Genomic DNA, 116297 nt, shown 5'->3' with positions numbered 1-116297 from the left:
TGCCTGTAACCTCCGGGATCACCTGTGTGCTGGGTGCCTGTAACCTCCGGGATCACCTGTGTGTTGGGTGCCTGTAACCTCCGGGATCACCTGTGTGTTGGGTGCCTGTAACCTCCGGGATCACCTGTGTGTTGGGTGCCTGTAACCTCCGGGATCACCTGTGTGTTGGGTGCCTGTAACCTCCGGGATCACCTGTGTGTTGGGTGCCTGTAACCTCCGGGATCACCTGTGTGTTGGGTGCCTGTAACCTCCGGGATCACCTGTGTGTTGGGTGCCTGTAACCTCCGGGATCACCTGTGTGCTGGGTGCCTGTAGCCTCCGGGATCACCTGTGTGTTGGGTGTTGGGCGCCTGCAGTTTCCTGGGCCCAGCCTTAGCGCTCTCGCCTCCCAAAAGACACTTCCTAGAAGCTACAGGCATTCCCTGGGGAAGGGTGAACGTGGGGACTGTGGGTGGGGGGCGGAGGGGGCTGGGCAGGGAGGGAGCCGAGTGCCCAGGCGATGGGGAATAATTCTAGAATACAGAAAGTCAGCCTGAACTGGGGAGGCAGCTAACTCGCTGTGGGACCCCAGGCTGCCGCCCACCGCCTCTGCACTCTGCCGCACCTCTCCGTGAGGTGAGAGGCCCTGGGTGGTCCTGCGGTGCCGTGCCCTGTCAGGGGGTCTTCCTGGTGTTTCTCCATGCAGCCTTTGCTTCCCACTGCAATCCCTAAGCGAGCCCGCTACGGAGACGGAGCCGTTCCGAGGTGTTAGGTAACAGCAGCGCGCACAACTCCTGGACTGCAGCGGATGCAGCCAGGTCCGCCTAGTGCCCAGAAGGCGGCTGCAGCAGCAGGTCCTGCGGGAGCTGGGATGCGAGTCTCCTGGGCACGCCGTGAGAGCCACTGTCGCCTGCAGTGACCCCCACCCCCATCCCCAGACTGACCTGCTCTCTGGAAACACCCGCCTGTGCCCGAGGAGTCTCGGATACTCCGTCTGGAGCAGCCCGTCGGCCTGGGAGGGGAGTCGTGGTGCCTCAGGCACAGCCCACCCAGACAGGCAGCAGAGCAGAGCAGGCACAGGACCGGCCGGAGGAGGGACCCCAGCCTCGCCCCCATGCCCTGCTGCACGGTGAGTGCCGCCTCCGGGCAGCCCCCAGTCCGCCGCCTGGGAGCCTCGCGCCATCTGTGGAGGGGGCTTCCTTTCTCCACGGGCCACACTGCTGGTGGTGTCGGAGGGGACACTGTGGAGGAAGCATTCAAGGGTCTGGAATAGTGTGTTGGGGAGGGGGCTGGGAGCAGCTTCTGCCAGGGAGTGCAGGGCCCCCCAGCCCTGCCCCAGTCAGTTTTCTGCTGACTTCTTCAAAGTTCCCCAGGGCTGGAACCTTGGCCAGCAGGGCACTAGCTCTGTCTGGACACCTCACTCGCCCGCTGACCCCCAACAGTGTTCAGCCTGGTCGGAGCCCGGCGGGCAGGCAGGGCAGGCAGCGGGCTCCAGGGCAGAATCGCGAGGTGCCCCCAGGGCTGGGATGCTGCATTGCACCCACATCCCCGTGCCCTGCTCCCTCCTCCAGGGGCGAGGGGACTACCCTACCTCCCTCCAGGGGTGGGACGCCCACCAGGCAGGATGTGGGACATGACAGATTAGGACGTGCAAGGTCACTTCTGAAGCATCTGTTCACCACCTGTGCCTTTGACTTTTGACTTCTTTTGCTCAAAAAATTTTTTTTAAAGAAACAGACTTGAAAGGGGATATTTCTCAATTTGACTTAATATTGCATTGGCAGAATGGAGTTTACGCTGAGAGATCGGGGTGGTGAGGGAGGGGTCTCCTACACACCCTGAGCTGGCAGGGGAATTGGCAGGACCCTTGGGAACAGACAGGGGTCCTGGGAGCAGAGTGTGGGGTCAGTAGAGCCCAGCCTCCCAGGGCCTTTGGAGATAGCCGAGCTGTCTGGGTCACACTGCCAGGCCGACACCCCTCAAGGGAAGCCAGCCTCAGGCCTGAGATCATGGGGGTACTGACCCTCAGCCTGAGGTCCAGGGTCCCTGGCGTCATGGAGGTGAGGCAGTGCCACCTTTTTGTCCTTTGACCTAAAGTCTCCTAAGAAAGGATGGCCAGCTCCCCATGGCTCTAGACGTTTTCCTGAGGGGCGCATGAGGAGCGGCGACACTGGACCAAGCCTCCCACCTGTCCCTGTAGGTCCCACCAGCAAATCCCCAGGGAAGCGCAGGTGGTGCAGATGGGAATCCCAGCTCCCTCCTGCCAGCTCGGCCTCGATTTCCAGAGATGCCACGTCTTCCTGTGTAAAATGGGAATTTGAGCATTCCAGGTAGTCATGACAAACAGGACCCTGGGTGTGATGGTAGCTTCTGGGGCCTCATGCTCACGGTGCTGGAAGAGGTCAGAGCCGTGGCCTCACGATGGCCAGAGGCCAGGAGGGATGCTGACAGCAACCGCTGCACGCTGTCTGCCCACATTTGCACAGCATACCCTACAGGTTGAATCCGCTGGGTGTCTGGCAGCCACTTAGAAGCCACTCTGCTCTCACGTGCCCTGTTGCATCCGCTCAGCTGCAAGTCCCAAGAGCCAGTGGGGGTCCCGACGCCTGCTGGAGACCACAGTGCTCCGGCACTTACAGGAGTGTGGTCAGCAGGTGGCCTCCGCAGAGGAGTCCTCACAGCGTCCCAGCAGAGCAGCTGATGCCCATGCCAGGCAGTCCACTGCCAGGGATGTTCCTCTCTGACCAACTTGCTTCAAGGCAGAGGACGCACTGTGGGGACCCAGCGCCGGGGTGTGAGTCCTAGCGGTGCAGGCTCAGGCGGGGCGTTGAGCCTCTCTGACCTCAGTCTCTTCCTCTGTAGAGAGGGAGAACAGGCCCCGTCGTAGAAGCCTCGGGAGGCTGTGAGGAGAGGAAGAGGTGGTGCCTAAGGCTCCGGGCATGGCGCTTTTCAAGTTAATGACATAAAGTTAACCAGGACCACTAGGCAGCTGTGCATTGTGGCTGGGACTACTCGTCGGTTCACGTGATGTGGTCCAGGGCTGGGACACGAGACCCAGACCCCAGCTGCTGCCCAGAGAAAATGGTGGAACTGAGCGGGTTGGATGAGGTCGCCCCCAGGACCCCCAGTTTCTCAGGCTCTGGGAGTCTATGGTGGAGAGCACAGAGCGGCAGCAACCGCCTGCCATCCTCTGCTCCGCCGGGAGGCTCCTCCAAGCCTTCGCTCTGCAGCTCTGCTCCAGCCAGCGTTCCTCTATCCCACACCAGCGAGCCCCTGCTGTGGCCCTGAGCCTGCCCCAGACTCTCCTTCAGAACTCTCTGGAAGCCCACATGGCAGCAGAGGTGTCCTGAGGTCGGAAGGTGGCAGTGTGGGGAGGGGAGAGGAAGAGGAGGCCAGGGGCTGTGGGGGTCTTCACCTCCCCAGCATGGGAGCTGATGGGGTTTTGTTCTGGGTGGAGGTTGATCCTAGAGGCAGGTCCTGCCCCAGAACTAAGACTCCCAGCCCCGCACGGCCAGAGGGGCCTCAGAAGAGCCAAGGACCTCACAGCCTCCACGTGTCTGCCCCAGCTGCCCCAAGGGCCTTCCAAGCAGGCCACTGGCTCATTCCTCCCTTCCCAGCAGGGCTGACCCTGTCCATGGGGGCCAGGTAGCAAGGGGCTCAGTCAAATCTCACTTATCTGACCGTCTCAGCTTAGGAGACCCCCAGAGCCCTTCCCTGCAGGGGCCCAGGCTGTGCTGAGCCTCGTTCCTGCCTCTGCCAGGTTCCTTGCCTGGCGTTGCCTCCTCTGTGACTTGGTGGCTCCAACTCATGAGAAAAGCTCAGCCCTGCCCTACCCTCAAGGAGGCACAGATCTGCCTGGAGAGTCAGGGAGGCTTCCTGGAGGAAGTGGTGGAGAGTCAGGGGGGCTTCCTGGAGGAGATGGTGGAGAGTCGGGGGGGCTTCCCGGAGGAGGTGGTGGAGAGTCAGGGGGGCTTCCCGGAGGAGGTGATGGAGAATCAGGGGGGCTTCCTGCAGGAAGGCTCACCCAGGCTCTCCAGGGAGTTGGAACTGCCCTGCCCTATTCCAGGCCAAGGGGCTCCATGTTCAAATCGTGGTGGTGTGGACACTTCTCCCCATCGTCATTCTGTTCTGAGGGAGCTCTGCTGGGCATCAAGGAGGGTGTGTGCCTGGGATGATGGGGAATAGGCCAGAGGGGCCAGCACTGGCCAGATCACGGAGAGCATCGGACTCCAGGCTCATGAGCTTAGAATCGGTCCTAAGAACAGCAGAGGCAGGACGGTTCCAAGCCAGGGAATGATGTGGACAATGTAGGTTCTAGGAGGTCCTCAGGCTGCATCCTGGGGGCTCCCAAGGTGTGGGGAAGGCAGGAGGTGAGGAGCAGAGGGGGCTGAGCAGGACTCCCATGACCCTGCTCAAGGACCTTGGTCATGCCAGGCAGCCCTTCCACTCAGAACCCCTGCTGCTTTCTTTCTCATTGTTCTCTGACCTGTCACCCTCTTTAGCCCCCAGGGCAGAGCAATCTGTTCCTGGGCTTTCGGTCCTGGGCTATCCTTGCTGTATTCCCCACCTGGATAGCAAACAGCCCTGAAACCCAGTGCCCGCCCCTGCCATCTCCATTCTGGAGACAACCGAGTAACTGGGGACGGAGGGCAAACGGGCTGCAATGGAGCAGCTGAGCCTAACTGAGCCGCCTCCTTACGCAGGGCCCAGCCTCTCTGCCTCTCCACGGAGCTGTGGGGAGGCCCCAGCAGCAGGGCAGGGTCAGGGCCTTGGGGTGACAAGGAAGCAGGGCCCAGGCCTGTAGTCTGTGGTCCTGTGATTCTGTGGCCGGTGCCCTCTGCCATCCACTCGAAGGCTCTCTGGCCTCTTGGGCCCCAACCTGCACCTTGTACCCTGCACCTAGCATCCTCTGAGCAGCAGATTTTCTGGGGTCCCAGGCACCAGTGCTTCCCGAGACCTGTCAAACCACTGGGGACTCCCAGTGGCCTCTGCGGGCCGGATGCCCCCGAGCTGCAGCTTAGGACCCTTGGCAAACCCTCAGGGCTGGAGCTCTGTTCCCAGGGCAGACCCACACTGGCTCTCAGAGAACTGCGGTGTGGGGACTGCTCAAGGGGAGATGGAGGCTGGGGCGATTAAGGAGTCTGAGCTGGAGCCCTGGGGCGCTGTGCTGAACCCTGCCGCCTGTCATCAGTCCCGGAAGCAGCCCTCAAATGATAAATACGTCTATGTGGGACATAAGAGCCAAACTAGACTCTGCTAATTGACTGAATAGGGCCTTAAAGTGAGGCACAGCAGGGTGAAGGTTGTGCTCACAGGATCTGAGTTCAAATCCCAGCCCCAGTACTTCCCAGCCACGTGTCCCTGGGCAAGCACCTGTGGTCTTTCTCTGCCTCAGTTTTCCCATCTGTGGAGTGGGAAATGATACTAATAATCTCACCTCACTGTCTCCCTGAGAATTAAGTGAGCTGCCTTGTGTGTGGTGCCTGGCACATAATCTGACGCTTTGTGTGGGTGGCTGCTGTTGCTAGAGAATTAATTTTGATGTTGCATTTTCTACTCAACACCGGGAGCCACAGCTTTACATCTCCGATATTTTGGTAGCTATCGAAATTCGTGTAGGCCCAAGGTACGGGAGGCCAAGTAGTGAAAAGTCCCTGGGCTCCGGGGCGTGACCCACAGCAACAGGCTCCATAAATGCGGCGATCAGGGGCATCCGTTGAGGGCGTGTCTGCTCCGGGCTCTGCCCGCAGGAGCAGCTCTCCCCAGGGGGTGGGATGCACTGGGCTCTGCAGTGGTCAGTCCCAGGTCTGAGCCTCAAACCCCAGCAGCTAGGAGTCAGGGGACCCAGCTACGATGGCAGGACACCCCGGAGGCTGGCAGAGGCAGCACCCAGACCTCCTCCAAGAAGCTTCCCAGCCTATACAGAAAGGGGACGCTGGTTCTGCTCACCTCCCTGTCTCCCCAGAAGACCCCTGGGCTGGGCCCACATCCTCCTGGGGGCGCTGTCTGCTGGTCCCAGGAAGCTGAACCGCTGGGCACAGTTCTTCAGCATCTCCTTTGCCCGGGGCTCCCACCAGGCAGGAGAGCAGGAGGTGAGGAAAGGCCTAGTAATGGGGCTGAGCGGATGCTGGGCCCTCCAGCACTTCTCCTGCGGCCAAGGAAGGGGAGGGCGAGCTGCAGGGGATGCAAGACAGCCTGGCGCCCCTGAGGGAGAAGGGGGAGGGCAAGTAGGCCTCCCTGAGTAGCCCTTGTCAGCTTCCCCGAGGCGTCCCCAGAAGCTGCCCTGCCTCAGTGGGCCTCTCCAGCAAGGGACCTGCAGAGCTAGAACTGCCTTTAGTTGAAGCCACGGGCTGCTGAGGTCAAGTCCATATTCTTCTCCTGATTGGAGCCCCATGCCAATGGGCAGAGGTGGGTCCGGGAGCTGGCAAGAGCCAGAGGAAGGTGGTGACTATGGGGGGACTTTGAGGGGTACGACTGGGCTGGTGCCGGCCACAGTGGAGCGGGGCTTATAGGGGAGGATTTAGAAGAGAGCCGAGCAGCCCCAAACCTCACATCCAGCCTGGGTTCCTGCTCCAGGGGCCCCCACAGGCCCCACAGGGATCCCTGAGCTGGGACAATGCAACGGAATACTCAAACTCATGTCCCTTCCCTCAGCCCCGGGGCTTCCTCCCCCAACACATCACAGCACCTCCGGCCAGACCCTGGCTGCCTCGTGGCCCCCCGACACACACTCCGTGGGTCAGACAAGACTGCACCCACCTTGCCCACCTGCCTCCTGCTCACACCCCCCAGGGTGAGGCTGGGCTAGGATAAGGACACCCAGATCCTGCCAGTCATTCGTGCCTGCACGGCACCAGCCCAGGGTGACCCTGGGACTTGGGACACAACGTGGGCCCTCCTGGGCCTTCCTTTCCAGCTGGCAAACATCTCGTCTTGGCTGGCGGCTGCGTCAGGAGCCTGCATTTCAGGACGGCTGTCCTTGGCTGGCCTATAGTTCATCCTTGTCACATGAGTGCTCATCTCCCCAGACCCCGCTCACTCCAGGAGCCCACAGCCCCCAGCTCAGGTGCTGATACCTCCCTCACCCCTCCTTGGGCCTCCCAGGCTCCAGCATCTTCTCAGCTCCATCTGCAGGCCTGTGGGGGCCCTGCCCTGCCATCCAGGGACTGGCTGGGCTGGAGCCTCCCTGTGCCACTCTAGGTGGTGAGCAAAGCTGCTGCCATCGGGAGCCAGCAGGGAGGGGCAGCTGATTGCGGTCTCCAGGCCAGCTTAGTCTTGCACCTGAGCTGCCTGAGCTCAGCCCGAGCTGCCTGTGGCAGCCCCAGCAGGTGGGACAGTCTATGCTTTGCTCACCACTGGGCAGAGTTCCCAGGGCACACGGTGCTTGGTGCCAGGCAGCCTTGTAGTCATACCTGGGCACTGAGCTGCCCATTAGCCCACCTGGAGAGCAGATGGGGCTCCCAGGACCCTACCCAGGCAGAGGAAAGTCATCCCACAGGGCCAGGCCCACACAGTCAACCCGTCCTGGATCTGAGCTCTGACGGTCCCCCACACCCAAGGACAGTGGGAACCACAGCTCTGCAGGGCTTGGAGCCCTCTCCCCCAGGCCCAGGAATCTGCCCCCATCACTGGCACCCTGCAGCCTGCAGTCATCACAGGCCTCATCTGAGCCGTCCTTGTCAGGGCTGTGAAGGAGAAGCAAGGTTGTGCAAGCCTCCTGGCACAGATGGGCCAGGCCAGCTGCTCATATGCCAACTCACCCACCTGGCTGCTGTGCCTTCACCGCCGAGGTGGTCGGGAGGGCTTGGGCCCCTCCAGAGGGAGGAGAGCGGGTCCCCACACAGAGTCGCAGAGCCAGAGCCAGATCCCTTGGCCCAGCCCCTCTCTCTCCTGCACACGAGACCCCCTCCCACTTTCTCCTGTGTGGACTTTCGTTTGGCCCAGTCACAGGCCCTGTGGGTAAAAGCCAGAGTTATGTCAGTGACCCACGCCCATCTGCTCTCTCTCTCCCTGTTCTGACTCACAGGTCCTGAGACCCTAATCACAGCCTTGGTGTCTCCACCTTCAATCAGTCCATATAACCGGGCTATGCACTAGTGACCTGAGGTGGTCTTGACCAAGTCCATAGCCTGGATGATCCAGGCAACAGGAGTTTACTGTCTCACAGCTCCAGAAGTCTGAGGTCAAGGTGTGGGCAAGGCCAGTTCCCACTGAGACTGTGAGGCAGAATTGGTTCCTAGCCTTGGGGACAGCCCATGGGGCCCTATCCAGAGGCCACAGGCAGGGGAGCTGCCACAGGAGGGAGGTCTTTGAGCACCAGGCTGCCTCTGACTGTCCAGGGTTGGCCCCAGAGCCACCTAGGTGGGGCCCTAAGCGCATCCCACTGGCTAGGGAGGAACCAAGATCTGCAGCAAAGACCTGCACCCTACCTGCTCCCTGCTCAATCAGGGTCCTGGGGCAGGTCCAGGGCCCAAGGCAGAAGCGTCCTGGGCCGACTGCTTCCTGCAGGTGAGCTGAGCCACAGGTGCTACACCCAGCCCTGCACGGTGACAGGGAGACAACAGTCCTGGAAGGCTGGGGCCGTGGGAGAAGTCTCCCAGCCAGTCAGGCGTAGGCCTCGGCGGTGCCAGGGAGCCTGCCGGCCTTCCAGCCTGCTCTTATCTCAGTCGAGGTGCAATGAGTTTTTCCCATTTTTCCCAGAGCAGCTTCCTCTCTTCCCGGCAGGGGTCAGTGTGGGAGGGTTTGGCCAAGGCCGTTGCTAGGAAGAGCAGGCGGGAGAAGCTGGATGGGAGCTGCACGAGACTGGAGGCGGAAGCCCACCCTGGCCATAATGAGTGACCCTGTGGGCCTGGACCCTTCCCAGCGCCGCTACTCACTGGTCCCCACCACTGGGATTAGTGGAGCATTAATGGGGTGCCAGCTGCATGCTGGGCACAGGGCCTTGATGTTTGTGGGCACTCTCACATTCAGTCCTACAAAACCTTTGCTGGGAAGGTGCTATGACGATCTCCATTTCACAGATGGGAAGGCTGAGGCCCGGGAAGGTTAAACGGCCTGCTGGGTTGTCTGCTAGGCTGAGGTTTTGGAGAGACCGGAAATGGGGGGTCCCTATCCTTCTCCTTCCCAGCCCTCGGCAGCTGTTCTTCAGGGGAGGAGATGGTCACCACGTGCTCCTTTGGGGTCAAGGGGATGAAGCTTTTGTTTCTCAGTGAGACTGTAAAAGCCTCTCAAAGACTCAAGATAAACGAGTAGCAATCAGTCACACCCCAGTGTGAATTAGGGAGCACTGCCTGAGGAGTTCACAGCAGAGGACCAGGCAGAGCGGTGGGCATCTTCCTGGATTTTGAGGGGGTCTCTGTGTAGGGGGTGCACCCTGCAAAATAGCCTTCTACTTCATTGTAGAAGCCACCGATTCCCAAGTAGCTGCCCCCATTTATGAGGCCTGTTCCCCTCCTGTGTCAGAGCCACTCTTGCTGAGGACCCTTCTGGAACCTTCCATTCTTGGCTGGGCTGCCCTCTGGAGCTACATGTATTAGGCCCTTCTTGCATTGCTATAAAGAAATGCCTGAGACTGGGTTATAAAGAGAAGAGGTTGAATTGGCTCACGGTTCTGCAGGCCATACAGGAATCATGCTACCGGCATCTGCTCGGCTTCTGGGGAGGCCTCAGGAAACTTACAATCATGGTGGAAGGCAAAGGGGCAGCCAGCACTGCACATGGCCAGAGAAGAAGAAAGGTGGGGGGCGGGCAGTGCTGCACACTTTTTAACAACGGGATCTGGGGAGAACTCACTATCATAAGAACAGCACCAAAGTGGGGAATCCACCCCCAGGATCCAATCACCTCCCAGCAGGCCTCACCTCCAGCACTGGGGATTACAATTCTATATGAGATTTGGGTGGGGACACAGATCCAGACCATATCACTACGGTTTTTTGGTTGAATAAGCTAAGACTCACCTGAACCTTTGTTGAAAATGCTAATTCCCTGGTCTCCTCCAGACATTGGGGAGTCTCCACTGGGACCCTGGAGTCTGCCTTCACTGGCTCTGTGCTGTGGGCCCTTGGATCCTTGTCACCGGAACCCCCATTAGAGCATATCTGGCACCAGATCATACCCTCTGCCAGCTCACAAGTATGTCCTGAGGGCTGCTGACCAAAGGCACCACCCTACCACTAAGTACAATTTTTTTTTTTTTTTTTGAGACGGAGTCTCGCTCTGTCACCCAGGCTGGAGTGCAGTGGTGCAATCTCAGCTCACTGCAATCTCCGCCTTCTGGGTTCAAGCAGTTCTTCTGCCTCAGCATCCGGAGTAGCTGGGACTACAGGAGCCCGCCACCTCGCCTGGCTAATTTTTTGTATTTTTAGTAGAGACGGGGTTTCACCATGTTAGCCAGGATGGTCTCGATCTCCTGACCTTGTGATCTGCCCACCTCAGCCTCTCAAAGTGCTGGGATTGCAGGCGTGAGCCCCCACGCCCGGCCTAAGTACTAATGTTTTATATTTTCATAGAGCCCCAGGGCTGCTTCACGTTTTTTCTAGGGCAGGAATTGGCTTTGGCCATCACGTGAAAACTCACGAAAGCAACACTACGGTGAATATGGAGCTATTCTGCTTAAAACAGGAATGGAGACCCCAAACCTGGCCATTCATCAGCCCCACCCCCTCTCTGTCTCTTCACCACTACAGCCACAGTTGGTGACCACTGATGTGGCAGGGGAGCTAATCTTCTGTGGGATTTGCCTGTGATATTATAAAATCATCATCTACTCAGAAAGTTACATTTTGCTACACTTTTCCCCCTCCTTAATGCTACCATTTACTTCTAGGTCAGCTGCATCTTACAAACATCCTAATCTGACGGCTTTAAAATCTATGAATCCATTTTCAGCCAAGTTTATTTTCACTAATAAAAAAATCTTCAAAGGAGACACTTCCTGCTGTGGACTGAATGTGGCCCCAAAGCTCATGTGTTGGAAGTGTAACCCCCAGTGCGACAGTGCGACAGTGCGAGGAGTAGGGGCCTCTTGACAGGTGTTTAGCTCCTGGGCTCTGCCCCATGAATAGGTTAATGCCGCTGCCTAGGGTTTGGCTCCCTTCTGCCCTCCCCTCCCTTCTGCCCTGTGAGGACACAGCACTCCTGCACCGCAGAGGTCACAGCAACGAGGCACCGTTTTGGAAGCAGAGATGGGGGCCCTCACCAGACAGCAAACCTGCTGGAGCCTTCATCTTGGACGTCCCCAGCCTCCAGAACTGCAAGAAAATACATTTCTGTCTATAAATTACGCAGTCTCAGATATTCGGTTAGAGCAGCACAAAATGGACTGAAACACCTTCCTAATCGAATCTTAGAGTTGGAAGGATGCAGAAGTCACCACCTGGCTTCCCACCCAGCTATGGTCTCCTGAGTGAATGTGGCCCAGCAATGCCTTGGTTCACCCACACAGACTCCAAGAACCGACGGTGGAATCTTTCCCACAGAGCCTGGTTGTAATCTCTGAATCCTCAAGAGGACACTCTAGACCCCGTTCTGCTTCATGGAGCCCTAAAAACAGGGCAGCAAGCTCTCCATTTCCTTCATATTCCCCCACAAAACCCAATGGAGTGGTCCGTCACCAGCCAGCCTGCCCTATTCTAGGTTCATCCCTATTTATCTGTGTCTTTGCGCCCATTGCTGATCCACAAGCTCAGGTGTGATTTGATCAGGTAACAATACATTGGGATTATCACCTCCTATGATATGCACACTATATCCCTGTTAATGTGACCAAAGAGTGAAATTTTATAAATGTGCGTATACACACACACACGTGCACATGTGCACATACATCTGCACCCCACACCCCAATCACAATTTAATGAGACTCACCTTTGGATGTTATTTGTCTCTCCAGTTTAGGAGCTCACAGCCACCAGAGCTCAGGCTTCTCACCCATCTCCTTCATGAGGCTCACATTCACACAGGGTTGGCAGCCCCTGTGCCCAGGGAGGGCACCCCGCAGACAAGCCTGGAATTGAGTCTCTCATCTGCCATTTGGGGCCGTAGACCTCAGGCAGGTCACTGCACCTCTCTGAGCTGCACATCCTCGCCCGTAAGGGAGTAATGGTATGGGCTGTGCTGAAGACCACATTGTCAGGCCTCTGAGTCCAAGTCAAGCCATCGCATCCCCTGTGACTTGCACGTGTACACTCAGATGGCCTGAAGTAACTGAAGAATCACAAAAGAAGTGCAAATGCCCTGCCTCGCCTTAACCTATGACATTCCACCACAAAAGAAGTGAAAATGGCCAGTCCTTGTCTTAAGTGATGATATTCTCTTGTGAAATTCCTTTTCCTGGCTCATCCTGGCTCAAAAAGTTCCCCCACTGAGCACCTTGTGACCCCCACTCCTGCCCGTCAGAGAACAACCCTCGTTTGACTGTAATTTTCCTTTACCTACCCAAATCCTATAAAATGGCCCCACCCTTGTCTCCCTTCGCTGACTCTCTTTTCGGACTCAGCCCGCCTGCACCCAGGTGATTAAAAAGCTCTATTGCTCACACAAAGCCTGTTTGGTGGTCTCTTCACACGGACGCGCATGACACATATGACAGCCCCAGTAGGGCTATTCTTCCTGCCTCCCGGGCCATGTCACTCACGTGCACTTGACCACTCGTCAGCTCTCAGTGGCAGTGGGGTCCCGGGGACCAGCCAGCAGCTGAAAGGCATCTGTCTCCTCCTCTGCTGGTGGAAACGGAGGGTCCTGAGAAAGAAAAGCACTGGGCTGCTTGTGTGCTGGGTCTCAGGAAGGAGTTCATGGGGATTTCTAAGCTGTGCAGCCACCCAGCCCCCAACCCCCCCACTCCCCTACAACACACCGGCCGCCCTGGGCCAGAGTTCGTTAGCATTTAAATGGAGTTTCAAAGCCCTCCGCATCCCCACCAAGGCAAATGGCCCTGCCTCGCCAGCACTTGTCCAGTGACAACACAGCAAGTCACTTACCCCCTGCTGAGAAAAACCAGCAGTAAGACCAGAGATAACAAAGGAGGCTGGCACGGTGGCTCCTACCTGTCATCCCAGCACTTTGGGAGGCCAAGGCAGTGGTGTGGGAGGAGCGGATCGCTTGAGCCCAGGAGTTGAGGCCCTCCTGGGCAACATGGCAAAACCCCACCTCTACAAAAAAAGAAAAAAATGTCCTGGGTGTGGTGACACATGCCTGCAAATCATTTCAGCTACTTGGAAGGCTGAGGTGGGAGGATTGCCTAAGCCCAGGAGGTTAAGCCTGCAGTGAGCCATGATCATGCCACTGGACTCCAGCCTGGGTGACAAAGCGAGATCCTGACTAAAATAAATAAACACACACAAAGAAGGCCGCAGCCCTTCCAGGGACACTGTGGCAGCCTTCTCTACCTGTCAGGTCCAGCAGCTGGGAGGCATGCGATTGGCTAACCAGGCTCAGGGTCCCCTGCAGCTCCCTGAAGGGCCTTGCCAAGGACCATCTCTGCCAAACCTCTCCCCCTACAGCTGAGAGCCAAGGACAGAGGCCAATTGCTTTGGGTGACCACACTCAGCCCAAATGCCACCTCCTGAGAAGCCTTTCCACATTCCTTCTCAGCAACACACAACCAGTCAGCACCCTGCCAGCCCCCATCCCACGCATTCACACCCACACTCTGTTATGAGCTTTTGTGAGAGATTTTTTTTTTTTTTTTTTGAGACAGAGTCTCGCTCTGTCGCCCAGGCAGGAGTGCAGTGGCTCGATGTCGGCTCACTGCAACCTCCGCCTCTGGGGTTCAAGCGATTCTCCTGCCTCAGCCTCCCTTGTAGCTGGGATTATAAGCGCATACCACCATGCCTGGCTAATTTTTTTATTTTTAGTAGAGACAGGGTTTCACCATGTTGGCCAGGCTGATTTCCAACACCTGACCTCAAGTGATCTGCCCACCTCGGCCTCCCAAGGTGCTGGGATTACAGGCGTGAGCCACGGCGCCCGGCCAGAGATCTGGTTGTTTTAAAGTGTGTAGCTCCTCCCCCTGGCCTTTCCTCCTCCTGCTCCAGCCATGTAAGACATGCCTCCTTCCCCTTTGCCTTCCGCCATGATTGTAAGTTTCCTGAGGCCTCCCAGCCATGCTTCCTGTACAGCCTGTGGAATGGTGAGTCAATCAAACCTATTTTCTTTATAAATTACCCAGTCTCAGGTAGTTCTTTATAGCAATGTGAGAACAGACAAGTACACACCTTAGTCTTAGAATTTCCAGCCTCCAGAATTGTGAAAGACAAATACTTGTTGTTGAAGTCACTCAAAAAAAAAGCAGATCAACCACTTTATTTTAAATCTAAGAAATAGGTCTCCCTCTGTCACCCAGGCTGGAGTGCAGCGGTGCAGTCATAGCTCACTGCAGCCTCACATTCCTGGACTCAAGCAATTCTCCTGTCTCTGCCTCCAAAGTACCTGGGACTAGAGGCATGCACCAGTACATCCAGCTAATTTTTTTATTTTATTGTACAGATGGGGTCTCACTATGTTGCCCAGGCTGGTCTCTAGTTGCAGGAACTACAGGTGTGAGCCACCAATCCCAACCCCAGATAAACCACTTTTTTTTTGAGATGGAGTCTCGTTCTGTCACCCAAGCTGGAGTACAGTGGAGCAATCTTGGCTCACTGCAACCTCTGCCTCCCGGGTTCAAGCGGTTCTCATGCCTCAGCCTCCTGAGTAGCTGGAATTACAAGCATGCACCACCACACCCAGCTAATTTTTGTATTTTTAGTAGAGACAGGGTTTCACCATGTTGACCAGACTGGTCTCAAACTCCCTGCCTCGAGCAATTCACCCACTTCAGCCTCCCAAAATGCTGGGATAACAGGCGTGAGCCACCATGAGCCACCAGATAAACCACTTTTAACAGGCGTGAGCCACCATGAGCCACCAGATAAAACACTTTTAAGAGTCTAGATCTGCACTGTCCATAGTGTAGCCACTGGCCACACAGGGTTACTTAAACCGACAATATTAATTAAAACTCAGTTCCTTGGTGGCACCAGCCCCATTTTAAGAGCTAAAGAACTGGCCGGGCGCAGTGGCTCAAGCCTGTAATCCCAGCACTTTGGGAGGCCGAGACGGGTGGATCATGAGGTCAGGAGATCGAGACCATCCTGGCTAACACGGTGAAACCCCGTCTCTACTAAAAAATACAAAAAACTAGCCGGGCGAGGTGACGGGCGCCTGTAGTCCCAGCTACTCGGGAGGCTGAGGCAGGAGAATGGCGTGAACCCGGGAGGCGGAGCTTGCAGTGAGTTGAGATCTGGCCACTGTACTCCAGCCTGGGCGACAGAGCAAGACTCCGTCTCAAAAAAAAAAAAAAGAGCTAAAGAACTGTGTGCAGCTAGTTCCTCCTACAGCAAGCCAGGCAGCTTGTGGGACACTGTCATCACTTCAGAAAGTTCTACTGGATGGAGCCATTCTTGACCTTTTTTGGGTTGCAAGAGGCCAGAATTGGAAAAGTGATCCCAAATGCTTACAGGCTCTGAATGGGCTGAGATGGTTTCCACAAAATAGGTCCTTGAATAGAAATAAAGAGAACCATGGTGAGTTGTTGGGAGGTGGAGTTACAATTCTGTCTTAGAAATAAAGAGAACCATGGTGAGTTGTTGGGAGGTGGAGTTACAATTCTGTCTCGCAGAAAGTGTGCACTTTGAAGAGGACACGGTGCCTACTAGGAAGGAAGAAGGAGGCGCATGGGCACTGGGCAGAGCCTTCTCTGGAGTCCGCCTCGCATCCCGAGGAGGTCAAGGCAAGCACTAGAAGCTGCAGGTCCGGCCTGGCCCGGCCGTGGTGCTGCTGGGGTGGGACAGAGAGCTTTCAAGGTAGGACGTAATTACCCCTTCCCTCACTCTGTCCTCACTAAACTTGCCAGCCCACCCTTATCTCTACCCTCAGCAAATGCAAGAGTGAGGACCCCTTTCCTCCCTGGCCAGAGAGCCTGGCACCAGGAGGGGGTCAGACAGGGTGGTTTGGATGTGGTCTGTCTTCACCAAAACTCGTCTCAAAATTGGGTCCCCAGTGTGGCAGTGGCAGGAGAAGGGCCTCGTGGAAAGCATTTGGGTCATGGGGGCACATCCCTCATGAATGGATTAGCCCCTCCCAAGGGAGTGAGTTCTTCAAGAAATGATTCATTCCCTGGAGAGGAGGTTGTTAAAGAGTCTAGTTGTAATCCTAGGATTTCAGGGCTGAGGTGGGAAGATCACCTGAGGCCAGGAGTTCCAGACCAGTGTAAGCAACATAGCAAGACTCCATCTCAAAAAAAAAACAACAAAAAAAAACCACTTTTTAAAAATTAGCCAGGTGTGCTGGCCACACCTGTGCTCCCAGTGACTGGGGAGGCTGAGGCAGGAGGACCACTTGAGCCCAGGAAGTCAAGGCTGCAGTGAGCTATGATAGTGCCACTGTACTCCCACCTGGGCAAGAGTGAGATCCTATTTCTAAAAATAATAATTTAAAAGATAAAAAAAAAAGAGAATCTGGCACTGTTGCTTTCTCTCGCCATGTGGTCTCCTTGCCCATGCCTGCCCCTTTCCATTTTGCACTGTGAGTGGAAGCTGCTGAGGGCCTCACCAGACACGGTTGCCCAATCTTGATCATTCCAGCCACCAGAACCATGAGCCAATCTCTTTTCTCTATACATTACCCAGCCTAAGGTATTCTGTAATAGCAACACAGAAAGGACTAAGACAGAGGGTGACTGGCCCCTGCCCCGCCATAGCCAAGGCTTGCAGCACTGCCCCCCAGCCCCGCAGGGCCACTGTGTGCCCCTTCATCTTTGGCCAGAGTACGAGGTGGAGCAGCTGAGCTCTGCTGCTGTCCTATCACAGGGCACACCTGGCACCCAACAGCTCAGGAGACCAACAACTGGGCAGGACCTGACCCCTGGCCTTTGTCTGCATGCACTTGTGTCTGGGAAAGGGCCAGACCCAAGCCAGAGCTGCTGCTGTCTAGGAGGGCCACCCCACACTTGCTGCCAAGCTCCTCTGGCAAGGAGCACACAGAGGTGCCCCTCAGCCCTGCGGTGACAGACCCACCCTCACCCAGCTTAGGACAAGGCTGTGGTCATTTCCCAGCCGGACACTCACTCAAGGTTCCACATTTGCTTTCAGGGATTTTGAAGTGGCTGCACCCATCCAGCCCCTGGCCTGGCCTGTAGAGGCCCTCGGGCAGTCCTCACCTGCCAGAATCGATGGCTCCCCGGTTCTGAGCTGGCCCTGGGGCTGTTCTGCTACCCTCCACAGATGACCGACATCTGTGGGCCCCCCACCTCATGACCCAGAAAGCACACCTTCAGAGAGTTTGGGGCCCCCAGCAGAGCCCTGGTGACCAGACTCCAGCATGCCAGGACCGGAAGTGTCTCTGGAAAGGGCCACCTCGGGAGTGTTTTCGATGCCTACTGCTTTTTTTTTTTTTTTTAAATCACATATAAGTAATAAGCAACGATTTGAAAGCAAGCAAATGTGGTTTGTGCATTAGACAGGATTTGAGCATGGGCCGCTCTTGGGCCTGGATCCTTTTTTCACCATTCCATTCATACGCCTTTTTTGAGGGGGCCTGGATCCTTTTTCAGCATTCCCTTCTTATGCCTTTTTTGAGGTATAGTTGTATTCGGTGTCAATCATAATCCCCAAAGACACAATCCTGAACTGCGTAATCCACAATGCTGAAATCCCTAAGTCTAAAATCCCTCATGTCAGATTAAAATCCTGAATGCCGAAATCCTGAAAGCTGAGTCCTGGGGAAAGGATTGGTGCCTGTCTGTCTGTACACAGGACAGTTGCACCGTGTTGGGCAGAACTATGAGGAAGACCTGTGGACCTAATTTCAGGTGTCAACTTGACTGGGCTAAGAGGTACCCAGAAACCTGGTAAAATAGTAGTTCAGAGTATCCATGAGGGTGTTTCCAGAGGAGATGGAAACATTCTCAGCTAAGCAGCATCTAAATTAACTTGCTTCATCATAAAACTTGAGAATAGCAAGAATGAATGTCTGCCCTGAAAAACCTTCATTGTGCTAGCATCGTACAAGTGCATTTCCATCCTGTTATTAGTTTTCGTCCCTATTTCAGAGTTGATAATACTTCGCTTACTTACTCGTGAGTCTGAGTGGACTCAGGGGAAGATCAGCCCTCGGTGTTGGCAGGCACCATCCAGTCAACCAGGGCCTAGAAAGAATACAGACACGGAAAGCACATCAGTCCTTCTCTGAGAGCTGGGACAGACTCTTCTTCTGCTGCCTTGGACATGAGAAGTCCAGGGTTGCCAGCCTTTGGACCCCAGGACATACATCAGCAGCCCCCTTGGGTCCTGAGGCTTGTGTGGACTCAGAGTTAGAGACCGCTGGACCACCGGCGTCCCTGGTTCTGAGGCCTTTGGACTTGGACTGAGCCTTGCCCCTGGCATTATGGGGTCTCCAGCTTGCCTGTCATGGGACTTTCCAGCCACCATAATCGCATGAGTCCATTCCCCAGGGAAATCCCCACTCTTTTTTTTTTTTTTTTTTTTTTTGAGGCGGAGTCTCACTCTGTCGCCCGGACTGGAGTGCAGTGGCCGGATCTCAGCTCACTGCAAGCTCCGCCTCCCGGGTTTTTACGCCATTCTCCTGCCTCAGCCTCCTGAATAGCTGGGACTACAGGCGCCCGTCACCTCGCCCGGCTGGTTTTTTGTATTTTTTAGTAGAGACAGGGTTTCACCGTGTTAGCCAGGATGGTCTCGATCTCCTGACCTCGTGATCCGCCCGTCTCGGCCTCCCAAAGTGCTGGGATTACAGGCTTGAGCCACCGCGCCCGGCCGAAATCCCCACTCTTATATCTGTATACCTATCTTATCAGTTCTGTCTCGCTGGAAAAGCTTAGTATAGATCTGGTACTGGGGAAGTCAAATATTCTTTCTTACTGTGTTTCTCACAACGTAATGGTACAGAGCTGTGAAAGTGGTCCCTTGCAAAAAGGCTGTGATAAGTTAAGTGTACAAGGCTACTTAATGATGGAATATTAAAGATTTAAAGCTAATTATTATTAAGGCTGTGAAAGCAGATATCGCTTAACTGCAACTGCTGACCAAAACCAGACTTGCAAATGGACAGCAAAGACACAATTTGTAGGCCACAATCACTCTCCAAGTGCCGCAAATGTTTCAAAGATCACAGAAGAAGTGAAAATGCAGGTGAAAAATTTAGGAAGTCTTTTCCACCAAATTATTCCATCATGTGCAATTTCCGCGCCTTCACACGTAGTGCCAATTTGCCATGCTGTATTTCATCTTCATATCATTTCCAACACTGGAGGCATAAATTATGTTAAGGCTGTGATAAGGTTTGGCTGTGTCCCCACCCAAATCTTACCTTGAATTGTATCTCCCAGAATTCCCACGTGTTGTGGGAGGGACTCAGGGGGAGGTAATTGAATCATGAAGGCCGGTCTTTCCCGTGCTATTCTCATGATAGTGAGTAAGTCTCACAAGATCTAATGGGTTTATCAGGGGATTTCCACTTTTTCTTCCTCCTCATTTTTTCTCTTGCCGCCGCCACGTAAGAAGTGCCTTTGCCTCCCACCATGATTCTGTAGCCTCCCCAGCCATGTGGAACCGTAAGTCCAATTAAACCTCTTTTTCTTCCCAGTCTCAGGTATGTTTTTATCAGCAGTGAAAAAGAACTAATACAGACTGTTAGAAACTTCTAATTTATTTTATGCATTTTTTGTAAATTTGGCTCCATGAAAGTGCATTATTGCACTGTTGACTTTGTATGTAAGCATTGTGCATATGCGTGAAAACATTCAAACTTCCTCACTAAATGAAGAGATGTCATTTTTTAAATATCTGCACTTGTGAAAGATAAAATGTCCAAAGATCCCAACTTTTTGGGCAACTGCATATGCAACATTGACCCATCTCAGCTTCCGACTGATCCCATCAAAAGGCTTAGGTTTTCTCTCATGGTATTTCAGATGGCTGCAGGTGTGAAGCTGTACATACTTACCAACAACAGTGCTACGCATTTATACATTTCCCTTTTTGACATACCTTTCTTTTTAAGAAACAGGGTCGGCCGGGCGCGGTGGCTCAAGCCTGTAATCCCAGCACTCTGGGAGGCCGAGGCGGGCAGATCACGAGGTCAGGAGATCCAGACCCTCCTGGCTAACACGGTGAAACCCCGTCTCTACTAAAAATACAAAAAACTAGCCGGGGGCGGTGGCGGGCGCCTGTAGTCCCAGCTACTCGGAGGCTGAGGCGGGAGAATGGCGGGAACCCGGGAGGCGGAGCTTGCAGTGAGCCGAGATTGCGCCACTGCACTCCAGCCCGGGCGACACAGGGAGACTCCGTCTCAAAAAAAAAAAAAAAAAAGAAACAGGGTCTCACTCTGTCACCCAGGCTGGAGTGCAGTGGCACAATCTCACATCACTGCAATCTCTGCCTCCCTGGCTCAAGTGATTCTCCCACATTAGTCTCCCAAGTAGCTGGGACTACTGGTGCATGCCACCACACCCGGCTAACTTTTTTTGTATTTTTAGTAGAGATGGGATTTCACCATGTTGGCCAGGCTGGTCTCGTACTCCTGACCTTGGGTGATCTGTCCACCTCGGCTATGCAAAGTGCTGGAATTATAGGCGCGAGTCACCAAGCCCGGCCTTTGACATACTTCTTTATGAATATGGTTTGTCTGCTTAAACTGTTGTTGTTAGTACATCTGAAGGTTTATACTTGCAAAAATATGCATGTTGCTATTCCCTATTTTATTGTGCAAAGTGGCCTATGAAAGCTCTGTCGTGTTTTTATGTTTCTAAAATAAATTCCCTTTTAAAATGTAAATATAGGCCGGATGTGGTAGCTCACACCTGTAATCCCAGCACTTTGGGAGGGCGGATCACTTGAGGTCAGGAGCTCAAGACCAGCCCGGCCAACATGATGAAACCCCATCTCTACTAAAAATACAAAAATTAGCCAGGCGTGGTGATGCACACTGGTAATCTCAGCTATTTGAGAGGCTGAGGCATGAGAATCGCTTGAACCCAGGAGGCAGAGGTGGTGGTGAGCTGAGATCGTGTCACTGCACTCCAGCCTGGGCGACAGAGCGAGACTCCGCCTCAAAAAACAAACAAACACCAAACAAACAAACGTAAACATATGTATTTAAAATATTTTTTAAAATTATTTTTTCCTGAATTATATTTTGTGAATTTTGATCTTTCAGGATTCCAACATTCGGAGTTACAGTGTTTGGGATTGTGTCTTTAGGGGTAGTGGCCCAAACCCAATTATATTCTGTAAAATTCACTCTCCTTCGTGTATAGCTGTGTGAGTTTTAACAAATGCATCCAGTTATGTAACCGCCACCACAATCAAGAGGCAGAACATTTCCAAATCTCCAAAGACTGTTGTCTGAGTGTTTCTTTGTGGTCAACCCCCCTCCCCCTACCACCTCCAGCTCCTGGTAAAACTGATCCGTTTTCTATCCCTACATTTTTGCCTCTTCTAGAATGTCTTACTAGACCTACGGTATGCAGACATTTGTCTGGCTCCTTTCATTTAGCAGGATGTGTTTGAGATTCATCCATGCTGTTATGGGTGTCAGTAGTTGGTTCCTCTGATTGCTAAATAGTTTTTCATTGACCACATTTTGTTTATCCACTCACGTTGAAAGGTATTTGGCTTGTTCCAGTCTTGGACACTTATGAATTAAACCACCATAAACATTTACATGCATTTTTTTATGGATATACATTTTCATTTCACTTAAAATGCCCAGGAGCAGAGTGGCTAGGTCCATGGTCAGTGTGTACTCTCCTTTACCAAAAACTGCCAAACTGTCTCCCACAGTGTCTGTACCATCTTGAATTCCCACCAGCAGTCTTTGAGGCTCCACATCCTCACCAATACGTGGCACTTATTATACTCCAGCCATTCTAGTGGGTGTGTAGTGGTCTCTCATTGTGGTTTCAGCTGCAATTTTCCAATGACTAAGGGTGTTGAGTGTCATTTTGTGTGCTTATTTGCCACATGCATATCTTCTTTGGAGAAGTGGTTGTCCAAATCTCTGGCCCATTTTTAAATGTCTTGCTGAGTTTTGAGAGTCCTCCCTATATTCTGGATATCAGACACACATTTTGCAAAGATTTTTCTCCCCGTGTGGGCCTTGTCTTTTCATCCTCCTAACAGTGTCTTTCAAAGAAGAGAAGTTTTTAATTTTCTTGAAGCCTAATTTATCATTTTATTCTGGTATGGATTATGGTGTTATATGACTTTTGGTGTTCTAAGAGTCCATTCCCTAATCCAAGGTCACAAAGATCTTCTCCCATGTATTTTTCTAGAAGTTTTAGTTTTAGGTTTTACCTTTAGGTCTCTGATCCATTTTGAGGTAATTTTTAGGCCACAAGGTATAGGTCAAGGTTTATTTGTTTACTTGTTTGTTTGTTTGCATAAGGTCACCAATTGTTACAACACCATTTGTTGAAAAGACTATCCTTTCAGCCGGGCGCGGGGGCTCAAGCCTGTAATCCCAGCACTTTGGGAGGCTGAGACGGGCGGATCACGAGGTCAGGAGATCGAGACCATCCTGGCTAACCCGGTGAAACCCCGTCTCTACTAAAAATACAAAAAAAACTAGCCAGGTGAGGTGGCGGGCACCTGTAGTCCCAGCTACTGGGGAGGCTGAGGCAGGAGAATGGCATAAACCCGGGAGGCGGAGCTTGCAGTGAGTGGAGATCCTGCCACTGCCCTCCAGCCTGGGCGACAGAGCAACACTCTGTCTCCAAAAAAAAAAAAAGAAAAGAAAAAAGAAAAAAGAAATTGGCCTCCAATTGAACTTTGTACATTGACCTTGTATCCTAAGACCTTTTTCAACTCACTTACTAGTTCCACTAGCTTTTTCATTTGCTCTTTAGGATGTTTTACATAGATAATTATGCTGTTTGCAAAAAAAAGACCATTTTATGTCTTCCTTCCCAATCTGTATATCTTTTATGTCCATTTCTTGCCCTATTGAACTATCTAGGACTTCGAGTATTCCGTTGAATAGAAATGGTGAGAGTGGACATCTTGCTTCATTACCAGCTTAAGGGGGAAAGCATTTCATGTTTCACAACTAAGTATGATGTTAGCTGTAGGTTTTTCATAGATGCCTTTTATTAGGATGAGGAAGTTCTTGTCTAATACTAATTTTCCAATAGCTGTTACTATGGATGGATAAATTTTGGATGGATTAAATTTTGTCACATGTTTTTCCTGCAACTGTCAAGATGATTATATGGTTTTTCTTTCTTGGTCCATTGCTGTGGTAAATACATTGCTTGATTCCCAAATGTTGAACCAGCCTTACATTCCTGTGATAAATCCCACTTGTTCATGATATATTATCCTTTTAATATATTGCTGGATTTGATCTGCAAATAGTTCATTGAAGATTTTTGCATCTGTGCTCATGAGGGTTCATGGTCTATAGCTCCACATTCACTTTTGCAGCATCTACCCTGAATAACGCACGGGGAGACCCATTGGGGAGAAGAATGTATGTTCTGACCTCAAGGAGCTTGTATCTGACCACATTGCAAAAGAAGATGCTTTTCAAAATAGAAAGTGTGATTCCCATCTGTTACTTCACTTGAGTCTCAGTACTCCCTTTAGAGCTGGGAAGCATATTACCATCTAGGCACAAGGGGGAAACTGAGGCATCAAGATATTAAAACCATCTAACTAGTGGCAGAGCCAGCTAGAACCCTAACTGCTCTCTCAGGCCCTGCTGCCTTCACTGCCTTTGACTGGAAACCTTCTGTCTTCATTCCTAAGGTCACATGCTTGGGTCAGCTTTGGTTACTTCAAAATGTACCTGAATATGCCCACTTCTCCTGACCTCCCATTCAAGCACCCCACAACAACCTAAACAACACTGACTCTGTTTACAAGACTTCCTGTCTCCATTCTGTCTGTGCAGCAAAAACAAAGACCATCACATTCCCTCCTCAGAACTCCCTAAATGGCTTCCATCACAATCAAAATAAAATCAAACTCCACATGGGGCACAGGAAGCCAGGTGTGATGGCCCCTGCAACCTCCCTGACCTACTTCCTGCCCTTCTCCCTCCCCCGGCCACACTGGCCTCTGGCCATTATGTGAACACACCAAGCTCATGGCTTCCTGGTGCCTGGGTGCCTGCTGTTTCCTCTGCCTAGGACACACTTAACCCTGAGGTGCTGTGGCTCACCCACTCCCTGCTTCATGAGAGTTTCTGCCCAAATGTTCTCTCCCCAGAAAAAGTCCTCCCTGGCCCCCTCTCCAAGCCCACTCAACACTCCATGCCTCCTCCTACCTTCTGCCCCGGACTGGCTTTCCTTCCTTCCAATGTCACTGGGGCTGTGTTCATGCACTCATTTTCTGTCTTTCTCACAAAAGTCTGAGCAACATGCAGGCGGGAGTCCTGTTTGTCCCCTTCACAGTCACGTCCCCATGCCTAGACACTAGCACCCAATAGGTACTCTAAAAATATGTGATTAGGGAGAGGAAGCATCATGGGCCTGCTGCAAGTATCCCCAGCCCAAAGAACAGAGCAGAACTGAGAGGTGGGAGGAGGCCTCACTATCACTAGCCTGCACCTCACCCTGCCACACCCCCCTCTGCTGTCTTCCATAGGCCTGGCCACCTCCCCCATGCAAGTCTTACAGCTGGGGCAGCTGTAACAACAGGGGTGAGCATTCACCCAGTGCCACAGTGTGCCACACCTGGGGGATGACGCTTTTCACATGGGACTCTCCCACCCCAAGATGGGTGTAATTTTAATGCCTGTTTTACATGATCAAGAGGACTAGGTTAATGTTGGACATGCACATAGCCAGTGTCTGGTCCTTAGTAGATATTCAGTAATAGCAAACTATTAACATTAGCAATATTCCCAACTAACAAGCAACAAATAGAGACAAACCAAGCTTGAGTAACTTCCCAGGATTAGAGAGAACGGAGACAAACAGATTGATATTCAGAGCATGCTCCACCAAGCAATTTAACTTGTATAAACTTCAGTCTTCTCATCTGTAAAAATGGATAATACTACCTGACTAGTAGAGTTCTATGGTGATTAGAGAAAATTATTTATAAAGACCTGACACAGTGTCTGGCACACAGCTCATACTCAGCCAAAGGGAGGCAGTAATCGTGAGAATAGTCATGATAATGGTGGTGGTAATGATGGAAATGGTGGTGGCATTGTGGTAATGCTGGTGATGGTGATGGTAATGCTGATGAAGGAGGTGATGATGGTGATGATAGAGATGATTATGATGATGATGGTGATGATGGTGATGATGATGAAGAAGGTGACAGTGATCATGATGGTGATGGTGATGAAAGCAATGATGGTGATGATGGTGATGGTGAGGATAGTGATGATGATGATGGTGGTGGTGATGGTGATTATGATGATTGAAAGCAATGATGGTTGATGATGGTGATGGTGAAGGTGATTATGATGATGATGATGGTGATGATGATGAAGATGGTGACGGTGATCATGATGGTGATGGTGATGAAAGCAATGATGGTTGATGATGGTGGTGGTGATGATGGTGGTGGTGAGGATAGTGATGATGATGATGGTGGTGGTGGTGATGGTGATTATGATGATGAAAGCTATGATGGCTGATGTGGTAATGATGGTGCTGGTGGTGATAATGATGGTGGAGGTTGAGGTAACAATGGTAGTAGAGGAATAGGTGAGGATGGCAAAGACTAGATTCACACCCAGCTCTGACCCCAAAGCCCAACTCCTCTTCAGCACACCATACTGGAATCCCTACTCTGCCTTCCAGCAGCCTCTGCATCCATGGTTTGCAAGCCTTTTGGTCTTAGTGTCCTTTATAGTCTTAAAAAATTACTGAGAACCGGCCGGGCGCGGTGGCTCAAGCCTGTAATCCCAGCACTTTGGGAGGCCGAGACGGGTGGATCACGAGGTCAGGAGATCGAGACCTTCCTGCCTAACATGGTGAAACCCCGTCTCTACTAAAAAATACAAAAATCTAGCCGGGCGAGGTGGCGGGCGCCTGTAGTCCCAGCTACTTGGGAGGCTGAGGCAGGAGAATGGCGTAAACCCGGGAGGCGGAGCTTGCAGTGAGCTGAGATCCGGCCACTGCACTCCAGCCAGGGTGACAGAGCAAGACTCTGTCTCAAAAAAAAAAAAAAAAAAATTTACTGAGAACCACAAAGCACATTTGTTTCTGTAGGTTATGTCTATCAGTATTCACCAAATGTTTTAAAATCTGCAGTTAATTATTCATTTAAAAAGTAACTATTATAAATCCATTACATTGTTAATGTAAATAACACATTATTTATGAGAACCAACCATATTCTACAAAACAAAAATATTTTATGAAAAGAGTGGCATTGTTGTACATTTTTGTGAGTCTCCTTAATGCCTGGCTTAACAGATGCTAGCTGGATCCTTGCATCTGCTTCTGTATTCTCTCCATTGCAATATCACACATAGGCTGCCTCCAGAAAACTCCACTGTACGTTGTAAGAGAACAAGGGTGGAAAGGGCAAATAGCATCCTAGTATTACAATGAAAATAAATTTGACCTCTTGGACTCCTGAAAGGGTCTCAAGGACCCCAAGAGGCTGAGTCTGTCCACTTGGGAGACTCCAGGCACACATTCAAAATCACTGCTCTAGCTCCTCTTAAATGAGTAGCCATCAGCCGGGCATGGTGGCTCATGCCTGTAATCCCAGCACTTTGGGAGGTCGAGGCAGGTGGATCACCTGAGGTCAGGAGTTCGAGACCAGACTGGTCAATATGGTGAAATCCCGTCTCTACTAAAAATACAAAAATTAGCCAGGCGTGGTGGCGGGTGCCTGTAGTCCCAACTACTCGGGAGGCTGAGGCAGGAGAATCACTTGAACCCGGGAGGCAGAGGTTGCAGTGAGCCGAGATCATGCCACTGCACTGCAGCGTGGGCGACAGAGAGAAACTCTGTCTCAAAAAAAAAAAAAATGAGTAGCCATCTCCAGCTGTGGGTTGTCTCGTTGTTCCTGCAGGGGTGACAGGAGAGCCGCAGGTCATGCATGCCCCAATACTGACTTGCCCTGAGTCCTGGGCGACCCTCCCTCCAGGTCTTGGTCATCCTTAGGGCCTTTCCATCTGCCTCTCAGTGCACAAGTTATACCTGCCAACCAACCCCAATTCCATAAGAAAGTGACTTCTCAGTGGTGGCCCTGTGAATACAAGCAGGGTCTGCAGCATCTGGGACTCCCCTCCCACCCCACAGACCTGGCCATGCGATTCTGCAGTCTTGGGTTTCTGTATCCTGAGAGGAAAAGGCGGCATCTCTCCTGGCCTCACAGGGTGGCCACTAAGCCTGCAGATTCCCTGGTCAGATCCTGCCTTGGGGCAGTCGTTTCCTTTCCCCGCCCATTCACTGTGTGTCACCAGGAAGCAGCCCCAGGCCTTCCCTAATAGGTGGAAGACAGAATGTGCCAGATTCCCCATGATCCTCCCAAGGGCAGTTTGAAGATCCCTGGAGGGAAGCCAGCCTTCCACCCCAATGTGCATTTGCCAAAATCCTGCTCCTCGGGGTATCCAGTTGTTCCTGGCTAGAAATCACCAAGCTGAAAGGGCAGCTTCTAGCAAAAGCGTAGACCCTCCACTGCTCCCGGGAGGTGCTGACCACCCCATTCAATCCTCTCCATTAGTAGGGGCCAGGAACGGCCTCCAGCTTGAGGCACAGAGCCAGGATCTGCTCCATCGAGGCTTCCAGGCCCCGAGGCTGTGCACTCAACAGAGACCCAGAACACAAGCATTTAGGACAGGAAAGAAGTTCAACCGGCTCACCAAAACCAACGGCATTCAATGGGAAAATCAGCACAACACTGCCAAGGTTAGCTTGCGCAGGGCCAAACCCCCAGGGCCTGTGAATGTGACACTATTTGGAAATAGGGTCTTTACAGATGTAATCAAATGAAGGATTTTCAGATGAAATCATCCTGGATTACCCCAGTGGGCCCTAAATCCTATGACTGGTGCCCTTATAAGAGAAAGGAGATGGAGATTTGAGACATAGACACAGACAGGGAAGGACGCCATGGCTGAGGATGGAGGCAGAGATTGGAGGGACGCCTCTCCAAGCCAAGCAGTGCCTAGGATTGCCGGCCACCAGAAACTGGGGAGAAGCAGGGAAGGACCCTCCCGCGGAGCCTCCAGAAGGAACCCAGCTGCTGACACTTTGATTTCAGGCTTCCAGTCCCCAGAACTGTGGGGCAACCAATTCCTGTTGTTTCAAGCCCCCTGGCGTGTGGTAGCTGTTTGTTCTGGTGGTTCCGGGAAGTGAGCACACCTATTTACAGTTGGGCTGTGGGTTGAGGAGAAACACTGGGGTTTCATTTGGTCATCACATCCACTAGGGTCACTGCGTGTCTTCGGGCTCCAGCATTCTGAAGTCAGGGATGGGGTTGTCCTCATGGGGTGTCAGCGACTTATTAGGAAGGCTCCAGGTCTCATTAACTTGGAGCCAGATCTGGGTGAGGTGACCCTGCGTACTTCTGGCTTACGGCAGGTGCTGTTAGTTCTTCCTGAGGGGCACATGCACCCAGGATGCAGGGGGCAGGCCTTAGCCTCTCAGGCCTTCAGCACTCTCCTCCTTGTCTGTGTCCCAGGAGGGCCCTGCTTTCCTGCAGCAGGTCCTCAGCCCCAAGCCAACGCGGAGGTTCAGAACCCAGCTCTGATCTCAGCAGTCAGTGCCAGGGAGCACCGCCTGAGTGAGCAGGCTCCGGGAGGCTGCTCCTCAGATAGCCATATCCCTGCGGGGTCTGCAGCCTCCCAAGGACACACCGGACCTCCTGGGTGAGAACTTGGACACGATGGGCCTCCCTTAGAGACATGTCTGCTCCAGGTGCCCCTTGCTCTGCTCCTTCAGGTACCAGCGCCGAGGAGACCCTGCCCCCAGCTCCCTGCGGCCTTACCCAGGGCTCTCGCCACACCCACGGCTGACCGACATGCTGTGCCTGCTCCTTGGGCGGGGAGGATCACTGCCTCCCTCCTCAGAGCGGGGACAGAAGCTTCCCCTGAGCCCCAAGCAGGAGCCTGGGCCCCCCGTGAACTGCCCCCTCCCAGCCTCCCTCCCTGCCTCCAGCAGCACTGTGGGGCAGGCGGACACCCACGACTGTGGCAGATGCAGCCCATGGCGAAGGGTGACAGGCAAGAGGCTCCTAAACCCAGGTGCTGAGCTGGGTGTGCCCCTGACCCCTGAGAAGCCGCCCGGCTGGAGCCCAAGGCAGCACCCCCAGCCAGCAGCTCCCCAGAGCAGCTGCCCCCAGTCAACCTGGGCACCAGCCAGGTTTGGGAACCTCTGGGCATTTCTTTCTTTACCCCATGAGGTTTCTGTGGTGTATCACCAACCTCACTGCAGTGCCCACGAGGCCCTGCTTCTCCTCCTGACCAGGTGCGGGAGAGGATGGCATAGGGCTGGCTGCACATAGCAGGGCCATAGGCAGAGCCCGTCGCCCTGGGAGTCAGCTCTGAGGACTGGCTCCACACTTGTGCGGAGGTCTGAGACGAGCTTATCCCACATATCCAATGCCGTTCAGCTGCACCCACAGCCCCCTGGAGCCACCTCAGCTTCCCACCGAGTCCTGCGGAGGTTTTGACCCTATAAATAGCATCTTCTTTTCCTTTCAGGCAGGAGTCCAAATACTGTCACCAAGAGAGGTGGGAAACTCCATTTTTATTACGATCATATTACAATGCCTGAATCACGAGTTTAGATATGGCTTTCTGGAAGACAGGGGTGTGTGCGAGTGTGCATGTGTGTGTGTGCACACCTGTGCATCAGAGAGAGAGAGAGACAGAGACACAGAGTAACAGAGTCAGAGACAGACAGGCAGACAGAGCTAGAGAGCTGGGGCGAGCCTTCAGGCAGCAGGCCTGCTCAGGATACATTGTGGACAGTGCGGCCCAAAGCTGGGAAGGGAGTCCTGCAGGCTGCCCCAGGAAAAAACCAAAAGAACAGACAACAGCCACTGCTCTGTCCCGCTCCCCACACCTGGCTTTGTGACTCAGCCCGGGAGACACCACCATAGTCTCCCTAGGAAGAGGAGGAGGAACGCATGTGGGGACCCAGTACGTCCCTGCTCCTCCTCAGGCCCCCAGCCCCTGCACCCCTGTGGGATCCAGGAGAGGAAAGGACTTGGCTCCCTCCCATGGCTGGTGGCCCAAAGTGGCAGCTATGTCCAGCCCTGAAGGAGGGAACAGCGGGGAAATCCTGCCAACCTGAATGCCAGCTTGGCTTCCAGTCCTGCCTGGGACGCTCCCCAGTGGCCAGCCTGGAGCTGGTGGCATCACCTCCTTGACTTTCCACTTCGGCATCTGTAAGCTGGGGATGCTAATAACCACAGGCTTGCCGGCAGTGTGGGGGGATGCAATCCGGTCACGTGAAGTTGAGGACATAGTGTCAGGTGCACAGCAAATGGTCCATATGTGCTGCGATGTTTTTGTGATTAGCTTTGTGCCATGGAGACTACCTGGACACTTTGAGTTTCACTGATGCCCCACTGCCTATGGGAGATGTCATCTCATCCCCCTGCACAGGGGAGGAAACAGAATTAGCAGCAAAGGCTCCCACAAGAGACCACACCTGGGGGTGGATGTGCCCTCAGGGCAGCAGGGAGGGCAGCAGAGCCCAGGCTCACCCCTGGATCTCCCCACTGCAGCCCAGGGAAACCGGGCAGGTGCCCCACTAGGAGTCAGAGACCTACCTAAGTCCAGGTTCACCCCTTACTACTGGGACCTCAGTTTCCTCATCTGTCCAAGGGAGAGAAGTGGTTATTGCTGCCTCAGAAGACTGAAAAGGACCAGGCATGGTGGTTCATGCCTGGAATTCCAGCACTTTGGGAGGCCGAGGCCGGTGGATCACGAAGTCAGGAGTTCAAGACCATCCTGGCCAAGATGGTGAAACGCCGCCTCTACAAAAAATACCAAAATTAGCTGGGCGCGGCGGCAGGCACCTGTAATCTCAGCTACTCAGGAGGCTCAGGCAGGAGAACTGCTTGAACCCAGAGGGTGGAGGTTGCAATGAGCCGAGATTGCGCCACTGCGCTCTAGCATGGGAGACAGAGTGAGACGCCATCTCAGGAAAAAAAAAAAAAAGCAGGCTGAGAAGGACTAAAGGAGATAACCGACAACAGTTTGCAGGCCCACATCTGCTGAAGGTTTCTCCCCAGGGGGCCACACCCAGCCCCGCGGGCTCCTGCAGTGGCTGCAGCCCTGAGCAAGGCTTTCCTGGTTGGTGGCACCTTCTCTGGATTGGGCCCAGCCCTGTTCCCACGTGTCCTGGCCACCCCAGCCCTTTCCAGGGAGGCAGCCAGATGTAGCAGAAGGGGCAGGGGCTTTGGGGGGCCTCCTCTGAGCCAGTGGGTCTTCATCATGAATCAGGTGGCAGAGCACAGCAGATCAGAGCACAGTTCTGGAGCCAGAGAGATTGGTGACTGCCTCGCCTGCTGTGCCTCAGCTTCCCCATCTGTAAAATGGAGTCAATCACGACAGAACTAGCTCGTAAGTTTGTGAGACAGATGAAATGCACCAAGTGTCTAAAGCCTTCAGAAAAGGGTCTGACAGAAGAAAGGTGCCCACAGCCATCTTATTCACTCCTCAGTTGGTGTCAGGAGGAGTAGATGAGATGCAAAGAACCTGGGACAGGGTAGGGGCTCCATCAGCAGGAGGCCTTGGTGCCTTAGACCAACCACCCGAAACCAAGGAGTGATGCCAGCAGGTGGACATGTATTCACTTCTGGGGCAGGGATTCTTGACCACTGCATGACCAGCATTTGGGGCCGGGTCACTCTTTGTGGTGGAGGCTGTCCTGTGCATAACAACATATTTAACAGCATCCTTGGCCTCTACCCACTGGACACCAGTAGCAACCTCCAATGACAACGGCCAGAACTATCTCCAGGCAGTGCCAAATGCCACCTGGAAACTGGAGGCAAAACCGCTCCTAGCAGAGAACTGCCATTCTGGAGACTTGGATTGGAACTGCTCTGATTTTAAATTGCACTCTGCTTGCAAAGCATTTTTTAAATTCTTACTTATCACAGACATATTTGTCTGAATTACCATAAATTCCAAACTAACAGCTGGGCGCTGTAAGCCGTTCCTTCCCATAGTTCACTCATGGTCCCCAATGCCCAGCAACAGCCAGCACTTGCAAAGTCTGTTGTCTCACAGGGGACTCACAGAAGCTCATGCAGCGGAAACTGCTCTGGTCATCATTGCCATTTACAGATGAGGAAACTGAGGCACAGCCAGTTGCATGAACTTGCTCAAGGGCTCCTGGACGGTGGGGCCTATCGGGCGTGCCCCCCTAAAGCTGGTGCCATTGGCACCTGGCTCTGCCCGTCTCTGAGAACTCTCACGCCCTCATTTCCTGCGCTGACCACCAGGCACAGATGCCGTGTTCATCTGACAGGAGAGGAAGGGGGGCCTGGGAGGAACAAGCCACAGCCTGGTGACGGAGCTTCTTTCTGGCAGCAGCAGGATTCAGACCTACCTCTTGTTGGGGCTGACCTCTTCGGCTCACTGCCTCTCCGAAACCAGGCAAGAGGCTGGAAATGGGGCTTTCTGGAAAAATGCAGACTCTGCTGGGAAGCAGGGCAGACACCTGACACCTGTCGCTCAGCCTGGCAGGTGGCGTGTTCATTTCTTGTGTGGTCATCTGGCTGTCACACTCAACCCAGTGAGAGGCTTAACTCTCGTCCTGCTCCACCCCAGCCCCACCCTGCTGTCATCTATGGCCCCTTTCCTCACCCTGTCAGGTGCCTCTTTGACTTTTGACCTCTGCCCTCAGCAGTGTCATTTCATGAAACCCAGGCCCCGGACAGCCAGCATCAAGCAACTGGCAACCTTCCATACTTCGGCCCCTGAGACCTCTGCCCTAGGGATAGGGGCTTTGTTTTCTTCCATAATTCCCTTTGGATTGGCCCCAGCAACCAGCAATTTACCAGGCAGCAGCACCCCAGCTTTGGGTGGAGTCTTCATAGAGCAAACCCAGCAGGTGTCTGTGGATCCCGGATGCACAGACCCTTTCCTGGAGAGGCAGAGGCCACCTGCCACAGGCCACGCGGAGCAGGGTCCCACCATGGCCCTGAGCATCTTGACTGAGCAGTTCTGCATCCCAAGACCTCACAAGGTGACTATGGAATGGCAAGGCTAGCCCTGGGGGTAAGCTTAGGGCAAGTCCAAGTAGCCAACTCGCCTTCATAAGCCGTGGGTTCCTGTGATCGGCACACAAGCGGCTGGTGCTGCTATCCACAGGAGGATACCCACCAACTTGTCTAAAGGGGTGGGCAAGGCTAGGGCTGAGAGGAGAAGGGGTCTGGGTTGTTGTGGGCAGAGCACCTGCATGCTGTGCCACTCCCCCTTCAGGTGCTGGAAGGAGTCTTCCTGGGCGGCTCACCCTCCACAGCCCTGCTGGGAGGTCTTGCACACGCCCTCGATAGCCAGGCTTAGGGCCTCCCGAATGCACCTGCAGCGTGAAACCGTGGAAACACGCTTGTCAGTGGCAGTTCTGTGTGGGAAGGAGCCCGGGGCTCTCTGCGGAGGGTCAGTTCTGTCCCTTTTAAGGTTCTCCGTGGAAAAGGCTCAGCGCCCTTTTGGGTCTACCTACATCTGGGGATGCTAGAGCCCAGCTCCCAGTTTTGCTGATCATTTGGGGGCATACCATAGGAAGGACCTGCAGGGCACCTCAGGCTTGTATACTATGGCTGCAAACGCCTTGGGGCCAACCCTGGGCTCACACCCAATTCAGGGTCTACAGGCAGGGAGCCAGGGGCCAGGGGAGGACTTCTCAGCTCCCACTCGGGATGCTGTTTAGGGGAATTAGAATGTGTTTTATATATAAGAGAACTGAGGGAGTCTAAAAAGGTCTCTGGGGGGTAGAAAAAAGTGAGGAGGAAACACAGGAAGAAATGCACATGAGGGAGGTTCTTGTCAAAAGAGTCCTGAGAAAGACGTACAGTTAGAAACATAGAGTGTGACTGAGGGTCCTTCTTAGCACATAAGGGACAGGGACAATAGTCTTAGATGTCTGGGGCTCCTCTTGTGTTCTGATGGTTCCTGAGACGGGGAGAAACGGCGACAGTTTCTTGGGTTCAGAGAGGGAGAGAAGGCGCCTCACACTCTGGCTAGGGTGGGCTGGGGGCCTGCACCCCTAAATTGGAGAACCCCACTAAGCTGACCCCACTCACCACTGCCCACCCCGCCAAGCCTCCTGGCCATTTTCAGCGGAGTGTCCCGACCTCTGGCCGCCCGGGTGAGTGTGAGCCCCGGAGCGCGCGCGGGGGGTTGGGGGGCGAGGAGAAGCAGCAGCCGGTGGGGGGGCCCCCTGGGCGGCGCCCGCTCCGCGCGGCGATTCGGCCCGGGTTTTGCGGCCGCCGCGCCTCCTCCTCCCGCCTCCGGGCTCCCTGGGCCTCCTCCCTCCGCCGCGCCCTCGCTCCGCCTCGCGCGGAGGGACCATCTGCTGGCATTTCCTGCAGCCGGGCCCGCGCCTCCAGCGGAGCCCCCGCGCGCCCGGCCGTCCCGGAGCACCGAGCTCGCAGCACGGTAGGAGGTAGGAGCGCGGCGGCCCGGGGGGCAGCGGGGGACGGCGCGGGGATGGCGGACTGGGAAGAATCCGGAGGGCCCCGCCGGGCAGGGCCGGAGCGAACCTGGGGCCGCGGGGGGTCTGCCGAAGGGATCCGGGAGCCCGCGCTGCAGCCCGCGGACCCTGGCAGTGGCCAGTGCGGGGAGCCGCGCAGGGGCCGGTCGCGCGCGGGGGAGCCTGGGGGCGCCCCGGGCCAGGGCGAGTCGGCGCCTGGCGGGTTGGGGCGGGTGGGGCCCGCGAGTGGGAAGTGGCGCGCCCAGCACGGCTCCCCACTTGGTGGGGCTTAAAGGAGACGGGACCGCCAGGCAGGGTGGCTGGGTCTGACCGCCCAGACCCTGGCCAGTGCGGGGGTCTGTGTCCCCAGCTCGGCCGACGCGGGCTCCAAGGAGCCTGCGTGGGGTCTGGGATCTGAGTCTGGCGTCCCAGCTGCGGGCTTGGGAGGGCGGCTGTGTCTGAGTCCGCAGAGTCAGGGGGCTGCCTGGATTACAGGCCAGGGAAGGACCCTTGCCCACAGTCCCCATCTCTGGGGCACTGACCCCCTGAGGATGTGGAGCCTCAGGGACTGTTGAGGTGCCTGAGTCCTCAAGAGGGTCTGGTGCACTTGAAGATTCCTCCCGGGGAGCGGGGTACGGGAGGGTGGGGCAGGCAGGAAGGAGGCTGGAGTCTGCAGCCCCCCGCCCCGGGCAACAGGCCCGTCCTGGGCTTCCCAGGCACCGCCCCGACCCCCACCCAGACCTCTGGGCTGCCTCCTGTCAGAAGCCAACTGGAGTTAGGGTTTGGGGTGACTCCTGGGGGTATGGAGGGGTCACAGGGTGGGCTTACCTGCCCCTCTCTCATCCCTGGGCTGAGCCCACTGCCCTTCCCTCATTCTTGGGCTGAACGGGTCTGCCCTGCCGAAGCGGCTGGGTGGATTTCGTCTCTTGCCATTTGGTAACTTGCTCCCCTCTGTGTGTTGCCCCAGTCTGTTCAAGGTGCCTTTTACAGGCCGACTTCTGTAAGGGTCCCACCCCACCTGATACAGCCTCCCAAAGTCGGGAGAAGTGGGCCAGCCTTTGGGATCCTAGGTAGATGCTTTTGGGTCTGCCTGCGCCAGGGCTGATCCAGATCCCGGACTGAACAGAAACCCTGCCCCCACCCCCAAGAGTAAGGCGCCTCTGCACGTTTTTATCCCACCGCCTTGGTACACAGGGGCCTTGCGGTTCCTTGAACCTGCCAGGTGAGAGGGGGCTTTGCAGGCATCAGGCAGGTTTGGGGCAACCTGGGGTGGCGTCAGGTGCCCGGCTGTTCCCTTCAGGCCTCAGGCTCCAGAACTCCAGATCCTATTGTCTGCTTGCACGCGTGTGGGGCTGGCCCGGGGTGCCCAGGAGGCAGGCACTGCGTGTGTCTGTCTTGCCAGGCTGTGTGTAGGAAAGGTGACACAGCAGATGGGCCTCATGAGGAGCCTCTGACCCGCAGTCCTGGGCCTGGTCTTGGAGAGGCTGCCCTGCAGATGTTGATCCCTGGGCAGCCATCCTGCGTGTCCAGTGGAGGCTCCTTGCTGGGTCCAGATTGGGCCATGAATAGGCCAAGTTCTTCCAAGGACTGCTTTCAGCTCTTCACAGAACGCGAATGCAGGAACCCCTGCCCCGCCCCCACCCAGGGTTGTATTTACTATGCTGAGAATGCCTGCTATCAGTTTCTCTCCTGAAATCCTGGCCTTGCTCTGAGCTCTGATACTAATCTGACATGTAACGCTTGCGGGAGGGAGAAGCACCCCGTGACAAGCCGGCGGGTAGAAGGGCTGTGTGTGTCTCTGACAGCTGTGTTTTGGGGACTGGTGCTCTCTGCTGATGCTATGGTTAAGCCCGCACGCGTTTGCACACATACAGGCACAGCATGCAGGTGGAGAACTTACCCAAGATGACAGAAGGTGCATCCCACCCCATTCCCATTTATTGTTCAAGGGACAGGTGAATCTGAGTCTGTGACCGCAGCTAAGAAACGTTGTGGACCCAGCTCAGGGTTCTCCCAGAGAGGCCTGGGGGGTTGGAAGCTCGGACCTCCTGGACAGGGGGTTGTAGAGGGGCCGAGGCCCAGGGGTGCATCGTGCCAAAAGGATCCCGATCATTTTGATAGGAAGGGAGCTGTCAGGGAGGGAGCCGTCAGGTGCAGCTCCCCTTGTGGAGTCCAAGGGCCAGGTGGGTAGAAGTGCTCACTGCTTGCAGGGTTGGCAGGGCAGCCCAGGGAACGCACTGGTGTGCTGGAGAGTGGATGTTGGGTGGTGCAGATGAAGGCCACTGGCCTCCCAACAGGGACAGGCATGCTGCCCTGGATGTCCTTGTGCTCCTTGTGACCGGCACAAAGGAAAAGAATATTGTTCTTGATGCCAGCTTTGCTTGATGACTTACTGAGCCTGCAGCTTGAGGAGGCAACTGACAGCCTGAGGTTGGGGCTCCTGGGCTGGTCAAGATTTTTAAGGGTTTTGGGGCCTTGGTGACTGGGTCTTGGCCACGGCTGGGTCACCTTTCCCGTGGAGATGTATGGGCAGATAGTGAAGCTGCTGCAGAGAGTGGTAGGGTTGGCGGTCGAGTACAAAGGACTTGGACTGAGGACCGCGTTGTTCGCTTAGCATCACAGCTGTTCTGAGCCAGGGCCTCTGGGATCATGTCCACGAGGGTGTGAGGTTGCCTTGTGCTGGCATCTACACTAAATGGAGCCCTGGGCACCAGCTGTGTCCTCAGGACCAGGGCTTGAGGTGGGAGATGGGGAGGGGATGGGACATGAGCCTTGTTGGCTGGCTTAGAGGGATCTAGAATTCCTAGAGGGCCTTTGTTGCAAATCTCAGAGCCACCCAGGGTGAAAGCAAAAGCTTTGCTCGGCTAGCCTGCCTCACATCCGGCTGCTCCCTCCAGGGCTGGCCTCCACTCCCCTCCTGGCCCTACCAGCTCTTGCCTGGAGCTCCACATCAGCTACCTGCAAGGTTCCCCTTTCATGGCCTTCCTAGCCCTTCTCCAGCCAGCAGCCAGCAGCCAGCAGCCAGCATGTTGTTTAAAAAGATAAACCACTTCATGTAGTTTGCCTACTTATAGCCCTTTGAGATTTGCCATGGGTCTCAGTAAGTCCTGACCCCTTTCCAGACCCCACAGGCCCTAGACACCCCTCCACTCCGCCTCCCTTCCCCTGTCCTCCTCTCCCCCTTCCCTCCCCTCCCTCTCCCCTCCTTGCTCCCAGGGGTCCAGCCTCAGCCCTGGCTTCTTACTCCAGGGCCTTTGCACTGGCTGTGCCTCTGTTTTTGTCCCCTCCTTGTATCTACACTTGGTGGGCTCCATCTAATTCAGGTCCCAGCTCGGATGCCACCTCCGCTGAGAGATCCATTCTGACATGATATCCATTCCAAAGCAGTTCTCAGCTCTGTGTTTTATTTTCTCTTTATTTATACTGAAATGATCTTGTTTGTTTAATTGAATGGCTTCCTGTGGAGAAAGCAATTGGGCCAAGCTCGGTCCATGGTGGGCGCCGCTGGTGCGTGGCATCTGTCTCCATGCACGGTTGCCTGCAAGTCTGCTCCGGGCTCTCTTCCCAGGGGCTGGCACACAGTAGGTGCTCTATGGTTAAGTGAGGGACATGTGGAAAGCCATCATACTGTCTCATCCCAGGGAGGCCAGTATGTTGAGACTGGCTGCCCCCATCTAGCAAGTCCCACCCACCATGTCCTGGTTTCACCAGCATCGACTGGTATGGGATGTGACCAGCTTATTTCCTCCATGCCCTAGGATGGCGAGGACAAGAGTGTGTGTATGACTCTTCCCAGGGTCCCATCATCTCTGATTTAGGAATGAAGCCCTTAGGGTGTCTCACCTCCTCGAGGTGCCTAATATTTTATTTGGTGAATGCAGATGCACTTAACTGGCCTGTGGATCCCCTCTGACCCTGCTGACACGAAGAGAAGGATGAAGGGGAAAGATGAGGTTCAACATCTGAACAGTATTCCCTCTAACTATGTACATTCTTAGGGAGTTTAAGTGGGAAATAGGGAGGAGATGTGGGGGATACCCCACCTCGGCAGGCAGCTGGTCAGGCTGCCCGTTGTGACCAGCCTGGGGTCGCCTTCCCTTCATCCAAGGCCAGGGGCGTTTGCAAACCTGTATTAAGCCCTGCTGTACCTGGCAGAGCAGAAGCACCACCCCAGCTTGGAGACAGCAGGCCCCTGACTGCCGGCCATGGATAGCCCCTTGGGAAGTGCCCTGTGCTTCTGAGCAAGGAGGGAACGGGCCTCCAGGCACTCGGGGACGGCACAGAGGGCGCTCTGTCGCCCGTGCCTTTGTCCCCTTCTCTCGCTGGCCCATTCTCAGCTGCTTCCTCGCGGGGAAGGGCCTTCCTTGGCCAGGGGAGGGAGCGCTCAGTGGCCCGGCACTGCGGAGGTATTGATGTGCAATTGGGGTGAATACGGCGGTCGGTGTGGGGGTGGGGGCGGGGGGTTGTCATTTAAAGGGGCATTTGGGGATAGTCAGCAGAGGAAGGCGTGGTGTTGGGGCGGGGCATCCGCATCTCCGCGCCCCTTTGCTGGCAGCCAGCGGGATTTCTCATGTCTAGCTATTGCAGCGAATAAGACAGTCAACTAAAGGGCGTGCCACTGTAGGTCCTATTTGCTGGGCTGCCGCTCCAGGCAAAGGCATTTGTATGCCTGCCTATTAGGGTGAATGTGACGCGGGGAGTGTGGGTCGCTTAAAGGGCCGGGACTCTGGCAGCAGTGCATCCTGCTCATGCCCGCCTATTGCGGTGAATACGGTGCAGTAGTCGGGTCGCTTAAAGGGTCCTGGCCTCCTGCTTGCTGGACTGTGCTGCTTTGGGGCAGCTCCTGGTCCCGGGCGGGAGGGGAGCACTCTAGGGAGGCTCCTCACTTTGGCCACAGGGAGACGCTGGCCCGTGGGGCAGGAAGGCTAGATGCCCTTCTTACAGGATGAGCCTCACCCCCACCCCACCCCCTGCTGCCTTAGGAAGTCACCCAAATTTAGCAGAATTCAAGCCACAGCCATTAGGCACCAGGGTGGGGCATGTGACCCTGTTCTGGAGGGCTGGCGGGGCCAGGGCAGGGAGGGGGCTGGGCCTAAGAGATTGATGGTGGTGATGGTGGCAGGCACTGCCTGGGATCTGATCAGAAGGCCTAGCTGAGGAAGACGCAGCTGGAATTCTTCACCCCAGGTGCCAGGGTCAGCAGATTTTATTTGCCTCCTAAACCTTGGTTACCCCGTCTGTAAAGTGAGGCTCATGGCTGGCCCGTGAGAAGTCCCGAGATGGTCTTTGTACACAAGCTCTGGGTGAGCATTGGCCATTGTGTGGGTGACTGGCATGACCCACTACCCCACCCCTATAGGCTGCCAGTCAAAGGTTTCCACCCTCTAGCCACCATCTCCCTGGCTTAGATAGTCCTGGGCCACCCCAGGTGGCCCTGGCCCTCCCCAGGTGGACCCTGTCCCTGCCGGCAGACCCTCCACCTCTCTAGCTCTCTCCTCTGCTCCTGAACTTGGCATTGGTCTCAGGCTGCCCTGAGCTGTCTCAGGGGACTCCTGACCTGTGAAGGGGCAGCGAGTCCATGGGAGGCAGTTGGCCTGGGCTCTTCGAGTCTGTTGTCCTTACCTGTAGAGCAGGGACCACAGCACATGGTGCTCCTGAGTGCAGCGGATCCAATGAGTGGCCTGGCACAGGGCCAGGGAGAACTGGGATGCCTTAGTCTCTGGCCCACACACTCCCTACCAGTGAGCACTTTGTGGGTTAGGTACCAGACCTCGTTAGCCTGAGGCTGGGGTGCTGTGGACAAGGTGCTGGGACTTAGTGTTAATGCTCAAAGATGAGCTGCAGAGGTAGTGAGGTCCCCCAGCCCCGGGGACACCTGAGAGTTCTCCCTCTTCCCCGCGCCAGCCTCAAGAACATACCTGGGCAAAAACCAACCCTCATGTTTCATTGTCTGTGGCCTCAGGGTGTGTGCACTCTTGCCTGTGCCCTCACCCTGCTGTCCCTTGTGTTCAGAGTGTGGCTGGTCCAAGGGCTCACAGCTTCTGACAGGCTCCCCTCTGAGACGGAGGAAATGGGGCCCAAGAATGGCAGGGTCATGGTGCTACTCCTCGCTGGGCCTCAGTTTCTCCATCTTAAGGCACCCCCATCCCTGACACTTGCTCCCAACCCCTACACCTGTGGGGCTAAGGCACTTGCACACAGGCAACATCCCGGCAGGAACTGAGAAGGAAACTTGGACATCCACAGCTCCCTCTTCACTCCCAAGGTCCCGGCTTCTCCAAAGGCTTCTGTCCATCTGCTCCTACGCCTTGAGCTGTTTTATATCTTGAGAATGCACCCCAGGTTTTATGCAGAAGGAAGCGTCCACTAATTTTTAAAGGTTTGAGACTGAGTGATTGGAAATCTTTCTCATCCTTCCTCCTGCCTCTCTCCTGCACCAGTGTGCAGCCCGGAAGAGGTCTCATGTGTCACTGACCATGCACCAGTGTGCAGTCTGGAAGAGGTCTCATGTGTCACTGACCATGCACCAGTGTGCAGCCCAGAATAGGTCTCATGTGTCACTGACCATGCACCAGTGTGCAGCCCGGAAGAGGCCTCATGTGTCACTGACCATGCACCAGTGTGCAGCCCGGAAGAGGTCTCATGTGTCACTGACCATGCATCAGTGTGCAGCCCGGAAGAGGCCTCATGTGTCACTGACCATGCACCAGTGTGCAGCCCGGAAGAGGCCTCATGTGTCACTGATCATGCACCAGTGTGCAGCCCGGAAGAGGCCTCGTGTCACTGACGCTCCATGAGTCTAACTTCTGCATGTGGAGTGTCCCTGTGGCTGATCCTGGGGCGGTGGACTGGCCTGATGCTGCCAAGGACGCCCCACTTTCCCACAAAGCTCCACCCTGCTATCTTGCACATCCTGGGGCCAGGACAGGAAGAGCGCCCTGTGGATCGGAAAAGCAGGTGCCCTTGTGGGCACCAAGAGCCCTTTGTGCTTTGTAGGATCACGTGCTGCCACATGGCACCCTCTGATCTCCTTGGGGCAGAGGAAAAGAGCAGCCAGCTTTGAAGGGAACCCTCGCCCACTCCAGCGTCCATGCTGGGTTTCTACTTTGGGCCCAGCTCCTGCAGGAACGCACAGACCTCTCTCGCTCTGAGACCTACATTCTGCCTTGGAACGGCACAGCTGTCCCCAAAGGCAGGCCGGGGCAGGCAGCTTGGCCACAGGAGGCTGGGAGAGTTTGGAGCGTGAAGAACACCTAGAAATGTCAGAATGTGACCCATCTGGAAACCTGAGACAGGCCGCTTCGGGACAGGGCCTGGTTGCTTGTCCCATTACCGTGCCACAGTGGGTCATCCTCCCCAGCCTGGCACCACGGAGGCTCCCAGAGAGAGGGGGACTGAGGTGCTCTCTGTTGGTGACTAGCACCCAAGGGTGCTTGGCCCCAGTGTGCTGCTGAACACACATGGCTACCGTGGTCGAGGCCATCAGGAATCCCCACCCTCGTGCCCTGCACCGAGTGCAGCTGTGTGGCTCTTTGCCGCCCAGACCCTCCCTGCTCGCAGGTGCCCACCAACAGCCAGAAGAACCTTCCGGCTGCTGCAAGCCCAGCAGGCTGGACAAGTTTCTCCTTCATCTGGTTGCTGTAAGCAGAGGAGAACGAGTTACTCAGTCCCCAGCCGGCCGGGGGCGGGGCCGCCTTCGTCTCTGCTCCGTGGGCTGCTGGGTGCTCACACTCTAAAGTGATGTGGGTGGCAGGAAGTGGCCTTGTGGCGCCCACCCGCTGAGCACAGGGCTGGCCTGTGAAGCCACCCTAGTCATGGAGCCAAGCTGGCTGGGGCTCTCCTGCCCCTGTCTGTCTTGGCACAGGCCCTTCCCAGGCCTGCAAAGCCTGCTTCCATCGGAGCGCTGCCTCAGTACCCGCAGCACACGGGACATCTAGGCTAGCTAGCGTGGTACCCAGGACCCATCTTGGCCTCCCTGGGTCTCTTGGGGACATCACCTTCTCCTGGAACCCTGTCTCATCAGGGTGACCTCTCAAAAGTCCAGCCTCATTCCTTATCTGCCCCTTGCCATCCTTTTACCGGTCAGGGTCTCTCTGCTGCTGGCCCTGGTTCCCTTAGATCTGGGCCCTGCAAGGCCCACTTTTTCCCACGTGCTCAGGAAGTGCCGCTTGCTTTCCTCCCTCGTGGGCCGTGAGCCTGCTCCCGTGTGTTTGGCCTGTGTGATTTGCACAGAGGCACGCAGCCCTCTGATCGTTAGTGCGTGAAGCCAGGTGCCCTGGGCCGTAAGCACCGCCCTGTAAAGGTGCCCTTCACCTTCTGACCTGTGCGAGCTGGGAGTTTGCTGCCCTTGGGGGCCCCGAGGAGTGACCCGTCTGACCTTGTGGACAGGGGCACAGTGCTTAGAACATGGGCTTAGCAGTTGGCAAAGCAGGTGGGAATCCCCACCCTGTGGGGCCGTGGGCAAGTCCTAAAGCCCCAGACTTTGGTTTCCTTGTCTGTGAAATGGGCCATTGCAGGGACAGCCCCCTGGAGGTGCCTCGGGACGTGGTGGGAGCATGAGCCAGCTCATCGTGAGTGCCAGCCCTAGGCCTGTGTGGAAGTGGCACGGGCTCTCAGAGCAGGGAGGGGCCACCGCCTATCACGCCTATCATTAATGAAAACTTTCACCAGGAAAGATGTAAACACAGGAACCATACAGAATAACAGAACCAACCCCAGCCTTGTCAAGGTCCTGGCACCTGGCTGTATTTGCTTTAGGCGTCTTTCAACAGCTACAAGTTGTGTGTAGGGAGGGCCCCAGAGCTCCCTGCTTTCCCCAGAGCCGCTATCCTGGGTTTCCAGGCTCATGCTCCCAGGCGAGTTTTGGGCTTTACTATATATGGATGGATCCGTAAACACACACAGACAGATGTCACGTGACCACCGATGTTCTGCTCACATCCTTCTTTCTGATCGTTTTAGAGTCACAGAGAAGTCGCAAAAACAGTAGTTCACTGCCCTCTGCAACCTCTTCTTGTCTGCATGGTTCTGTATTCCTTGTATATTTTCCTTGCTTTATGTATGTAATCACATGGATTTCCATCCTTCGGAAGGACTTTCTGGTACTTCCATTCCGTCCCTGGAGCAAGGTCTGCGTTCTGGTTTCCTTGGGCACAGCCGAGGGCACTCCCCCAGGGGACTGACCTGGGGTGGGGTCAGCAGCCCAGTGGGATGTGGCCCAGTCTCTCCTGTGCTCAGTGCTGCCTTCCCTTCCCCCTTGTCCCAGAGGGAATCATGCCTACCGCGCCCCCTTACTCTGCCTCAGCATAGGGCAGCGGGAGGAATCCTGGCCCCCAAGAAACACACCTTACAGAGATGTTTGCCAGGGCCCCCCAGGGGCCTCTCAGTGACCAACACATTTTGTTAATTAAAACCAGGAACACAGGCTTGAGCCTGAGACTGAGGGTCCAGGAAGGGCAGGGTCTGGCAGAGATTCTGCAGGTCTGCTCACAGCCTGTTCCAGCACTGCAACCCCTTGCTGAAACCACACGTGTGTGGCCTTGCCAAAGATGGGGAGACGGGGCTTGGGAATACCGGCCAAGCCCCAGACCCGCAGCACCTCCACAAAGCTGGGTTAAATGGAAGCGAACTGTCGGCATAATGGCTGCTCCCCTAGCCATCCGGCTGCTTGGGACATGAGTGGCAGAGCTGGGGTGAGTGGCAGAGCTGGGATGAGTGAGTGGCAGAGCTGAGGTGAGTGGCAGAGCTGGGATGAGTGAGTGGCAGAGTTGAGGTGAGTGAATGGCAGAGCTAGGGTACCCATCCCCCCTCGGTGCTTGGGATCACTCCAGGTCTCCAGCTGGGACGTGGCCCAGGCAGGATTTGAGCCCAAGTCTGCCAGGGTGTGCCAGGCATTATTCCTGGGAGAGGGGCCCTGTGGCACCTCCAGATGTGGCCAGGGAGAAATCCCCTTTTCCCAAGGAAGCTGGTGCTATAGTCCATCTGTCCTAGGAAGGCCCTCCTGGGCGGGTGTATGAGTTTGCAGGGGTTTCCACCGCTAAGCAGCCCAGACGTTGATTCTCTCTCAGTTCTGGAGGCTGGAGTCCAAGATCAAGGCCTTGCAGGGCTGGTTTCTCCTGAGGCCTCGCTCCTGATCGTGCAGGCAACCACCTTCCCCCTGTGTCCTTGCAGGGTCATCCCTCTGTGTGCCTGTGTCCTCATCTCCTCTTTTTATAAGGATACCAGTGAGATTGGACTAGGGCCCACCCTAATGACCTGTTTTAATTTAATGTGCTCCTTAAAGACCCCATCTCCAAGTACAGCCACTTTCTTAGGTCCTAGGGACTAAGATATCAGCACATGAATTGGGGGGACACAATTTAGCCCGTGACCGTGGGTAGTGGAGCGGCCAGACTAACCCCGGGCGTCTCGTCAGTGGGTTCTGTTTGTATTTCCTGTGAGGACCCAGCGTTTGCTGGGAGTGAGATTCTGATGTGATCAGAGGCTTTCCACACCCTTGAGTGTGTGCAAAGTTCTCAGATTTCACCTGCTTGAATCTTGACTGTTTTATGCCCTCCCAAGAGCCCCAGCTCAGCTGGAACCTGGGGGAGCTGTAGAGACCCCTGCTTGTGAAGGAAGCATCAGCAGGAACACGCTCACCCTTCCAGGCTCACCCCTCCTGGGCCACATGCCGTCAGCCACTCTGTCCCACCGGGATGCGGGTCACTCGGCGTGTGTGGGGTCAGCAAGCCCTCTACGACGCATCCTGCCACCCGCTGGCAGGTGCTGCACGCAGGGCCGTGCTCTCCAGGTCCCAGCATCTGGGCCAGTATCTGCGGGCTGGAGTGTGTCAGCCGCCCCTTCGCCTTTGCCCTCCAGTTCAGCAAACACCTCCTACAGCAGCCCTCTGGACACCACATGGGGCCTTTCCTCCCAGGGAGGGCGGATAAGGGGCCACACACCAGCGGCGGTTTGAATGCTGTGTATTTCCCGGGCACAGACCTTCCTCAGGGGCTGTGGGCCTGCCCTGGGGCTCCCTGCTGTGTGTGCAGTGTCCACAGCACTGTCGGGGAGCCCGTAACCCTGGGGCTCCCAGCTGCAGCCACGTTATCTAGGCTTCACCTATATGGAGCCTCTGCTGTCCAGAGCTCCGACGAGAACTCCAAATGCAGCAAAAAAGAAAACGAAAACGGAAGCCTTCTCCCGAGCAGCCGTTGTGGACACCCACCCGTACTCACAGCCGGGCCTGGTGGGCCGCTCGGGAGTCGCGCCAACGTGGGCCGCTGCTTCCCGGCAGCTTGAGCCTGTGGTCAGTTTTTAAACTGAGGTGTAACGAATGACCACAGGCAAATAACTGTCCTCCCGCCCCGTTCATTTTTTTTAAACTGTGTCTGCTTTGAATGTGCAAGGAACATGCTGTTTGTGTCTGGTGGGCGCCTGTTCTCCTGGCTGTGGCCATTCATTATTCCTGGGCCTCAGCCCTAGCGACGGTGCTGGCGTCATCAGCCCCCCGCAGCTTGCCGGAGCAGGAATAGCCCCGGGAATTTGTGACCTCAGTGAGCCACATCTTCAGGCTAGAGGGAGCTTTCCTGCACAAGAGCAGCTTATCCCACGGAGGCTCAGATCTTTACACACATTTGCGCTGTTCCGTGCATATCCCAAAATGCATTGCGTGCAACCTTGAGGTCTACATGAGAGACACTGGAACCCTCTTCCTGCTGACTTGTGTCATTGTGACAGTTAATTTTGATAATGATTAACATGTATTTTATTGAGGCTTTTGGAATGACTTATCTCCTTTAACCCTTGAAACAACCCTATGCCATAAGTTCTTTTTTTTTTTTTTTTAGACGGAGTCTCGCTCTGTCGCCCAAGCTGGAGTGCAGTGGCCGGATCTCAGCTCACTGCAAGCTCCGCCTTCCGGGTTTACGCCATTCTCCTGCCTCAGCCTCCCGAGTAGCTGGGACTACAGGCGCCCGCCACCTCGCCCGGCTAGTAGTTTTTTGTATTTTTAGTAGAGACGGGGTTTCACCGTGTTAGCCAGGATGGTCTCGATCTCCTGACCTCATGATCCACCCGTCTCGGCCTCCCAAAGTGCTGGGATTACAGGCTTGAGCCACCGTGCCCGGCCAACCTATGCCATAAGTTCTATCATTGTCCCCATCTTACAGATGGGGACACGGGGGCTCAGAGAGGTGAAGAAACCTATCCGTAGTCACTCACCCCTACATGACAGGACTGGGACTGGAAGCAGCTCACCTCGTAGCCGGGACTCCCTGGCGCCTGGGGGATGTTGCACTCTGTGGGCTGTTTCTCCCTGTACTCAATGGCCCCAGACTCCTCCTCTTCTCCTTGTCGGAGGAGCTGTCAGTGATCATTCCCACCCACTGCTGTCTAGGAAACCAGATGAGTAAGATTGTTGGAAAAGTGAGTAAATCAGGAGCGGACGGACGTGGCAGGAGGACCCAGGAAGTGCCAGCGAGGCGTGAATGAGGCCTGGCACGCGGTATTTCATGGTGCTTGATTGGGCTGTTTAGGGGGAGTCTTTTCTGTGTTCCTCATTTTTCTGATTCTCACTCAGCATCCAGTGCGGATCACACGGTATTGACAGCCAGCAGCGTGTATCAAACGCCTGCTTGCACCCAGCTCTTCCTGGAGGTTTTGCAGGCACTGGTTCTGTTCACACTTAAGTGCCCTTTCAGGATAGAACTAGGCTTAGGGACGCTGCGTGCCTCGCCCAAGCCCGAGCCCATCGCACCCTGCAGGCTACTCCGATAATCCTGCAGGCCCCCACTGCTGTTCCGGGTGGGATCCCTGGGAGGGGGTGAAAACCAAGGCCTGGTCCCTGCCCGCAGGAGAAGGGAACATAGGGGTCTCTTGGTCAGGAAGGAGCCCCACACTTTGAGCAGCTTCTGGCATTTTTAGAACAGCTTTCAGTGTGCGCAGACCACCTTGGCAGTCCAATGTCACCTATACTGTTATTTAAGACCTAGCTCTTTAATAAATCAACTCACTTCCTTTTGAAGTATATTTATAACCTAGAAGATGTGTTAATCGTTGCTGCAGTTAAAAAATCAACATCACCCGTGATAAATTGCAGGTAACTATGAAAACATGCACAATGCACACGAACCACTGACTACATGTTAGCTTTTGGGTGCTCTGGCCACAGGGACTCACATTGTTTGCTGTGAGCTTCGCGCCCAGGGCCACCCTGCCTTCCTTAAATAGAGAGATGAGCAGGGGCAGAGCCACCATAAAGACCCATACTCTTGTCCCTTGATGTAATCAGGAGGCTGGGAAGAGAATGGAGAAGGCCTCGCTTTCTCACTGTGACCTAATGGTGAAGGCCGCCTGTACTGCTGGTGTCACCTGGGGCATCGGTGACGTGCATACTTCCAAGCTGGCTTGAGAGGCAGAGGGGGCATCTCAGTGGCCAATTCCAGGGGATTTGAGAACGGGCCCCTCTCCAGGAGCAGCCTGAGGAACAGGCAGCTGTCGGGGCCGCAAAGCCCGCCCCGGGGAGGCAGGAGAAGGTGACCCCAGTGACAGGGCCCATCCAGGTTCCCAGCACAGTGCGGCTGTGTTGCATGGAGACCCCGTCCCACGGGGCAGACTGGCATCTGCCGAGTCGCGGCCCATTCTCCAAGGAGTCACCGGTTTTCTTGTTGGATTAATGCCAGGACAGCGTGTTCAGCAGGGATTCCAGAGGGGTGTGAGAACCGTTTTTTGTGCCATGGGGGAAATAAAGGTACATGAGGCTTCCTCTTCCACCCCTTGGCTTTTCTTTTCTTTTTTTTTTTTTTGAGACGGAGTCTTGCTCTGTCGCCCAGGCTGGAGTGCAGTAGTGCAATCTCGGCTCACTGCAAGCTCCGCCTCCCGGGTTCACGCCATTCTCCTGCCTCAGCCTCCCAAGTAGCTGGGACTACAAGCGCTTGCCACTGTGCCTGACCAATTTTTTGTATTTTTAGTAGAGACTGGGTTTCATCATGTTAGCCGGGATGGTCTCGATCTCCTGACCTCGTGATCCGCCCGCCTCAGCCTCCCAAAGTGCTGGGATTACAGGCGTGAGCCGCCGCGCCCGGCCCCCCTTGGCTTTTCATGGGGGAAAGGGCAGGAGGACGGTTTGGTTGCGCCCCCAGCACATGGGGAGTGGGGAAGACAGCTGTGCTGACAGGAAGCGGCGGGTCAGGGTCAGGCTGATGCTGGGTGTCTGGTCACCTGCTGTGTGGAGCGGGAGTTTCCATGCCGGTGGCAGAGGGGCTGAGGAAGAGGCGTTCGCACCATTGGCCAGGCTCTTCCCTGCTCCCAGCTCTGTACCCAGGGCATGGGTGCTCTGGGGCTGCCATAACAAATGACCGCAAACTGGGTGGCTTAGAACAAGATTCTAAGATTCATTCATTTACAGTGGTGGGGCCCAGAAGTCTGAAATCCCAGTGCTGGCCGGCCTGCACTCCCTCCAAAGGCGCTGGGGGAGGATTCTTCCTGCCTCTTCCAGCTCCCGGGGACTCCAGGTGTTCCTTGGCTTGTGGCTGCATCGCTCCGATCTCGGCCTCTGTCTTCACAGCACATTCTCCTCTGTCTGCGTCTCCTCCCCTGTCTTGTCACACGTGGACCCCAGTCATTGGACGAGGACCCCAGGCAGTGACCCTCTTTCCAAGGTCAGGGTCACAAGTACTGAGGTTAGGACTTGGATGCATCTTGCATGAAGACACAATGCAACCCTCCACCGCTGGGAGAGGGTGGCCACAGTGGGCAGCCTGCCGTGACTCCGGGGAAGATGGACTAGGATCGGAACCTATAGAAAGACCAGGGGTGGCATTCTGGGGCATGGGGATGACATCACAGAGGCAGGCGTGCGTGATCACAGTCGTGTGTAGTTCTAGGGAGCAGGGTGTATTTCACAGATGAGAATAATGAGGCCTTTCAAGAAACCAGGAGCTGCCTGGGGCACCCAGGCTGTCAGCAGTGAGCTGGGAATGAAAGTTGGATGTGGCCACCAGGGAGACCCCACCCCAGGGAAGGGAAGAGTTCTGCTCCCGCTGGAGGCATGTTTGTCCAGCTCTCACGACACCACAGGCCGCCGGCCTGTGTCTGTGAGGTGGGACACCTTGATCCCCTGGCCTCCTGACCCCTGGCTTACCCCTGAGATGGTTCCTACACGCTATGGACACGGTGGCCTAGCTTGGACAGGAGGGGCATGCCCACCTAGGGGCTGCTGGGCTCCTCCCTAAGGAGGAGGAGGAGCTGCTGGGTTCCTCCCCAAGGCTGCAGCCTGGTCCCAGGACCCCGGAAGACAACCTGGGACAAGGCTGTGGTTGCATCAGACATGTTTACCTGGGAACCAAAAAACGTTTTTTAAACAAAGCCGTCTTTAAAAAGTGAGAAGGAGAAAAGTACTGTCTGCTTCCCCGGGGAACTTGGGATCCTGGCTCCTGAGGGCGACCTGCCTTTTTGTACTGGCTCAGCCTGGAGCCTCCTGCCTGGGCTTCTGGGCAACAGTGCCCTCTTGGGAGGCAGCAGCTATGCCAACAGGGGAAACAGCCACTGGTTGGCTTCTGCATCCTGATTTGCTATGTGTGTGTGTCTGTGTGTGTGCATGCATATCTGTGTGCTTATGCATGTGTGTGCAGGCATGCATCTGTGCACATGTGTATGTGTGTGTGCCATGCCTGTGGTTGTGTGTGTCCATGCATCTGTGTGTGTGCCTGGGATGGGGCGGTGAGCAGTCAGGATGAAAGAGGAATGCAAGGCCACCATCGCACTCCTGCGTGTCAGCACCTGGCACACAGGGGACACTCACCAGCAGCCACAGCTGGCCCTTGTGCCCTGGCTATGTGGTGCCTGCCAGGGCAGTGACCACCCGTTGACTGGTCAGTGAGGGTGGGGTCATTCATTTGATGATCAAAGAGGAAGAAGGGACAGGGAGTAGGGGCCTCGGGGAGTACCACTGTGTGCTGGAAACCACACGTCCTGATAGGACCTGCCTCCCAGGACGACTGTGAGGACCAAATCAGATCAACGGAGCCCGAACAAGGCTGCAGCAGGCATCTGCTGCTTGCCTGACGCACCAGCTGTCCCCACGGCCTGCGTAGGTGGCACCCCTGCCACAGGCACACGTGGGGAGGGGAAGCTCATGGAGTGGCAAGCACTAGGTAATGTTGATGGGGACAGGGAGGATGCTGGCAAGAGGGTCAGCCACGGTCACAGCGCCCACTGCCTCCCTCACCAGAGCCCAGCACACTGCAAGATCTTGCCCCTTTCCCAGCCACCAGATAGGGTAGGGGGGCCGGGAGATCTCCCAAAGGGCGACTGCCCCCCGACCAGCCCACGCCTGTGGGAACAGAAGACTGCTCTGGGGGACCTGACTTGGGGCCTCTGCTGCATTCTGGCCTTGGGGGCTTCCAGCGTGGTGGTGTGGACGCTCAGGGGGCCTGTTTCAAGTCTCATACTCCCTGGACAGTGGGAGAGCCATTCTGATAAGGCTGGAAGCCTCTGGAAAGGGCTGTTGCTAAGACACAGGGCTGGAGGGGCCAGGAGGTGGCTTTGGCAGCTGATATATAAAGGTGGCCTGTGGTGGGCCCAGTGGGGAGGTCAGGGCTGGGGCAGGTTCTGAGCCTCTGGGGGTCCATGCTCTCTGGAGGCTGCAGCCCACGGAGGAGACCTGGCCGAGACCTGGCCGGCCCCTGCCAACCCACAGCAGAGGCTATTCAGCTCCTCCTCTGCTAATTCTCCAGCTCATCCTGAGTCTTAATCCCTTTATCTTAATAACCTCTTTTATCTTGTGCCGGTTACTTGATTCTTCACCTGTTTGAAGCCTCTTATCTAGCTGGCTGTCACCTTTGCCTTCTTAAAAACCCTTAGCCTCCCTCGGGGGATGGAATTCTGCTGTCACGCCCAATTTCCTCTCCTGCTTTGAGGCTCTTCCAAAATTCTGCTCTTAAAACCCCATCCGGGTAGTGGATTTCCCTTCACGTTGTGCCTTCAAGAGAAATCTATGGCCTCTCCTATTGGGCTTCGTATGATAGAAAACATCAAAGATGTGCAGAAGTGCAGAGGACAGTGCCCCCGCCCCACCGTCATGGAAATCAGTCCCAGACAGCGCCCCGTCTCCTCCACCTGGACAGCCACTGGAAAGAGACTCCGCGCTTACCTCCAGTCCTCTCTCTTCTGTGACCTCTGTTCTTCCATCTTGTTACCCACCTTCAGGGCTGCCAGCAGGAAGGTGTGGGGGGCAAAGCACATGTCATGGGAGGGGCACTTCCTCTCCACCCTCCGTGGTCCCTCAGCCCTTGCCTCCCCAGGTCAGGGGTGGGGGCCCACATGTCAGCATCGGATAGCAGAAGGAATGGGGAAGGTTCTGGAAGGTCCCACCCCGATGCCCCTCATGACCTTGGGGAGTATGTGGTGGGGTCCAGCCCACCCTCCCAAAAGACACCTAAGAAAGTCAGCAGGTGCGGTTTCCGACCTGCTCCCCAGGGAGTCCCCGCTGTACTGTATACACATCATGGTCAGACTCACCCAGAAAGCATTCACTGGCACCTACTCCATGCTCAGGCACTGGGGGTGCAGGGAGAGCTGTCTGCTCCATGCAATGGGAGCCTCTGCAGTGAGTGTGCCAAGTGCTGGGTGCTGGGGAAGTGAGGAAGATGAAGAACAGGAGAGTGACCAGGCAGGAGCCCAGCTAGTGGCCCCAGAGGTCCTGGGAAGCAAGGACAGCTCAGTGAGGCAGGGGCCATGGTGGGCGTTGAGTCGCAAGAACAGGCTCCTGGTGGTGGAGACCCAGACAAGACGGAAGGGCCTGGGTCATGCCCATCAACTCCCACTCTCTGAGGCTGGTCCCGTTCCTCCCCAGCCCCTTGCATGCCCCTGTGCCCTGTCTAGGGCCGCACCCGGCCTTCCCTGCCCCAACGCACCCGCGTGTCCCTGGACACGCTCACTCCCATAAAAGCCACTGCCAGCCATCCGCCTCTCTTCCGGCAGATATTGATTACAGAGCATTTTAGTCCCAAGGGTAGATTTCTGGAAGTCCATCCGCGGCTTAAAGGACACAGGAGCACTTGGCGCCTTGATTCGAGTTCACAAACGGCCCTCTGGAGAGGTCCGTGCAGCTCTGCCTGCGTGGCTGCCGTCCCAGCTGGGCCTGCACAGGGCTGTGTGCCCATAGCAGGGCTGACTGGGCTGACCCACAGCCTGGGGCACGAGGGAGAGGCTGGAAGCAGGCCTTGTCACCATGGGCTGGCCTCGGCTGTGGCTGTCCCAGCCCAGGCAGCTTGAGGTCACGCCAGGTTGGCCCGCAGAGGCAGGAGCCGTGCCCAGGCCCGTGGCCAGCCCTGTAGGACACAGAGTGTCAGACATATCCAGTACTCGAGCTGGTCCCTGCTCCCCCTCCTCCCAGGGCCTCTGCCAGCATCCTCCTGGGTGGGCCTGGCCGAGCCCTAGCCCCTGACTCTGGAGCAGGAGTCCCAAGTCCAGCGCTCAGGCCTCACAGAGGCCTTGCAGCCTCCCACCCACGCGGCCCGCTTGAGACAGGGTGAGTCACACGGCTGTGGTTCTGCCTTGGGGAAAAGTGAAGCCCAGGACAGAACTGGGGCCTCAGCCCGCCCAGAGCTAACAAGGTACAGGCTGTGCATTTAGCCCAGGAGAGTTATGACAGCTGCCAAGACCCCCGTGCTCTCAGCTGAGCCACCTCAAAAATCCCAGCCCCTTGTCAAGACCAGAGCTGGGTGTGCTGGGAAGGGGCATGAGAGGCGAGTCATAAATAGAAACACCAGCTCCAGCCACAGCGAAGGGGCTCCTGGCTGCCAGGGACCCCACAGTCTTTGTTGCCCTGTGCTGCCCTGTGCCAGACCGTTTCAGAACAGGCTGTACGAAGGCCAACTCCGTCATCTCCCAAACCCCAGAGGGGGCCCCAGGATTGTCCCCCTCCCCAGAGAGAAGCCTGCAGCCTGGAGCTGGCCTCTCCCCAGGCACTCAGGCGCAGCTGTGTGCCCAGTGGCTTAGCAGCTCTGCAGAAGGCAAGCGATGGAGTGCCTGAAACCGGGTGCGATGGAAACCGGGTGCCAGAAATGCACCAGGTCCCTTGTCCCAGCCATGCTGTGACAGGGTCCAACAACCGTGCCCACGGGCAGGGGGCTTCTGACCACCATGTCCCACCCAGCCTCTCCTCAGGCCAGAATCTCCACCTGCATCCTCTCTGTCCCCGACTCTCAGAGGTCCCACCAAATCCTATAGAGGAATCCACAAACGAGACCCCTTTCCTACCTTCCCGTGAGTTCGCCTCCTCGTCTGCCCTCATCTCCCCCCACACTCCGCCAGAGTGAGCTCTGGCTCCTCAGAGTCCCACATGTCCTGGGAGTTTCCTGCAGGAAAGAACAGTCTTCCCCAGAGGTGGCTGTGCGGGGGGCATGGCTCCTAAGGGCAGTGTGTCAGTCTCACTGGTCTGCCTGCCCTGGTCTGAGAGCTCCAGTGGAGCCGCTGGACCCTGGCTTATTTTTCTGTGTAACCCTAGCATCTGGTGAGATGGAAGGGCCTGGATTAGAAGTGACACGCAGCCTCCGTGGGCTCCTGGGGTCAAGGCCACTGGGTCTGGCTTGGTTCCGGCAGGGCGGAGGGCTCCAGGTGAATCCTCCCTTCCGCAGGTGGAACAGCAGCTGAGGGTGGTGTTCAGAGCACGTTTGCCGACTGTGACCCTGGGAGCATTTACCAGCGTCCCTGTAACTCTCAGCCCACCCAGAGTCATCTGGGAGTGTCGTGGAGTTGTGACCTTCCTCCAGGTAACCAAGTTAAGTGAATGCAGGATGGGCTACCAGGTGCCCGTTGCCAACCACTGAAGTTGACAGGCTGGGCTTCTGGTCCGGTCTTGGTCGGCCAGGCCCCGCTTCCCACCAGGGTCTCCCTTCTCATCTGTAAACTGCACAGGGGCTCTAAATGCCACGTTGGCCTTGCTGGTCTGGGGTCTGAGGGTGCGAGTCTGTGAGTGTCCTCCAGGAAGCAGCCCCCGGCGCAGACCCCCACTCCCGTGGTGTGTGGGTCTCGGCCGGCGCTGGGACTGCAGCCGGGTCCGATGTTCCCAGCCCTCAAGAGGCCAGACTCCCACCCCAAGAACATCATGGCCAGGACAGCAGGCAAGAGAGTGCCAACTCACTGGGCAGGGGTGGCTTCCAGAAGGTTCAGTGGAGGCTGTGGGACAGTGGGAGACACTGCTGGCCCGGGAGGTGGGGATGTGACCAAGTGAATGGGGCTGGTGAAGCAGCCTGGCCTGTGGGACTGGTTGCAGGGGCTGCCAGTGTGACAGAATTGTGGGCCTTGCTGCGGTGGGCACTGAGCTGGCACAGCTGGTGGTGGAGGGAGGGGCAGGGCCTGAGGCTTCATCTGGAGGCTGGAGCCCTGAGGGAGATTCATCAAGGGGCTGATGGGGTTGAAAAGGTGGCTCTGCCACAGGCGATGGGAGGCAGTGGGGCAAGTTGATTAGGCTTTGCCTAATCCAGGTGGGCACGGGGCCAGCACAGCTGCACACAGAGAATGTGAGGGCCAGACAGAGCAGGGAGGGTTGGGCTTCTGTGGCTGAGGGGAGCACAATGCCCCTTCCGTGGGGAGTTGCAAAGAGCCAGGCTGCCCCCCAGAGGCCTCCACTGGGCTAGATGCTACTGAAGCTGCCTGTAATGGGGTGAACCGTGTCCCCCAAAAATGTGTCCAGGTCCTAACCCCGGGCACTTGTGGACGTGGCCTTGCTTGGAAGCCGGGTCTCTGCAGATGTGACTGATGATCCTGGTATGAGACCCTCCTGGAGGATCCGGGTGCCAGGGGGTGATTCTCATAGGGCCTGGGGAATGGGCTGCAGCCTGGCCCCAGGCCTGACCTCCCGCCAGGGTGGCTGCCTGAGCGTGGGGATGCCCTTGGGGCACTGGGGGTTGGCGCTAGCAGACTCCAGACTTGCAGAATTTATAAGGGGGGCGTGTTTTTCCCATTATAAAATGATCCCCAAGAGGCAACATAACATGGGGTGTCCCCAAAGTCAGAGGACCCGCGTGTGTGGCTGATTGGCCAGATGCAGGTGGTTTAATTTGGGGCCGGCGTCTGCTGTCTCAGTGTCGGTGGAACGGGGTCAGGCCGGACCCAGCCCGCACTCCCCTGCAGAGGTCGGCTGGTCCCGGCCACTGAGGCTGGCGGGTTCACTGCTGGCTGTGATCACGATCAATGCATTGACGGGAATGTGAAGTTGTGGAAATTCCACTTTGTTTTTTAAAGAAACAGCATCGGTCACCCAAAGTCCGCTGCCGGCAGCGTTTCTGCACACTCCAGCTCCCCATCATGGGGGCTTTACCATGTCAAGGACACCTCACCCTGTTCCTCGGCACCGTGGCACCCGACTTCCCTGGGGCTGTCATTGTCAGCGGTTTCATTGTATCCCCCAGGGTGTGAGCTGCAGAGGAGGGGGCACTTTCTGTCCCCTCCTGCCTGTCACTTCTACCCGCGATGGGTTTTTTGTGTATTTCTGTCTTGATGCAGCCTGCTTGAACCACCTTCCAAACAATAAACCCCTGTCTGGTCTCAGGGCTGTGGGACGCCCTGAGGATGGGGGAGCCATCAAGGCTTGCCGGGCTCAGTGGGTATTGGAGCAGCTGCCCCCCGCCAGGTCTGACTCAGTGTGACTTGAGGCCATCGACCCTCGGTCCTGTTGCCCAAACCCAGTGCCCACCCCAGAGCTCCCATGGTACAGGATGATCCCAAGAGCTGCTGATTCCAGCCAGACACGGTGGCTCCTGCCTGTAATCCCAGCACTTTGGGAGGCTGAGGTGGGCAGATCACGAGGTCAGGAGATCGAGACCATCCTGGCTAACACGGTGAAACTCCATCTCTACTAAAAGTACAAAAACAAAAAAAATTAGCCGGGCGTGGTGACAGGCACCTATAGTCCCAGCTACTCGGGAGGCTGAGGCAGGAGAATGGCATAAACCCAGGAGGCGGAGCTTGCAATGAGCCGAGATCGCGCCACTGCACTCCAGCCTGGGCAACAGTGCATGACTCCGTCTTAAAAAACAAAACAAAAAAAGAGCTGCCAATTTCACAGCATCTGCTGTGCACTTCAGCCCGGGTGCCTTCCTCGGGCCCTGCCCAGCTCTGACCACAGCCAGGAGCTAGGAGGACCCCCCCGGGCTGTGGTAAAGCAAACCAAGAGCCCAGGGCTCCAGAATCATCTGGTCACCCTCCGGTCTTAGTGAACTCCAAAGCCCATGTTTTTTTCCCAAAGAGCCTTAGGAAACCGGGAAAGAACCGGGCCGGGCCCTGGCAAGCACCAGCTTGCATTCCGTGTCTGGACCTGCCTGTCCTGGATACTGCGTGGGCGTAGAAGCAGACAAGATGTGGCCTTTGGTATCTGGCTTCTTTTACTTGGCTCATCTCTGTGGCTCGTCTGTGTCGTCCCATGTCGTCGCCTGTGTGAGTGCTGTGCCTTCTTCCTCTCGAAGGCCAAATGTTCTTCCATCCATCGCGCAGATGTGACCCATGTTTATCCGTTGACCCGTGTGGACGTCTGGCCGTGTCCGCTTTCTGATGGCCCCGAGCCATGCTGCTGGGAGCGTGCGTGCGCGTACCACCTGGGGGCATGCACTCCTTTCTCTTGGGTGCGTGTGCTTGTTTCTCTTGGGTGTGTTGTGTCGGTGCGTTTTTACCCACAGTGCAGCCCCCTGTGGGCCCCTGGACACTGGTCCACACACTGGGCTGTACCTGCCTCCTCTGCCCTGCTCTGCAGACACCAGGACAGTCCAGACCTAGATGCGGAGTCCCTAGGGTCTCTGCTCACACACCCCCACCCTACGTGCTGTCTGCTGTCCTGGGTGACCGGTTTTGTCCTTTTCTTCCGGCCTCACTGTTTCTGTGTGTGCAGGGGATGGGCAGTCACTGCCCTTCCACCCGCAAGGCTGCATGGGGATCGGGGATCCCCAGGTGAAGGGAGAGCTGCTTGTCTTCCAGCCTCCACCCCTGCACACGACTTCCTGCCAGGCCCCGTGGACACGGAGACAGAGGGACAGGTCTCCACCTGAGTGGGTCTATGTGGAGAGGCGGAGACATGAAACCAGCAGTCCTGTTGATAAACGCACCACCCAGGCTCTCCGCCCGCGAGACAGTAACTCTCAGGCCTGTAGGATGGAGTCATTCATTTCATTTCCCTGGGTCTCAGTTTCCTCATTTGTAAAACTGGAGGGAAGCTAAACATCCGGGTGAAATCTGACCTCCTGGGACACGGAGCGGTGAGTGGGGAGGAATCCTGGGCCCTGTGGCAGCAGGGCGTGGAGGGGTCATGGTGGAGAGGCAGGGGCTTCCCAGTTGTACAGACCAGCAGCCCAGAAAGTATTCTCTTGGATCATGCGAGCATTGCACTCCCCCAGCTGTGGGCAGCCCCGTGGACTTTGGGGTCGCGCCAGGGCCCAGCACCTCCAGCACCAACCTGCTGTGTGGCCCTGGGCGAGTCAGCTTCTTCTCTTGGCCTCAGAAACTGCAGCTGTCGGCAAGGTGTGGTGGCTTACGCCTGTAATCCCAGCACTTTGGGAGGCCAAGGTGGGTGGATCACTTGAGGTCGAGACCAGCCTGGCCAACATGGTGAAACCCCATCTCTACTGAAAAAAATACAAAAAAATTTAGCCGGTCATGGTGGCAGGTGCCTGTAGTCCCGGCGACACGGGAGGCTGAGACAGGATAATCGCTTGAACCCAGGAGGCAGAGGTTGCAGTGAGCCAAGATCGTGCCATTGCAGTCAGGGCAACAGAGTGAGACTCTGTCTCAAAAAAAAAAAAAAAGAAAAGAAAAGAAACTGCAGCTGTAACATGGAGAGAAAGTGGGGAAATGGCGCCTTTGCTGTCTTGGGGCTTTTCTCCTTCCAGGATGTAGAAACCTCCCAGTCCCTGCACTGGGTGGGAGGTGGGTTGGGGGGTGGGTGTTCCTACTGCCACCCCATTTAGCATCCTGTGCCCAGGGGAGGATGCACATGCAAAGGTTGCATGGACACCTTGGCAAAGCACTGGGACGCATGGGAATCGCAACTTAGCAACACATTGAGCAAGGCGCGAGCTTTCCGTTCATAGAAGGGTTCCCCTTGGGGGTCAGCGAAATCCAGCCCCTCCCTGTCCTCTCTGCGCAACTCGGGCCGTCATGGACCCCATTCATCCCTTTTCCTGAACACCCTGGCAAGCCCTCCACCACAGCGGAAGACAGATTGGGGGTCCTTCTGTTGGAGACCCCCCTGTTTCCTGTGTGAGACAGATTGGGGGTCCTTCTGGAAGCTCTGTTCTGAGGGGAACCAAGGAGGCCTCGGGGCTGGACCTGCCTGCTGGGGCGGGAGGGGTTTCTAGAGTCTGTGTCCTCCCCACTGTGCAGTCACAGGGAGGAAGCTGGACCCGAGGGTCCGTTCCCAGGTGAGCAGGAGGCGCTTCGTCAAGGGACATTGTGCATTATCCAGGGGCAGTCACGACCTGCTGGCGTCCCCTGTGCCCTCCCTGCGTCACGCATGATGACAATACCGTCTGCTGGGCAGGGGAAGATTGGGTGGCTGACAGAATCGAAGCGCTTGAAACAGCCTGGAATGAGCCTTTACGGGCTGACTTTGTTGTTTCTGTTGTTAGGTGGTTTTTATTCCTGTTTTGGGAGTCTCTCCGTACAAGACATTGGGCTGACCTCCCCGACCCAAGTGGGTGCCCCCAGGGTCCTACCTGCCAGGCTTTGTGTCTTATCTGCAGTGTGTGACCCCTGACCCTTGACAGATGGCATCAGGGAAGGAGTGGCTCTGAGGTGGCCACCTGGCCCTGGGGCTCCCTGGGCTGTCACACCCATGGGCTGACCAGAGCACCAACTGCAGCCCTGCATTGGCGGGTGGGAGTGGGGTAGCCACCTCACCTTGATACACCCAGGGGCAGCCTCAGCTTCTGGACATGAGGGGCCGCCCCAGGTACCTGCATACCCCAAGGAGAGCTAGGGTGGGACGTGCGGGCAGCAGGTGACCTTGTGACCTCTCTGGTCTTGGAAAGAAAGCTCCTACAGCCAGTCCTGGGTAATGTGAGCCAGGGAACAGAGGAGAGCTGGGATGACGATGCCTCTCCGGGATGATGATGGTACTGGCGGGGTACCATGGTGGGCAGAGGGCACTGCCCAGGGTCCTGCCTTCCCTCAGTGCTCCTCTCTGCTGGGGGAGGCCCTGCGTGCTCACGGAGTGTTGAAAGTGGGCTACCAGGTCAGGGCCTTGTGTTCCCCCCTCAAACTGGGACCCCTGAGTGTCCTCATAGGCCTCTCAGGAGGACATGCTGTGCTGGCTTCTCCTGGGCTGCCTTGGCCCTGGGAAGGGTGTCCTGGCTCGGCTGTGAGCCCCACCCTGCCTGTCCAGCACCTGAGGGATACAGGGGAGAGCTTGGCTGTGTGTGTCACACCTGGGTGGCACCACGCTGGCCCTTCACAGAGAGCAGTGCTGTGGGCTGCCTCTTCCTAAGGCACCCATAGCTGAACCCAGCAGCCTGGCCAGGGAGGCTCCACTGCAATGATCCCCTCCCTCCTTCTGAGGACTCAATCTCTGTTAATACAGCCCGAGATGGTGGCTGCAATTTGGGAGACCTTGGCCAGGTTCTCCTCTGCAGAGGGAGCTCCTTGGCAGACCGCCGCAGACCCCACTCTCATGCTGCACTGACAAGCGGTGGGCCCGGAGCTTGCGATGAATGTTCGTGTGAGTCTGGCTCCTCAGAGCACGGCGGCCACCTCTGCAGTCCTGCCAGGAGCTGCAGGGAAGAGCTCCTGTTAGTGTCCTTGGCCACAGGACAGAAGGACCAACCACAGGCCAGGCCGTGAGTGCCCCACCCCCACCCCCACCTTCTGCCTCTGCAAGTGAACGCACCCTAGGGGCTTGTGTTCCTTCAGGGCGCGTGGCTGGGCCACGGGGACTCCAGCAGGGAAGGCTGGCTGCCTGAAGGAAGAGAGTCGCCAAGGGAGCGGGGGCAAAGCAGTGCTTGGACCCAGGGTCCAGGAGCCCAGAGAGGGGAGCCGAGGGACAGAGAGAGAGGCGGGGAGGCTGGATATGCCCTCAGGAGGCCTCTGGAAGTGGCTCCTCACTGTAGAGCAAGGCCTCCCTGGGGCGGGGGCTTGTCCAGAGGCCAGAGCAAGGGCCGCTACCTCCATCCTGCCACCAAACACCTGCGGGCAGGGCTGGGTGCCTGGGCTGGTGATTAAAGCCGCCTGCTCACTGGCTTTCCCCAGCTCACCAGAGGCCACTCCTCCCTGCCTGTCCCAGAACGGGCTCAACTCCGTCACCGGGGTCTGTCTCCACCTCTGCCCCAGCCCGGTGGCTCCTCCTTCCCCCATCACCCCGGCAGGTTGCACGTGGCCCCACAGAACGCTGGCAATAGCACAGCTGGCACCTTCGGAACTGATGCCCCTGGCAGACCCCAGCAGGCTTGGCCATGGCCCCGGACCCTGGGGCCGCCCCTCCTGCACGGCCTCCTGGTCTCGGCTCACTCAGCTGGCCGGTGACCACGTGCTCCTCCAGGGCTGGAGGCTTCCACTTGTCTGGCTCTCAGGCCCACTGCCTCATGGTCACCCCAGGGTCCCCTGAACAGCAACAGCTGTGGAAGGTCCTCATGGAGGTGGTGTGTGGGTGGGCAGTCGGGGAGACTGAGGCTGGGGGGTTTTGGGGGAGAGTGTGGGCCTGCTTGCACCCCAGGCTCCCCAGTCGGTGTCAGTGATGACCCGTCACCCAGTCCCTGCCCTTGGAGCTCAGGTGCTCCTGGCGGGCGGAGAGAGACCTCAGTCTCAGCCACAGCAGCCGCATCCTCTTTGTTTTGCTCTGGTCTTCTGGTTGGAGTTTTTGCCCACACGCCTGGCTCCAGGCTGCGCTGGAATTAGGAGGATGAGTAGGCTGGGGCCAGATGAGGAGACACAGCCATATGCTCAGCTTCTCAGCTGTGTGTCCCTAGGCGGCCACAGCCCAGCCGCTTCTCCCTCTGTCCCCCCACCTGGGTAGTCAGTGGCCGGCAGGGCAGTCCACTGGGGGTGGCACACCGAGCCCAGGAGCCTCACCAGGAGGGCCAGGCGAGGGGGTACTGGCCTCACCCAGAGGAGGCCCCAGGTGTACCTGAGGGCATTCAGGACAGAGGCCAGCCCCACAACACAGCAAGCAGGCGTCTCTTCTGGAAGTGGGTGTCCAGGCTCCCCTGGGCGCCCAGGTTCATGTCCTATTTCCAGTGTAAATGCTGAGGCTCAGCATGGCGGGTTTGAGATTGTGTCCACAACCCCAGCAGGCCCCTGCCTCCAGCTGCACTGCCTCCAAGTGACGGCCCCCACCCCCTTACCCCCTCCCCGGCTGACCGCTGCTGCCACCTGGCTGCAGCTTGCAACTGAAAATCAGAGTATTCTTTCAGCTGGGACAGGGGGCTGGGTCTGGCTGGGACCTGGTGGGGCCAGGCCTGCCTCAGGGACCACGCCCAGCCCGGCCCCCATGGCCAGGGCTTCCCAGGGCTGGTGGAGTGATCGGCTATGGGGGTGTGGGGTTGGGGTACTAACGCCAGCTGACCCGGTAGCCGCTCTGAGCCTTCAGTGGCCTGGTGTCGATCAGGAGGACAGGTGGACAGGGCCGGGGACGGGCTGGCCTGGCCGGGCCCACAGGCACAGGACTTGGCTGAGGCAGCCCGGAGAACACCCAGGCATGGCTCGAAGCGGCATCCTCGGCGGGGCAGGCCACTTCATGCGCCCCTCTTGAGGTCCAACCACTCCATGGCTGCCTCTGAGAAATGTCTTCCCAGAAGGAGGCCTGCCCTGCCCCGTCACCTCCTCTGCTATCTCCAAAGTGCATTTGGGGCTTGAGCTGTGCTCCTTTGAGGGGGTCCCAGGCATAGTGTGGCCCACGAGGCCTTGGATGGGCCGTTTCTCCTCTTGGGGCCCCAGTTTCTTCTTCATGTGTGTGTGTGTGTGATGGGGGTCTCACTTGGTAACCCAGGCTGAGTGCAATGACTTGACCACAGCTCACAGCAGCCTCGACCTCCCAGGATCCAGCCATCCTCCCACCTCAGCCTCTCTAGTAGCTGGAACCACAGGCATGTGCCACCACAACCAGCTAATTTTTTTTATTTTTGTAGAGACAGGGTCTTGCTATGTTGCCCAGGCTGATCTCGATCTTCTGGGCTCAAGTGATCTGCCCGCCTCAGCCTCCCAAAGTGTTGGAATTACAGGTGTGAGCCATCACACCCGGCCCACTGCATCTTTAAAATGTGATGATGACCGCTGCTCTCCGCACCTTGCGAGCATTCTGAGAATCATATCAGATGGGATAGAACATCCAGGAGGGGCCGGGCGCGATGGCTCAAGCCTGTAATCTCAGCACTTTGGGAGGCCGAGACGGGCGGATCACGAGGTCAGGAGATCGAGACCATCCTGGCTAACACTGTGAAACCCCATCTCTACTAAAAAATACAAAAAACTAGCCGGGCGAGGTAGCGGGCGCCTGTAGTCCCAGCTACTCGGGAGGCTGAGGCAGGATAATGGTGTAAACCCGGGAGGCGGAGCTTGCAATGAGCTGAGATCCGGCCAGTGCACTCCAGCCCAGGTGACAGAGCGAGACTCCGTCTCAAAAAAAAAAAAAAAAAGAACATCCAGGAGGGCCTGGGGGCTTTAAGGTCCATCAGTGCAGCAGATGTCCTGGGGAAGACCCCGTCCCAAGCCCCCCAGGGCCCAGCTGCCACAGCTGAAGTGCATGCCACGGCTCTCTGAAGAGGCTGCTGCTCCTGCGGGGGTGGGCAGGCTGCCCACATTAGCACTAGGCATTCGGTCCACCCAGACACAGCAGCCTGGTCCCTTGTGCTGCTGTCTGCTCTCAGGGAGGGCATCTGCTGCTGTGGTGGTCTCCATGGGGTGACTCAGGAGGCCTGGGTGGTTTGCTCACAGCAGGATCTTCATGGTCACTTGCACTGGGACCTTAGCAAGTTTCTGGAATGCAACTGTATGGTGTTGACATGATGGCTGCTGTCCTTTAACTGATGGCTGCTGTCCTTCCTTGGGACCCACTGACCTCTCCCTCCCATGTGTGAAGAGCCAAGCATGTGGGCTTACATTCCTTTATCCTTGTGATTTCAGAGCATTTCCACCCCCTGCAGTCTTGAATGAGAATCTATCTGGTTTAGACAGAAGTATCTGTGCCAGATGTTGCTGCTGAAGGCTGACTGCGAGCTCCTGCTTTTCTGGCCCCTGCCAATTGATGGAGCACCCCAGTGGCCAGAGCCTCCTCTCTGCCCCCGTGCAACTCAGCCCAGCCCTGTCACTCTGGGCTGTGGGTGAGGAGGCCACACAGGTGTGGAGGGGGCTGGGTCTGGGCTCACACCTCTGCAGGCGCCTTCCCCAGAGCCTCCTGTGGGCCTGGGACATCATCTCCCTGACTCAGAGCAAGCCCTGATTTACAAACAGGGCCCGAGAGATGAATGTGGCCAGCTGAGGACACACAGCCATTGGAGGCAGGGTTGAGCCCTTTTCCCCAGCTCTGTGGTCCCTGGGCCTCTGCAGGAGGACAGGGGAGGAATTGGGCACAGGGAGGATGCAGAGTGAGTCCAGGACTCCGTTGGATTCCTTCTCAGAGCTTCAGCCTTTCCCAGAGCGGAGGCAGTGTCTCTGCCCCGGCTGAGGTTTAGCTGAGTGTGGTCCCAGCTGACGGCTCTATGTGACCCGACGAGGCGCCAGTGACCTTTCTTTACAAAAATCCCTTTATCCCATCCTGAAGGCGAGTGTCTGGGAGGCAGGGGGTGGGGAGCACTTTGGAGGCCGGATAACTGCTGGGAAGGGGGGAGGCAGGGGGCCATGTGCGCTGGCTCTGGGTGGGGACCCCGAGGGGCCTGGGCCCCATGCTGCCAAACAGCTGGCCTTGGCATGGGGTCAGAGAGCATGGCCCCTCCCCGAGTCTCCAGAGGCGAGCATCCTCTGGGACACAGAGCTGACCAGGTGGAGGCAACCTGACCTGTCCCTCCGCATCTGCTCTGGACTGGCACCACATGGGACCTCTTGTCCCCCAGTGGTGGGAGGGGTCTTTTGTGCCTCACATGAGAGATGGAAGGAAGAGCATGCTGCAGCCTAGGCAGTGGGGGTTGTGGAGGGGTGGTCAGCCCAGTGTCAGAGCTCACTTCCTTCCTGTGCCCTCGCCTCTGTCCCCTCTGCAACTCCTAGGTGGCCCGGGAAACTCAGCAGGGCAGGAGGAAGTGGGAGCCATGAGGAGGGGACCAGGAGGTGCCTGTGGCTAACAGGAAGGGCGATCAAGCAGTAGCTCTGGGCATGGGTGGGACCTGCTGTGGGCAGGGCAGGTGTCTTCGCTGTGGTCTCAGGAGTGCAGCAGCTGCACACCACCATCACGGCCACCTGCAGTCCCCAAGAGCCCCACATGTCCGCCTGGCCTGGGCATTCTGCAGCCTTGGGCACAGGCAGGGGTGGGAGTCTGGGGCTGGCCTGGAGGAGGATGCTGGGGTCTCAGGAGAGGACGTGGAAGGGGCACCCATCCCTGCCTGCCCTGAGGAGGCCCTGAGGAGGGCCTGAGGAGGGCCTGAGGAGGCCCTGAGGAGGCCCTGAGGAGGGCCTGAGGAGGGCCTGAGGAGGCCTGAGGAGGCCTGAGGAGTGGCCTCTGCCTGACTGCCACGGTTCTGGCTCTCTGTCCCACTTACTCCCTGGCCCTCCAGAACATTCCCCGGCCCTTAGCAGCTCCAAAGTCTCTCAAGCCGCCTTCCAGCCATGAGCAAATTCATTCTAGAGATGCAGCATTGGCCCCTGTGTGTGCCCCACCCGACTGAGTCCAGAGGTGCTTGAGTAGTCAAGGAAATCAGCTGGGCCTGTGTCCCCTCAGCGGAAGCACAGCCTTGCCCAGCCCAGCCAGGCTCAGCTAAGGGGAACCCACCTGGGCCAAAGCGAAGCACTGCCGCGGTGCACTTCAGGTCCAAAGAGACGGGCGGGGGCCGTCAGCTGCTCCTGAGGACCGACAGCAGGGGAAGGTTCCTGGACAAAGGGGCTGCGTCTCCAAGGAAGAAGGAGGAGCCCCCTGCAGAGGGCCAGGCAGAAGCAGAAGCCCAGCTCGGGGCCTGGGGTGCAGAGAAAGGGGGGCCTTCTGTGGGCCAGCCTTCTCCCGCGTTCCCTCTCCAGCCTAGTGGGACCATGAGCGGGAGGCTGGTGGTTGGCTCTGCCCACTGACCTGCACCTGGCACCCACACTCGCCCCTCCCCGACCGTCAGCCTCAGCCCCTCTCTGGGTCACAGGATCACCCTTACCCCACCCCTAAGTCCCAGCAGACCTCTGAGGAGACGCACTCACGCAGCCCCTGTGGGCTCCCCAGCCCATCCCGCTATATGGCAGAGGAGGCTCTGCTCAGAGCCCATTCTTTCAGTGGACAGCGGGTCTCCACCGCAACCCAAATCCAAAGTGTTCCCTTCTGGTGCCCCCCTCCCTCCTTTCCAAAAGGCCCAAAGAGGCACAAAGTGGCACAAAGTCATGACTGAGAAGAGCGGCTGGGCAGGGCAGCCACCTGGGATGGGCCAGGGGCCAGCAGGAGGAGGGGCCGGGGGACCAGCAGGAGGAGGGGCTGGGGGTCCAGCAGGAGGAGGGGCCGGGGGGTCCAGCAGGAGGAGGGGCCGGGGGCCAGCAGGAGGAGGGGCCGGGGGCCAGCAGGAGGAGGGGCCGGGGGCCAGCAGGAGGAGGGGCTGGGGGGCCAGCAGAGGAGGGGCTGGGGGGCCAGCAGAGGAGGGGGGGCCAGCAGGAGGGGGGCCGGGGGCCAGCAGGAGGGGGGCCAGCAGGAGGAGGGGCTGGGGGGCCAGCAGGAGGGGGGCCAGCAGGGGGGGGCCAGCAGGAGGAGGGGCTGGGGGGCCAGCAGGAGGGGGGGACCAGGGGGGGGCCAGCAGGAGGTGGGGGACCAGCAGGAGGGGGGACCAGCAGGGGGGAACCAGCGGGGGGGCCAGCAGGAGGGGGGACCAGCAGGAGGGGGGGCCAGCAGGAGGGGGGCCAGCAGTAGGGGGGCCAGCAGGAGGGGGGGCTGGGGGGCCAGCAGGAGGGGGGCCAGCAGGAGGGGGGCCAGCAGGAGGGGGGCCAGCAGGAGGGGGGGCTGGGGGGCCAGCATGAGGGGGGGCCAGCAGTAGGGGGGCCAGCAGGGGGGGGCTGGGGGGCCAGCAGGGGGGGGCCAGCCCTGCCTCACCTTGAGACTTCACAGGCTGGGGAGTGGCCCCCACCCTGGTCACTAGGTCTACCCAACAGCTGAACAAAACCTGGCACTGCCCCAGGCAAGGGGCACTTGGAGAATTGGTTCCTGGGGGCACACGCGACCCCCCACGCTGGGAGTCGTGCCTGCTGGGTGGCCAGCGGATGGCTACAGGGGCAAACACAGGGCCCCTGGAGGGGAGCAGGAGGCCCTTCCTGTCCTGTCTGGTGACCAGCAGGAGGCCCATGAGGCGACTCAGCACCTGACACGACGTTGGAAGAGGAAATTTCCTTAGGCCCCCCAGGAATGGAAGCTGCAGAGGAGGGTCGTGGCTGATTTGGACTTGGGGTCGGGTGGTGGCTTCCAGGCCCACCTGTCACCTGCCTGTTTCCTGCTGAGCTCCAGGCCTGCACCCTTCCATCCTCCCAGGCTTGGCCAGAGCTGGGCACTGGGGACCACATACATTTAGTGACCCCCCATCTGCCAAGCCCTGCCTTCTTCCCCAGCCACTCCCTGTTCCCTGGCCTCCTGGCCTGGCCTCCAGAGTGAGCCTCCTTAGGGGACCTTGGGGTCTTGGGGCTGGGACCCCACCAGGCAGAAACGTGACCTTTCAGACTGGAATTGCCCACACTTCCTCTCTGGCCCCAGGGACAGTCTCGCCGTGGGAGGGGCACTCTTGGGCTCCTTCCTCCCAGGCCTCACAGCATCCCTTCTGCACTTGGACTTCAGGACTGTGGGGGTAGGATGAGACCACAGCTGGGGGTGGACACAGCACCGTGCACAGTGGAGACCACAGCTGGAGGTGGACACAGCACCGCGCACAGTGGTGGAAAAGGGTTTGGCAACTGCAGGCTGAGGCCCAGCTGTGTACAGATGAGCAGATCGTCACTGAGGGCTCTGGGGATGAAGGTGCTGCTGGCATCATGGATGGGTCAGCCCCCCAGGGAATGGAGGCTGCTGAGAGCGACCATCACATCAACCCTGGGCGGCCTCAGGCAGGCAGAATCCTGAGGGCTGGGCCCAGAGGGTCCACCTGGAGTCCTTGGTCGCTGGAGCCTGGCCCGGGGCTTCCCCGCAGGCAGTGCAGGCCAGTGGCGATTGCAGGCCTTTTGTGTTTCCCAGCTTGAGTGGGATCCCAGGTTGCTGCTGCCTCAGCCAGCGTGTCTGTTTCCTTGTCCACCCATCCTTTCCCTCCCTCCCCTCACAGGGGGTTCCCAGGAGGGGCTGTGCTCCCTGGGGCTCCCAGCCTTCAGCTTTCAGTGCTGTGGATGAAAGTCCTGCCAGCGCCGAGAGGGCCTCATTCCTCAGCAGCTCACACCCTGCAGATGCCAACTCTCCGTTATTCCTTAGGCAATGCCTGGTGTGGCAGATGGCCGGGGGATGGGAACCTCACTAGGGCTCCAGTGGAAATCAGCCCTGAAACTAACCCTGCTCACCTCTCTGAGGACTCTGCCCTGATCTGGAGACGTCAGGAACAGTGGGGAGGCAGACGGTCGCCCCAGGCACCTCCACTGGGGAGTGCCTGCCACACAACCACCCAGGGTCTCCACCCCGGAGCCGTGTGACACAGGACAGGCAGCCTGTGTGAATCCAAACACGGGAAGCACCTGCCGCATATCCCTGCCCTGGCTGCTGGGACAGAGCCATGATCAGACCCTGCCATCCTTCACCTGCGCTGCATCTGTTGAGGGAAGAGAGTGTGCGAAGAACAAAGAAGTGCAATGTGGAGCCCTCCAAGGACTCCCAGTGTTACGTGGAGAATCCGAATTGACTCCCAGAGTGGCCAAGCCTCTGGGAAGTGACATGGAAGCTGAGAGTGGAATTTGAGGAGGACCTGGCCATGTGGAGATGGTGGGCGGGCACATTCAGCAGGAATGGTAGCATAAAGGGGCCAGTGTGGCTGGAGCAGAGTAGGCGCCAGAGTGGGCTGGGGAATGGGGTGGCAGGGAGGGCTTGGGGAACAGGGATGAGATGAGACTGGATTTGTTCTAAATGCCATGTGGAGCCGCTGGGGAGATGTGGCCTTTAAAATGAACAAAACATCTCCCCATCAGGTGACCATATGGGGGCACTCAGCCGGCACCTCTCAGCTATAGGGCATCAGGAGGTCCAACGGATGGGGGACTCCAGAAGGGCTCCACAGACCAGGATGCCTTGTGAGGCGAGCTGCTGCCCACCCTGTCTGAGTGGGTCAGAGGTGGTCTGCAGAGCGCAGGGCACTGGACACTGGTCTGGGGTTGTTGGCACACAGAGTGATAGTCCCTGGTACGTCTGGATTGGTGAGTGCTCCGTATCAGTGTTTCAGTCATTATTTGAATACCACCTCAGATGTGTCTGAGTGTGAGGTAAATGGGAAGGAAGGCGGAATCAGGCTGGTCAACTGACTGGCTGGAAAGCTTCATGGAGGGAGAAAGGGGTGGCAGGTGGGTGGGTGGATGGATGGATGGACAGACAGATGGACAGGAGGATGGGTAAATGCCTGAAAGGGAGGGAGGGTGGGTGGGTGGGTGGGTGGATGCATGCCTGGGAGGATGGATGGATGGATGGATGGATGGATGGATGGATGGATGGTTTGGTGGGTGGATGGATGGGAGGATGGATGGATGAGTGGGTGGGTGGATGGACGGATGGATGGATGAATGGGTGGATGGATGGATGGATGGATGGGAAGATGGTGGATGGGTGGATGGATGGATGGATGCCTGGGAGGATGAATGGATGAGTGGGTGGATGGATGAGTGGATGGATGGATGCCTGGGAGGATGGGTGGATGGATGGATGGATGAGTGGGTGGATGGATGGATGGATGAATGGGTGAATGGGTGGCTGGATGGATGGGAGGATGGCAGATGGATGGATGGATGAATAGGTGGATGGATGGATAGATGGGAAGACGGTAGATGGATGGATGGATGGATGGATGGATGGGTGGGTGGATATGTGGATGGATGAATGGCTGGGTGGATAGGTGGATGGGTGAATGGGTGGGTGGATAGGTGGCTGGATGGATGGATGCCTGGAAGGGAAGACGTATGTATATATATAGATGGAGGGATACCAGCGAGTGGGAGAATGTGGTGTATAGATGAGTGGATGATGGTGCTCACAGACTAAGAAGTCCCACTGGCTGTCATTGGTGCTGGGAGAAGGCATGTGGGGTGTCTGAGCAGAAAGGCACCAAGATCCCTACGCCCTCTGCACCTTGGCCCAGGTGGAGCTGGAGCAGACAGCCAGACAGGGCAGCTGAGGCTAGGTTGTGAGCCCCTCTCCCTGCCTCAGGAGGTTCCGAGTGAGGGAGAGCTACCTGGGCATCACTGTCACCACACTGCCTGGGACATCCCGGGGCTCTCTGTGGGTCCTGAGAGCAGAATCGCTGCTGACACTTTGGCTGCCCAGTGCGCAGCCCAGCCTCGGTGCTTGGAAAATCTTAGCTGGCTGAGTAAGCCTGGCCTCCGCTCAGCTGCTGGTTCCCAGCCTGAGCCACACCTGGGCAGGTAGGACATGTTTGTTGTGATTGACAAGTAGGGGCAGGACTTCTCACCCGCCCACTTCCCTGCGGCAGGTTCACTGAGCCGAGCTGAAACGCTGAGTGGGCAGACGCTCAGCAGCCGGGTTTTAGGATCGGTTCCACCTGGCTCAAGGATGGGCATTGCTGATTGTTAGCTCTGTGACCTGGGCCAAAACCCCAGCCTCTCTGAAACCAGCTTCCTTGTGTGTAAGATGGCCAAGGTCACGAGCTGAGCCAGGTGTCGGGTGAGGGAGGGGCTGGCCCAGCCTGGCTGCAGCCTTGGAGCCCCTCCCAACTCTGACTTCGGGACTGGGGGCACAGAGGGGGCTCTGGGGTGGTGGACAGAAGCCCCCGGGACTACAGACACCCTGAACCACCTAGCCCACTCCTGAAGGCACAGCAGGAAAGGCTCTGTGTGTCTGAAGCCCCGCCCATTAAAGCCCAGGGCCATGAGAGAAATCGAGGCCTTTGTCCCGGGCTTGGCAGGATGCTACTGGCCTGCCCAGAGGTGGCAGGAAGCAGCCCCAGAAAATTGGGAAAGGAGGAAAATTGACCAGTAGTTTTTAAGGAGCTCGTCCTTAGGAAGTGGACACAAGATTAGGAGCTGGAGAGGATGCTCTGCCAACCCCTATCAGGTCACGATTACAGGGTGGGGTCTTCCATTCCCTGAGCCACGATTTTCTCATCTGTAAAATGGGCTGAGACCTAGGTGGATTTGGCGCCGTCAACTTCAAGTGCCTGCAAAGGCATGACTGCAATCGGTTATCCTCTGCTTGGCCCAGCACTACTAGGGGTAGGGGTGTGGGGGAGCAGGACAGAGGGGACCGCCTGTTGTCCACAACCAACCTCCTTCCAGGGGAGGAGACGAGAAACCTGCTTCTGAACCCACAGGGGAAAAGCAGGTCTGCCAGTGAACGGGGCTGGGAGAGGGATGCAGGTGGGTGTCAGGGCCCGGCTGTGGGGCCTCCCTCTTTTGTGAAGCAGGGAGGAAGCTCCCACTGGGAATGCAACGTCTTAGGCTGGGCGTGGACGCAGATGTGCCTGGCTGTGAGCGCCCAGAGCTCCCTCTCTTGCTGAGGTGCATGTGGGTGCAACTGAAACCATTGGGGCACCCAAGCATCAGGCGGGCTTGAGCAGAGGCACTCCTGGGACCCTTAGGTGGACAGCAGGCCAGGCTCCCGGACTGCCCAGCGCCATGCCAGCCACTCCCTGGTGCTCAGGGGCCACCTGGTCTCACCCCGCTGCATCTTCTCCATGGGCAGACACGCTCTAGACCCCTCCCCACCACAGAGCGCTGTCACGTGGGAGGGAAATGCAGGAGGGAAAACCTGTGTCCCCAGGTGGGTCTGCTTGGCTGCGGCCAGGGTCTCACAGAACCTGGGGTGGGGATTCTGAGAAGGATGTCTTCTGAGGGTGCTGATGAGCCTCTCTGACCAGGGCTCCGTCCAGCCCTCCTGCCAGGCCTGGAAAGGGCTGGCACTAGCCAAAGCCATTCTCCTGAGCTGGGCTGCCCTGGCCGACCACCCATGACCAGGCTCCCAGGACCCAGGCCTTCCTCACCCTGCCTCGGAAGTCCCCTGAGACCGAGACTTCTCAGCCAGGGGCACCCCCACCATGTGGTTCTGAAGCCCCTTCTTGGGCGGTGACCTCCTGCTGTGCCTCCTTCCTTCCTTCCAGAAGCCCCCGAGTGCCCACAGCATGAAGGAGGAGGCCTTCCTCCGGCGCCGCTTCTCCCTGTGTCCGCCTTCTTCCACCCCTCAGAAAGTCGACCCCCGGAAGCTCACCCGGAACCTACTCCTCGGCGGAGACAATGAGCTCTACCCACTCAGCCCAGGTCAGTGCCGGCCACGAACAGGGCATCCTGGCCCCCACCTTGGGCCCGGTGGGGTGACCCCAGGCAGCCCAACCCCTCCGTGCCCCTCAAGGTCCACAGCCTCCATGCTGGGGACTGTGCAGGTTTCATGATCAAAGGGTTTGTAGCTTGGTAGAGCGCCAGGTAATACGGCTTCTTGGCTTGACCTGTGGGGCCAGGTGAAGCCCATCTGGTTGAGGAGCGGGCTCCCACAGCCCAGGCTTTGGGAGTTATGTAGTGCAGTCATCCCAAAACAGGCTCCAGGGACAGGTGACCTGAGCCCCAGTCCTGGCAGGGTAACCCCAGGCCAGCAACTTGACCTCTCTCGGCCTCAGTTGACTGATCTGTAAAATGGGACAATATTAGTATCTACTCCCAGCTACACACGGGTCCTGGGCTCTGGGAGGGAACAGTTGGAACCAGGTGTGCCTTCATGCAATTGTGGATAAAGCACCTAGCACACAGACTCAGAACCTCTGTCCGCCAATGCTGCCACGCTCCAGGCCCCTCCCTGGCACCTAACTATTCACAACCCTTGCCCCTTGGGCTAAGACTGCTGTCCCCCAGAAACCCAGCCTTTCCTCCCCTGTTCCCCTGAGAGTAGGCGGTAGGGGCTGGCACCTGCCTGGAGGGCCTCGCCCCAGCCCTGCCTGGCCATGGTCATCTGTTCTGCCCTGGGGGGAGTGGGAGAGCTTTGGGCAGACCCACCATCCAGGCTCAAGGGGCGTGTGGATGGTCGCAGCCAAAGTCCCACCCAATAGGTGGAAAAAACGAGTCCCAGCGTAGAGGTGGCCTTGCTGAAGGTCCTATGGCAGGCAGGGGCACTCGACACCCAACGAGGTAAATCCCACACCTTTTATTCTCTGCTGTCACGTTCACCCTGGCCGGAGCCTTAGAAGCACTTGCAAAGTCAGGGGTGGGGAGGAAGGGCCCGGTCCCAGCTGCTGGTCAGTTTCCCAGGGACTCGGACTGCAGAGCAACTGGCCCAGGCGGTGCAGAACGCGGGCTGGGAAGGGCCTTCTCCGAAGAACGGAGGCAGCAGGTCCCGGGCCAGGGGGGTGGGGTGGATGTGGACAGGCTGAGAGGAGAAGGACCAGTGCTGGCCTCCCCCTGCCCAGGGCACCTGCACCCTATCCCTTTGAATGCTCCTAGGGCTCCCGCCTTTGAGTCCTCCCGGCCAGGAGGCAGCATCCACATGGAAAGTAGTTTGCTAGCGGCCACAGGCCCAGGCCCCAGAACCATATGAGAAAGCACCAGAGGAAAGAGCGCCCCTGCTGGCCTCCCTCCAGCACTGCGGGTCAGGCGCGTAGCGCTCTGCAGATGGGGAAGCAGAGGCTCTCCCGGGTGGGGGAGCAGCCACCGCCGGCCAGGGGCAGCGATGTCCTGTGACTGTGAGTGGCCACAGTCCAGGACCTTTGGACAGAACCACTTCCTCAGGTCACTGTTCTGGCTTTTCCGTTCTTCGTCCCCACCCAGTCCCTGCCCAGGGCTGTCAGGGAAGGACGGCTGCAGACTCCAGGCCTTCCAGCTGGTCTGTGGCGTCTGTCCGTACACCCAGCCTATTGCTGGCCTGTCGCCTGTGGTCTTGGCAGGATGGGGCTCACTGCAGACCTCAGCCCCTTCGAGTCTCAGTGCCAGGGACCGGGGCAGTCAACCCTCACGCACCAGCCACAGAAGGCAGCGGAAGTGGCCCTACTGGGCAGGCCTCAGGCCTCAGGCCCCCCCTGCAGCCATGCCTTCCTTCCTCCTGTCCATCAATCGTATCTTGGGAAACTGGCGCCAAAGGAAACAGAGCCAGGCAAGGGGAGGCCATTTCCCCCAGGAGCAAACGCAGACACCTCAGGTCTCCCTCCCTCGCCTCTCCCTCCTTACCCAGCCTGCCAGGGTGGGATGACAGACAGGACTGACCACCTCCCGGCAGGAGCCCTAGCACGTAGAGACCGGCAGCATCCGGCCAGAGGGATGCACAGTCCAGGGGCCCCAAACCTGCCGTGTGCCTTTGAGACTGGATGTCACATTCTTTGTCTGAAAACTGGGAACTCTGGCCTTAACAGACCCCAAATTGCACACCACAGCAGGCCCAGGGCACCGGTTCCTACCAGCTCCTGTCCCAGCTTCCTCCCTGTAGGTCCTGGAGGCCCTGCCAGATCTCCTGGGTCCCTCCCACAGTGACGCTCGCTGGCGTTTATTACACCTCTCAGGCAGTGTCCTGTTTCTGCTACCACCTCCAGCTGGCTTCCTGCCCCTCCCAGGCCGTCCACACCCACCTGCAGCACACACCCGCCTGCAGCACACAAGGCACACAAGGCACACAAGGCAGCACCGTCCACACCGTCCACACCCGCCTGCAGCACACAAGGCAGCCAGCCTGAGAAGCCTGGCCCGCCCACCATGCCTGGGTCCTAACTCCCAGTGCTCTCTTGCAGGGAAGGACATGGAGCCCAACGGCCCACCGCTTCCCAGGGATGAAGGGCCACCGACCCCAAGCTCTGCCACGAAGGTGCCACCGGTAAGAGCCTGGGTATGGGGGGATCCATGAACCAGAGCCTGGCCCTGGGGACAGCAAGAAACGGCTGGGGAAAAGGACAGCAGGGCGTCCAGCTGAGCCTGCCATTCCAGCCTGTTCCGGGGAAACAGCTCGCAATCCCAGACTGTGCTGCTCTGGGAGGGCTGCTGATGGATATTTGGGCTGTTTCCACCGTATAGCTGTCGTGAAAAATGCTTCTGTGAACATGTGTGCACGTGTATTTATCAGTTTTCAGTTCTCTCGGGTATAAACCTAGAGTGGAATTGCTAGGTCACATGGTAATTCTGTGATAATACAGAATTCTCAAAATTCTCTGGTTTAACTTTGGGAGGAACTGCCAAACTCCTTTCACAGTGGCTGCACCATCTTACACGGCCACCCACACAGTGCACAAGGGCTCCAGTTCCTCACATCCTCACCAACGCTTGCTATTTTCTGATTCGTTCTTTTCTTTTTTTTTTTCTTTGAGGCGGAGTCTCCCTCTGTCCCCCAGGCTGGAGTGCAGTGGCACGATTTCGGCTCGCTGCAAGCTCTGCCTCCCAGGTTCACACCATTCTCCTGCCTCAGCCTCCCGAGTAGCTGGGACTACAGGCGCCCACCACCACGCCCGGCTAATTTTTTGTATTTTTAGTAGAGACGAGGTTTCACCATGTTAGCCAGGATGGTCTTGTTCTCCTGACCTTGTGATCCGCCTGCCTCGGCCTCCCAAAGTGCTGGGATTACAGGCGTGAGCCACTGCGCCCAGCCTCTAAATTATATTTTTAAGGAATTTTCATAGGTTGCAAAGTTCTGGTCAGACTGAAGTTCACGGTTCTGAGTAGCACTTCTCATCTCTCAGGTGCCTCCTTGTGGCACTGTGCACTGATGCACAGTAGCACTGAGGAGTGAGCAGAGGACCTGGCGTGCCTGGACAGGGTACCCACCTGGCCTGCAGGAGGGAGGAGTGGGCAGGCACTCTCTGCAGTGCTGGGGCTGCAGGGGCTGCAGTGACCAGACCCCAAGGGTCCTGCCCATTTGGGGAGCAGGGGTTGCAAGTGCTCTGTCCCATGCCCCACAGTCTTGCCTCTATTTTCCCCTGTTACCTCAAACAAGCACAGCTCCATTCAGCTGCATCTAGTGGGAAACTGGGCAGAGGGGAATTGGCAGCAGGTTCATGCATCCATCCATCCATCCATCCATTCATTCATTCGAGATGCTTGCTAAGCCCCCAGCTGCCAGTGTGAATGGGCAGTAGGGTAGAACCCTCCCCTGGGAGGAGCCATACACAATCATCAGTTCACCACAGAAATGGCTGTGTGACTGTATTGCAAAAGTCCTGGGCGGGCCAAGGGTGGTATGTGTCACCAGGACCTGTGCCAGCAGGGACATGAGCTGTCCTACTTCTGGGGAAGCAGCTCAGGGAGAAAGAAAGGAGCAGGGGCTACCCAGCCACAGGGAAGAGCATTCCAGACTGGGAACAGCATGTGCCAAGGTAACTAAGGACGCCGTGAACAAGACTGTAGCTCAGGGGACTCCCAGGAGGGCAACTTAGGACACCTTCTCTGCCAGCCTGGGTCCCTGGAGACCTGTCACCTGGCCAGGGTCTGGCACATGCCTTGTCACTTGGATCTGCCTCCTCCTTATCACTCATCATCAGCCCAAAGATTGCTTCCAAGTCAGAGCCCCCCAGGCGCCCCGTCTTGTACCCTTTTCTTCTCGTGATCCTGAATGCTCTGACTTGGTTAAGAAAGTGCCACACTGGAGCGACACTGCCTGGGTTCAGTCCCAGCTCAGCTCCTTATTAGCTGTGTGACGTTGGGCAGGTTTCTGAACCTCTCTGTGTGTAGGCTCTTTCTCTGCACATTGCTGGTAATAACAATGATGATCTGAGCTGTGGGATCTGATGGGCTTACACCCATGCACAGGACTGCAGAACCGCAGCGCTCACCTAACCCCTGGCTCCTCCCACCTCTGCATGCTGGTGGCTGGTCTGTCTCTCCCTGAAAGAGCAGGACACTGGTATCTTTACTTTCTAACCTCAGTGTCTAAGGCCAAGCCTGGCTCCCCGTGCTGCCAGGACTGCCAGTCCTTGGAATGGTTCCATGCCCTGCCCCTTGCTAGCTCTTCACTTCTCTGTGCCTTGATTTCCCAGGCACAGAAATAAAATAGGGACCGTAACCGGCCCCACCTCATGCTTGACTGCAGAATGAAGGGGATGAATACAGGCAGCACCCGAACAGGACCTGGGGCCCCAGCAGACAAGGCTTTAGCTCTGTACTTAGCACCATCATGATTGGGGTGGTGGGCAGTCCCCAGCATCCTGGGCTTCCGGCCAGGAGGAGCCCTGAGGGAGGCTTTCCTCGCACTGGGGGCTCCCCTGGAAAGTGCTGAGCACCTGCAGATGCCCAGCTAGAGCAGGGCAGGGCGGGCACGCTTTCTCTGGAAAAGGCCAGACAGCATTTAGGCCCTGCTGCGGTGCAGGCTCCGTTCCAGGTTCTCGGTGCAGCCGTCCAAGCGCGAGAACAGCCACAGGCAACGCGTGCCAGATCGCCTGGCTGTGTGCCAAGAAAACCTTATTTATGGACTCCTCATTTGAATTTCATATAATTTTCACATCTCACAAAATATTCTTGTGATTTTTTTTCAACTGATTAAAACTGTGGAAGCTGTTCTTAGCTTGCAGACCACATGGAAGGAAGCAGCAGGCAGGATTCAGGTCGTAGCTTGTTGTCCCCGGCCTGCAGCCTTTAGACCTGGTTCTGTGTCCTAACTACCCCCCTACCTGGCCTCAGGTTCCCCATCTGTAGAAGAACCATGGTCCCTTCTGCCTCCAAGATCTTGGGACTGCTGCCCTGGGCCCGTGCAGTCAGCCACGTGTTGGACTCGGGTTCGGGGCTGGACAGTGACGCCCGCCCTTGGCTCCCAAAGGATGGGGTGGGCACCTCCACTACACACCCCCCACCAGCACATTGGCCCTGCCCAGAGCTGGGCACTTGCAGTGGCCAAGGAGCAGCCATGCTGGGTACCGTGCAGGGAAGACAAGGCAGGGAAGCTGTTCTTTTCGGTGGATGCAGGGCTGGTCCCCAGAGACCCAGCCTGAGTGCTTGTTGCCACCATGTCGTGGCCACCGCCGAGCTCCCCTTCTGCGAACTCCACCCTCTGGCACCCTGACGGCCTTCCTCAGAGGCCTCCCAGGTGTCCCCTCAAAGAGGACCGTCCCTCAGGGCTCCGTCAGACCCATGGAAAGTCCGCCCTGAACCCGTATGTCCCCACATGTCCCTCCTTCCTGACCGTCCTGCCGCATCCCAGCATGTGCCCCGAGGAGGATGGGTCCCCCCCGGTCACTGGCACGCGCCCGTTGAGGGGCTCTCGTGAGCCACCCTTGTTCTTCCCTCCCCACATGGCAGCCCTGCAAGTTCTGGTCAAGGGGACAGAGGGTGCCAGGTGGGAGGGAAGCAGAGCACCCTTCTCTGACCTCTGCCCCTCATATCCTTGGCATCAGGCCAACTTGGGCTCCTAGCCCTGGGCCAGCCCCTGTGCCCGGTCCACCATACCCACTTCTCTCTCGTAGGCCGAGTACAGGCTGTGCAACGGGTCAGACAAGGAGTGTGTGTCTCCTACTGCCAGGGTCACCAAGAAGGAGACTCTCAAGGTGAGTCCAGGCCCGGGGAGGGCACAGCCGTGTCATTGTCAGACCGATGGCCGCCTGAGCCAGGGAGATCACCCTCCCCGCCTGTCAAAAGGAGGGGGACAAACCGCACCTGGTCGCCTCCACGCCCCCTGCTTCCTCTCCTGCCCCTGCCCCTGGACCCCGCCCCGGGCCGGACGGTGGGAGGAGCTGGGGCAGCTCGGTGCCTTCTCCCGTGACCCACCGCGGGTGCCCTGGGCCCAGGCGCAGAAGGAGAACTACCGGCAGGAGAAGAAGCGTGCCACGCGGCAGCTGCTCAGCGCTCTGACAGACCCCAGCGTGGTCATCATGGCTGACAGCCTGAAGGTAGGTGACACCCGGCCTCTGGCCACCCAGGACATGGGTCAGCATGCTGCTGCCATGGCAAAGGACCACAAGTGGGGTGGCCTGAAACGATGGGAATTCACTTCCCTGCATCCAGCCGCATCACTGCAGCCTCTGCTCCATCCTCGTGCGGCCTTGCCTTATCCACCTGTCTCCCCCTTTCTGTAAGGGCACCCGTGGTAGGAATTATGACCACCTTACTCCAGTGTAACCCCATCTTCACCTGATGATGTCTGCAAAGACCCCATTTCTGAATAAGGTGGGGCCTGGCCAGTGGGTGGAGGGCACTGGGGAGGGAGGCATTGCTGTGGCTTCCGGGAGAGGACCCCACATCAGGGCGGGGTGTCCTGTGCTCAGACCTCACGAAGACCATGGCCGTTCACTCAGCCTCTGAGCCTCCATTTCCCCTTGCGCACAGTGGAGGTAAAACTACCCAACTCGAAGGCTGCTGGGCAGCGCATACCGGATAAGTATGCCCGGCCCTGGTGTCTGCAGAGCCCTGGCCCATGTGGGCTCCTTCTACCCACATACCAAAATTATGAATCAAAAGTTAGGTGCAAAAGTGAGTGTTCAGAAGGAGAAAAGAAGTGACAACTACTTTCAGAATTTACAGAGCTGCCAGGCCAGGCGCGGTGGGTCCCGCCTGTAATCCCAACACTTTGGGAAGCCAAGGCGGGTGGATCACCTGAGGTCAGGAGTTTGAGACCAGCCTGTCCAAAATGGTGAAACCCCATCTCTACTAAAAATACAAAAATTAGCCCGGCACGGTGGTGGGTGCCTGTAATCCCAGCTACTTGGGTGACTGAGGCAGGTGAATCGCTTGAATCTGAGAAGTGGAGGTTGCAGTGAGCCGAGATTGTGCCACTGGCCTGGGCAACAGAGACTGTCTCAAAGAAAAAAAAAAAAGAAAAGAGTTTACAAAGCTGCCAGTTACAATAGTCGCACCACTCATTGCTGGTTCCTCCCTAAGGGCCTTGACCTTCAACATGACCTTCACAAGTAAATTTGTCCTTGTTGCCACATGTTTCTTTGCATTCACCATAACACATGGGCTCCTTTTAAAACCTAAATGAGGACCCTGCCCCAAGTTCCACTCTGAGTCCTGGGGTCCTGCTCGCCGTGGCCTGGCCCCTGCTCAGGCACGCGACAGACACAGGACACCACCCCAGGGAGTGGGGGCGAGGAAAGGGTGAGTTCTGAGCTGGTGTGGGGCAGTGAGGGAAGAGAAATGCCCCTCGGCAGCCCACCTTGGTCTGTGCCCGGCTCCCCGCCAAGCCATCAAGATGCCCCAGGGTGGTGGCCCCGGAGGGTGGACATTGACACCAGCACCCTCCCTCAGATCCGTGGCACCCTGAAGAGCTGGACCAAGCTGTGGTGCGTGCTGAAGCCGGGGGTACTGCTCATCTACAAGACGCCCAAGGTGGGCCAGTGGGTGGGCACGGTGCTGCTGCACTGCTGCGAGCTCATCGAGCGGCCCTCCAAGAAGGACGGCTTCTGCTTCAAGCTCTTCCACCCGCTGGATCAGTCCGTCTGGGCTGTGAAGGTGCTGCAGAGGGATGGGGTTGGAGATAGAGGCCCCGTAGGGCCAAGGGGCTCATTCCTGGAGGGTGGAGGGTGGAGCCAGCCAGCTACATGGCCCCCTGGGGGCGTTGGGCAGGTCTCTCACCTTCTCTGAGCCCCACATGCGGTGGGGGGCGGGGTGGGGGTAGGGGGGATGATGATCAGATGTGGTCACTGGTCATCCAAGTGAAGCAAACAGTAGGGCTGCAAGGAGGTGGCCAGCTGGCAGCAAGGTCACCCCAGCCCCTCACCCAGCTGCTGTCCAGGAGGGAGAATAGTAACCACTCCCCAGGGGTGGCTGAGGAACAGTTTCCGGCCCTCACCCCTCCTAACCGGGGCTGCCCTGCCAGCTCTAATGCGTAGGAAACCAGAGAAACCCAGAACACCTGGTTACATTTGGATTTCAGCGAGTCTGAAAATCCTTTCATACGAGTCTGACCCCGGTCGTGCATGGGAAATACTTAGACCAAAAAGCTACTCGTGGTTTTTCTGGGATTCAAACGTCACTGGGCATCCTGGATGTGCATTTGCTGATTCTGGCCACCCCGAGTCGGGAGGCTCAGAGCTGGAAAGCTGAGGGCAGAGCTGCCGGCTAAGAAAAGGGACAGAGCTCCCTCACCTACCCGCCTCTCTGTAGCCAAGTGTCTACCTGGCCAGGTGCCTGGCCCCACCTGGTGGCCCTGTGGCCCTGGGGGTATCCAGGTGGTCCCCGGCGTGGGTCCGCATGGTTCTGCCTGACCTGTCTGTGTAGCTGGTCCTAGGTGTTGCCTTGGGTGACACCCAGATCCTCTCTCTCCAGGGCCCCAAAGGCGAGAGCGTGGGCTCCATCACACAGCCCCTGCCCAGCAGCTACCTGATCTTCAGGGCCGCCTCTGAGTCCGATGGTAAGTGCCTGACAGCTTGCGCCTCTCTCCAGTGCCCCCACCTGAAGTGGGCCCCCTTTTGAGGTTGTAGCCCAGGTACAGGTGGCCCCAGTTCAGTCCCTTCCACTGCCTGGGGGCAGCCTAAAGTCTGGCCAGGATGAGTCTGGCTCAGAGCCAGGCCTGCACTCACAGAGCCCCCATTCCTAGCCTCAGTTCCCCATGGGTAAAACGTGACATTAAAATACCACCTGTCAAAGGCCAGGCGTGGTGGCTCACACCTGTAATCCCAGCGCTTTGGGAGGCCACGGCAGGTGGATCACTTGAGGTCAGGAGTTCAGGACCAGCCTGGCCAACATGGTGAAACCCCAACTCTACTGAAAAATACAAAACTTAGCCAGGCATGATGGCAGGCAACTGTAATCCCAGCTACTCAGGAGGCTGAGACAGGAGAATTGCTTGAACCTGGGAGGTGGAAGTTGCAGCGATCCAAGATCGTGCCATTGCACTCCAGCCTGGGCAACAAGAATGCAAGTCCATCTTAAAATAAATAAATAAATAAAAATACCTGTCACCTCAATGGTATGAGAACCCAGTGACATTATAAAAGCACTCATATAACAATTACTGAGCTCCAACCACATGCTAGTGTGAACCCCAAACATCTGAGATAGGTCTCAGATAATTTAGAAAGTTTATTTGGCCAGGCTGGGTGCAGTGGCTCACACCTGTAATCCCAGCACTTTGGGAGGCCAAGGCAGGTGGATCACCTGAGGTCAGGAGTTTGATCAGCCTGATCAACATGGCGAAACCCTGTCTCTATTAAAAATACAAAATTAGCTGGGCATGGTGGTGGGTGCCTGTGATCCCAACTACTCGGGAGGCTGAGGCAGGAGAATCACTTGAACCCAGGAGGCAGAGGTTGCAGTGAGCCAAGATCAGGCCACTGCACTCCAGCCTGGGCAATAGAGGGAGATTCCATCTCAAAAAAAAAAAAAAGTTTATTTTGCCAAGGCTGAGGCCACGCCTGTGACACAGCCTCAGGAAGTCCTGACGATGTGCCCAGGGTGGTCAGAGCACAGTTTGGTTTTATACATTTTAGGGAGACATGAGACATCAATCGGCACATGCAAGATGAACATTGGTTCGGTCTGGAAAGGCAGGACTATCAAAGCAGGGAGGGGGCTTCCAGGTCATAGGTAGATTAGAGACAAATGGTTGCATTCCTTTGAGTTTCTGATGAGCTTCTCCAAAGGAGGCCATCAGATATGCATTTATCTCAGTGAGCAGAGGGGTGGCTGAGTAGAATGGGAGGCAGGTTGGCCCCAAGCAGTGCCCAGTTTGACTTTTCCCTTTAGCTTCGTGATTTTGGGAGCCCAAGATATTTTCATTTCACATTTCCCCCCTTTTTCTTTTTAAAAATCTTTTGGAGAAAGCATTTTAGAAGAAAACGAGTCTCTGGTCTCAGGTTCCACCTGATCTCTCATGGCTAGGATGGTTTATTCCTACACAGGTAGGTCCCAAGTTATTAGGAAAGCTCATTTTTAGAAGATTATGAAGTCTTGTGTCCTATGAAGAGAAAATAGGGGAGGAAGGGAGAAAAACAACAACAAACATAAGAACAAACATAAGAAATTGGTATAGGCCACATTACTCTGAAGTCCATACATCAGTAGGCAGGTATGAAAGTGGCTTATGTATGTAAGTAGGTTGCTGTTATTTTCTTCTGAAGTTTAAGTTGCCTAGCTTCAGCTTGCAGGGCTTTAAGAAAGCACAGCTTAGTCTTCAGTGACTCCAAATTAGGAAAAACGGGGAAAAAAAAGAAGGAAAAAATTTGAAAACATTATTTTGAAGACTTGTAGCCAAGAAAAGTTAGAATTTCGTCCAAACTGTAGAAAATAACAAAAATTGAAAAACATTAGGGAAGACTAGAATCTAACAACAACTGTACTATAGGTTTTGAAACACATTTTTTTCTCTCCAGTTTCCCATTTTAACTAAGGACGAATCGTGGTAGGACTGGTTTGCTTTATTATACTTGGACTAATTATTTCTATACACTGCAGCAAGAGTAATTATTTTTTCCATAGGCTTTTAAGTTGTCTTTGATGGAACTTTGTTCCATAGAAGGAATCTCAGATAAGACTTTTTTAAAACTGAGCCTAGTCATGGATTTGTGCCATGAAATGCCTATAAATTGGGTGAATTATCATCTTCTTGAAGTTCCAAGATAAATTTGAAGCTCCTGGGCCTGTCAGAAAGTGACATTCTTTACTTACCACAGGTCAGGGACTGCGTAGACGAGGTATGAGGCCAGTTTTTCCAAGGGGCTTTCATCGGCTCCATAAGTCAAGTTTGAGTCCTTAAAGGAAAACAGATTCTTATTGCACTTATGCAAATAATTACATTGTTATAAGTTATGAATACTCACAGATAGTTTCCAAATTCTGTAAAAATCAGGTAGAGAGAAACAAATATGCTCCAAATTTTGTTCTTAGGAGTATACTTTACTCAATTGTTAAAAGCCATAAATAGCTTAAAGTTGTCTTGACTCTGAAAAACAAAACAAAGGATCAGCAATGTTTTAAGCAAAAAGTCAAAAAGATTACTTCACACTTCTTTGTTGTTGTCGTTGTTGTTGTGATGAAGTCTCGCTCTGTTCCCCAGGCTGGAGTACAGTGGCGCCATCTTGGCTCACTGCAACCTCCTCCTCCCGGGTTCAAGCGATTTTCCTGCCTCAGCCTCCCGAGTAGCTGGGGTTACAGGCATCCGCCACAATGCCCATTTTATTTTTGTATTTTTAGTAGAGATGGGCTTTCACCATGTTGGCTGAAGTTTTATAGCTGATTATAAAACCATTATAAAACCACCTTCTAAAGAGGACCAAAACAAGATGATTGTCTGTGGATGACAAAAAGTTTTAGCGCAGCCATAGTCAAAGACACAATTGACAAGGAAATTTGTTACCTCTGTGGCACAAAGTAATTTAACATAACAATTATAATTATTACTGATAATGTACATTAGGTCATATCAGAATTATAGGAGTTTCCCATAATTTTGGAACACATACCAATAACATATTTATACAAATACAGCCCAAAGAAAACCAAACACCATTTTATATTTGACAATGCTTCGTGTATAATTTTTATACCAAATAAAAGCCAAACATGTCATTTTTGGACTTTAGGGAACCTATTAATAATATCTTAAAGGATTAGATTAGAAAAAGATATAATTTATCATTTGATTTTGGAAAGTTTGTCAAGTATTAAAGGTTTAAAACACTTGATATTACAAAATAGGATTATAAGTCATTGTAAAATCATTCATTTGAACAAAGTGATAACTCAAGGATTTTTTTTAGAAAGGCAAAAACCTTCATTCTTTGAGACAGGAGACTTCGTTTTCCAAACAATAAGCCCTAATAACATCATGAAGCCAATTAAATTGTTTTCCAAAATTAGTCTATAAAATTTTCATCTTGATCATAAGATATAACTTCCATAAGCCTTTATAACCTTTATTAAGGAGTCAGTTATTGTTTTATGAAAACCTTGTTTATCTGACACAGGGGCCCATATGCCAGTCTTGCATTAGTGTGTCTTTGACATTAATGATTAATTTATAGAGAAACTGAACTTTATTTTTTTTTTTTTTTTTGAGATGGAGTCTCACTCTGTCGCCCAGGCTGGAGTGCAGTGGCACGATCTCGGCTCACTGCAAGCTCCACCTCCTGGGTTCATGCCATTCTCCTGCCTCAGCCTCCCGAGTAGCTGGGACTACAGGTGCCCACCACCACGCCTGGCTAATTTTTTGTATTTTTAGTAGAGATGGGGTTTCACCGTGTTAGCCAGGATGGTCTCGATCTCCTGACCTCGTGATCTGCCCACCTCGGCCTCCCAGAGTGCTGGGATTACAGGCATCAGCCACCGCACCCGGCCGAGAAACTGAACTTATTTTATCTCTCAAAGTCAGCCCTTACAATCTCACATGCCTACCTCTTCTAGGATAGTCTGTGGGCCTTGAGGAGTTGAACAGCTTTAATTTCCATGTCTCAGGAATGTGGCTTATTTTGATTGGCATCTTCTACCAGGCCTGAAGATGAAGCTTTAATTGCTGTCAGTGTTTAAAATTTAGAAGGCCTTGGTGTTCTTTTTAGACCCATGAGTCAAATCCCTATAACTTGATATCACAAGGATTTTAAAAGCACATACAAAAAGATACAAGGATGTAATAACCTTGATTAAAAAACATTTTTAATCTCAGTTTTTCCTAAGCAAACCAAACTTAATAATAATGGCATAGGAATTATTTTGATAAAACATAAAATCTGTTAGGCCACTTACCAAAAGGCAGAAGAAAATACCTTCTGCAGTGTATAGAATATTATGTTAGAAGAAAACATTTTCTTTAAGAAAACATTGTTAGCATCAGGCCATATATACACAAAAAAACAGAACCTGAGGAGGAAAACAAAACTTATATGAGCTGAAAATGAGTTGAAGGGAAGTGTTACTATTTTGTGCCTTTTAAAAGGGAAGAGAAAGCTAAAACTGGCAAGATGCAATAAAAGTTGAACTTTGGGTTAAAATTTTAAAATTAAAATCTCTTGTAAATGATTAAGAGTAAATCAACCCCTTAAGAAAATGTCATTGTTCTAACCAATTATTTAGTCTATAACTGTTTTTTTACATCAAACCCAATATCTAGAAAGACCATTATAATTTCCCTTTAGTCATAGACAACTTGATCATATAAAAGGTTTTTTTTTTTTTTTTTTTTTTTTTTTTTTTTTTTGAGACGGAGTCTCACTCTGTCTCCCAGGCTGGAGCGCAGTGGCCGGATCTCAGCTCACTGCAAGCTCTGCCTCCTGGGTTTACGCCATTCTCCTGCCTCAGCTTCCCGAGTAGCTGGGACTACAGGCGTCCGCCACCTCGCCCGGCTAGATTTTTATATTTTTTAGTAGAGACGGGGTTTCACTGTGTTAGCCAGGATGGTCTTGATCTCCTGACCTCGTGATCCGCCTGTCTTGGCCTCCCAAAGTGCTGGGATTACAGGCTTGAGCCACCGCGCCCGGCCTGGTTTTGTTTTTTTAATAGATCCTCTTGTTGTGACTTACATAGATCATTCATGACATACTTGGACTTTCTCGTTTGTCCTGAACATCCCTCTTTCTTAAACAACCAGTCATTTTATTCTAGGACTAAATTTACCATACAAGATTCTTTCTCATATGAAATTATTTCTCTTTAAGCTTTCTTACCCCCCACCAAAAAAAAATTCTTTGTAACTTTCTTTACATCTCTTTTACTCTTTTATTTCCTGGTTCCTTTTACCTTGTTTTATACATGACCTTTAAATAAGCTTTGAATTAGGCAAAAATTGTTCACCTTTTTAAAAAGGATATGCTTTTTCTTAGAAAGTGTATTTTCCTACAAATATATTTTTATTGGAAAATACCCAAATCGTGAATTATCTATTATTTAATCTAACTTTAAATTCTAAATTATGATGAGTTTGTCTACAAGTATTTGTCCTATTACATTCACCTAATTATTTTAATCATTTACCTAGATTATTTATAAAAAACTGCAATTGGCATTATTTAAATTATGGAACCACCATTGCAAAATTATAACTGAGACAGTGAAAGAGATTTGACCTAACTGACTCCATCTTGCGTCTAACCTCCAAGCTGTCCTTGTTCATTCCTGGGCATAGGTCAAACTAACTTTGGGAGGAACTTAGTTTATAGTTTAGCTGAAACAAAGACTATAACAGTCTTTCTCAAAATAAACCTTACTGCCTGTGGACTAGACTACCTAAAGCCACCAGATTAAAAGTTATGGTAATCTTACTAAATTTAAGACATAGCTATTTTTGTTAAACCAATGTCAATGTTTTTTTTTTTTTTTTTTTTTTTTTTTTTTTTTTTTTTTGAGCCAGGCTGGAGTGCACTGGCACAATCTTGGCTCACTGTTAACCTCTGCCTCCCAGGTCAAGTGATTCTCCTGCCTCAGCCTTGTGAGTAGCTGGGATTACAGGTGCCTGCCACCACGCCCGCCTAATTTTAGTATTTTTAGTAGAGACGGGCTTTCACTATATTGGCCAGGCTGGTCTTGAACTCCTGACTTTGTGATCCACCCACCTCAGCCTCCCAAAGTGCTGAGGTTACAGGCATGAGCCACCATGCCCAGCCGTCAATGTCTTATTTATTAAAGATTACACAAGCAAAGATCATTCTGTGTTGGGCTAGGTTTATAGTTTCATAACTCTTATGCCCTATTTTGACACCTTATGGTATTTGGCAGGATAAGTATGAAATTGCTTGATTAATAATGCAAACAAAATGTATGCTAGCAATTCTTAGACATTTCTAATATTACTTTACCAATAATTTTAAAGCTGGCTTATTCATTAAAGATTTTACTTAAGCCGGGCGCGGTGGCTCAAGCCTGTAATCCCAGCACTTTGGGAGGCCGAGACGGGCGGATCACGAGGTCAGAGATCGAGACCATCCTGGCTAACACTGTGAAACCCCATCTCTACTAAAATATACAAAAAAATTAGCCGGGCGAGATGGCGGGCGCCTGTATCCCAGCTACTCGGAGGCTGAGGCGAGAGAATGGCGTAAACCCGGGAGGCGGAGCTTGCAGTGGCTGAGATCCGGCACTGCACTCCAGCCTGGGCGACAGAGCGAGACTCCGTCTCAAAAAAAAAAAAAAAAAAAAGATTTTACTTAAGTTACATAAACTTGAAAAAGCATTGGACTCATCTTTTCTTTTTTCCTGATCAAGTATTTGATTCAAGTGCATTTATTTTCTTTTTTTTCTTTTTTTTTCTTTTTTTTTTTTTTTTGAGACGGAGTCTCGCTGTGTCGCCCAGGCTGGAGTGCAGTGGCGCGATCTCGGCTCACTGCAAGCTCCGCCTCCCGGGTTCCCGCCATTCTCCCGCCTCAGCCTCCGAGTAGCTGGGACTACAGGCGCCTGCCACCGCGCCCGGCTAGTTTTTTGTATTTTTAGTAGAGACGGGGTTTCACCGTGTTAGCCAGGATGGTCTCGATCTCCTGACCTCGTGATCCGCCTGCCTCGGCCTCCCAAAGTGCTGGGATTACAGGCTTGAGCCACCGCGCCCGGCCAAGTGCATTTATTTTCTTAAGCCAATCAATTAGAGCCCTATTATATCTTTTCAGTAGTGAAACATTGTGTACACAACACAGAAATACACAGACATATTAGGCATGCCAGTAGAAGTACATCTTATAGGTTTATAAAAACTTTTTTTTCCTATCTTAGACTTTCAGATTCTTGAGAACCTATTTCACAACCCTAGGCAATTGTCAGCTAAATAGCCTTAAATCTGCATATTAAAGGAAACAACTCAGGTGAAAATCAAATAGCAAAATTTGCATCATAAGGTACAGAGAGAAAAAGTCTGGTGGTGCTAGAGGCAGACTAAAGATGGATGCCCAATCAAACAAAATTATAGAAGTCTATCATAGTATTGCATAAGGAGACCAATTTTATTTAGTAGGGACTACCTATCATTTAACTGGATCTCTGAGCTCTGAGAAGAGCCCACACTGAATCCTGGGTCTCCAAAAAGGGAGAATTATTATGAGGTTAGACCACGTAATGCTTTTATAGTGCACTTAAAAAAAAATGTTTTTAAACAAAGACATTTCTTTTTTTTTTTTTTTTTTTTTTTTTTTTTTTTGAGGCGGAGTCTCGCTCTGTCGCCCGGACTGGAGTGCAGTGGCCGGATCTCAGCTCACTGCAAGCTCCGCCTTCCGGGTTTCCGCCATTCTCCTGCCTCAGCCTCCCGAGTAGCTGGGACTACAGGCGCCCGCCACCTCGCCCGGCTAGTTTTTGTATTTTTAGTAGAGACGGGGTTTCACCGTATTAGCCAGGATGGTCTCGATCTCCTGACCTCGTGATCCGCCCGTCTCGGCCTCCCAAAGTGCTGGGATTACAGGCTTGAGCCACCGCGCCCGGCCTAAACAAAGACACTTCTAAGTGTCTAAACCACACTCTTCCTTAAAAACCCAAGAGTAACCTCTGTTGCAATAACTCTTTTAGTCAAAAAGAAAACACGAAACAGCTTACACAATACAAAAGTAAGCAGTTTAAGAGCTGAGACAAACTTGTCTGTTTACATTCTTGGGGTTTCATAAGAAAAAGCAAGTTTCTCCCCCAGAGGGAGTCTGGCACCTTCTCCATTTTCTTTAAGGAACCCCAGGCTACTATAAGCTATTTTAGGTCCCCCATGCACCAGAGGGTGCAAGAGAAAGGAGAGACAGCAGAAGTAAATCAAGAAAACAGAATTCAGTCAACTGAGAAGAAAAAAACCTTTTACCCAAAAAAAGACAAGGTCCTAGGAGAAAAACAAAAACAAAAACGTGAAGGTCTCTTAAATACAAACACACACAAATGCACACACACACCTGCACACAAACACACACATATGCACACACACATATGCACACACATCTTGGATGTTAGCTTTTCATTAAACTGACTTTTAACCATTGAGCTTCTTTAAAAAAATCTTTTTAAATCTCATTCCATATTTCAACTGACCAATTTCAATGAGGACACAGAAGTACAGTCATTACTCTTTCAGTTTGGCCTGGCTAGTGAAAATGTGGCATTGTTACATCAATAAAGCCCCTTAGTAGTCAAAAATCAAAATCTTTCCTCTTGTTTTTTCCTTTTGCTGGCCATTTTTCTCCCCCCATCACACCACCATTGTGTGTGTGGCGGGCAGGGGAATTTAGCCACTTCAGAGGCCTTGTTCCCCATAATTTGGAACTTCCTTGGGATTTGATCAAGCCAGATAGAGTTCAATGGGAAAAAGACCAAAACAACAAAAACAGAAACAATCAACAACAAAAAAAACAGTTAAGCAAAACAAACCATCACACAACTTCTGTGATTACTGAGCGCTCTAATAGTAAGGAGAAATTAAGACCAGCTGGTTATTAATCTTAACTTTAGCCAAGACAAACCACAATTCAGTTACTTACCTAGGGATGGGTCTCAGGCTGAAAACTGCTCTCCACTGTCCTAGAAGCAGGAAAACAAACAAACAAATAAACAAATCTCATCTTCCCTATTGGAAGGGAGCTCAAACTCCATAAAGGAACTACCTGCCTTCTATCGTCATGGAAGCAGGAAAAACTTGCCTTCCTTGTGTTGGAAGCAAGTAAAACTCCAAAAAGAGAAGTTGTGCAGCAAAGTAAACTTTAGATCTTGGCCACATTTTGAGAGATCAGGGATTCTCTGGGGTGGGTGCTTCCGGGACTCAGCAAATTGTCTTACTGGTTTGAGCCATAAAGTTAGCTCAAGCTGGTACGAAGCACCAGTAGGAGACTTGTGAAAAGTCAGGGGCATTTCCACTCAGAATCCCTCAGTGGATACCAAAACGTGAACCCCGAAAATCTGAGATGGGTCTCGGTTCATTTAGAAAGTTTATTTTGCCAAGGTTGAGGACGCCCACCCATGACACAGCCTCAGGAGGTCCTGACGATGTACCCACGGTGGTCAGAGCACAGTTTGGTTTTAGGGAGACATGAGACATTAACCAACATATGTAAGATGAACATTGGTTCGGTCTGGAAAGGCAGGACAACTTCAAGCAGGGAGGGGGCTCCCAGGTAGATAAGAGACAGATGATTGCATTTCTTTGAGTTTCCCATGAGCTTCTCCAAAGGAGACAATCAGGTATGCATTTATCTCAGTGAGCAGAGGGGTGACTTCAAATAGAACGGGAGGCAAGTTGGCCCGAAGCAGTTCCCAGCTTGAGTTTTTCCCTTGAGCTTAGGGATTTGAGGGGCCCAAGATTTTTCTTTCACACCAGGCACCATTGAACCAACAGGTTCTACGTTATCATCCACATTAGACAGATCAGGAAACTGAGGCACAGGCAAACTGCCAGCAAGAAAGTGCTAGAGCCTGGACATGAATGTGAATTTCCCTGACTGCCAAGTGCATTGCACGCTGTTGGTGTGCCCTGAGTGGCCGCTCAGGCAGCTGTGACTGCGGTGATCCTGCACCTGGAGGGATTCCCTCTTGGCGGTGCGTCCCTCTAACCCAAGGTTGGGGCCTTGCCCCACCGCACCCTTCTGTGGCTGCTCTGGGTAAATGTGGTTGCTCCACCTCCTCTAACCCCAGCTGGTGCCTCCCAGAGCAGCAGGGTGAGGGGCTCCCATCCCACCAGTGGTGCAGACCTAAAGCAGCCTGGCCTTGACCACGGGGCTCTGGTACCTGTCAGGTTGGAGTCTTGGTGCCACATCACCCCTGGTGGTCAGATGCCAGATCCCTGCTTCCTCCTGGGCCATCCTGAGTCCCCGACTCTGTGCCAGGTCCCATGCAGGCCCTGAGATGGACAGGTTAGCCCACAGCCTCTGTGCTCTTGGGTGAGTTGGATAACCAACCATCTGATAAGGCAGGTTGGGCTGAGGCATGAGCTGAGCCCCTGATAGGGTGGGGGCCACCATCCGGGAGGAGGGATGCCCCCCACCCCTGTGGGTATCAGGGTGGGCTTCCAGGAAGAGGAGGAAGAGGTCTCAGAATGAGCTTCAAAGGATACATAGTATTCAGGATATCTAGTCCTTTGTGGCAGCTACAAAGCACACGTGTTCAGGCCCTGGGGCCAACTGGGCAGTTGTGACCCCTCCAGCTCCCCACCACCAGCCACTGCCATCCCTCCCCCAACCCTGGTGTTCAGCCCAGGCTTGGCTGCTCTGGCACCAACCAGGCCTGCAATGGAACCAGCAGGATCCCAGATATCCCTCCAACCCAATGAGAAGGGCAGCTCTAGAGACCCAGGAGCCACTGTCTAGGCAGGCCCCTCCTACCCTGGACCCTGGGATGCTCCACGAAGAGCAGGATTTCACGGATCTGAAAGTGAGGGAGAGAAACTCTCTGTCTCCAGGATCTCCAAAAGGCAGAGGCTCAGGGAGGCACAGAACCGCTTTCAATGCTCTTCAGCCCCATCCTCCCACCTGGTGTGACCTCAGAAGCCTTCTTTGAATAACACTAATTAATAGCTCAGGCACGGGGACTCACGCCTGTAATCCCAGCATTTTGGGAGGCCAAGGTGGGCGGATCACTTGAGGCCCAGAGGTTGAGACCAGCCTGGCCAACATGGTGAAACCCCATCTCTACTAAAAACACAAAAAAATTACAGGCAGGCACCTGTAATCCCAGATACCTGGGAGACTGAGGCAGGAGAATCCCTTGAACCCTGGAGCTGGAGTTTGCAGCGAGCTGAGATCACCCCACTGCACTCCAGCCTGGGTGACAGAGCGAGACCCCATCTCAAAACCACAACAAAAACAAAAAACACATTTACTGACCCGGTGCAGTGGCTCACGCCTGTAATCCCAGCACTTTGGGAGGTCGAGGCAGGCAGATCACCTGAGGTCCGGAGTTCGAGACCAGCCTGACCAACATGGAGAAACCCTGTCTCTACTAAAAATACAAAATTAGCTGGGTGTGGTGGCACATGCCTGTAATCCCAGCTACTCAGGAGGCTGAGTCAGGAGAATTGCTTGAACCATGGAGGCAGAGGTTGCAGTGAGCTGACATCGTGCCATTGCACTCCAACCTGGACAACAAGAGTGAAACCCCATCTCAGAAAAACAAACCAAAAAAAAAAAAAAACACTTATTAATAGTGTGACCTGTCATAGGCCACCACAAGATGCTCTTCTGAGTGCAGGGGCCGCTGTTAGTGATCACACCAGGACACCGGTGTCACCCAAATGAACACATGCCCCACAGGAGGACCCTCGGGTGGTGCTGTCACCCTGCTTAGGAAGGCAGCAGGGCACAGGGCCCAGAGCAGGGCTTGGAGGTGCCCAGCTGTCGACCGGCCTCTGCTCCACCACTACCCACAGAGCCTCTGGGTGGCCTCCAGCAGGGCTCCTCCCTGGTGTGCAAACCCTTCCTCAGCCTTCCCCACCCTCCTCCCTGGACTCCAGGCTGGCAGGAGCCCGCGGGACCCCCACCAGTGCTTCCCAGTGAGGGAGGACCCTCCTCCCTGACTCCACCTGCAGAAACCTGTGGGTGGCTGTCAGGGTAGGAGGCTGGCTCCTACCCTGGGTTTGTGACCTGGAGGGGTCACTTACGCCGGCCTCTTGTCAGCAATGTGAGTGGTGGAGGTGGGTGGGGACGTGCTGTGAGCATGCCCAGGCACCTCTGTAGGGCTGCCTCCCCTGGCACACCTGTCCCCAGGCCGGGCTTGCCTGCTCGGGAAGTCCTCAGTCCTCAGGGGTTCCCGATGTCTGTCCCCACACAATCTGCAGCTGGATGTCCGGGCGGGAAGAGAGGGCATGTCCCTGCTGGGGCAGGGCCAGGGGTGGGTCTGGGATGGAGGGGGTGGGTCCCTGAAGAGTCAGAGTGAGGGGAGCCTCCTGGTGGCTCCTCGGGGGATGGGGGATATAGAGAGGTGGGGGTGGGGCCTGCTCACCCCGTGTCCCCCACAGGTCGCTGCTGGCTGGACGCCCTGGAGCTGGCCCTGCGCTGCTCTAGCCTGCTGAGACTGGGCACCTGCAAGCCGGGCCGAGACGGGGAGCCAGGGACCTCGCCAGACGCATCACCCTCATCGCTCTGCGGGCTGCCAACCTCAGCCACCGTCCACCCAGACCAAGACCTGTTCCCGTGAGTGGGGCGAGGGCACGAGGTGGTGCTGATTCATGGGGTCTCCTTGTAGGCAAGGAAGAGGGGGAGAGGACGGCCCCAGCCTCTGCTCTGGCGGGCTGCAGGGCTGCAGGCAGGGACGTGTTCACTGCCGTGTGCCCTGGGAGCCTCGGTTTCTTCCTCTATAAAATGGGGCTAATCGTGTCAAACGTGGGTTGTGGAGGTGATGACAGGCAGGAACGTATGTGAAGCACTGAGCAGCGAGGGGTGGGCGGCCCGGAGGGGTGTGCTGGGGTCTCACCTGTGACGGACCCACTGGCACCATCTACCTTCCAGGCTGAACGGGTCTTCCCTGGAGAACGACGCGTTCTCAGACAAGTCGGAGAGAGAGAACCCCGAGGAGTCAGATACCGAGACCCAGGACCATAGCCGGAAGACGGAGAGTGGCAGCGACCAGTCAGAGACCCCTGGGGTCCCGGCGCGGAGAGGGACCACGTATGTGGAGCAGGTCCAGGAGGAGCTGGGGGAGGTGAGAGACCCCCAGCCAGAAGCCCCACGTGTCTCCCCGGCCTCGGCCCCTCATTCTAGAGGCAGAGGTAGCCATGCCTCATCCTCAGGGAAGCACGCAGAGCCCAGGGGGCGGCTTTTGTCCCCGTCACTTGGCAGTGAGCTCAGGAGCTGTCTTTTAGATGAATAGGCTCCTCCCCTCTTCCAAAGAGGCTGCCCCACTGGCTGCTGGGGTGCAGATGCGGGGATGGGGCAGGGGTTCGCTGCAAACAGGCAACTCCCTCCTTGGGCTGGAATGTGCTGATGGGAGAACAGGAGGCTCAGGAGGGGCCTTGACCCCATCTGGTGGGCAGCCCCACTTCCTGGAGGAGCACAGATGAGGGCATGCAAGACCTGAGTCCCATGCTCACAGGCCGCTGCGCACCTGGTTCTCCCCTGGGGCCCTGGGAGAGCTGTGAACGAGACAGACCTGGGCCCTGGGTCCTGGGCCTCCAGTGTATGGGCAGCAGGAAACACAGACAATAAACCCACAAACACAAGACGAGGCTGGGGAGTGGGTGAGGGAGGCCAGCCGGGCCATGGGCTCTTTCTGAAGATGTAAGTGACAGGAGGGAGGATGGCGTTCCAAAAAGAGGGACCGCTGGTGCACGAGCCCAAGGCAGGGGGCAGGCGGTGGGCGGCAGTGTCCCCAGAGCATGCCTGCAGCTGAACAGCCAGGACGGCTGACTCCCCACAGCTGGAGAGAACTCGTGTGGCCCTGGGCACCGTGGGGCGCCTCAGGAAGGGGAGTCCGGAAGGAATCACAGGATCTAAGCTTCCATTGGGCAACTGGGGTGCAGACTGAGGAAGCCAGGCTCTGGGGTGGGCGCTGTCAGGAACAGGGGGCTCTGTGGTCTGGGATCTTGTCATTCTTATCCGGGAGGCGAGACAAGAGCAAGACCGTGGCTGTCACTGAGGGCAAGGAGCAGTCCTGGTTTCCGCAGGAAAGGGGAATTAGGTCCTTGCTGTTGTTTGGACAGCGTCGTGTTCACGTCTTGCTCTGCACAGGCCCAGAGCGGGTTCCTCCGTGGTCTGTGAAATCCTTGTGTTCAGTGGAACACCATGGCCTCCCTGTGGGCTGCCATTCCCACAGAGCTCAGGCTTCCGTGCAGGGATGGGAAGGTTAGGATGGGCCTGTGGGGAGTGGACCGAGGGCCCCGGGGGCCTCGGGCTGAGAGTATTGGCGAAGCCACCAGCGGGTTAGGCAAGGGCCTCGGGACAGCCGAGGGGCGGGGATGGACACTGGGCCACTCGTAGGGAAGCACCATTGTTAGGAGAAAGCTGAGGGCGCCCTGGACCCAGCTGTGATGGAGAAGGGAGAAGTGGGCAGACTCAGGGTATTTCGGAAGGTGGTTTGGGCAGATCTCAGCCAGATGGTGATAAGCAACGCTGCTGTGAGCCAGGCAGGGCGGGCTGCTGCAGGTGCAAGCCTGGGGCTCCGGGCAGAGGGCACGGAGCAGGCAGCCAAGGGGCCTGGGCATCCAACCTTCAGAGGCCGAGCACAGATAAGGCTTCACAGAGGTAGGGCAGGGAGGTGGGAGGAGCCAGGAGCCCAGGTGTCTCAGAACCGGCTGGGCCGAGAGGTGGGGCAGGATGAGAAGCAGGGATGGCTGCTGGACCAGTGAGAGGCAGTGGGAACCTACAGCGAGACAGTCTCAGTAGAGAAGAGGGCAGAAGCCTGGTGGAGAGGGTTAAGGAGGACGGGAGCACGTGGACAGAGCAGGAAGATTCCTGACAGCCGAAGCTGTCAGGCTGACAGTCCAAGCCCCAAAGCTGGCTCGGAAATCAAAGCTATAGCACTGGGCTCCCCGTGACCCCTCATGGGGTCAGACATGGCTCCTGGGTGTCCACGCACACTATCCACTAGGCCAGTGCCATGAGGATCTGTCCGTGGCCCTGCATACACAGAGAGGCGAAGCCGTTTGCCTGAGTCCCAGCAGCGGGGATGAGATCCTGACGCAGGACTCAACAGGCCACGCTCCATCTTGCCCTCTCCCTGGGGCAGCTGCTGTCGGGCTAAAAATACAGAGAGCCCTGAGTTCAGATCTCACCTCTGCTACATAGCAGCTGTGTGACCTTGGGCAAGTCACTTGTCCGCTCTGTGGAGGGGAGGACCAGTGTCCTGGTACCCTGGGGCTGTGGTGAGGTGCAAATCTGGAGTGAAGTCACTTATTCGGGAGCTGTGGTGAGGGTTAGGTGTCTCAGAAAACGAGATGAGGGGGCTTCGTGAGTGGCACACAGGCTTCGGAAGTGAGGGGTGAGTTCACGGTACCTGCGTCGGTTTCGCAGTGCAGGCTCACCTCCAAACTCACCCAGTTGTCCACATTCAATATCTGAAGGCTTCTGTATACCAGTCATACCTCAAAAAAGTGGTTCAAAAACAGAAAAAGAAATGTTACAATAATCTTTTTTAAAAAATGGAAGAGCAGGCCAAATCCCTGCCTCCCCAGGCAGCTGTGAAGACAGGGTGGGCTGCAGCCTCTCTGTTCCCTGAGCCCAGGGTCCCACGATGCACAGACGGGTTTCAACAGCAGGTGTTGGGAGGCTGCAGCCTGGACTTTGAAGGGGCAGGGCATGGGGTCCCTGCGCCAGGTGCAGAAACAGGAGCGGGCCTGGACCCGGGCTGCAGGCGCCCCAGGGGCGGGGTGGAAATGCATTGGGAAGAGTTCACATCTGATGGGGCTGAGTCAGCCTCATGAGGCTATGGGAGCCGAGCCAGGGGTTTACACCCAAAGGGGTGGCAGGTACAGCCTCCTCCAGCCAGAGCTGCCACTGTCCCGCCACCCCTTCCTCCCGGCTCTTCTGGTTAGGGCCTGACTGCAGCCTGTCTGCCGCAGCTGGGCGAGGCGTCCCAGGTGGAGACGGTGTCAGAGGAGAACAAGAGTCTGATGTGGACCCTGCTGAAGCAGTTGCGGCCGGGCATGGACCTGTCCCGTGTGGTGCTGCCCACGTTCGTCCTGGAGCCGCGCTCCTTCCTGAACAAGCTCTCCGACTACTACTACCACGCAGACCTGCTCTCCAGGTGGGCGCCACGCCGGGAGGGGCACCCCACACCTCGTCCTGCATCTGCATGAGACCCCGCAGCCCCCTCAGCACCTGCCTGCCCTGTTGGGGCTTCCAGAGAATCCCCTGGCTGATCCCAGCCCACTGTTCCTGCAGCTCTAGCCTTCAGCAGAGGCTGAAAGTTCCTTCAGCAGAGGCTGAAAGGAGGGCTGCAGAGGCAGGAAGGGGGGAAGCAGAGGCTGAAAGGAGGGCAGCAGAGGCAGGAAGGGGGCTACAGAGGCTGGAAGGGGGCTGCAGAGGCAGGAAGGGGGCTGCAGAGGCTGAAAGGGGGCTGCAGAGGCTGGAAAGGGGCTGCAGAGGCTGAAAGGGGGCTGTAGAGGCAGGACGGGGGCTGCAGAGGCTGGAAGGGGGCTGCAGAGGCTGGAAGGGGGCAGCAGAGGCAGGACGGGGGCTGCAGAGGCTGGAAGGGGGCTGCAGAGGCTGGAAGGGGGCTGCAGAGGCTGGAAGGGGGCAACAGATGCAGGAAGGGGGGGCTGCAGGCTCGGGAGCCAGGCAGAGGGAGCAGGGTGGGAACAAGAGCATGGGCAGGGAGGCTTCCTGGAGACAGGGGCGCCCTGGCAGCCCAGGTCAGCAGTGTCCTCTCTGCCCCAGTGTGGGAGCAGCCCTGGCACTTTCTCATTAGAAGAACCCACTTCCCCGGAGAAAATTCTCCTGCTTGGGGGTGACCAGAGCGCCTGGGCCAGGCGGCCTGTTTCCAGCTGAGCAGGTGGAGGTTGGGATGGTAGGAGGGAGGGTCAGGGAAGGGAGGTGGCCATGGCCCCGGAGCTGGGGTCAGCGTTCTCCCGCCCATGGCAGGGCTGCGGTGGAGGAGGATGCCTACAGCCGCATGAAGCTGGTGCTGCGGTGGTACCTGTCCGGCTTCTACAAGAAGCCCAAGGTGAGCCCCTGCCAGCCAGGGAGGGTGGGGCTGCGGCCCAGGGGTCTGTCTGCTCAGCCCTCGTCCCTTGGCACTTTCCCGAGTCCCCAGGCCATCCCCTACCCCACATGGCCTTGAAGGATCCTGGTCACCCCCACAGAGGGCCCTGGTCCTTGATGATGGGGGACAGGGTGGGGGCCCTGGATGGCTCAGGCCAGGCCCCTAAGGGTAGTCTCATCCCTCAAGGCCCCAGGCTGGACCCCTTCCCCACCCCACAAGAAAACAGCCTCAGGCCTCAGGCCGTGCTAGAGATGGTGCCAAAAGAAAGGGGCTTTCAACCCTAAACCTCAAGGTACCTTTGGAATCTGTGGTTTTCACAAATTTTTACCCATGGAACCCCCTTTTAGAACCCCAAACCCAGGACTCCAATGACAGCAGGCTGCTCTGGTTGTAGTGAGGGAGAAGGCCTGCAGCTCCCCTGACCCACCATGGAGCCCTGGGGTTCCATAGGAAGCAAGTTTGAAAACCACGACCCTAGTTCTACTTCTTCATTGTGCAGATGGGGAAACTGAGGCTCCAAGAGGAGAAAGGATGGACTGAGTTGCACAGCAGGTTTGGGGTGGAGGCAGGACTCCTGACTACCTGGTGCCTTCGTGGCTTTCAGCAGGCTGTGTGTAGGTTACACCCAAGGTCCAGGGAGAGTGTGACAAGGTCAGGGTCTTATGTCCCCTCTCTGAGCTAAGAAGTAGACAGGGTTCCCCTGAGGCTGTCCCCCAAGAATGTAAACCACAGGCAAAGCATCGTCCCACCAAAGTAGCGGTGAGGTGTTGTTCCCAGATGCTAGCAGCAAACCAGCAGGCAGCGGGGAGCCCACCCACGCTGCTCCTCAGTGCACATCCCTCACCTGCTCTGCACAGCGGGCCTCTTTTTTTTTTTTTTTTTTTGAGACGGAGTCTCACTCTGTCGCCCGGGCTGGAGTGCAGTGGCCGGATCTCAGCTCATTGCAAGCTCCGCCTCCCGGGTTCACGCCATTCTTCTGCCTCAGCCTCCCAAGTAGCTGGGACTACAGGCGCCCGCCACCACGCCCGGCTATTTTTTTGTATTTTTTAGTAGAGACGGGGTTTCACCATATTAGCCAGGATAGTCTCGATCTCCTGACCTCGTGATCCGCCCGTCTTGGCCTCCCAAAGTGCTGGGATTACAGGCTTGAGCCACCGCGCCCGGCTCACAGCGGGCCTCTTACCCACCTGGTTCTCTGTTGTCCGCAGGGAATCAAGAAGCCGTACAACCCCATCCTGGGGGAGACCTTCCGCTGCTGCTGGTTCCACCCCCAGACTGACAGCCGTACGTTCTACATAGCAGAGCAGGTGAGAGCACCTCCGCTGCACCCGGCCTGGGCGCGGGGCTCTGTGGGGGGCGGGGCCCTGGCAGCAGGCAAGGACAAGTGTGACGACCCGAGGACCCGCTTCCTGGGGCCCCACGTCCTACGCAGCGGAACGGCTATGGACCCAGCCGCTGCCAATAGGGATTCTTGCGGAAAGTGCAGACCCCACCATGGCTGTGACAGCAAACAGTGTCCCCCCTGGAGGGAGGACCATGTGTCCCATCTCCCAGGGAGGCCTTCTAGGGCAACTCAGGGCTCCCAAACCCCACAGCTGAGGCCTACCTGCTCTGGGCGTCGTGAGCAAGAGCCAGGAAGGCCCCTACCCGAATGCTGGGACCAGGGGAGGGGATGTGACGTCAGCGACAGGGAGGGGTTTTTGGGGGGAAGCTGGGATTACCTGTTTCCGAGGCCGTTTACAGAGCGCCCTCCCTGCCTGCAGGTGTCCCACCACCCTCCCGTGTCTGCCTTCCACGTCAGCAACCGGAAGGACGGCTTCTGCATCAGTGGCAGCATCACAGCCAAGTCCAGGTTCTATGGTGAGGGGGTCACCCCGGGCGCCCCCTGGGGCCTCAGGGAAATGCGATGGTCGGGGGGGCTCCAGGAGCCAGTGGACCAAGATCTCAGGTGGGGGCCATGTGCCTGACCCTCCCAACCCCTCGTAGTCAGAGACCATGTGGTGGTCAAGTGCTCAGACCCAGGCATCAGGCAGAGCTGGCCCATAGCTCCCCTGAGCTGATAGTGGCCACCTTTTGCAGGGACATTGTGAGGACTGAGAGAGGGCACCTACATGGAAAGGTGTGGATTGAGGCTGAGCAGCCCCACAGCACTGCGTGACTATTTGAATTGGCTAAAATGAAATGAAACTTAAGGTCAGGCACAGTCGCTCACGCCTGTAATCCCAGCACTTTGGGAGGCCGAAGTGGGTGGATCACCTGAGGTCCGGAGTTTGAGAACAGCCTGGCCAACATGGTGAAACCCCGTTTCTACTAAAAATACGAAAATTAGCCAAGCATGGTGGCACGCGCCTATAATCCCAGCTACTTGGGAGGCTGAGGCAGGGGAATCGCTTGAACCTGGGAGGTGAGGGTTGCAGTGAGCCAAGATGATGCTACTGCACTCTAGCCTGGGTGACAGGGTGAGACTCTGTCTCAAAAAAAAAAAAAAGAAAAGAAATGAAACTGAAACCACAGTCCCTCTGTTGCCACATCACACAGGCTCAGTGTTGGCCCTGGAGTGGGACAGGCATGAGGGAAGCCCTGGTCTTCACAGACAGCCCCATTGGACTGCGCTGCTCTGAGGCCTGGCAGCCTCGGGTGCTCAGAAAGTGTCCATTTGCATTTCATCCCATCCGTTGTACCTTTTTCATCAGTTTCATCCATGGGCAGGTGTGCGCCTGTTGCCTCTGTGTGCCCGGCTCTCTGCTGGGTGTGTGGAAGTCTGGGAGAGGGTCCCAGGTGCGACCCTCAGGTTCAGCCCACCTTTTCCACCTCTGTCCTCTCCTCACCAGCAGTGCCTGTGACTCTTGGCCCCGAGCGGGGCGCGCTCCCTCCACATGGACGTTTAAAATCTGAGCAGGGCTCAGGCGGGTTTGAAAAAGTTTGCAGACTCCACCCTGTGAATCTTCAGTTTTGTGACTGCAATAAACCACTAACACGTCAAAGGTGAAATAACTTCTCAACACAGATGTCCTGTGCACACTGGACAGGGGTTTTACAGAATCTGAGGCCCAGAGAGGTTAAGTAACTCATGCACAGTCACACCACTGGAGGTGCCAGGAGCGTGTTCACCTGTTGGAAGGGGCTCAGACCCTGTGATTTAGGGGTGGCCTCAGGTGTGAAGGGGTTGTCCCCCTCACTGGTCCTGCTGCCTCTTGTCTCTGCAGGGAACTCGCTGTCGGCACTGCTGGACGGCAAAGCCACGCTCACCTTCCTGAACCGAGCTGAGGATTACACCCTCACCATGCCCTACGCCCACTGCAAAGGTGAGTGGCTCAGCCACCCACTCCGAGGGCAGAGCGAGGCTCCTCCCTCAATGAAAGCGGCTAGGTGCCAAAATCCTTTGGTTGTTGCTTGAAGAAATCTTTACTTCACCTTCACTCACCCGTGACTTTTTTTCTTTTTTTTGAGAAGGAGTTTCACTCTTGTTACCCAGGCTGGAGCGCAATGGCGCAGTCTCGGCTCCAAGTAGCTGGGATGACAGGCATGCGCCACCACGCCCAGCTAATTTTGTATTTTAGTAGGTTTTCACCGTGTTGGTCGGGCTGGTCTCGAACTCCCGACCTCAGGTGATCCACCCACCTCGGCCTCCCAAAGTGCTGGGATTACAGGCATGAGCCACCATGCCCAGCCTTGCCCATGACTTTTGAAGGTGGGTAATGCCAGGTGGAGGCTGTTTTACTGCCCTTTGAATACGTGTGTTGTGCTTTTTTGCCTTATGGCTTCCACTACTGTTGGGGATGATTAGCTGTCAGCTTATTTGTTACATAATCTGCTTTTCCCTGTAGCTGCTTTGAAGATACTCTCCTTGCCTTGGTGCCCTGTAGTCTTGCTATAGTGTTTCAAAGTTCGGATTTCTTTTTTGTTTTTTCATTAATAGACTTTCCTTTTTACAGTAGTGTCGTGTTTACAGAAAAATTGAGCAGAAAGTACAGAAAGTCCTGTGTATCCCCTACACACAGTTTCCCCTGTTATTAACATCTCATACTGAGGTGCTACATTTGGTACCATTGATGAGCCAATACTGATACATTGTTACTGAGTACACAGTTCTCCTTCCCTTTCACTCCTTGTGTTGCTCATTCTGTGGGTTTTGATAAATACAGAAGGACATGTATCTGCCATTACCATATCTCACAGAAGAGTTGCACCACCCTAAAAATCTCTTATGATTAGGCATGAATAGATGGATCCACATATTCCTCAGTCCCCCCAGGCCCTGGCAAAATAATAGTTTTGCCTTTTCCAGAATGTCATGTAGTTGGAATCATATGGTGTGGAGACTTTTCAGACTGGCTTCTTTCACTCAGCAATATGCACTTAAAGATTCCTCCACTACGCGTGGTGGCTCATGCCTATAAATCCCTGTGCTTTGGGAGGTAGAGGTGGGGGGATCACTTGAGCCCAAGAGTTCAAGACCAGCCTGGGCAACATGGCGAAACCCTGTCTCTACAAAAAGTACCAAAAAATTAACCAGGCATGGTGGTGCACCTGTGGTCCCAGCCGTGGGAGGTTGAAGTGGGAGGAAAACCTGAGCCCAGGAGGCAGAGGCTTGGAGGAGCCATCATGGTACCAGTGCACTCCAGCCTGGGCAGCAGAGTAAGACCCCATCTCAAAAAAAAAAAAAAATGCTTGCCTGGCACAGTGGCTCACACCTGTAATCCCAGCACTTTGGGAGGTCGAGGCGGGCGGATCACCTAAGGTCGGGAGTTTAAGACCAGCCTGACCAACATGGAGAAACCCCATCTCTACTAAATATACAAAACTAGCCAGGCGTGGTGGCGCACGCCTGTAATCCCAGCTACTCGGGAGGCTGAGGCAGGAGAATCGCTTGAACCCGGGAGGCGAAGGATGCAGTGAACTGAGATCATGTCATTGCACTCCAGCCTGGGCAACAAGAGAGAAACTCCATTTCAAAAAAAAAAAAAAAAAAAAAATCCTTCATGTCTTTCTATGGCTTGATAGCTCTGGATTTCTTTTTAATTTTTGCTGATTGAGGGTTTTTGTTTGTTTGAACTCTTTGAAACTGAGGTTTCGTGGCTTTGATGAAGTCCGGAAATTTTTAGCTATTTTTTTAAGTGCCTCACTCCTGATTTTCCCATTTTTCCTAGAACTCCAATGAGACAGAATTTAAACCATCTCCTCCTTTGCTTAGTCTCTCTTAATGTTTCCATCATATCTCTTATCTCTTTGCATTCTAGATTATTTATTTAGATGTATCTTTAACTCTAATTAACCTGATGTATCACTCATCCACTGAGTTTTCCATTTTGATATATTGTTTCCCAAGAAGTTCTACTTAGTTTCATATCAAACCTGCCTGGTTTTTTTGTTTGTTTGTTTTTGGGATTTTGTTTTGTTTTGAGACGAAGTTGGAGTTTCACTCTTGTTGCCCAGGCTGGAGTGCAATGGTGCCATCTCAGCTCACTGCCACCTCCGCCTCCTGAGTTCAAGCAATTCTCCTGCCTCAGCCTCCTGAGTAGCTGGGACTACAGGCATGTGCCACCACACCTGGCTAATTTTTTGTATTTTTAGTAGAGACGGGGTTTCTCCATGTTGGCCAGGTTGGTCTCAAACTCCTGACCTCAGGTGATCTGCCCGCCTCTGCCTCCCAAAGTGCTGGGATTACAGGGGTGAGTCACTGCGCCCAGCCTTGCCTGTTCTTTTATACTTGTACGTTGTTCCTCAGTCATGTTTGCAATCCTTTCTGATAAATCTTTGAGCACTGTAATAAACACAGTGTTTTGTCATCTCTAGCTGGTCATTCTGATATTCTAATTTGTTTGCTGCTGGGTCCTCACTGTCCATAGTGATACCCTCGAAGGTGCTCAATAATTATTCGAAGAATGGCTGTATTTAGTAAAACCTCGGATTCTAATTTGCTCGTTTTTTCTTTGTTTGTTTTCGTTTTGTTGGCTGAACTTGTTTTGTTGGCTCTCACATTTTCTTTTCTGAGGCGGAGTCTCGCTGTCTCCCAGGCTGGAGTGCAGTGGCCCGATCTCAGTTCACTGCAAGCTCCGCCTCCCGGGTTCCCGCCATTCTCCTGCCTCAGCCTCCCGAGTAGCTGGGACTACAGGCGCCCACCACCTCGCCCAGCTAGTTTTGTGTGTGTGTTTTTTCTTAGTAGAAACGGGGTTTCACCACGTTAGTCAGGATGGTCTCGATCTCCTGACCTCGTGATCCGCCCGTCTCGGCCTCCCAAAGTGCAGGGATTACAGGCTTGAGCCACCGCGCCCGGCTGGCTCTCACATTTTCTTAGTAGGTTGTTTATGGGACACGGAGGAAGTAGACATTTGAATCCCCTGGAGCACAGGCCCAAAACGAATGTTTGCCTGACTCCCTCTGGGATGAATGGGCTTTCTGCGACTGTTCCTTTTGCTGAGTGTGTAGCCATGTGAGAGTGCCTGCTTTGTGGAAATGTCTCGGAAAGAGTCTCTCCTGGTTACTCTGACCCAAGGACCTGTCTACCGCTTCCCACGGGAACCTCAGAAACCAAGATCTCAGATCAACAAATGTCCCTCCTTCTCTTCCCCGTCTTTCCTCTTCTCCTCTCCTCCTCCCGTCTTCTCCCTCTTTATTTTCTCTTGTAGGGGAGTTCCCATGTTTTCTTGCTTGCTCATTGACTCCTCCATGCTTCATAGATTTTTTTCAACTTTTTATTATGGCAAAGTTCAAACATATATAGAAGCACAGTGCACCCCACGTACCCTCAGCACAGCAAGCCGCCCACCTTCATGCTCTCCCCCGAATTAATTGGAAGTAAATCCCAGATGTCATATCATGTCATTTGTGTATTTTATTTTATATCACTAAAGGTAAGGATTTCCCTTCTTTCTTTCTTTTTTTTTTTTTTTTGACAGAGTCTTGCTATGTCACCCAGGATGGAGTGCAGTGGTGTGATCTCAGCTCACTGCAACCTCCACCTCCCGGGTTCAAGTGATTCTCCTACCGCAGCCTCTCATGTAGCTGGGATTACAGGCGTGCGCCACCACACCCAGCTAATTTTTGTATTTTAGTAGAGATTGTGTTTCACTATGTTGGCCGGGCTTGTCACAAACTCCTGACCTCAAGTGAGCAGGCCTGCCTCAGCCTCCCAAAGTGCTGGGAAGTGCTGGGAGTATGGGCTTGAGCCAGGCCAGGGTTTCCCTTCTTAACCATAGCCACAGTACTATCATCTGACCAAAAACAAACAAACAAACAGCTCTTTGTTACCATCAAGTCTGCAGTCGAGGTTCAGATCCCCAGCTGCCATGTGCCTATGTCTTGATCCCCCACACACATGACAGCTGGCCATTTGGCTAAGTCTCTGCGTCAGGCCACGCTCTGTGCATGACTGCCCTGTGTTTACATCTCCTTGATGGCCCTCCCTCCTGTTTTTCCCTTGCAGTATATTAGTCATTTCCTCCTAGTCCCTCCACATGGATTTTCCTGGCTGCGTTCCTCTGCCCTGGGGATTTCCTATAAACCACCAATTGATTCGATCTCTAGTCGCCTGATCACGTTCAGCACAATTTTTTCAACATGACGCTTAATCGGGGGTTTCGTGTCTTCACAGCAGGGTGCACAGGGCCTGTTGTTCTTTGTGACATTAGCGAACATTGATTCTCAACGTCTGGATCCGTTCATGTATCAGGCATTGCTAAATGGTGACGTTCCATCCTCTTCACTAAATCACCGGAAGGCTCCTTGAAAGAGAAACTTCCGCCGGGGGCGGTGGCTCAAGCCTGTAATCCCAGCACTTTGGGAGGCCGAGACGGGCGGATCACGAGGTCAGGAGATCGAGACCATCCTGGCGAACACGGTGAAACCCCGTCTCTACTAAAAATACAAAAAACTAGCCGGGCGAGGTGGCGGGCGCCTGTAGTCCCAGCTACTCGGGAGGCTGAGGCAGGAGAATGGTGTAAACCCAGGAGGCAGAGCTTGCAGTGAGCTGAGATCCGGCCACTGCACTCCAGCCTGGGAGACAGAGCCAGACTCCGTCTCAAAAAAAAAAAAAAAAGAAAGAGAAACTTCCCTTGTCTACTACGTGGTTACCCAACAGGATTGGTTTGTTTCAGGAGAAATCCCAGGATTTTTTTTTTTTTTTTTTTTGAGACGGAGTCTCGCTCTGTCGCCCAGGCTGAAGTGCAGTGGCCGGATCTCGACTCATTGCAAGCTCCGCCTCCCGGGTTCCCGCCATTCTCCTGCCTCAGCCTCCCGAGTAGCTGGGACTACAGGCACCCACCACCTCGCCCGGCTAGTTTTTTGTATTTTTTAGTAGAGACGGAGTTTCACCGTGTTAGCCAGGATGGTCTCGATCTCCTGACCTCGTGATCTGCCCGTCTCGGCCTCCTAAAGTGCTGGGATTACAGGCTTGAACCACCGTGCCCAGCACATCCCAGGTTTTTTATCTTTTCAAAATAATGAGTTTTTTCCCCTGCTGTCTTCCAAAGGTGATTGGCGAAGGTCATTATTGCCATGTGTTATTTGATAGGAACATATTTGGTGATTTCAGAACCTTTCAGTTGTTAACTTTATTGATACTGAAATTGCCCCATCTTTGGCCAGTGGGGGCCATAGTTGGCTCTGGGACCCCCTGCATACCCCAGTAGCTCTGCTGGCGTCCTTCCTTCTGCCCTGACCACGTGTGCACCTAGGACATTTCCTACACTAGACCTCAAATCGACCATTTCTCCAGGAAGCTCGTTTCCTTTCACTAGGAAATAATATTTAGTGGTCACAATCTGGAGGTCAGATCTGTTTTGTTTTTCTTTTTTTTTGAGACAGAGTCTCACTCTGTTGCCCAGGCTGGAGTGCAGTGGTGTGATCTCAGCTCACTGCAGCCTCTGCCTCCTGGGCCTTCTTCTTCTCCTTGGAGCCTGGAGACCCCCCAGAGCTGCACAGAGACGCCCCTTTGTCTTTCTAGGCCGCATAGCTTCCCGTCGTGCGCATGGACCAGGGTGCACACACACAGCACCCTCTGGAGGGATTTGGGGGTATTTCAAGCCTTTGTTGCGACAAGTAGCTTGTTGTTTCTTTTCTTCATTTTTAAGGGACATATTTTGCCACACATTTCTAAGTGGTTTTTAGAGTGCAAATGTTTGGGTTTTGATGGCGGCGGTGGTGGTGCTGCTTTAATTAGATTAACTCCTCCATATGCCAGAAATGGAAGAGTTGTTCTTTCCTTCATTAATTGAAAAAAAAAAGTATTAATTTTTTTAAACATACGGGTTGCCATCGTGGGTGCTGGTGCCCACTGTGTTCCGGGTGCCGTTCTGGGACGCAGCGGTCAGTGAGAAGATGCCTGCCCTCAGGAGCCTGACGTCGGAGCGGGAACTGTGGAGTGAAGTGAAGCACGATGCATGCCTCATGGCGCTGGTGGCCTCCCGGAAGCCTGGAACAGGAGGCGACACATGGCATGAGCAAAGGCCCTGGCGAGGACAGAGCCCCCTTAGTCGGGGAGACAGCCCTGAGGGACCAGGCGTGCCTCCCAGGCTCCACGCCTCCCAGGCTCCACATCCTCACCAGCCTCTCCCTGTGGGCTCTGCTCCTGGCACCTCCTCCTTCTCACCCTCCCAGGGACTGACACAGGCCTCCCAGGGGTTGGTGCTGCTGGGTTGGGACTCAGCAGGGCCTGGGGCTCAGCAGGGCTGCGGCTGCCTGGCCCCTGACACTGGCTGCATTTCAGGAATCCTGTATGGCACGATGACCATGGAGCTGGGTGGGAAGGTCACCGTCGAGTGTGCGAAGAACAACCTCCAGGCCGAGCTGGAATTCAAACTGAAGGTAGCGCTGGGTGCAGCCTGGGGGAGATGAGGCCAGGGAAAGAACGAGGCCTTGGAGATCCCCTCACACCCTCTCCAGGCCCCAGGGAAGGTTCCCCAAGGCAGTGCACTTGAGGGGAACAGCTCTTGACATCCCAGAACACAGACAGGGCCCAGAGAGGGGAGGCTGCTGCCTGCAGCCACACAGCGGAACCAGCCCGGGCCCTGTCTCTGTGGCAGGGACCGTGCATCCTTGAGCAGAGGCATGAGGATCCCCAAGGCCTTGTTGGCTAGTGTTGGGTCCATCCTCCTGGGCTCCCAGGTACCCCAAGAGAATAACTGTTCCGTGCCTCCATGAGGATGTGACTCTGGAGGCCCCAGCCCCCGCTCACGGGGCTCTGTTCTGGGTGTGGCCCTGCAGCCCCCGCTCACGGGGCTCTGTTCTGGCTGTGGCCCTGCAGCCCCCGCTCACGGGGCTCTGTTCTGGCTGTGGCCCTGCAGCCCCCGCTCACGGGGCTCTGTTCTGGGTGTGGCTCTGCAGCCCTTCTTCGGGGGTAGCACCAGCATCAACCAGATCTCGGGAAAGATCACATCGGGAGAGGACGTCCTGGCCAGCCTCAGTGGCCACTGGGTAAGGGGCCATCCCTCAGGGCAGGCACGGCCGGGCGGTCATCGCCAGGCCAGCCTCTGACCCCGCTGGCCATCTGGGGCAGGACAGGGACGTGTTTATCAAGGAGGAAGGGAGTGGAAGCCCTGCGCTTTTCTGGACCCCGAGCGAGGAGGTCCGCAGACAGAGGCTGAGGCAGCACACGGTGCCGCTGGAGGAGCAGACGGAGCTGGAGTCTGAGAGGTGAGTCCCTTCGGCGCCCAGGGACCCTGCTGACCACAGCCTGGATGGCCAGGCAGGCAGGTCAGCAGGGCTACAGTGCTGTGAGCATGGTCCCAGGATGTCCCTGGCAGGGAGGGCAGGCCTGGTGCATCCCTGGTGGCAGATCACATGTCCTGGAAAGGACAGATGGAGGGAGGGGGTGTGGCCTGGAGTGGAGCTGGCTCCCCCTGACCTCTCACTGCCTCATTGCCGGTGGGTGACCAACAGCTGCACAGGGAGGTCCCTTCAGGGCAGGAGGTGGGAGCTTAGTTTTGGAAAAGCCCATCTCATGGACAAAAGAAAAGCTCCCTTCAAAGTAGTGAGCTCCCTGTCACTGGAGGCAATCAGGCAGAGGTTGCTCTGTGCCTGCCTTCTGGTGCCAAGGGGCCCTGATTCCCAGCTGCCTAGGAGTCAGGCTGCCCAGGCCACTGACTCAGGGCGGGTCCCTGGCCCGCAGGCTCTGGCAGCACGTCACCAGGGCCATCAGCAAGGGCGACCAGCACAGGGCCACACAGGAGAAGTTTGCACTGGAGGAGGCACAGCGGCGGCGGGCCCGAGAGCGGCAGGAGAGCCTCATGCCCTGGAAGCCGCAGCTGTTCCACCTGGACCCCATCACCCAGGAGTGGCACTACCGATACGAGGAGTGAGTGCTGGCAAAGACCTGGGGGCCACAGGGTGGGGCTGCGCCTGGCAGATGGGCTGAGAAGGGCCCAGGGGCTCCCAGCTTCCCTCTCACCTTCAGCCTGTCCCCTGGAGGAGCCAGTGGAGGAGAGTCAGATAGTGACACCCCCCACCACCAGTCCTTACCGCAGGCCCTGCCCATGAGGTATGGGCAGTGGTCATTCTCCTGGAGGTCTCTGGCCACTGCTGGGGGGCTGAAGGCTGGGCCAGGACAGCCCCCTCACCTGAGGGCCATCGCCTGTGCTGACGGACACCCTCTGGACCCTCCAGCCACAGCCCCTGGGACCCCCTGAAGGACATCGCCCAGTTTGAGCAAGATGGGATCCTGCGGACCCTGCAGCAGGAGGCCGTGGCCCGCCAGACCACCTTCCTGGGCAGCCCAGGGCCCAGGCATGAGGTCAGCACCCCAGAGGCCCCACCCAGGGCTGCTCTTAGCTGCACGTGTGGCCACCGCCACCCTTCGCTCCTCACCTCGCTCCTCCCTTCCCCTCACTCCATTAAGTCTTAGCCCTTGTCTCCCAGTGGACCTGGGACACAAGCTTAGGCCTTCACACCCTTATCCCCTTTCCTTCTCTGCCCAGCATGGGACTCAGGAAACCAGAATTTGCAGGATGCTTAGTTCTAGGGGCACCTTGGCGTGTGGGGCCCTGTGTCTGCTGTCTCTCAGTCCACTGCCCCCAAAGTCTCCCTCTGCCAAGTTAGCAGCCACATTATCCCATTCCACTGATGAGGAAACAGAAGGTCAGGGCAGCCCAGGGCCCTGCCCAGGTAGGAGGAGGAGGAGCCAGCGCTTGCACAGATCTTGGTCTGGAAAGGGGAAGCAGGACAGCAGGGAGGCTCCGCAGAGGAACCCGAGGAAGCTGCCTTGGGTGTGTATTGGTGCCATGCCTTGGGCGGCCACCAGGTGGCGCCAAACCCACACGCCCCCGTTTCAGGTGTGCTGAGCCACACCAGCCCTGCACCTACTTACTGCGTGCAGAGCATGCAGAGTACGGCCGGTGCTCACCCGCGGCAGGCAGGATGGGGCATGTTCCCCAGCTGATGCCGTCTGGGCCAGACTCAGATGAGAGGCCATGCTTGCCTGATGACCCTAACTTCCCCAGAAAGCTGGGGACCACGGTATCTCCTCGGCCTCATTTCCCATGCTCTGCCTGCCAAGGGACCAGGGAAGAAGCCTCAGGAAGGCAGACAGATGCACCCTGCACCCCCTTTGTCTGCAGCACAGTTTCCATCCCCCTGAGCTCAGGCCAGACAGCTAGCTCCCACCTTCCCTTGGCCCCAGCCCCTCCCCACCGATCTCCAGCAGATGTCCACCCCCAATGCCCTCTGCAGCCTCCCACCCCTCATCCTCTGCAGTCAGCCTGGGCTCCACCATGCCTCAAAAATCGTCCCGTGGAGTACCTTGTGGCCAAACCCACCTGCCCCACCTCTGACCCCACCTGTCCTGGCTCTGACCCAACTGCACCGTCGCTGACCACACCCAATGCAGAGCGTCCCTGGCACCTCTCTGGCCCCAAAGGCCCATTGTTACATGGTGGTTCCACAGCCAGGTTCTGCTCTTTCCCCACCCCTGAGCATCGGTTCCTGTCCTGGGTTCCTTGTAAGCTCAAGTAAGGGCTGAATGGATGAGCCCTGCCTGCACTCCTGGGCTTGTGAGCAGCCAGATGAGTCTGGGGGTTCCCCCCTGGAGATGCCCCTTGACATGGGGAACCCTAGCCATCCGGGGTTCCTATGGACCCGCCAGCTCCCACAGTGGCCTCGGCTTTCATCTGTCCTCGTGGTTCAGGGGTCAGAACCACCCTCGGCCCCCCCCATGCCTTCATCTCTGCATTTATTGGATGCCACCCCGTGGTGGGCCCAGGGCAGGTGCATCTGCACCGCCTTGCAGGCCCTTGCTCACTTTGAGGGGTCAGCAGCTCTGTCTCACCCATGAGGAAACAGGCCCAAAGGGGCCGTGGCTACTCCATGCCATGCCAGGGCTGAGACAGACCCCTCCAGCCAGCTCCACAGTCCAGCAGCTGCCCTCCCTGCCGGCTGCCGCCTCTAATACTGTCCTGGCATGAGCGTGTCACCATGTCCCTGGAGTCTGGCCAGGGGGCATGGGTGGCTCTCTGCTACAGCAGCTCTGTTTCTCTGCAGAGGTCTGGCCCAGAGCAGCGGCTTCGGAAGGCCAGCGACCAACCCTCTGGCCACAGCCAGGCCACGGAGAGCAGCGGATCCACACCTGAGTCCTGCCCAGAGCTCTCGGACGAGGAGCAGGATGGTGACTTTATCCCTGGTGAGCCCCCTTGGGCCCAGCCGCAAGGCCGCTGTCTGGTTCGTGCCTCAGATGCTGACCTGGTCAGTGGGGAAGCCAGAAGCACCTGCCCAGATGTAGGGCGGCCTCCCAGCAAAAGCTCCTCTGCTGCCCTGAGGGGCCCCCAGCAGGCCCTGCCCTCTCAGAGTCTGGGAGGCAGCCCAAGGGCTGAAGTGGGGCATGGTGGGGGCGGGGAAGAAAGGGAGCAGGCCCAGGCCAGGGGCTCCCCAGCGGCGGGCGGGGGCGGCATAAGGGGCAGGTCTAGTGGCATCCTGCCCCTACCCTCTGCTCCTTTCCTGTCACCAGGAGCTGTGTCTCCCCGACTTTGCCCCTGCCTCTGTAATGGATGGGCCTTGCCTTGGCCACTTCTGCCTCCCAGGCCTGTTAGAGACTGGTCCAGCCAGGGGGTTCCCTCCAGAAACATCCTTAGTGCCCCTCCCTCATCTCCGTGTCTGCAGCTTGGCCCTGCAGATTTCCCATGAGGTGGGGCAGAGGCCCGAGCTGGATGTGACCCCAAGACCCACATGCCAGCACCCCCGGACCTCCAGCTCATCCTTGCTTCTCCCTTCCCTTCCTGTGTCTCCCTCGGGGCCATCCCAGGCGGTGAGAGCCCATGCCCTCGGTGCAGGAAGGAGGCACGGCGGCTGCAGGCCCTGCACGAGGCCATCCTCTCCATCCGAGAGGCCCAGCAGGAGCTGCACAGGTGGGCCACACTCATTGTGTCCATCCAGGCTCTGGGTCAGAGACTGTGGGAGACCTGGTAGAGCTAGGGCAGGAGGCGGGGAGGCCAGGAGGCTGGGGCCGGGCTTGTCACTGGAGCTGGAAGGCAAAAGACCTGCAGGGTGATGAAAGGAGGAAAACCGCCAGGGGCAGGAGAGAGGGTGTGGGAGTGGCAGGCGGTGCGGTGTGACCAACCAGCCAAGTTGGCCATGCCTGGCAGACACTGAGCCGAAGATGTCCTGGAGCCCAGAGGAAGGTGCCAGCCCAGCATGGCCTGGGGTAGCCCCAGGAGAGACCCTGAGGTGTGCGGAGCGAGGTGGCAGCCTGGGCTCACTGTGGTGGCCCCGCACCTGCACACTGTGGCTTCTCAGGAATGGCTGGGGAAGGAGCAAATGGGAGTGGCCGAGAGCCGGTGGTTGCAGGCCTCCAGGGCCACATGGCCCCTTCTTGTCAGCAGATGCCACCGATGGGGAGCAGAGCACAGGGTCCATCTTGGGTCCAAAGCTCCTGGCTCTGAGCCAGGCTGAGGGTCTCACTGGCTGTGGGACCTTGGCTGTCATACCTCAGCCTCCCCTCTGTAAAGTGGGCTTGATATCCCAGGGTGAAATGCAGCCAGGGCACAGGCCTGGGCTCTGTGAGGCTCAAGAGCCTTCGAGAGCTGTCATTGTCCCTGTGTGAGCATTTCCAGAAGGTGCTCCCTGGTGAGGCTGTGTGGGCAAAGAAACAGGGAGACCTGGCTCCCCAGAAGCAGGTCAGCTATCAGGCAGGTGGCCAGGGCTCAGCCAGAAGCTTCTGGAGCAAACCAGATACCGTGTCAGAGGCCAGGTCCTCCACAGCAAAGTACTCCAGCTCGTGGGCCAAGGTCTCCACAGCAAAGTACTCCAGCTCAGGGGTCAAGATCTCCATGGGAAAGTACTTCAGCTCAGGGCCCAGGACCTCCATGGCAGAGTACTGCCGGCAAGAGGCTCGGACAGCAGCGTCTGCTCCCTCACGGTCCTGGAGGCTGGAGTCTGAGATCTCGGTGCCGCAGGGCTGGTTTATCCCGAGACCTCTCTCCTGCCTGGCAGACGCCACCTTCTCACTGTGTCTGTGTCTTCATCTCCTCGTCGTATAAGGATGCCGATCCTATGGGACCAGGGCCCACCCTAATGGTCTCAATTTAAATAAATACCTCTTTAAGGACCCCATCTCCAAATACAGTCTTATCTGAGGTGGAAGGGGTTAGGACTTCAACCTATGAAGGTGGCAGAGGCATGACTCAGCCGTAACCACAGAGGTGGGAGGGAGGATGTAAAAGGCTGGCTCCCCGATCCCTGACCCTCCTCTGCCCTGGATGTGCCCAGGGAATCCCAGTGTAGCCGTGGTGTCCTGGGGCCCTCCCACTAACACGCTTTCCACCCCCACCTGCTCCGATGCCCCTGGAGGGCCATCCCGGCTCCACCTCAGCCCTGGGTCCAGCACCTGTTCAAGCACCCAGGGCACCATCCTGGCCTGTGGGAGGGGACCTTGCTGGCTTTGTCACAGTCCCCATGACCTGTCCCCTGTCCTTGCAGGCACCTTTCCGCCATGCTGAGCTCCACGGCACGGGCGGCACAGGCACCGACCCCAGGCCTCCTGCAGAGCCCCCGATCCTGGTTCCTGCTCTGCGTGTTCCTGGCATGTCAGCTGTTCATTAACCACATCCTCAAATAGGAGCCCCGGGGGCAGAGCTCCTGGCCAGCCCCAAGCCCTCCCTCCCAGGCACCCAGCACTTTAAGCCTGCTCCGTGGAGGCAGAGAGGCCTGGCAAGCACAGCCACTGTGACGGGGAGTCCAGGCGCAGGAGGGACCCGGGGCCACAAGGGAAGGGCGCTGCAGGCCCAGGTGTGCTAGGCCCCTCTCGGGGGGCACCGGCCTCTCTGCAGGGCCTTCTGCCCAGCGCCGGCCTTAATGCTAAAGCCAAATGCAGCTTCTGCTGTGCAACACACTCCTGGCCATCTTGCTGTGTCACCCCCTGTCCAGCCTCCACTTGCCATGGGGGATGGATGGATTTAGGGTGGGAGGACCTGCCAGGGCCCTGGACAGTCACACCCCAGCAGCAGTGAGTGGGTAGGTTTGGAGGAGCAGCCAGGGAGCCCCGAGTGGCCCAGGAGTCCCCCCACACACATGGACGCATAGGCCTGCCTTCCTGAGACCCTGTCCACGTTACCTGGGACACCCTGGTGGGGCTGCTGGTGGGTGCCAGGGACAGGTTAGTGCCACTCTAGGGAGGGCATTTTGGTGTTTTATTCCACCATGTGCAGTTTGGATGGGGCCCCACAGAGGCAGGTCCTGGAACCACCCACCCCTACACCTGGACACTCGCTCTGGTGGGGGCATGCACAGGTGGAGGTGGTTGTGGGTGCAAGTGTGTGCAGGGGTGTGGGGGGCACAGGGCTGTGGCCTAGCTGGCCCCGCCCCTGGGCCGGGGAGGCTCAAGTTCGCCACTTTACTCAGACCGATGCACAGTCTTCCCATTTTACACTTTTTTAATAAACATAATTGCAATATTTTAGGCAGGCTGCAGGCCGCAGTCAGCCTTGGCGTCTGGCCTCAGTCCCCGTGTCAGTGGCGCTCTGCGTGTGCGTGTGCATGTGTGTGCGTGTGCGTGTGCGTGAGCCTCTACACATATATATGCATACAGAGCCTTAAACTACATCGTGGCGGCGCCGTCTGAGCTGGAGCGTGTGGTTTGTCTCCAGTTTTTGTGCCCACGTCCTTGTCTCCCTCCCTCCCCCATCTGGGGGTGTGTCTGTGCTCCATACCTTGAAATAAACAGACACATGTGTGTTCTCTTCTTGCGGGACTTCTGGAAATGAGATGGGGGCTTCCCAGGAAGACGCAAGGCCAGCGTGGAGCTGTGTGGGGCTGGGTGGAGGGGCCCAGGAGGGAGGAGGGTGCAGAGTTCGCAGGGAGCCATGGGCAGCCGGCCCGCCCTGTGGAGCGAATGCTGGAAGGCTGGGGTCCCATCACCGCCCAATGAGCCAGCGGGGGACACGGAGTGACACTTCTCACAGGCGCTCCAGGCACCCCAGAGGCTGCTGGGGGGCATTGGCACAGCCCCTGAGGCCAATGCTGCCAGTCACTGAAGGGGACCCCCAGGCTGGACCACCTGACCTGCTGCCCCTTGTTTCGGTTCCACTGTGGCCACCACCCCTGGTACTCAGACACCAAGACCAGTGAGTGGGCCTGCCCAGGGTGCCCCTGAAGGAGGGGTGGGGGCACCTGACCACAGGCCCCATGTGACAGCAAAGGGAGACTGCAGCCCACCCCTCACAGCAATCAGAAGAAGAGGGCAGCCAGGCAGTGCCCAGGAGAGGAGGACGCAAAGGGCCTCGGGTCACCACCTCCCTCTGCACCTCCCCGCCTCGACCCCCAAGGCCCCGGGAGAGTAGGGGCTGTGGCTGGGGTGGAGGGAGAGGCAGGGGGTCCTGCCCCCAGCTCCTCTTGGGAGCCTCATGTTCACCTCAGACAGCCAGGACTCCCAAGAGCCCCCAAACCACCTGGAGGACGGGGCGGGGGCCCTGCCTGGCTCCAGCACCCCTGTGTGGAGGCCACACGCCATGGGGCAAACATGAGCTCACAGTGTGAACCTTGGGGGTGACAGCCTTCTGCATCTTGATGCCAGGGCAGGCTGTTCCAGACACCTCACCTGGGACCCCATCTTGCCTCCTGCACCCCGGGCCCATGCAGA

At 56.0% G+C, this 116297-nt stretch overlaps 1 protein-coding gene across 3 annotated transcripts; it reads left to right on the top strand.

Moving 5' to 3' along the window:
• The first annotated feature begins 34436 nt into the window (after window positions 1-34436).
• OSBPL5 (oxysterol binding protein like 5) lies at window positions 34437-115396 on the top strand. Of its 3 annotated transcripts, none has more exons than XM_033208268.1 (22): window positions 34437-34576; window positions 71953-72109; window positions 74554-74636; window positions 78205-78285; window positions 78526-78627; window positions 79985-80188; window positions 81005-81089; window positions 93561-93735; window positions 94051-94243; window positions 97098-97282; window positions 98119-98200; window positions 99448-99546; window positions 100003-100099; window positions 101446-101544; window positions 107946-108043; window positions 108563-108652; window positions 108735-108871; window positions 109347-109532; window positions 109841-109967; window positions 111710-111848; window positions 112467-112569; window positions 114140-115396. In XM_033208268.1, exons 2-22 carry the CDS (start codon window positions 71974-71976, stop codon window positions 114276-114278), a joined length of 2640 nt encoding a protein of 879 aa, XP_033064159.1. In that variant the 5' UTR covers window positions 34437-34576; window positions 71953-71973; the 3' UTR covers window positions 114279-115396. The 3 variants fall into 3 exon arrangements, with proteins under 3 accessions (XP_033064159.1, XP_033064157.1, XP_033064158.1); XM_033208266.1 differs by having other exon boundaries at window positions 97071-97282; window positions 114140-115395; XM_033208267.1 differs by lacking the exon at window positions 34437-34576 and adding an exon at window positions 60179-60408 and having other exon boundaries at window positions 97071-97282; window positions 114140-115395.
• Window positions 115397-116297: the final 901 nt, after the last annotated feature.

This window comes from Trachypithecus francoisi, unplaced genomic scaffold (assembly GCF_009764315.1).
Source record: "Trachypithecus francoisi isolate TF-2019V2 unplaced genomic scaffold, Tfra_2.0 Lachesis_group8, whole genome shotgun sequence".
NCBI classification, from domain to species: Eukaryota; Metazoa; Chordata; class Mammalia; order Primates; family Cercopithecidae; genus Trachypithecus; species Trachypithecus francoisi.
This window is presented reverse-complemented; position numbering and strand designations above follow the sequence as displayed.

Bases quoted from the DNA above. Each gene is read 5' to 3' on its own strand.
- OSBPL5 (XM_033208266.1), top strand. From the start codon at position 71,974: ATGAAGGAGGAGGCCTTCCTCCGGCGCCGCTTCTCCCTGTGTCCGCCT. The intron at 93,736-94,050 runs GTGAGTGGGGCG...TCTACCTTCCAG, and splicing joins CCAGACCAAGACCTGTTCCC to GCTGAACGGGTCTTCCCTGG. The intron at 99,547-100,002 runs GTGAGAGCACCT...CCCTGCCTGCAG, and splicing joins CGTTCTACATAGCAGAGCAG to GTGTCCCACCACCCTCCCGT.